The 125,567-nt window shown below is 37.2% G+C and overlaps 1 protein-coding gene and 1 long non-coding RNA gene across 2 annotated transcripts; one reads left to right on the top strand and one right to left on the bottom strand.

Moving 5' to 3' along the window:
• Positions 1-20,001: 20,001 nt before the first annotated feature.
• On the bottom strand, positions 20,002-22,496 carry LOC128238513 (uncharacterized). Its single transcript, XR_008261717.1, has 3 exons — positions 22,277-22,496; positions 21,522-21,691; positions 20,002-21,238 (listed from the first exon to the last, which is right to left on the bottom strand). It is a non-coding gene; the product is annotated as an uncharacterized LOC128238513 (long non-coding RNA).
• A 9,630-nt stretch (positions 22,497-32,126) lies between these two features.
• LOC128234834 (mucin-2-like) lies at positions 32,127-99,452 on the top strand. Its single transcript, XM_052949375.1, is given in 96 exon segments — positions 32,127-32,133; positions 32,801-32,873; positions 34,716-34,843; positions 35,311-35,406; positions 36,291-36,485; positions 36,946-37,162; positions 38,426-38,501; positions 38,503-38,670; positions 38,922-39,036; positions 39,371-39,486; positions 39,685-39,835; positions 40,340-40,571; positions 41,013-41,200; positions 41,597-41,851; positions 42,193-42,408; positions 42,917-43,087; positions 43,329-43,572; positions 43,771-43,970; positions 44,218-44,311; positions 44,662-44,909; positions 45,265-45,449; positions 45,773-45,880; positions 46,569-46,723; positions 46,960-47,090; positions 47,697-47,849; positions 48,569-48,716; positions 49,015-49,439; positions 50,363-50,797; positions 52,101-52,309; positions 53,186-53,281; positions 54,119-54,263; positions 54,507-54,911; positions 55,268-57,418; positions 57,712-57,882; positions 58,305-58,514; positions 59,622-59,811; positions 60,060-60,208; positions 60,442-60,733; positions 60,878-61,287; positions 61,549-61,684; positions 61,954-62,080; positions 62,291-62,484; positions 63,265-63,359; positions 63,739-63,868; positions 64,075-64,589; positions 64,898-65,030; positions 65,200-65,660; positions 65,918-66,068; positions 66,211-66,465; positions 67,340-67,464; positions 67,789-67,998; positions 68,442-68,900; positions 69,568-70,924; positions 71,189-71,381; positions 71,669-71,879; positions 72,085-73,921; positions 74,091-74,369; positions 74,782-74,894; positions 75,167-75,414; positions 75,562-75,721; positions 75,983-76,267; positions 76,486-77,399; positions 77,660-77,762; positions 78,054-78,098; positions 79,141-79,310; positions 79,809-79,952; positions 80,293-80,443; positions 80,658-80,726; positions 81,140-81,427; positions 81,700-81,887; positions 83,135-83,242; positions 83,838-83,976; positions 84,362-84,460; positions 87,075-87,196; positions 87,329-87,533; positions 88,675-88,761; positions 89,001-89,122; positions 89,256-89,460; positions 90,600-90,686; positions 90,926-91,047; positions 91,180-91,384; positions 91,550-91,680; positions 92,119-92,323; positions 92,511-92,635; positions 92,929-93,133; positions 93,228-93,290; positions 93,723-94,046; positions 94,296-94,340; positions 95,048-95,266; positions 95,477-95,523; positions 96,010-96,132; positions 96,355-96,462; positions 97,003-97,086; positions 98,089-98,223; positions 98,621-98,672; positions 98,822-99,452. Coding segments are annotated over 96 exon segments (22,806 nt in total). The 3' UTR covers positions 99,157-99,452.
• Positions 99,453-125,567: the final 26,115 nt, after the last annotated feature.

The following is a 125,567-nucleotide window of genomic DNA, read 5'->3' on the forward strand; positions in this document are numbered from 1 at the left end:
CATAACAAAAAAACTTTGGACTATATACAGTTATATTTTAATGATATGTTTGAGGACTAACTTACTTGTTTCATACTTAAAGCGAACAGCTGTATCTACTGGGATGTCTGGGTCAATGAAGGTCATCTGACATTGACCTCGGGCGGAGACTCCGAGCCAATATCTGCACTCCAATCCTTGTCTAAAAAGTGCCCCACCCCCGTCATGATTGAATGTGTCCGGGCCAGCGACGGGCTTCCGTATGACCAGGAGGGTCAAAATGTCAAGTGCGACCTCTGGAATGGACTACAATGTTTCAATGCGGACAATCCTCCACTTTGCTACGACTACAAAGCGAGATTAGGCTGCCTGAAGAACACAACAGAATGCTGTGAGTAATAACTGATTAAATGAATGCCATTTTACCTCATGTAAGAAAAGTACAAGAACAATGTTTACTCCTCATTAATTTGGAAATATATTGATATCAATACGATTGTTACGATTATTTGATGTTGAAAACTCAATAAATATCGGATTGTAAGTGAACGATTCAACATGTCACTCATATCCTTCCCTTCTATTCAGCCTCTGTAAGAGATTTCTGGAAAAACGATAGAATATCCTATTTATATTTTCCACGTTTATTTCACACACAAGTGAACCCAGTCGGTCCCACAAAACTCCACAAACAGCACAGTAAAATGTACTATATATAAAAACCTAGGTATGTTTATCAAGAATTGTTAGGTACCCTTGGAACGGTCAGTAAAAGGTAAATTTACTGGAACTCAAAACAATATTTTTTTTAATGTAAAATAGAATTGATACGTGATGACAATTTGCGTATTATAGTCAAATCTGCATTTGCAAAATATAATAACACATAAATGCACTTTTGATAGTTCATGGTTCGACCACATCATTGCAAGGACAAGTGACCACTGGAGCCCCAGTTCAGTGTTCTGGCAACTGGTCATCCTGGATCAACACAGACACTCCCGATAATGGCGATGGAGACAGAGAAGTATGTATTTGCCTATCGTTGAACTGACTTGTTGTTAGTTGTTAAATCCTCTATATTGTCATCGCTGAAACTTGCACCGACAGCAGCATATGAATTGCCATAGGATAATTATCCATCTAATATTACCATTCAGTCCTGGACGGCAGCCCAGAAAGCTGCATTCTGTCCGTACGGTAAGATTTCGCGCATCGAGTGCAGGACAACGGACGATATCGCATCTTACAGCACCGGAGAAATCATGCAGTGTAGCACTGAGGGCGGAGCTGTCTGTTTGAATGATGATAACTTCCCTGTACCGTGCAGTGACTACAAGATCAAATACTACTGCGAATGTACAGGTATGAGAAAAACTGTATACATATAATATATTTACAATAGTATGTGTTGGTACATTCTTCCTGTCATATCGCATTCGTATATGACACGCGTTCAAGACCAAGATATTTAGGTCGATCTAAACCCCTTATTCCAAATTTTGATCCATCAACTTAATTAACAATTATTGTTACTCCAACGATGCACCCGACTGGCATATCTGGAGGCGTACCGACAGTAACACCGCCTAGCGGAAAAACACAGAACCCCAATCTTGGTATGAAAAGCGTTAGTTTTATACGTAATCATTATTCAAAAAAGGACATAATTGAATATCAAATATTAAAAAGAAATTAGTCTTATCACACTTTTTTCAGTTTTTGTGCGACTCGAAACAATATATTTTTAATGTAAAATTACGTGATACGTGATGACAATTTGCGGTTGATATTCGAATCTGCATTGCAAAATATAATAACACATAAATGCACTTTTGATAGTTCATGGTTCGACCACATCATTGCAAGGACAAGTGACCACTGGAGCCCCAGTTCAGTGTTCTGGCAACTGGTCATCCTGGACCAACACAGACACTCCCGATAATGGCGATGGAGACAGAGAAGTATGTATTTGCCTATCGTTGAACTGACTTGTTGTTAGTTGTTAAATCCTCTATTTTGTCATCGCTGAAACTTGCACTGACAGCAGCATATGAATTGCCATAGGATAATTATCCATCTAATATTACCATTCAGTCCTGGACGGCTGCCCAGAAAGCTGCATTCTGTCCGTACGGTAAGATTTCCCGCATCGAGTGCAGGACAACGGACGATATCGCATCTTACAGCACCGGAGAAATCATGCAGTGTAGCATCGAGGGCGGAGCTGTCTGTTCGAATGATGATAACTTCCCTGTTCCGTGCAGTGAATACAAGATCAAATACTACTGTGAATGTACAGGTATGAGAAAAACTGTATACATATAATATATTTACAATAGTATGTGTTGGTACATTCTTCCTGTCATATCGCATTCGTATATGACACGCGTTCAAGACCAAGATATTTAGGTCGATCTAAACCCCTTATTCCAAATTTTGATCCATCAACTTAATTAACAATTATAGTTACTCCAACGATGCACCCGACTGGCATATCTGGAGGCGTACCAACAGTTACACCGCCTAGCGGAAAAACACAGAACCCAAATCTTGGTATGAAAAGCGTTAGTTTTATACGTAACCATTATGCCAAAAAGGACATAATTGAATATCAAATATTAAAGAAATTAGTCTTATCGAACTTTTTTTGGTTTTTGTGCAAGACTCGAAACAATATCTTTTCAATGTAAAATGGAATTGATACGTGATGACAATTTGCGGTTGATAGTCGAATCTGCATTGCAAATAATAATAACACATAAATGCACTTTTCATAGTTCATGGTTCGACCACATCATTGCAAGGACAAGTGACCACTGGAGGATCAGTCCAGTGTTCTGGCAAGTGGTCATCCTGGATCAACATGGACACTCCCGATAATGGCGATGGAGACAGAGAAGTATGTATTTGCCTATCGTTGAACTGACTTGTTGTTAGTTGTTAAATCCTCTGTTTTGTCATCGCTGAAACTTGCACCGACAGCAGCATATGAATTGCCATAGGATAATTATCCATCTAATATTACCATTCAGTCCTGGACGGCTGCCCAGAAAGCTGCATTCTGTCCGTACGGTAAGATTTCCCGCATCGAGTGCAGGACAACGGACGATATCGCATCTTACAGCACCGGAGAAATCATGCAGTGTAGCATCGAGGGCGGAGCTGTCTGTTCGAATGATGATAACTTCCCTGTTCCGTGCAGTGAATACAAGATCAAATACTACTGTGAATGTACAGGTATGAGAAAAACTGTATACATATAATATATTTACAATAGTATGTGTTGGTACATTCTTCCTGTCATATCGCATTCGTATATGACACGCGTTCAAGACCAAGATATTTAGGTCGATCTAAACCCCTTATTCCAAATTTTGATCCATCAACTTAATTAACAATTATAGTTACTCCAACGATGCACCCGACTGGCATATCTGGAGGCGTACCAACAGTTACACCGCCTAGCGGACAAACACAGAACCCAAATCTTGGTATGAAAAGCGTTAGTTTTATACGTAACCATTATGCCAAAAAGGACATAATTGAATATCAAATATTAAAGAAATTAGTCTTATCGAACTTTTTTTGGTTTTTGTGCAAGACTCGAAACAATATCTTTTCAATGTAAAATGGAATTGATACGTGATGACAATTTGCGGTTGATATTCGAATCTGCATTGCAAAGAATAATAACACATAAATGCACTTTTCATAGTTCATGGTTCGACCACATCATTGCAAGGACAAGTGACCACTGGAGGATCAGTCCAGTGTTCTGGCAAGTGGTCATCCTGGATCAACATGGACACTCCCGATAATGGCGATGGAGACAGAGAAGTATGTATTTGCCTATCGTTGAACTGACTTGTTGTTAGTTGTTAAATCCTCTGTTTTGTCATCGCTGAAACTTGCACCGACAGCAGCATATGAATTGCCATAGGATAATTATCCATCTAATATTACCATTCAGTCCTGGACGGCTGCCCAGAAAGCTGCATTCTGTCCGTACGGTAAGATTTCCCGCATCGAGTGCAGGACAACGGACGATATCGCATCTTACAGCACCGGAGAAATCATGCAGTGTAGCATTGAGGGCGGAGCTGTCTGTTTGAACGATGATAACTTCCCTGTTCCGTGCAGTGACTACAAGATCAAATACTACCGCGAATGTACAGGTATGACAAACAACAGTATAAAGACTATAATTACAAAATTGTATGTGTAGATACGTTGTTTCTGTCATAATGTATTTGTATTTGACACGGAGGGCGATTAAGATATATTTGTAAGTTTTGAACACTTCATTCTGAATTTTGACTGAATCATTTATCAACAATTGTAGGGTCACCGACGTTGCACCCAGCTGGCGTATCTGGTGGCGTACCGACAGTTACACCGCCTAGCGGAAAAACACAGAATCCAAACCTTGGTATGACCTTTGTTAATTTTAATTAAAGTGAATTCATTGAGAAGGTTTGTATTAAATGCAAATGGAAGTGTATACTAAATAGTTAAGGCACACTTACAATATATGCGTAATATTCGAACAAAATATATTTAACATGTTAAGTCCATAAAGGGTAAGTATCAATGCTTGCAGTTCATCTGATTAAATGCGGCATTATCTGCATTTCCATTATATCATACCACATTAATACACGTTTTACAGTTCATGGTTCGACCATCTCATCGCAAGGACAAGTGACCACTGGAGCCCCAGTCCATTGTACTAGCAACTGGTCATCGTGGATTAACACAGACACTCCCGATAGTGGCGATGGAGACAGAGAAGTATTTATACGACTCGCATTGTTCTGTCATGTTGTAAGCTGTTAAATCCGGGAATAATTAAATTTACGTGTTAGCTTTCAAAAAGGCCAATTTCAAGATAATACACATAGAAATAGTTAAATTGAAAGACGATAGTCTATTTCAATCCCTTGTATAGTGTTCTATTACACATAACATTCTAAGGCATAGTGTAGCTATTCCCTTATCAATATAGACACCAAATATAATTATTGTAAAAACGTTAAAATACCTGAACTAGCCTAATAGCCCTTTTTAACCAAGTTTAATGGCCCAACGCCAAACGAAACTGAAAAAGAAACACAAGGCTACACAACACACACTTCAAAATAGTTGTAAATGTATTAACTATTTCAGTGCCACCAACTGTCCATCACGACCACACCACGCACACTCACGGCGGGCCGTCGATCGCTCCTTGCCTTACGCGCTGGTCAAGATGGATAAACCGGGACCATCCAGACAGTGGAAGGGATGATATTGAGAAGATGAACGTGTTCTGTCGTGAAGGTCGTATCAAGGGTATTGAATGTGTCACAGTCGACGGAATAGCGTCTTACAGCAGTGGGGAGATTTTGTCTTGCTCAATCAACAACGGACTTGAATGTTTGAATGACAACAACTTCCCAGTTCCGTGCAGTGACTACAAGATCCGATACCACTGTGACTGCGTAGGTATTTATTTAAAGGCAATATACAAGTGTAATGATTCACTGTCATATATTGGTATGTAAAAGCTAAGTATAGTGCATGTTGTAATCCTCACTTAGCATGTATCTACGATTAGATGTTTAAGTGAACAATAACAATATCTTTGCTCATTTTGCTATGCTTTGCACTTTATTTTCGTCCGCTTTCTGATTTATGATAATATTCATTTTACTAGCAATTTATGATTGACTCCAGTTTCTCCGCTGTCGGTCACCTCAAAACCACCAGTACAAGCAAACCACATTACGCCTGTTCCAGGTATGGTGCCTGAACTTACAGAAAAAACATACGGTGATGTGTGTTGAGGAAGTGTTTTAAATCGTGAATTGGTATATTCTAATATGTAGATATTATGGCAACTCATGTTTTAACGTGTTAAGTCCTTCATGTGTTTCTAGTCAGAGATCACAATTGAAATAAATGCAAAATGATATGCGCGTATAACAAGTTGGAAGTGAATTGTATAAGCCTATCGGTATATTTGCATATTGCATATCAACTGCAATATTTATTTATTATGTTCTATATGGATATATTTTTATTATCAGCATTTTTCAATACTATTACATTTCTTGTATTATTCAGTTACTAAAGGCCCGTGTATACCGGAGCAATGTCCACCAATGGTGAAGCCAGTTTCGAAGGAAGGGGAGGAGCTTCAAACTGTGATAGACGAGAATGGCTGCTGCTCCAAGAACATCGTCGTGTGTAAGCCAAACCTCTGTGCCCCACCAATTCTCAACTGCCCCGCCCCAATGTCACTGGAACAAGCCGGTGGAGAGTCTGATTGCTGTGTTACGTACAGATGCAGTGAGTAGCGCTCATTATTCTTAATTGTATTTTAGATTGTAAATTAACGTTTATTATTTGGTGTGACTTCATCTTCTGTGTTAAATATAAGTCTTATCGAAAACATATATATATGCTTCTATATGCATATCTATAAATATCATGATTGATATAAATTGTTATTCATTCCTCGTTTACACAATTTCCTTTCCAGTGTGCCCTGCCATATGTCCAACAACGACGAAACCTGTTTGCAAACAGGTATATCTTTTCCTCTTGTTATTCATCTATCCATACGTATGAGAACACGCATTTCTCAAATGACTTGAAGCCGATGCATTAAATCGCCGGTGGTTCAATTGCTGGCATAAAAGTGACATTATATTTTTGAATACTGAAGTACATTTGTAATACTTCTGTGTCTTTGCTTGAAAAAAACAACAATAACTGTTAGAGCAATATGCTAAATATGATATATATCTGAACTGTAGTTTTGCTACGCGGAATACGAGAAATTAGCCGCAAGCTCTCAAAATAGTAAACTGTTATTTTGTCACGCCGGATTTTGGTAAAATTTGAAACATTAAGTACGCGAGGACGGGAGGAAATGCCATTTCATATATCGACCTTTCAACACAATAGGGTCAGGGGCCAGCTTCGTCTTATTGATAAAGACGCATAAACCTTACGTTCTTTTCCATTTATAAGTAATATTTTTCGATAACAGGGCAAAGAAGCTGTTGAGATACAGACTAAGTGTAACTGGACCTCGTTCGCGTGTATGACAAGAATGCTCGTGTTGCCGACACCGGGCCAGAACACGTGTCAATACAAACTAGCGGACAACACGACACAAACCTACCAGGTATAAGTGTATACAGTACGAAGCGTCAATGTGTTTTAATAATAGTTTGTATGTTATTTTCGTGAAATATATATTAGAACTTTTCTTCTGAGGTCAAATTGTCCTTCTCATCAAGTCAAATAAATAATGCACGAATATTATATTCTACCAAAGATTTGAACTGAACTGTAGTTGTCCAACAAATTGGCGAAAATAAAGAGTAAAATCTAACTGATTACTATATTTCAGACTGGACAGACTTGGTCTGACGGTTTCTGTACCCACTGCGCATGTATCGCCAAAGAGGGTGTGGCCGGCATTGTGTGTCAGAATGAAACATGCCTTTCATGTCCACAGGTGACATTTCTATACAATAATAAATATAAGCCATAAAATGAAACTGCCAAATGATGTGTTGCCTACCTAAATTATGTCATAAATAAATGCAACAAATTGATACAAAGAGGAACTTCATGAAAGTAATAATTTTGTAGAACGAAGTTGTCTTTTTAAATGTTTATTTCTGGTGTTATTCAAGAAGCGTTATAATTGTGCATGTAATATATTTAATCCACTAGTACATGTTTAGCTCCTGCCATTATACAACGGGCATTTCTTGACAATAATATGCTGATATTCAATGTTCTTGTTGTTTGACATTCGGTTGGTACCTGTGACCTCTCCAACAGTTAGCTAAAACAATAACATTACAAAATCGAAACGTCTTTACCGCATATCTTTTTGATGCTGTGACGCACACTATAAATAGACAATAACAATTTTGTATAATACATATATTAAATTATTAAGAATTTTAACATATAAATGCATTTTTGAATGTATAAACTTTATATCTACTAGGGTTACAAGACAATTGCCCGACCTGACCAATGCTGCGGAGACTGTCAGCCCAATGGATGCGTGGTCAACGGAACTATTTACAAGGTAATCATAACCTTTCAGAATCTACATTTTAACGATAACACTTTCGCTGTAGTTTGATTTGTCCAACTATGTGCTTAATAGTAATTTATTTTCGTATGAATAACGACATATCTTGTCAGAATATTTTACAATGACCTATAAAATATTGATTTAAAGACAGTATTTATCTTATCTGAAAGGACTTTTTAAACAATATTTTCCCTTTAAAACCAGGACGGGGCGACCATCCCGACGTCAAGGAAATGCTACGACAAAACGTGCACCTTCGATGCGGAAATCGGCATGTTTATTGTGTCAGAGACCCACGTGCAGTGTCCTGCCTATGAGCAGTTGACCGAGTGCAAGGCGGTGAGTAGGCATTTTTGCGTCAAGTAATGGGATAACTTGTAAGTTGCTTGCGACCATTCACTTCAGATTTGTTTTCAAAAAGACCATCTTGTCCATACAGGTTTACGGAATAGTTTTTGTTGATCTACACGTGATTGATAAACAATATAATGGGAGTGCTTCGGCCATTACAAACATTCACGCTTATAAAATCTTGTAAGATTATTTTATCTCTATCAACTGCGCATAAACCAAACCATGCGTTCTTTTGTGCAAACCAGGTCAACCAATAAGCTTGTGATATCTTAGTATAGTTTTTGAATAAACGCTCAAGTAATTGTAAAAATAATGTTAAAGGGAACTATCCATTGATTTGATATTTGATGAAGACATTGAACTAAACTATATTATTAATTTCAGAACGAGGAAGCATACGACGCCACAGGCTGTTGCATGAAGTGTTTACCTGAACGTAAGCATAAAGCATTCACTTTTATAACTGTAGCCCTTTTAAAGGATACATGTTTTCTTAACCACAACACTGTTTTTGCTATTGATAACTTTACTTTAAACTAGTGAAAATGACTTTGTGGAAGCATGCCCTTGTTTGAATTGGCAGGCTGACGCAGGAGTAAAGCCTTTGTCATTTACCAACACTAATGTAGGACAGAATATTGTTCTATACTTTAAATCTACTGAACTCCAAAAGTGTTTGATTTTCCAGCAATTACATTACAAATGGTGATTTCAGGTAACGTCACAAGCAGTAGCCTTACATGTCAGACATGCGCTCCACGTCTCGTTGTTGGAAACCCCAACGATACGATTGGCTACTTCACGATAATGGACAACATGGAAGTTTGCAAAAGACGTTGAACCTATCCCCGACCTGCTTGAATGTTCCGGTTTCTGCAATTCGCGCTCTTTTTATAGTCACGTGATGCAGGGTTTAACCATTCGCTGCAATTGTTGTCAAGCAACCGGAAGTGAGACAAGGAACGTTCAACTTACGTGCAAAAGTGGCAGGAAAATCACCAAGTCATATTCTGTACCGAAATCGTGTGGCTACAATGCATGTTCAGGAGAAAAATAAGTTCATGTAAAAGACACTAACTTGGCATTAACTTTACATTGCTTTGACACGCAACTGGCTTCCATAATGGACTTATAGTTTATTTATAAATTTCCATATCATAATAAAATAAACATTTAGGCATATGTTAACGTTTTATTTACCTTTTGCAAGTAATATCCTGTTGTTGTGATAATAAATATGCAAGTGGTTTTTCTAGTCATGTTCATATTGATAAACATTTTGGGATGATGCAGTGCATTGTTACAATGTTTTGTTGACTTCTACCATTTTGTTGTGATGTGGAAATAAAGCATATTGATGAAACATCGACTAGCCTTCTATTTCAAACACGTTATTTTTCTAGTAGAATATGGCAAGAAAATAAAGGCTGATACATTACTCGAGAAAGGGCCTCATTCAATAGGCATCTTAGATTGGTCTAGGAAATCAAAATCGGAGTGTAAACACTGGTAAATTAATCTTATAGTCCAATCAAAACAACCAGATCACACTTTTATCATTCATCTTCAACGTAAATCTCAGACGGTCCCTGGTGACAAAATAAATGTATATAGATGTCTATAAGGAGTAATAAGCGGAAGACAATGCGCGTCCGTTACTCTGAGTTTATCCAGAAACGTTTAAATATGTCAAACGAATGCTACTTTCAAATCACATGCCAATTGTACCTTGTTACATGTTAGCGTCCTCAACATGTTTTGAGTTATGGCAGAATGTCTGTACAGCATGACAACGCTAAGGTTTTCATAGTACATGCTTATACATGTATACCTCCATTTTTGTAATTGAGAACACCTTAGCTAAACTTGTACTGATATGAGGTGGAATATGCAGTTATTGTAAATATCTTAAAAAAGTAAATAATATAACAATTTCGTTTCCAATATATAAAAACTAGTGTGCTTACCAATGAGGATGTGTACACTACAAACGTAAATTGTACCTGTTAATCCACAACTGAACAGGCACTTAAGAATAATAAATGGTCATCATTTTCAAACACATTTTCTGATTAAACGTCTAAACTCTTGCTCGCAGTATACACACCAACACACATGTATACTAACACTGACAATATGTTGTTTTAACCCAAAATGATAATACCTTGATCAAGGATTGGGTTCCTTGTTGTGTATGTTGTGTACTAATATAACCAATATTGAGTTTTATGACTACCACATTTGGACTGGCGGTAAAAAAGCACACACGTTTATTGTAATATGAGAATCACTGTGCATCTTTTGACTTGCGGTATTAAAAACACACATGAGATGAATATGAAAAGGTTCTATGTGACAGTAAATTACAAGTATTCGAATTGTTTGTGTCGTTAAGTTCTCGAATGTTTTTCGTTCATATAGCCAGCATGATAAAAAGCAGTATTTCTATATCTAACCCATTCTCTGAACATTATTTTACAATATCTTTCTTCTTCACTTTACAGGTCAACATGAGTCAGTTACTCTATACCTACGTCCATACTTTGTAACTTTATCAACAAGTTCATGTATTTCAAAATCACATCCGAAATCGACATCGGTCTCCTTAACCCTACAGTTACACCTTTACCCTGTAACTTGTTTTCTTTTCATCCGTTTTTCTGTCTTGTCAGGAAAACAACAACCTTTTTACGCAAGCAAAAATCAGATTATATAATATTATATTGGTATAAAACATGCGCTTTTTTAAAAAAGATTGACATAAACAGCAAGGAGATGATATGGAACAAAATTATTAAAAGGGTGTGTAACTGTACTAACTTCCTTTTTTTCCATTTATTCCACTCGTCATGGGAGATTACTGTAAAGGAAATGCCTTGAATAGATAAGTGAAACTTACCAAGTTACCACCTCACACCAAAGATGAAGTGAAATCGAATCTTAACGGAGTTGATTGGTATAATAGACTGCCCCTAAACAAAAAGAGCCGAACCCCTCCCCCACCCCCGACGTAAGAATGTGTTGCCGGTAGGAGATATCTATCGACCTCGAAGCTGCGGCCGTTTTTTTTTTTCAATGTGTGGCGCATCGCATTTAATGTGGAACATAGACAAAAGACGGCTCTCTAAACCATAAAGCTCGACTATGGTATTGGCCAAGAGTATTTGCTAAGGTGCATTCACGATGGCTTAAACATATTAAATCGCTGGCAGCACATACAGGTTTGTAACACTGTCAATGTTAGGGGGTATAGACAATTGAATTTGGAAAGCCTCTGAAAAGATTGAATATGTCAGATATCGTCGACAGAAATATACAGATATCTTATGCAAATAATATTACCTTATGGTAAAGCGAAAGTTTGACAAAAGAAACTGAATATAACATGATGTGTCAAATGGTTACAAAGTTACCCACACCGGCTGCTAGGGCTACAACTGGTAAGTCAAAGGTTACCAATGTGTATGTTTATTCTTTACGGACCCCTGTAAGATAGAACAAGTTGATGTAACAATTTAATGTTCGAGTGCTTACAATGTTGTATTCAGAACCGATTTAATTCCAGCGATGGTGGCCTGTAATTTATGTTCTAATGTTCAAATTATTTTACACATGTGCTTATTATTTTCATTTTGAAGTGAATTTACTATTCAATAAGCAATATAGCATTTTACAGCGTTGAATAAAATATTTATTTACGTATGCAAGTATTTTAGTGCTTTGTTCTCGAACTGTTTAGATCTATACAATGACTGAATTTAATTTTTGGTGCAAAACTTCAAATTAAGGGAGGCAAAAGTTTTAGAAAATTGAAGTATAAAATTTGATATGTTAAAATATCAGTAATAGATGACATATGTTTTATCGGTAAAATTACCAGTGTCTTACTGTCCCATAGAGGTGATTTATCGCTCTAGTTTTCCAACAGTATTCTCAAAAAGTAAAATCGCTGAGGCAAAAGTAATAAGTCAAAACTGTACTTGTAAAAATATGTTTATATCTTTATAAATATGTGCAATGCTTCTTGTGTGGCTTGCATGTCTTGGACCAGCGAACATTAGAATGATTATATGTGCACTTATCTTTGACCCATCGTCTGAATGGCATGCTTTTTTTCAAATGGGCTATGAACACTTATAGAACATAGCGACGACATGTACGAATTGTCAAATGGAATGTTTGTGTCGGATGTTGGTGTTAAGCTATAAGTGCATTTGCAGCCAGTGTATGCGCCAACGTCCTTCCATCATTTTGACTATGTTAAAACCGTTTGCTGTCAAATCTGCTATTGGGAAATCGATGTTAACACTGAACAAACTATCATACTGCTTTATATTTCATTGTATAATAAAATGTCAGTGACCTCAGATTTAAGGTTTGAAATTCTTTCTTTGTTTTGGCAAAGTAATAAAATTGTCCAGACAATGTTTGTTAACGTTTATGATTTAAATAGTCTTTGATTGGTCTGTCATTTAAATGTACTCATTTAGAAGTATGTGTGAACAATAGCGGCATTATATCAAATGCCCTCTTGACTCCGAGACTGATCCTACAATCATCCCCGCACCTGTCCATCCCATGCGAAAGGATACTATCTCTGCCTCGGAATGGGCCGCCATATACCACTCGCCCGCCCAACCTCAACCAACAAATGTTTCACCATCTCGCAATAGGAAAGACACCAAACAGCAACATAATCGCATCCCAACCATAATCACTACCCGCGATAAGCCAGTTTCAAAACGGCAAAAGCATGGAATTCTAGCTCGAACGAGATTGGCCCTCGGTTTGCGGCACAAAATATGAACTTCTATCATGCTCATGTAGAGCACCCCTTTCAAAATGAATCTCATCATGATCCACTTGACGAACTCATGATGATTTTAGTCAATATGTACGCAAGCGGAGGATGATGTAGGCCCACTATTACCGAAAACAAAAATGCAACTTTCGTAAGAACTAAGGGCCCTAAATCCACAAAGGTTACAATATTCCGAAATAAACAAAGGCGAACAACTGTGGTTCGACTTGACGTCGCGGACGACGGATATGCCAATATGCTGATAGAGGATCCATATTTTTGGCCCGCGGCATATCCTGCCGTCCATGGATGTCTAATGGTAGCTTTAGAAACCGTAAAGCAGACCATGATCACACAGTTCAGGTCTGATTCTGGGCAAAGTAATTATGGAAGTCAAAGCGGTTACGATAATGACGAGTACTATTATCCGTCTACCATCCTCGACTCCGAAGTTTACTAGGTCAACACGCATTCCTAGAGCATTGAATTTAGCTACTCGGAATGCCAATGGAATCATGTCAATCGCAAGTTATTTAAGCCATTTGCTTGAAACGTATAACATTCAAGTGTGTTGCCTTTCAGAGCACTGGCTATACAGAGCAAATTTGTCATTTTTCGATTCTATAAATTAATGAGTTAAGCATTTTCGGATCCCGACCTAGATTTTATGTCCCGAAGGAAGGTGGTATAAGGGGTTCTTACTTTTCTCTGGAAAAAGACATTAACCACATAATATCGCCTTTGGAACTTTATTCGGAAAGAATTAATGGAATACAAATTATGACAGCCCCAGATGCACATATCTTTGTCATACAGGTCTATGTACCATGTAAAAATCATTCAATGTCTGTGTATAATGGCTATCTTGAAGAGTTAGAAAACAATGAATGTAAATATAATGATAAGGGAACATTGATTATTTTAGGAGACTTTAACACTGAGCTCCCTTCAGCACAATATTAGGATCAAGGGGAGTACAACTGTTAGATATAGCAAACCGACATAATCTTAAATCTTTAAATACAATGTCATTTTTTCAGGGTTCGAAGTTTACCAATGTACCTTCTGATACTGACAGAGAAACGTTTATTGACCATATTTTTGTAGCAAAATGGCACTTGATTGCTTTACATATTGTGAAAGTTAAGAGGATCATGCAACAAATGTTTCTACCCATAGGCCAATTATTTGTAAACTAAGCATTCAAAGTAACAAGAGCTCTAAAACAATTTTGGAATGTAAGTCTAAATCACTTCACAAAAAGATGGAAGTTGCGCGGTCAGCTTGGGTTTCCGATGGACAGGCCCGCTACGTCTCTTCCGGAAGCTACAAACATTACAAACAGTTATAAGCAATATTTCGTCGATTTCATCGTCATGAAGTTCTCGCATTTATAGAAAAAGAAGAAAACCGGTTTGATAGTGCCGCTGATCTTGATAACAATGAATTCTTGAAATTAGTTAACAAACACAAAACAAAACAGGACTTTACACCCGGCTTTGAAATGAATTTTGAAGGCAATAAAGTCTCAGACCCTGGATGCATTAACCATGGTTGGAGAACATATTTCTCAAAGTTATACTCAGTGAACGAAGACAAAATCTTTTGACACCGAATACAAAACGTATGTTGAAAGGGAACTGAATGACTTAACAATTAATACACGTCAAGGGTGCATACAGTTTCCAAGAATATCTATCGATATGGTTACAACAGCGCTATATGGAAGGGAATATCCGCCAGGACATGCATGCTGCTAAATGACAATTGCATATTGCCTTGTGTTATTTGATGTATGTGAATCACATATTCTTGCGTGTAAATGGCAAATGCATCCATTCTGTGCCATCTTAAAATGTTAATGCGAACAAGTTCTTATTGCTTTGTACGTTTTACTTTGTGAAATTGATTAAATCGTTCCTCCATTATTTAATACTGACACATGCATGTTAACATTTAGTTGTTGCCCGTTGTTGTTGTTTTGTATATAGGTCCCTGTTGTAGGTTTCATTCATAAATCTGTCAAATGGATTCTTACTTTTGCTATCTTCACTTGCGTAGCTGTGCTTTTTGATATGCTGGATGTTAATATACGTATATATTTATTAGATATCAAGTAATAGTAGTTTAGGCATTAAATGATTGAAAGTTATGCAAGGCGAAAACAATACTAAGTAAGCACTAAGCAACATGAAGTTAATCAAATGAGCCTTTACCATTTGTAATATGTAATTCATATAACGCTGGGAACCAGAATTTCCGGCAGTGTCCGTAAAATCGATGAACCATGCACGGTGTCTTAGAAAAAAATACCAGGCGGATTCGACCACAACCAAACAACAAACCGAAAACACCAAACCAGTAACAATCAAGAATCAGTATTTATTTAGGTAAGCTCATTTGGCAAAATTCATGCAATTTAATTGTACCAATAATGATAAAACCTAGTCAGGAAGAGAAATATGTTCAGTATCAGTAACACTATCATAAAACACTGTGAACATTTCGGAATAGGATCCCAATTCGGACAGTTGAGAGTTTTCGTAAATAACTAGAGACAGTGTGGATTTAAGAAAACGACAGTGTGTATTTTGGCAGATGCTTGTTTACATAATTACGTCAAAGATTTCTGTGTACTACACATGTGATGAGGTAGAAAATACAGGAGTTGGAAATTCAAGACATTGTTCTGTTTGTGACTGAGTACAAAGAATTTTGGAAGAATGGTATCACATGTTTTCGTAATTATATTTGTTATTAATGCACCAGTCAATTGAAACAACGCCCCCCCCCCCAGGTCCGAGGGTATACCGGGGAAAAGGGCCCTGTTTTTACTTTCCAGGTGCCCCCGCAGTGCCAGGTGACCGCGGTGGTTTTGTCATAGCGCCAAATTTAGCGGAGATTTGGCCTTATATAGAGTCTCTGGGGTGCGGGGGCATTTGGGTGGCCCCACAGTGCCTGGTGAATGCGGTAGATTTGTCTTCGCTTTAAATATAACCGGGAATGGGCCTTACCTAGGGTCCCTGGGGTGCTGGGGCATTTGTCGGGGAATTTACCATCTGTTCGTACCTGCAGGGCAGTGATTTTAGCTGGGGTTAACTGGACCGAAAGTCAAAGTCCCCGCTATTCCCCAGACCTGGGGGGGGGGGGGGGGGGGGGCGTGGTTACAATTGACTGATGCATAATATTATTTTATTTTATAATAATTTTTATTATTCAGTCAGTAACAAGAATAACAACACGCAGTTGAATATTCTATGTTTTGCAAGAAATTTTCTTTAAAAAAACTGAGAAAACTAAATTGTTACATGGTATGAAGTAAACCGTAACATGTCTTATAAACCTCTTTTAAACCATTAACATGAGAAGTTGAGAACCAATCCTTTAGTAGTTAAATTACAAAGAAAATTTGAAAGAAGGTCTGTAGTGACTTACTGCCTTGTTTAGAATCTGACTAAATAAATTAGCATATAGTAACACCTCTACATTTCAACATTAACTAGACTTAACCAGAAAAAGAAAATAAGTCAGTAGCGACTACGTCCCTTGTTTCCATAATCGATTGTTCTAATTTCACTATCGATTGTTGCCGACGTAGGTCTTTCTGATCAATTGTCGATTATAATCAATCATCAACACAACACTAATCTCTATACTGGTGATCATAGCTGGGGGCACATTCTAAAGCACTGTAGATGACATATGACCATTTTTACCTATGTTCATAGTTGACATACACATTTTAAGGTGCTGCTGTTAGACAACTGACTGTCTATTTCTATACTGGTGACCATTGCTAGGGGATATGTTTCAAAGTGACCTGCTCATGATTTGTTAAATGCACTTTTTTTTAATTAATTCCGAAATAAAGAGTGGCAAATCATAAGGAGTGTTAAAACAAAATTACCAAAAGCTGGAACCTTCAGCAAATGTTGATATTTGCTCAAATATCATTTTGATGAACAAATTTCAAACGCATTAGTCATGTTATCACATGATATTATGAAGGTTTCCTTAACAGGTCAACATATCCACCATTTTTGTTAAAGTCCTGGTTGTTTTGTGGACTAGCCGGCTGTTTTCTACTGTTTTCTTGGTTTTACCAGCGTGAGTTCGAACCCCACTAAAACCGAAATACTGTCTTAAGCTCTGTATTTTTTTCTGCAATTTTTATATCATAAAATAATGATAAAATACGTGTTTTCAGATGCAATACCAGGAAAACTAATTTTTGGTCCAAAAACATAATTTAAGCGATTCACTTTAAAGGACTGCATCTAGAAAAACTTGGTATATATATGCCTTCATATGAATAGTTATGGTGATGACACCTGATGTGAAGTTCTAAATCTTAAACAATGCAGTTTATCAACTGAATACCTGGAATCATTGACCTTAAGATTGGATTTTGGATTCAAAAGTTATGTTAAGTTTGATTCAGTTGAAAAAACTATGAAATTAAAATAATGTTGCTTGATTTTGAAGTCTACAGATAATACACAGGATTTATGTAAGAAATATGGTTAGAATCAGTAAAGACTTGAAAGAATGTCTTAACTGGTTGTGTAAAGAAACAGATAACTTTTAATTTAGTAAAAAAACATATAAATGGAATTACATGTAGAGAAAACGTCAGAAAACCATTGAATTAAGAAAGAGATCTACAAGAATAGATTGGATTATATGAAGAAACTACTAGATCAACAAAATTGGATTCACCTGAGGAATTACAAGAAACTATATGATGAAAGTCTTTTTACTGTGCTTTAAAAAAAACGTTCATCGGAAATGGGCCAAAATTAAAGAGAATATTGAAATTATATGAAGAAACTACTAGATAAACAGAATTGGATTCACCTGAGGAATTACAAGAAACTATATGATGAAGGTCTTTTTTACTGTGCTTTGAAAAAAAGTTCATCTGAAATGGGCCAAAGTTGAAGAGAAGATTGAAATAATATGAAAGAATTGTGTGGATTTTTGATGACATGATTGAGTCTGTGACAAAAAACACTTCCATTGTAGGTAGTTTTCCATGCTTGGTGAAATTAAGAAATAGTTTTTCATACAAGTATGGTTACTTATCTGCATGGAAATATCAACATAAAGTGGAACTAATGAGAATTGTGTCACAAATTATTTCTTCTGAAAGTACACAGTAACTATTATACACTTCTGTTTGCAAATCACGTTAGATCAAGGATCTGAAGCATTGATTGATCTTGGCGTTTGTTCAGGCTTAAACCACCAAGTGAATTTCCTTCAAAGTCTAACAGCTATGGCTTATCATTCAACTTCATACATCGAAAAAACACTAACTTTTGCTAACACCATCAGCAATTTGACCTGTTATTTAACTAATCACAGAACTTTCCCTTGAAAAAGCGGGCTCCTTTATAATACCACACAAACCATCCATGTACAGTTTGCATTGATCTCCCCTCGACCAGCCTATTGGATCGTAGTCTTAAAGTATGCTTGCACAATTGCATCGTTACAAAAGGATATCTTTGAAGAGGTGATAATGACTACCTGGGGTATCTTTGAGAGGTGACCATGACTACCTGGGGTATCTTTGAAAGGTGATCATGACTACTTGGGGTATTTATGAAGAGGTGACCATGACTACCTGGGGTATCTATGAAGAGGTGACCATGACTACCTGGGGTATCTTTGAGAGGTGAACATGACTACCTTGGGTATCTATGAAGAGGTGACCATGATTACCTTGGGTATCTATGAAGAGTTGATCATGACTACCTGGGGTATCTATGAAGAGGTGACCATGACTACCTGGGGTATCTTTGAGAGGTGATCATGACTACCTGGGATATCTTTAAGAGGTGACCATGACTACCTGGGGTATCTTTGAAGAGGTGATCATGACTACCTGGGGTATCTATGAAGAGGTGATAATGACTACCTGGGGTATCTATAAAGAGTTGATCATGACTACCTGGGGTATCTATAAAGAGTCGATCATGACTACCTGGGGTATCTATAAAGAGTTGATCATGACTACCTGGGGTATCTATGAAGAGATGATCATAACTATCTGGGGTTTCTATGAAAATGTAATCATGACTACCTGGGGTATCTATAAAGAGATGATCGTGACTACCTGAGGTATTTTTGAAGAGTTGATCATGACTACCTGGGATATCTTTGAAGATTATAGGGTGTACATGTAGTGTGATGGTCCTGAACAACTGTGTAACAGGTATTGGAGTTTTAAGTGAAAATGCCAACTTGCCCCAAACCTTGAACTGGACACCAACAGCCTCCTTATTCTTCAAATGGTCAAGCTTGTCAACATGGTTAAAATTTTACATGTTCACTAAAAAACACGTTTTTTGGGGAAATTAAGAAAACAATTACACACTACAGCAAAAAAGTGTAGGTCCAGCAGAAAAAATAGTGATCAGTCAGGTTTGTGGAAACAAACAAAAAAAAACATTTCGCCATAGCTGTACACTGGGCTTTTTTAAAAGTCAGTCAAATATGACTGCATTTTAACCTTTTATTGTTCATTTAACTAATTAAGACATTTATATGTCAGTATGTGCAAAGATCTTACATAAATTTATTAAAATAATTTGGTTAAAAAGCAATGACTGTAATATTGACTTTTGACCATAAAGAATGTTTTACTATTAATTTATACCAGTGATTTCCTGGTATTAAATACAAGCAGGAATTGATATAAGAGGGGATGATTAAGGACGCAACCTTTTGACACATGCCTCTCCCTCAGAGATGAAAATTATACAGTTTTAAATGTTTGCAGTGAGGCTCAGGGTGATTTTAAACAATTCATGTGCATGGTGCATATTTAGCCTATTTTATAACCTTTTTACAATATTGACATAATAAGCAAGTCGAATAAATTACACAGATTTAAGAACATATAAATGCAAAACTTTTTATATAATTATACAAAATCATTGGCTCTGAAACATAACATATCATATAGTCTTTGTTTAAAGCTGCTCTCTCACAGCCAGATCAACTGATTTGACATCTTAATTGTCTTGGAATGAGGTATTTTTTGCTAGATGTCTAGAAAACAGTGATATATATGACTGCTGTCAAAAGATCAGATATTTTTTTCTTAAATTTCCAATAACATGGGTGAATGCAAGAAGGTTCTAAGTGACATTAAATAAAGAAGCAGATAGAACCTTTTTAGTTCACCCCCTTGAATTGATAATCGATGTTTTATGGCTACAAAAGTTACTTATAGACGCTTTAAGAAAATTAAATTTTTCAGCAGTTTTTCACACAATTGAGATCTGTTCTATTGTTTAATCTTAAATGAAAGATGCTTCTGAGACAAAACATGCAAAATAATGAAACAAGATAAGATCAACAATGACCCTAATTTGTGATGGTCAACTTTCTGACACAAAGCGTAATAGTATTTACAGTTACATGCACAAATAATGATTTGCAATGCTAATAAGCTCTTGCTGAATTTCAGCAGGACCCTGTTACATATGTGTTGGACTGATATATCAATCACTAAATATCAATGGTATAAGGTCAAATAATTTAAGAGTCATTGTGCAGAATAACCATTGTTTGCCATGACCATCACCTTTGACCAACAAACTTCAAAAACAATACTGGTCATGTTCTGGTCAAAGATAACCTACCATTAATCTTTCATGGTCTGAGGTCAACCTACAAAATGTATTTTCAAGATATTTACAAAAATAAAATGTGTCTGTTTGCAAACAGATGCTAGTGTATATGCCCATTGTTTTTTACAATAGTGGCAAAATACATATAAAATACATTTAACGTCAATAAATCAATAACACAAAGCAGCCCAGTTTTTTTAAATAACAGATTCTCTGCAAGCCAAGCTAAGGTAATTCCATCCAAAGAGCATGCAAACTGTCAACAGCCGGTTGAAGAGATTTTCCTGAGGAACAATCCTGGGGATTCATTCACTTCATTCTGTCAGAGTAGAGATGTTTCAATCTGACAGCCTGCAATTTAAATGTACTCATTTGAAAACTGTTCATATTCACAATGACTTTTTGTGAAATTCCATTAAGTGATGTTACATCAAATGTTGCCCATATACAATTAAATGATTAAACAGACTATCATTAAACAGCATTTAAAATAAAACACATTTATGAAACAAATGATATAATTTACTTTGTCTGTATATCATTATTTATAAACTATGTTTTAAACAGGTTATTATTTTTAGTTTTAAATATTACAGAAATGTTGATGCTGAGGTCTTGGAAAGTTTATTCTTACACAAGGAAGAGGTGCAAAATGTATGCAGATGTCATTCTGTTGATGTTGTCATGGCTGCCACTGAGATCCTGGACTCAACGGCGTGGTCAAGTGTTGATCCAAGCAGCGATATATCTGCCATCGCTGTGGAAGGCTCTGGATAAAGGACGGCAAAGGTCCATGACCAGCTCCTAATAGCAAATTTAATTATAATTAATAGTATGAGATGCATTGTTTATTTAACATGTACATGGGTATATAATTTAACACTACATAATAATGCACCAGTCAATTGTAACCACGGGCCCCCAGGCCCGTGGGTATACCGGGGATAGCTGGGAAAATGGGCCGTGTTTTTACCTTCCAGGTGGCCCCGCAGTGCCAGGTGACTGCGGTGGTTTTGTCTTCCCACCAAATATAGTGGGTAATGGGCCTTTCCTAGGGTCCCTTGGGTGCGGGGTCATTTGGCGGGATTTCACGAGCAGTTTGTCCCTGCAGGGTGAGGACTTTGCCCGAGCTTGGCTGGACCGAAAGTCAAAGTCCCTGCTATTCCCCGGACCATGGGGGTGGGGGGCGTGGTTACAATTGACTGGTGCATAATCAACACACATATCCAACTTTAAAGAACCAGTTGACCAAACAGTAGTACTACTCATAAAACGTCACACATTGATTTCTATCATTTGTTTTTATTTTCTATAATGTGTTCCGTATGCAAACAGAAAATGTCAATAAGAAATAGGCATCGAAAAGGCTTTTAAAGCTTGTAAAATTACCTTTGCCGACATAATATATCCCTGTCAGTCAGTAGTAGTGTATGTTCTGTAATTTCAATCGAACGATCTATTCATTTTAAGACAAAACCTCCCGCATCATCATTTCCAACGAAAACAACACAAGTACGGAAGTAGACGGGTAAGTTTGGACTCTCTCACCGTTTAACCCACGGAAACTGCCGAACACCTGAATTTGCTGTCGAGAGTGGTCTCCCGTATATAGTAATTTGCGCTAGAATTTGACAGTTTTATTGGTTCCCTGTAATGTTATAATGCACTTACCAGAATAAAATTTTCGTTGTACTGCAAATTAACATATTTATTACTGCCGTGTGTGTTGGTTTATTTTTTTTTCAGGGAAACTGTTTTATAAAAAAGAACCAAATGGCTGCAAACATGAATAATGTAAATTTCAAAAGGCAGTAACAATCAAGTTAAGAAATACGAAAGATCCACAAGGAAGTTAATTGCTCGTTACATTCAGTAGGCGCGAAGAAAAACATAGAATGCAGTTATGAATAGTATAAATTAACATTTCAATATTGCAGTAAGCAAACAAAAAGGTTGAACGCACTTGTCAATATCATGCAAGAATGAATGATATTCATGAAAGGATTGTTTCCTTAACAATAAGAAGCAAGAAAGATGAATTGCTTGTACATCAAATGTAAGAAACTAAAATGCAGTTGTCATGTTGCAGAACGCATAAGCAAGTTAATAACATCACAATGTCATATAGCAGTATGAATGTCCTGGCGGATATTCCCTTCCATAGCGCTAAAACATGCAATAATACTTGTGGATACGACTGTTTTATGAAAACTACATCCACGGCGGAAATCACTGCAAATCAATGCATAACTAAATTGTTTAATCATATGTCACAATTCTCACACACTCCAACAGAGATGAAGAAAGGCATGATTACAGTTCTTTTCAAGGGAGTCAACAAAATAACATCTGACCCGTCAATATATAGAGCTATCTCCCTTTGTTCTACTTTGTTATTTTTTTCGAAAAGGTCGTTTAAAACCTTCTTGAAAAAGGCGGTTCTATACAGTTACACCCCTCTCAAAGTGGCTTTCAAAAGAACGTAAATTGTTCTATGACGTCATTTATGTAACGTGAATGCATTTACTATGCCAAATAAAAGAATTCGAAACTTTATACATGTTTTCTTGACGCCAAACAGGCCTTTGATCATACTTGACTATCTTCGCTTCTTCTGATGTTGTACCGGGGTTAACATTTCTCCATTTAGAATATTAAAATCGTTCTTTGAAAATAGTTTCAGTTGTGTCAAAACCAATTTTCGTCTGAATTTTTCCCGATCCTACAAGGCACTCGCCAAGGCCAATGCTATAGTCCGCAATTTTATATCCTCTTTATTAATGATTTACTACATAACATTGACGCCTACAACATCAGCTTTAAGATACATAACATGGTTTGCGCATGCCCTACATCAGCTGACGATATTTTCATTATTTCTAATGCAAAAAGGGGTCTCGACGATCTTTTATATGTCTGTTTTCACCATGCCGGAAAAAAAAGATATTACTATAATCCATCAAAATGTTAAGTGTGAGTATTAAATGAAAATAAAAAGATCCCTAGGACATGGAAACTTGGCGATTATTAATTGATGAAACGATTCATGTAAACTCATATTACCACCTTAGAATACTTTGTAATAAGCAATTAAATATCAATGAAAACATTACAGAAAGTTGCCATCATCTTCGAAAAACGTTTTTCAGTGTGACAAAGTGCGGAACCGGTAAAAACGGGCTAAACCCAATCAACTCAAAACGCATCTACGAAACAAAAGTTCTCTCATCCGCTCTATAAGGGAGCGAACTCTGGAGCGGTGTTACTTTGAACCAGTTGCTCCCCTTGGAAAGAATCAACCGGCTATGCATTAAGTGGATCAAATGGGGATCCAAAAGAATCACACACAGACGTTGCACTCAATGATTACGTGATCCGGGTAGAGAAGCGTTCAATACCATGTTAGTATATTATTCAGTACAAAGTGCATATTTAAAAAAAAAATCAATATTTTTTCACATATTCGGTAATATAATTTTTGGTAAGGAATTATAAGATTTTTTTTGATTTTTTAAAAAAATGATTAAGTTCGAAAATCCGGTGCCAGTGAGTCAAACGGTTTTTCTTCATATTTTTATGAGAAAACAGCCGGTATTGTTCAGGGATAAAACGAACAATTGAGATTGAAGAATATTTTAACAGTAATGCTGCTTGTTATACAGGAAAGTATTAATCTTTGGTCTTGTCATTTTGGTTACGAATTGGTTGAGCCAAACCTGGTGAATGGTGAAGCATTTTGATAGTGCCTACATTTTTTCGGAAACGAGCCTAGAAGTTTGATCTTCGACGGAGTTTGTTCCCCGGTTTAATAACAACAGCTAAATGTGCACTGCATTCTGAAATGTTTTATCTGCATATCACTGGTAACAAAATGATTTATTTGTGTGTGCCAGCATAGGTCGACGAGATTTGTTTCTCACTGTCATTTAAGCGGTGGTCCAAGATGCAAGGCTTTTTTAATTATTCAAGTTGAGCTTAAATGAAAATTATAATTAATTTGCAAGATAAAGCACTTTTTCAAAAAAGCTAGACAAAAGTGTAAGAATGTAGATGGGTAGTGAAATGCCAGTAAGCAGTATGTATGCAGACTACAATTTGGCAAAGTAACCGAAATATTATAGTTTTTTGAATTCTTAGTTTGATTTCAAAAGGAAAAACTTTAATCACTACAAACATTCCTCTTGAATAACCGAACATTGATAAGTGGCAATGTTTTCGTTGGGCATAATGATTTGGATTAAAGAACTTTAAGGTCTAACATGAGTATGGAGGTGTAGTGAGACCAGCTGAGTATTGGTCTAAAGAGTTGTACAAAAGGAAATATACGTCTTTGGGTTCAGTTGTAAAAAATATATTTTGCGAAATTGATTAAGCCCAGTCACAACAGAGGGAGGGCTACAGATATTTAAGAATTATCCGTCGGTCAGTTTAACGGTCCATTTGGGTCGCATTTAAGGAGGATGGTGGCCACGTTTTGTGTTCGTACGCACACTACTGAAAACATTAACGCGCACAATCGTGCATTCTTAAAAATGTGTGTAAAAATCGATTATTACCCCGTAGATGAACTGATTAGCATTTATTTCTAGCCATACATAAAATTCAACAATAATTTAAAGTGACACTCTTATTCAAAATCAATACATACTCATTTAAAACAAACATCACTTTTGACTGATAAACCTTTAACTGCTTGCTAAATAATGCATTTATGGAAAATATTAATTACTGATACCACGATGGTAACCGTGTTTTTGATAGCAGAAAGCGCAAAATTATGAAATGATTGGTGAATGCTAAATATTTACTGTGATATACTATAGTTTCATAAGGTAGAAATACCGTGTCTTATGCTCATTTCTTTCAAATTCAACTCGGTATCCTTCATAAGAACCTTTGTTTTCAACATTTATTCATCCTTTTAGGAAAAGTAAAACAATATTATTGATTGTGGTAAATCTTATTTGGGAGTAAGAGTGCAAGTTTTAAAATAACAACAGTATTACTTACACAAATAAAACATCCTATGATTAAAAATATCGTTGCAGGTTTTGGCACTAAGTCTTGACAACATGTTATTTGCTAAAATATAAGACAACTTATCTATATCGGACATACTTTGAAATAATGGATTGATTGTGCTCGCCTTTTTCAACAATGGCAATCGTATATTATTATACAATCTACAATTGAATAATTTATGAATTTCTGATTCAACAGAGTTGCAAAAAGGGCAAAGACGATCATTTAGGGCAAGCTTTTAATATCGGCCCGTTTCCACTCGAATAGGGGCTACCCCGCATCCAAATTTACTTAACGACGCTATCCTATCTTTTGGCGGCATAATCAATTTACAATAATTTTCAACAGAATAGTTAATTTTATACCTGCAATAGTTTCTTAACTTATGTCCACCCCTTCCACGTATACCTTTCGGTATATTTATAGAATCGTGCCAATCATTAACATACGCAGACATCATTTTATCATATAATTGGCTAATAACGGTGGATATTGGTACATTGTCATTCATATTAGTATATATATCTAAGTCAAGGCTTAACACTTTCTCATTTACATAATAAAACCAAGATTTGTATGCACTACATGCCTTGCCCTTTGCCCAAAGAGCTATTCGTTTATTGATACGTGACACAGGTGTATTACACAACCAAGACCAATTGATTGTACCTCCATACCATGCAAAGACGATTTGACGGTGGATACAAACATTTACTCTATACCTTACTCTTACATCCTATCGTATACTCTTATTTTCAACACGTGACGGCCCAGTAAGCCTATTTGGTTCGGCATTGGATTGAGGAATGCGCTGGTGAACGCGCCCAGTTGATCTATAATAGTGTTTGTGCTTTGAAACTTTGAAACAAACCATTGCAGTAACTGAACTGACAGCTGTGACAAAATGATATACTGACATCGTTTGGTTATAACAAATGCAATACGATAATTTTGAAAAACCTCACATACCTGTCCAGCTCATCGCCGTAGGACTTTGTACACCCACAACCGATTTTGAGTTGGGGCTTTATAGCTTGGAAAATGCACTTTACTTAAGATAGTAAATCAGAATACAGTATTTAAACAAAATCGGTGTTTTCGTGTTCTTTTTCTTCACATATTTTAGTTGGAAATTACAATGATTAATCGAAAATATCCCATCCAGACACTTGAAAGTTATATAGTGTAAGTAAACAAATTAATTCGATTGCAAAACTAAAAAAGCATTGGTTCAGTTTGCCTAAACTGTTGAAGTATGTAGAAGAATGAAGGAAAGCAAATTCTCAAAGTATTAAAATTAATTTTTAATTAGTTCAAGAAAGAAACTGGTCGGAAATAGATTATATTCTGACAAGGTTAAGGGTTCAATGGAAGGGGGGGGGTTGGAGTGGGGGGGAAGTGTGATACAGAGGTTAGATATAGTTGTAGGCTTGGGTTGAACTAGATCATGCCTCAGAACAAACTTATATAAGTATCAATTAAACAATATTTAAATGACCCCTGGCAAGAATAACATTTTGCCGAAAAGTTATAGTACTTTGTTTTTTATTAGTATACCCACACGGTCATTCTAAAGAACTAAATAATATCAACGTCAGCTGACTGACTGACCGACCGACAGACCGACTGACCGAGCAACTGATCCAAATGTGTTTACAATAGAAACAAGCTATATTATTTACATTTAAAAATTGAAATCTCCCAAACTTCTGATTCGATATGTGTTTAAACACGTAGTTACTTGAAAAACAACACCAAAGACAAATTTCAGTTTTGTTTCATTGGTTCTGAATGAAGTGTTTCAATGATAAAATTCTGTACTGTATCGGAGTTGTCTGACCGTCGGTTAGTACTTAATCAAACTATTGTTTATGAAGAGCAAGTTAAACTTATGACTTGAGGTGGATAATTAATCAAATTATGATGCCGAGAAATTTTAAAACGCGCAACATGTTAAGCAACTGAATATCTTTCAAAGACTAAGCAATGTTTTGACAATCAATACTTAGCTTATTATCATTATTTTTTATCTCATCAAATTGAAACTACTGTCCTGTTGTTTGGCATTTTGCTTTGAAAAAAAAAAGTTTTAAATATCACACCTCAACTTTTGAAAATCTTCTTCATAAAGTTCAATTGCCAACATTACATCTGATGAAAGAAAGATGCATCGCTATTGAAACTTACAAATGTCTGCACGGTATCTCACCAGAATATCTTACTAACCATGTAGCTTTTAAGTCGTGTTATTTTATTTTCAGAAGATTTCTATAATTTCAGCAAAATCTAGTATTATTTAAATAATATGATAAATCAGGTACCTCCTCTCAGCAATTCTTTCTAACGATTTCTTTTCTAACAAGCTTAATTAAATAACATTTTTACGAACTACACATCACTGAACCATGCTGTTATTCAAACACACATAATGCTACTAAAACGTTTGCTGAACAAATGTTAAAGTGACACTCTTATTCAAAATCAATACATACACATGTATAACAAACATATATTTCAGTGATAAACCTTTAACTACTTACTAAATAATACATTTATGAAAAATATTAATTATTTATTAAAAGTTTATAAGCGTGTATTTAATAACTGAAAACGCAAAAATATTAAATGATTGGTAAATGCTTTAAAGATTTACTGTGGTCTACTATAGTCTCATAACGTAGCAATATCGCGTTTTCTGCACCTTTCTTTCAAATTTAACGCAGTGTCCTTCATAAGAACCATTGTTTTCGACATTTATTAATCTTTTTTGGTGAATTTAAACAATTGTATTAAATATGGTAAATCTTATTTGGAAGTAATAGTGCATCTTTAACAATTATCCTAAGTTTATACTCTTGAACAATTTAACAGTGGTATGTCAACTAGAAGAACCATGCGCGTGTTGATTGACCGAACATCCGGGAAACCTAGTTGATGTTATCACTGTATACAGTGCTCTAATCCATATTACTTTTTTTGTAATTTTATGGATGAATATATAAAGAAAAGGCGTTTGTAATTACTTGTTCCAATACTCTATACTGTACCTCTTCAAAACTATATGTTTTATTTCCAGGTCACCAGCTCTTATGTTTTGATGTGTTATATTTGTTTGTTTTATTCATATCGGAAAGAACGTCATTCAGAGAATGTTTCTTTATTAAGTTAACATATACCCAACTATAAATAAAGATTCTTGTATAATATATCTATCATTTTGTCTGTTGATTTTATGTATTGTATTGTCCAGAATGCACCGAATAGAACTTGTTTTCCTGTTTCGGTAGCAATAAAATAAATGACAAAGAATGTAAATGGACTGTTAATTAATGTTCCCCATGCTTATAAAGAATGTTGTCCAAATGCAGTAAATGGTGTTTGGTTTTTGTATATTTTCTGCTTAAACAGACATTTTATTTATGTGATATTAATGTTGTCTATTATTTAGAGGTAAAAACAAGAAGCATGATAAGTAAATGCAGTGAAACACGTCGCGAAATGATTTCGATAAGTGCATGTCTTTCAATGCTTTGGCGACTGGTCATTCGCAAAAACCCTGGACATGTTTGTTACTATATATATTTTGATAGAAGCAAAATGTCAAAGAATATCAATGGGTTCTTAAATCAGTTGTGCATGCTTGAAATTAATGTTGTCTGAGTGCAGTAAACAATATTTTTTTTATAATTTCTGCATTAGCAGACATTTACTTTCAGTAGGCTGAATTTTGTCTATGAAAGTAAGATAAAACATCGTTGCATTACGAAATAACCCTTTATATAAATGTTATCGCAAAATAACCGAAACCCTTTTAAGTGTAATCCGGAAGACTTATTCTTACAATGTGTTTTTCAAACTTGTTTTTTTTCTGAATTAATTAGTTACCAAACGGCCAACAATACCTGGTCTTAGGATTGGCCACGATTTTAGACAAACATAAAGTTCTATAAATGCGAAAGATTAATTTAAAATTTAATGCAAATAACGGTTGCAAAGATGTGATCATTTATCAAAATCAAATGAAAAGACGAGATCCAGTTTCGTTAAAGCGAGTAATTCTAAAGCAATCCTGATTTAGCAGGAGGTATTGTAATCTCAGCTCCCTTACAAAAATCAGTTAGGACTTTTAAAGTTGTTTTGCCTATTGCGTATGTTCCATACATGTCCCAATACGCAAATCACCCCATATCACGTGGTAACGTTTGACGAATATAAATAAAGCGCCAGAAGTGTTGTAACCCCAAAGTGGCTAGGAAGCCCACCGTGTTCTTGAAAAAGTAGAAACATATTTTTAAAACTGTTTTCGCAGACTCGTGAAATTAGTGAATTTGTAAGAGTGACGTCAGGCTTTCGCTGGTCGAAGCAAGCCTCACCATGGCACCGCGTGTCAATATTCTGCGGACAGCGTTCATCGCGCTGATATGTACCGCTGCACTCGTGCAATCAAGGTATTCTTTTCATTCTTATTTTAATTACAATTGCGCTTGGGTACTTTCCCGACAGTGCAGTATTTTCAGGAATAAGAACTACTTCCAATAGCTTGTATTATTTTAATTACCGAACAAATAGTAGTAAGAGAAACATTTAAATCCTACAAAAAAGAATAAGTATGGTATCAATTACTAAAGTATTACCTTACTTATTTACTTTGTAGGAAAGCTAAAGCATTGACATTGGTTTAACACTTTAACCATACAATCAAAGTGAAAACATTCAAGCGAAGACGTCTAAGCTCGACGAGTAATCCAGATATCAGGAAATATTTCAGTGCTTGTCATTTTCGCTGGGTTTGCGTCGTGCATATACTGAAAAAATATGTTGCCAGAAACAATACACATATATAAAGCCAATAATTCTGGTATTAATAATTGTAGAGTTATGAACGTTGATCGAAAGAAATAAATGACCTCACAAGAGCGTCAGCGCTTGCTCCTTGACGCCCTTGTTTAAGTCGTTACTAGCCCAAAACAAGCATTTATGTTATTGTTTTTTGCACTTTTCGAAAGCTCTGCTTTTTCAAAACCATTTAATTATTTTATTTGTAATTTTTAAGTACAGGGTTTCTGTTATCAGAAAAGAACAGTTTCCTGTAAAGGATATTTATGATTCACGCAATAGTTGCTTAATTAATTTAATTGGTAACAAATGTCTGTAAATAAGAAATAAATAACAACCTTTTAGTGGATGGAAAGTATATATCAATTTTATCTTTTTATTTTACTTATAATTAATGTCAACTTGTTTACTTTCAGAACCGCTCGAAAAGAAGACAAATCGGTAAGGAATGTTTTCTGCATTACTCGAAATTGGTTACATATCTAAACTGTATAACTTTCAGTGAATTAGATAATTTTCTGAAGACAAGTTATTTTCATTCTAGAACTTAAATAGAACCCTTTCATTTATTCCTACATTCAAGGATCTTGCTGGTTTGACATGCTTGTGGATTCGTAAAATTAAAGAAAGAAACGGAAAGTAGATGTATTAATTTGTCGAAATAATTTGAATACGAAAATATATTGATCATGCCTTTAAAATCCTCGGTTTGAATTTGCCTCGTCTGTCGAGAAAATGCCGAGCGAAGGAAAATTCGAGCCAGGCAAAATCTCATGTCATGCTCTAGAGTGTCCGGCATGTGATCATTCAGTCAGGTTTTCCTTTTATTTGAAAATGTTAAACATTTTTGCTATTAACTATTTTATCTTACATTTTAGTGATAATGTGTCTTCATATGTCCACATAAATGAAAACACTGAGTGTTTGATAAGGGCCGCCATATTTTATTACTTTAAATTCGCTTTTACGAAACAAATTCCTGTAGTTTAAAGGTCCCATAAAGCGATTTTTATTCTCGTTATAGAGCAAAAATAAAGTCGTTTTGATGTAAATGACTCACATTTTAATGTCGTTGTAGTGTTGTTTCTGCAAAACTACTTAAACAAACCCTTGCATTTTATTAAACGTTTTTGTGTGATTTTTATAGTTTTGCAACATTTTTTAAAACCTTGTTTCGGATCGAACCTAGTCAATAATCCCGGCTTCTGTAGTAAATTTAATTTTCTAAAATTGTTTCTAAACCCTTTGATATTTAAAACTATATCGTGTAGAAACATTTTTTACACTTCTCCCTTTGAGTTCCGATGACTAAGTAGGCAATCCTATACGAAAAATTGCAAGAAACCGCTAAAAGGTTTTATGGCGAGGTATTTTGGACATCATGCCAAGTATTTTAACATTAAAAAGAAACTAAAATTATCTTTAAATTACCCATGACATCAAATTATGTTACTCGATGGACATTGATGCCACTATTTTATCTTTTGTCAGAAGAAACTATAACGGCAACCTTTCGGCTCCTGAACTTCATATTGACCCAAATATTTATGCAATAAGCTACAGAAGCATGCTCAGTAGCAAAACGTTTAGACATAAACCCGGTTTAGTGGCAATGGGCAAACGTCAAAGACATAAAACACAAAATCACAAACAAGAAACATAGAACAGCACAAAACTCTACAAACAGCACAGTGCATAAATACTATATATATATATAAAAATAATTGGTATTTTTATCAAGAATTGTTAGGTACCGCCTTGGAACGGTCAGTAAAATGTAAATTTACTTGGGGTTTAAACCAGTTTATGTGCACAAACCTCACTCTTATCTCAACAAGCCTTTAAGCGCATATATCTGCTCGTTGCTTTTAAGGTAATTATCTTCCCTCCCCCCCCCCACACACACACGCACACACACACACACACACACACACACACACACACACACACACACACACACAGAAACAAATAAGACTGATGACAAAACAAAGTTGAACATCACCTAAACAATCTTAATTGTTTTTATTTTCGACCAACAATTGTTTGCATTTCAAGGGAGGAACCTGTGTGAACCCTTGGACGCACCCGCACATGGAACAATTGCCTGTGGGGCTGGATTCCCGTTCTAGTGAGTACACACCTGCGTTCATGAAATCGTTTGATGTTATGTATAATACAATATATTAAACCGGTAGCCAGGTGGCTAAAGGTTGACTTTAAAGTATGTTTATATATATATATATAATATATATACAATAAAACTTTAAGCATTATTCATCAACGAATGTCTTTTATATTTGAAAGGATACAGTTTTTGTCTTCTCAATTTCGTTTTAACTACAGGGAAAAAAGAAGCATTTTGATAATTTAAGCATAGTATGTTCTTTTAAGAAAGTCCGACTATATAGACAATGAAGCATGACCGTTCACATCAGATAAGATCGGTCGAACTCAATTCGAGTTGTATATAAACTTGTTATAAATATCTAGATTTCTTTCATCCGTTTCGATGAAATATGGAGTTTTATCAGTGAAATAATAATAGTAAAAATATCAATTTTACAGATGTCATCACTTCAATCTTATGATTGCGAAGATCAAATTTATAAACAACTTTTAAATTCCAGGGAAGTTACTTCCCATTGAATAAAACTAAAATAATCACTTTTGAACCAGTAAATGTTGCCAAAAAGTATACGTTAAAATGTGACATAAATAAATAGATTTTTTGGCAAAATAACATAACTTTCTGTTTATTAGAAACATGGTAATTATGTTGTTGTTTTTTAAACGTTTTCTTGAACCTACAGCTGAATATTCGAACATTTTTTTCCGTACAATACAAATTACAAACGAAAACAACTGCTTGAAGTAATATTATCTATAAAGTACATTTTTAAACTGTATGACTTTGAAGTACGAACTTCCCGGAAAAATCCACACAACAATTATGTGATTTGATTTACCACACCCTCCTATAAATTTGTCAAAAACCATGCGTGGTAATCACTCTTTATCTGGAAATCGACCCGTTATTGAGCGAATCGAACATATCTTTGACAATCAGTGGCGATTGAATATCCATGTGTAAAAAAAACAAACCCAAAAACTTGTAAAACTGTAAAATTGGTTATTTACATTTGTTTTATTTACGCGTTCGGCCATTTCAGTTTTTATTCATTAAATTGCAACCTGTGTTATTTTGATCATTTATTCAAACCCTGTTCATTTAAAATTACGTTCGTGCATTTACTGTTATTCTTTGGAACGTAAGTGCACTAAAAATCTTATTGATGAACGGTCACAAAATGTTCGTGCTCCAATAGCCGATATATGATAAATAAAAACCACGAGCCCAAAATTGAAATTAAAGCTACGTCATCAGCTGACAAAAGTTTGCGTGAGAGGCGTTCCTCGGGTAGCTGCGTATAAACGCTCTTTTTAATATAGGGGGAATTGATATAAATAAATTAAATAACAATAAAGTTCGGAAATCAGCATAAAAGAAAGTATGTTGATTCCAGTATAAGATCGTATTTCATTTTACCCCTTATTATGGACAGACTATATTTTCTATGACACTTGTAACTACGATACGACCTTACTCTGAAATCAACAAATTTCCTCTATATATATTTCTGTTAATGCATCCAACTTCTATATATACTTATATTTACGGTATATGTTTACGGTATATGCATAAAGTATAAAGTATACACAATTGAAATTGAAATCTACCAGGGGCTAAGATCGACGTTTTTGATATTTGTGTATACAGTTAAAACATTATATAATTCATTCATGTCCTTTCAGTTTGCATTTTAATTTTAACCTTACCACTATTACGTTCGGTTCATATAGAGTAGCGTTATTCTGTATTTGATTTGGTTTACACGCTGCTGCCTTTAACTGATCCGGGTTGTGTTTTTTTCCAAATTCGGACATGGCTTTTAACCCTTTTCCCCGTTAGTGAGTGCACGGCCTCTTGCGACCCTGGGTACGAGTTCTCTAACAAGATGACGACGGACAAACGCGAGTGTGACCAAATGTTCGGGGATTGGTTTGACCCACCCGGAATGGACATCCCTGACTGCCAGCGTAAGGAAACAGCTTTTAGTATCCATCGAAACTAATCATTAACGTAAAACTTTTGTTGCCCGGTTTTCGGACTAGCTGCCGACCAAAGCACTTTGAGTTCGATGTCCCTTCTTTCTGAATGAAAAGTCACCAAACCGGACCAGTTGGTTTCCTCTGGATGTTTCAGTTTCTCTCTCAACACAATACTTCAAACTTATGTTGTAATAACTTGCTGCAATCGTTGGCCTTTGACTTAAATATCGTGTAAACCCGGGCGTGCTTTTTAAGGGCTTATTTCAGAATTTTATCGTATTAAAACGTTACGTCTTATACGTCTTAGTATTTCGACAGATAAAGTACATGTCGTAGATCCCTTTTATTTTGAACTCAGTTCATTGAAGAGTAATTAGTTCATTTCGACTTGTCCAAGTTAAACATTGATCTCAAATTTTGGACAGTCAGGTGATTCCAACCATTTTATTATCCAGCGTCGTGCAGCCCTGCCTGTCAGAACGGGGGCTCGTGCCTGCTGCCCAACACGTGCGGATGTTCCAACGGCTTCATGGGCGCCCAGTGCCAATACCGTGAGTAAACTCTTGCTATGCCATCACAAAAAAGCAAGAACTTACCATAACTCGTAGAGGAAACAGACTGAATATACTATGAGATACAAGATACAAGAATCTGTATTTAAAATCGGGTATATGTTAGCAAGAAACAGAGCTATTTTCCTACATACATAACACAAATCTATAACATATCAAAACATGACAATGAGCTTGTGACCTTGAAATGAAAACGTATAGTTTTAAAAAGGTACAAATATTAACCAATATTTACAAAAAAAACGTTTCTTATAATTTCTATGCATGCAATTACGAAAAGTAATATGTATTATAGCATTGAACACAGTGATAACATCAACAAGTTATGGAAAACAGCTACAAAAAGTTATTCACAAAATATTTTACAACTATTTGTATAATGGAATGCTTGATAGTCCAAACGCGCAAGATGAATTTTTTTAAGTCAGTTGTGCAACCTAAAAACATTAAAGGGGGGGGGGGGAGGAGTTGTACACTCTGTCAGAAGAGATCTATTTGAGATAGCACTGGCAAGCAACACCACTGGTGATACACATTGACACAAAACAAACGTAGAACCTACCATATTGAGAGATAAGAAACTGGATAATCTATTAAAACTAGGAAAGAGAAACTTATGTAATAACATTGACACGCATCCGCACGGGCGATACGCAACCTACAAGCAAGATGCAACTGTCAAACAAATGATGGACTCATTATAAGACACCCCTTGTAACTTATCTCAGGCCTACATCTTGTCGACCAACAAAAGCAGGTCGTTAAATGTTATCCAAAATTACGTCGTTCCGATTCATTTTCTATTGAAAAGTTTTGTTTTCAAGTATTTTTTCGCCATTCAACTTTTTTTTCTTTCCAAACAGCGGCAAATAACTGCGCATCCCCACCGACTCCTCAAAACGCTCAGGTCACGTGCCAGCAGGACACTTCCGGTGCTCGGTGCACAGTTGCATGTAACCAGGGATACAAACCCCTATGGGCCATCGCCCCGAGTTTCACGTGTTCCCCGGACGGAACTTGGTCGCCCGATCTGGCTGAGATCCCGGGTTGTGTGGATGGTAGGGCATTTATGCAACACTCCTAATGCCTATATTTCAACCCAAAATAATGTTGTTGAAAGATATGGCTGCAATATAAGGAATCAGTCATATTCTGTGGCTCGTTTTGTTGCGTGAGCATTTTTCCTAATATCTAAAAATGTTTTTTTTTATCTTAGCGATATAAGCCTGTTTAATCAAACAAAGCATGGAATAATGCCGGTTGCGGCCTTAAATTGGTTTGATAATGACAATGTTTTAACTTAATTGACCTTTAGTAACCGTTTTCAATAATATTTATGCAAAAAGCTGCAAAAACAAGCTCAGTAGCAAAACGTTTAAACATAAATCCGATTTAATGGCACTGGGTAAACGCCAAAGACATAGAACAAAACATCACAAATATTAACCATTAACGCCGCAATTACCTGACTTGTAAACGTCATGCCTTTGTATTGAAAATAAAACTGCATGTTCACAGAGTCGACACCCATCAACGAGACCCACATCCCGAGCCCTACCCACCCACACACCGGAAGTGCGCGGTGCGTGGCCTGGGGTCAGGACCACTACCGGACGTTCGACAACAAGATCTACCACTACAAGGGAGCGTGCAATTACGTGCTTGTCAAGGATGCGGTCGCCAACAGCTTCCAAATACATGTGGCCAATGATAAGAACTGCCAGCAGGGACACAGGTACGTTAATTGTGGTTTAGGTGTCCATCTTCCACCCTAGCAGTTGTGAGTTCAAGCCCACCAGGGTTTTGAGGTAAATGTGACCGTCTTCAATCAAACGTTATGTTTCGATACCCAGAATGGGTACTTTCTCGTGACCTCTTAAATTTGACACCAAATAGCCGTTGCATAAAAAATGAAGAATAGATTTTCAATTGTGCAGTACTACATCAGAAAACCTCTCGGGAATCTTGAATAAACTGATGTTGGTTACTTCCTAGGAGCGTGATTGTATTAAAGCTATTAGCTTTTGCCCTAATCGAGCTTAAGGTTACACACTACTTATCAATTTGCCTATACCTTTCAATGAAACGGGCATCATTACATATTGGAAAAAATGCTATTTCTAGCGTTTCTCGTATGTGACATATATACATATCATTAAAACACAGTTCAAGCCCAGCTGATTTATACAAAATAGGTATGTCACATTTCGTCTAAGAAAGTTTGAATATAGGCATCGTTTCTCTTTCAAGTTATCCATTGAATGTTACATAAGGCTGGGTGACAGCAGGTTTATGTTTCAGCAAACCATATTGAATCTCTAAGACATAAATAAAGGTTCTTCTCTGAGTGCAGGAATTAAAGTATAACAGCTTTAAATCAGTCATAAAAATATCAATTGGAAGAAGCATTCTTACTATATGTTCATATAGACACTAACCTGGCTTTTCACTTTAAAACTGTCCCAATTGAAAAACAAGAAACTGGCTGTTGTAGAACAATCCAAGACACACAATTTAATCACAAGAAAACCTAAGGTTAACCGATGCGTTGTCTCACATATTTGAGTAGTAATACATGACCCTGAGATCAAGACGGAATAAGGCTACAAACAACCAATTTACATAGTTCAACAGGCAAAGAGTTTTCCAAGTTTTACAATGAAACCTATCAGTTTTTGCAATACAGTGTCAAATTAGGTTAAGCTCTATGCAAAAATGTCACATGTATCTTTTCTTTCATTCAACTTCAATAAAATATTGATACTTGAACACAAGCACTCTTTTTTCTGAATTTACATCCGGATCTAGGTCAACGGGGAGGGGCGAGATAACTGTTGTCTTGAGCCTATTTAGAGAGGTGATCCTGGACCACATTCCGGTACTAAGCATTTAGTTATAACGTACCTTCAACGAAATATATCGTTCATTTCTTATTATTCTACTTTTAAAAATTAGATTAAAATAAAATTGACACCAAGATTTTCTATATCTGTTTCAGGTGTAAACGTGAGCTAGACATTTACATGGGTAACGATCGGATCTCTTTGAAGCGTGATAACAGCGGCCCTGTCGTCTACGTACAACGGCGCGGTGGTGCCCGTCCCCTCCAGCAAGGGTGTGGTCATCTTCGAGAAGATCAGCTCGTACATCGTGGTGAGGAGTAGCATCGGCTTTCAGATCCGTTGGGACACGTATGAGATGGTGTTTGTGACTGTCACGGATGTCCTGCTTGGCAAGACAAAGGTAAAACGGACGAGAAATTTCATCTCTATGTGATCGTAACACGGATCCACCGGCATTATTTGCTACTTTAGAATATAGTAATAAAAATATAATGAAAAAATATAATCGTCAACAATTTATGGTCGGAAACGCTTAGTTTGAAATTGATACGTCTTCATTAGTCGATAGCGACAAAAGCTGATTTTGGTTATTAAATATCAAATCTTAAAATTAAAACATTTATCATGCGTGACTGTGCTTGCTGGTTCAAGGGTCTATGCGGCACATATGACGGGGACCAGACGAACGATTTCACCACGGACACAGGAAATGTTGTTACCCAGGCACCGGCCTTCGTCACCACGTGGAAACGCTCATTTGCCGGGGGTACGTACGTCGTAGATGTATCAGAGATGAGCTTGATCTAATAGAAAATTTAGATATAATAAAGATAAAAATCTAAATAAGTTGTATAGTTCAGCCCAGGCATCATATTACTTGCTCACCTTATTCTTGTCAAATTGATTTATATCTATTAATTGAACAATTGGATGAATACAAAAAAAAACAGTTTAATAGGAAAGGTAAACACACTAAAACATATGTATTAATTGAACTAATGGATATATATCAAAAACTGGAAAGGTAACAGACTTAATTTGAACAGAAAAAAACAAAGCATTTACTAGTAGTGATATACACAAATAATTTTTTTATTAAGAAACATGCGCTGACCTGCCCCAGACCGGATGCAACGCCGCAACTCCCCAGGTTTTAGCCACCGCAACTTCCACATGCGAGGCGCTAATGGAAACCGAATTTGAAATATGTCACCATGTAAGAAAGTGTACTTATTAGTGTTGCGATTGGGAACTTGTATGTCACATATAAGATGCCTTACATTTTGTGTATATGTGTTTCTTTATTTCCTTACTTCTGACTTACGCGAACAGGTAAGGTACTATTAAACCGAATATTAAAATAAATTAATGGAATACCGAAGCAAATACCATGGTTATTGTTTTTTCTCTAAAGGCCGTTCCACCAGCGGCGTACATCTCCGCCTGTAAGGAGGACTGCTGTGACTCTTCCGGTCAAGACTGCCTGTGTAGCTCGTTTGAAGCGTACTCTCGCGCATGCCTGGAACATAACATAAGGCTGGACTGGCGCTCGGATAACAGATGTCGTAAGTTTCCCTTTCGCAAGCAACTGCTTGTGACAGTATATACATAGTTTGGCAGCGATGACTTTTATTTTCCCAGTCTTTTAACACTGCTTTCATTTGTTTCATAATCTCCGGTAAGATGAAAAAATGATGCGACTTGTAATCGTACAATATAATAATATTGTCGAAATAATTAATCAGTTTTTCGCGAAACAGCTAATATCTGACCCATAAGCGTACATTCAATGCCCCGATCTTAAAGCACACGAAGTACGTGTTCAATTTGGTAAAATTGATCAGAAATATATGACTAGTATCAACAAAGTTACAAATATCGATGATCTATGACACTAAAATGAAGTGACCTATATTACCATCGTATTTTAAAAGAAACTTGTTCCCGATCCCCGTCGTACAGGGTTGCAGGCCCTGGCAATCTGAGTAAGACATTCCAATCTCTCATTACGTTCGGTGCTTTGATTTCATTATACACACTTAGTACACCATGTTTTCGTTCCCCACCAGACGCCCAGTGCCCGGGTAACCAGATCCACAAGGAATGCGGTAGCATGTGCCAGAAGACGTGCCAGTCCCCGAGCTCAGCGTGCGAAGATCACTCGTGCATCGACGGCTGTTTTTGTCCGGACGGCATGGTTCTTCTCAATGATCAGTGCGTCCAGAAGTCCGAGTGTCCGTGCATGCTGAACGGAGTGGAATACCGGAACGGCGAACAGGTGCCCAAGGAGTGTAACAAGTGGTGAGTGTTCTTTTGACTATTTAACACGAGGCTGTTGTCCAATTTACCGAAATTAAAAATGGTTTTACCCTTTGGCTTTGTGCCACTAGCTATTGAAGTATGAACCTACATGTGGGTTTGATAAGAAACCGCTGAGCAGCCGGCACATAGTGTACAAATACTAAGCATTGGGTACGCGTTATATACAGTAGTTTGATCAAAGTTTGATGGCCTAATTTAAGTAAATTAAATGTATTATCTCCCTTCAGAATTATGTTAACTCGCCTCTTTTATTAATACAATATGTTATTTGTTTGTCGTCACTGCTTACCATAAGACATTATAAACGCCAGACAATCGGTTTTTTATTCCAAATCATATTGCTCGTATCGGAGTGCTCGTTGTTTTCTTATTTTTTCCCGGCAAAACCTTTTCATAAATGATGTCAAATATATCTGTCAGCACGTGCATGAACGGCGCGTGGCAGTGTACGAACAAGCGCTGCGATGCGACGTGTTCCGCTATCGGCGATCCTCACTACATGACGTTTGACGGAAAGCGGTACGACTTTATGGGAGTGTGCTCCTATTACATGATCCACGACCCGGGGACTTTCGACATCATCGTAGACAACATCAAGTGTGGACACGGTTAGAGATGCATTCATGTCTTATTCTCTTGTTCTCTTATACTTAATTCTATAAATTGTCGACTTCAATACATTTTGTAAACATAAAGGTAGGTAATTTTAAGCCTACTTGTATTTTGGAATACGAAAACATGGCTTTCAACAATAATAAATCGTCATCAAAAATTATATAAGCGTTTAAATAAAATAAACAAATCTATTTAAATGAGCATTTGCAAGTGTCTTAATGTTTGTTCATTACAGTAAGCAAAATAATTCAATTCGAACAGATTGAAAAAAAGATTTCCAATATGAATTCAGTGAACGCACCCCATTAACTAAAGGTCGCTTAATTGTAAAACGTTCGTTTGCTCAACTCTTCCAAAAAGCATATTGAATTGTATCCGTAACCTTGCAGGGGGCGAGTACTCCTGCACCAAGAGTCTCAGTATCGACATCAGTGGACACCATATCAAGATGGACCACAACCACCAGCTGTTCGTGGACGGCGAGGAAATTACCAAGACTCCGCACGAAAATGACGGCATCAAGGTCTTTATGGTCTCCTCGCTCTTCATGAAGGCCGAGCTGTCCAATGGAATCACCATACTGTGGGACGGACGGACCCGCGCCTACATCACCGCCCCACCCTCCTTTATCAACAAAACACAGGGTAAGAAAACGATTTTGTTTGGATTAGCTTTAAATACTAGGTATGTTATGCACGTTGCCATATGTTGTACAATTTGAGCTTCATACAGGCGGCTGTTTTGTATGGATTAAGGATAGACTTCTTTGTTTATCTTTGTTTATCAGTAGTAAACGTAGTAAAGTTTAAATAAACTAACGAGTTTTTTGGGCTGATCTGCAAACTACAGTTTTCATAATAAATGTTTATATGAATGACCCTTATTTCGGAAAAGGGGAAATGTTTACCACCGAGTCCGCAAATCTATAATCGTAGTCATTATAAGTATTTATAACTATATAAATCATATCTTCTATGGTCGGCAGGTTTGTGCGGAACTTACGACTCTAACCAGAAGAACGACTTTAAAACCAGGGAAGGCGACATCGAGACTATGCCTAGTGCCTTTGGAAACCGCTGGAAGACGGTTCCTACGTGCAAGGATGCCGGACCGCTCGTCAACCCGTGCGACACGTATGTGAACCGGAAGAACCAGTCAGCCCAGTATTGTGCATACCTTCCGAAGTGATGTCTTTCAAGGTGTTTTGGATTCAAATATATTCATCTTTTTTTCGTATGGTTTGGTGAGGTCCTCTTTATATACATTTAATACGTATGACACACACGTTACTTGGAACAACCAGTCTACTTGAAATATTTCGCCTGCCTTAGGGTTGAAGTCTTCCAAGTTGTCCATGGTGTGTCTTCTTTTCGGAGGGTTTAATAGGATTGTCCTTATATACGTTTTGTGCATATTTGTCCTGTATCAGTGTCGAAGTCTATTAAGGTAATATTCAACAGGTAAATTTTGCATGAAACGCTATGGAAAGTAGTTTCGCAGAAAGACATCCAGATCACATGGTTACAAAAAAAGAGTTAGATTCTATAACAAACACAATTATGATACTGTTCATTGTCCATGACTCTTTAATGTAGTATGCTTGTTTTCATTTTCGAGTTCACATTCAGCATGCGCTATATCACGCCTTAAGATTTTGAGGTTACAAGCACATTATTATTATTTCTTTCGTCTGGCGTCGTCATTTTCAGCGTGTGCCAATACTGTAGACGTGGATTCGTTTTACCACGCTTGCATGTTTGACGTGTGCTCGTGTACAGAGAACGTGAAGGACTGCCTGTGTCCGATCCTGGGAGAGTACGCTGCACAGTGCGTGGCTGCCGGCGTCGAGATCCACTGGAGAACAACTATACCAGAGTGCCGTAAGCCAATAACAATTTGTGTGTGTGGCCACGTATTAGAATTTTGTAAAAAAATAACAGAAAATGATATATATTATACGTTATATATTTTAATTAAAGAAAAACTCAGAAACCAAAATACTGATATTGATTTAACATTTGTGACAGTGGTTCTAGCCTATTTTGGTCTAGTCAAAGGATATACTGAAACACTTTCTCAACATGTCATGCCATTGAGAGTGGTCTTTAATTTCTTATACAGAACTGGCCTGTAATGGCGGCCAAGAGTATCAGGTCTGCCCGAACGAGTGCACTCGCACGTGTTCTAACATCGCCAACGACCAGGGCTGCGTTCAGTCATCTGTGTGCGCCGAAGGGTGCGCCTGTCCCGCCGGTCAGACTCTTGACGACTATGGCAACTGTTTATCCATCTCCAAATGTCCCTGTTTGTTTGCGGGCAATGAATTCCTGCCCGGCATCACCGTGGGACGTGGCGATCAGATCTGGTAAAAGTCATTTGTTTTTGTTCAAGCAACGTTTGTGAATCGTCTTAAAAAGTCGTGAACTACATTAACAACCTGTGAAGGAAGCTAAAAAGTATGAAATCTTAATGGAATTGTCTACATGTCTATGATTGAATACGTTTTTGAAGCCGTTGTCACAATTAAATTTTTGCATTTTTTTCATCGAACTATCAACTTCAGCACGTGCGTGGACGCTCGTTGGGCATGCGCAGCTAAGACGATTCCAATTCCGACGACAAACATCTGTAAGCCCAATCAAGAGTTCTCCAGCTGTATATCCTCGTGCCCGATGACATGTGAGAACATGCATGATTCCATATCGTGCAACACGACCACGTGCGTAGAAGGGTGCATCTGTAAGCCCGGATATGTGAAAGAAGGTATATGCCCACATAGGTGAAGCAAAAAAACAAAAACTATTGACTTTCTATACATAGTTATATAGAACATAGGACTCAATTTAATACGCAAAATATGTCATCTTATTTTCATAAGGGTAGAATGACTGCTTATTTCTTATCGATTTTCTACCTAAAACTCGACTTTAGGACTGCTATGTATTTCGCATCAAACTCGAACTTTATTGCAGTCATTTATACATGTACTTTCATTGTATAAACGTTTTAGGTAACGACTGTGTCCTGAAGGCCGACTGTCCGTGCTACCACGGTAGCAAGGCTTACAAAGAGGGGGAAAAGTTCACCATGGATTGCAACGAATGGTTTGTTTGCTTACTGGTTTCCAATACGTTACCATGTTATCCTGGAAAACATACTTTACTTGTTACAAAATTCAATACCAATGTTAAAATGTGAATCTGCGCTAAATCATGCTTACTTGTCTCTTGAAATGAAAAAGAGAGTTTTTAAGATATGTGGTTCAACCAAAATAAAACAAAAATCACTTAGTCACCTACAAGGCTTTATCAATACGACCCAAAGCATAATATCAAACAATTACTTCGAGATCCAGACTTGTAAGTAAAGAACACACTTAATGAAATAGTTGCCAGCCAGCATCGATTGCTATATATACAATCTATTTATGTCCCTGTCCTCATTTCGTGTAAAGCACGTGTCGTAGCCGGATGTGGGTTTGTGAACAGAAGGATTGCCCCGCCGTGTGTAGCGCTTATGGCGACTCTCATTATACCACGTTCGATGGACGCTCGTTCGAGTTCCAGGGTAGCTGTGACTATGTGTTCGCGAAATCATCAGAGACTTCTCCCGTAAAGTTCGAGATCACCACAGAGAACATTCCTTGTGGAACCACGGGTGTCACGTGCACCAAGTCTATCTCGTTTAGCATTGGAGAACAAGGTACGTTCCATTACAATGTTAAATATCTGTCGTCTGAATTCATTTACGACCCTATTCTGCAAACAGTTGGTGTATTCTTACTGAACATTCTCGTTTCTGCTATGCTTTCACTTAAGTTAAGGTGCCGGTCTACGAACAATCCTTATAATATGTTAAACGCCTAAAATCTTAATATACGATTAGGTAGTAATAAAAACGACCCATTTAGGCTCGAAATACATCATTGCTTCGTTAGTTATTTAAGATTTAATTCGTGAAACAAGGCCTGGGTCTCCGAGACAACCACGGAGTTTAATATCATTTGCGTTTTGTATAAACGATATGAATGAATTCTTTATTTCCACTAATTTATCAGGAACTGCAAACTTCTTCCGGATCCAGCTAGTGAAGGGAAAACAAGTAATTGCCGACGCCGACTCCCCTTTCACCTTGAGGGAGGTTGGGAACTTCATCATCATAACCACGCCCCAGGGGATAACACTGGAGTGGGACAAAGGCACCAGGCTCTACCTCAAACTGAGCACACAACACAAGGGACAGGTGAAACATCCTTCGACATTCACGTTATCTTTAAAAAAAATGTACAATATTTAGTTTTCTCTGCTGCTGGATGGTTCTCCACCTGAGTCCGCTTATTATTTTTTCTCATTTAAATAATATTTGCTTTCCATAGCATTCATCTGACTTTAACCCCCGCCCCCCCCCCACCTCACACAAACACCCCAAAAATTACTTACTGCTTTAAATTAATCATTTTTCGCACAAGCCAAGGAAATTTGGCCGTTTCAATCAAACACAAATACGACTGACCAACACATTGTTTTGCATAGTCAACTAGTATCAATTCAAAAATGTGTTTTCAGGTTGTTGGGTTATGCGGTAATTTTAACGGGAACCAGAAGGATGACTTCTCCACGCCCCAGGGCGGCCCTTCCGCTTCCAAGGCAACCTCGTTTGCTGACAGCTGGAAGGTATGTCATCGTGCTCCATTGCGTTTTAAGTTGCTGATGAGACTGAATTGTATATTTTTAAATACTTATAAGGTATTAAATATGTTTTCCTATATTTAGTCGTGCATATCTTAACCTATATTGTAATAACTGTAGGTCCGTTTCTTGTCAAATTGTATTTGTTTATTGTTTAAAAGGTTCCACAAATAGGAGCCGCGCCATGTTTCATAGTTTGCAATATGAAATACAAAAATTAAAAAAAAAATGTTCATCTCACCCTTGCACGGTACAGGGTTTCATATTCCCTGACATATAAATCATAACTCCAAATGCATGACTATTGCAATGGCATAAAATCACCATTTGTAAAAAAAAAGTTATGAATCACCAATTATGATAACCGGTTGGTAATATGAACATAGTGTTTCTCTTCCATCAGTTGTAATTAAAAGGACATCCAACAACTTTCATTGGTTAGGATATTTGTACCATCATGGAGATTATTACCCAGTTCATGTAAGAGGCCAAACATTCAAAAGTAATTCTGCAAACAAGAATTTGATTACAACCTTCAATACACATCTTTCATGTCATAATATTTGGCAGTTGGCTCCAATCATATTTTGTAATTGTTTATGCATTTTTAGTTCAGATATATTCGACAGAGTATATAAAGTATGATAGTGTTAATCTTCGCATATTTTTATAGTTGCACGGGTACTGTGCCGAATCAAAGGAAATCGAAGATACTTGCGCGGCGAACACGGAACGTGGCCCCTGGGCTCAGAAGCAGTGTAGCGTCCTGTCCAGTAAATTGTTCGAGGCATGCCATCCTGTTGTTGCTTACCAGGAGTTCATTGACAGGTACGAAAATAAATTAATCATTACATATGCCTACAATCGACTTCTCATAATCAATAGCCAATATATAGATTTAAAATTCTTGCTCAGCTTGTTATCAAACTAGCAATTTGCCAACCAGCCAAGCAAACACGCAAGCAATATGCATACAAACTATTCATACCACATCTTACCGCTTTCCCAATATAATCATCAACAAACAATTACAAATTGAATAACTTTCTCTATCTCTTCTGTAGGTGCGTGTTTGACGCATGCGCGTGTGACACGGGCGGGGACTGTGATTGTTTATGCACGGCTGTAGCAGCCTACGCCCAGCAGTGTTCTATGAGCGGTGTCACCATCAAATGGAGGACAGAGGAGTTCTGCCGTAAGTAATTACGATGCCATAAGTGTAATAAACAAGTTGCTGTAATGCATTTATGTGGGTGACATCAAGATAACTCCTTATTACTCTTATAATACATATAACGTGATCTGTCATTTTTACCCGTTTATGCTCAGCGATAAATACCATTTTTATAGCATTATTAAAACATTCTTGTCTGTGTGGCTATACGTTTGAGTGCTATTTCTTTATCAACCCCGATATTTATTCGTATGTATGATAACATGGGCTTTGCTTCGTAAAGCTTGAATATTCATAAGCATTTTCCGACCAATAAAATAGGCGATAACAAAAAGGAAAAAACCTCCGCTATCAACAATTTTGACAAAATATTCGATATCCGGCTTAAATCGTTTTGAATCCCGCAATCTCATTGGAATCAGTTTAGAATCGAGATTGCATTCGTAACTTTCTCAGCCAATGTTCGTACCCTATGATGTGTGTCGCATGCGACCAATCAAGCGGCTTGATTTCACTCTATTATTTTTCATGAGTACCAGATTACAGCCAAATGCGAAGTATATTTCATATGCTATGAATCTGCTGGGGTGTCGTGGATGCTTATTCCGGGCACTTGAATATTTGCAGCGATCATGTGTGAGAACTGCAAGACGTATAACCCCTGCATCTCGATTTGTCCAATGAAGACGTGCGACAACCGCCTGGTATACGACACGCTCATACAGGACTGTGGCCAGGAGACGTGTGTGGAGGGATGCGACATTGAGCCCTGCCAGCCAGGTAGACTGTAAACATGTTTTAATTGTGTAGTAAATTCCAGTTAACACGTCGTGTTGAAAGATCCTTATCATAATTGTAGTTAGGGAACGTGTCGAGGAATGCGACAGGTCAACATGTGGATGAACATGGGGATGTTAAGAGTCATTGATCCATGGGTATACTCGTATGCCTGAGTAGTTCAATAGGACTTTAATAAGAAGTTTTCCGTTCTTTACCATCCCTCTTTTTGTGACAATTATGCTACATTGTGTTACCGACATCTCTCTCGATAATTAGACAAAAAGTAGACAAACTCCCAGTTGCACAATGTGTTTCTACTTTATCTTGCGTGTACAAGTTTATTTAAATAAAGGCAACACTGAACGGTTTACCCCTATGGCGTTATGTGAATTGCCAATTTCAAACGTAATTGTGAATACATGAATGGTGAGCTATACACCATAAATGTTTTAGGTCAAATGTTCGAGAGCAATAACCAGCCATTCAAAAGTATATCAAACTGAAGTGTTTTGTTAACTCTGTTTGCCTTAAATATGTGCTTTTAGAAAATTCGTGGAAATATGTCCCTATTATTTTATGCTGCCCGCCTTTAAATTCCATTTAAGTGTACCCATGAGGCGTTGTGAAACGGTTGTACAACCTGCCATAGGTATTAATATTAAATAATATCGTCATCTTGTTTATTTTACTACAACTAACTGATGGTACCCGCTTTTTAGGTCAAGTGTATGAGAGCAACAAGGAACCATTCAAGTGTATTCCTGAGGCGTTCTGTAATACAACCTGCCTTACATTAAACGGGAAGGAGTATAAGGAAGGGGAGAGAATCCTGGATTCAACCATCTGTAGAATGGACTGCGAAGTCTGGTGAGATGGATTAGTTACTGGATCTTAGGGGTTTTCTTTAATTTCAAATTATATAGAATCCCGTCATTCGTTATTTAAGGCTGAAATTCGTTAGTCGCAACACACAAACGTCGTTGAAATTTAATCGTCAGAATTCCTTTTCACTTGATTTTGTCACAAAAACATGCATTTCGACCATTATGAGCCGTAAATGAGCACATAGGTGCCTTGTCATAGAAATGCTTCAAGTGTATGTTCCTACTGCAATAACAATGCGCATTTCATATATTTCAAATATAATCTTGTTTTCCGTTATAAGCTACTGTGACCAGCACCAGGTGAAGCGTACCGGCGTCTGCACAGGCACCCCGCCACCGGTAAGTAGCACCGTCACCTCCTCGGTAACCGTCTCCACACCAATCTTCACTGCCTCCCCGACCGTCCCCACCATGACAGCCAAGTGTGTCCAGAATGGTTCCACAGCCTGGATGAGCGTATCAGTCCCGACTCCCTACAACCAGGGTGACGTTGATTCCATCCGGAACCTCCGAAGTCAATACACATTCTGTGACGCCAGTCAGATGACAGCTATCGAATGCCGTGTCGTTGGAACAACAACGTCATCTGCTGCTGCTGGGCAACGCGTGTTTTGTGACCTGAGGAACGGGCTGAAGTGTTACCATAGCGACCAGAATCCGGGAGAACAATGCCATAATTACGAAGTCAGGGTCACTTGTGACTGCAGTAAGTAATTGTGATGGACTGCTTCGAAATTGCGGCTTGCTTTTTTAAATGAATATTGGTGGAATTAGCGTTTTATAATGAACGTAATATATGTATCATTTTGATAAATCTGTATGGGAAATGAAAACAATTAAGGCAAGAGTATGTTTTAATTTATACCTTTTACTATTTATTTTTTTTCAATCAAATTAATTGGTCATTTAAGTATTGTTTTAATCTATGTTTTATAATTAGGAATTTTATGTAGAGTGCAAACAAAACAAAACTGCTTCATTTCTTTTAATATTTCTTCAATAACCTGAAACGATTTATTAACAATTATATTAAAATAAGTATTTGATTAGAATCTGCATTTAAATGATCGGTACAGTTTCTTTACTTCTAAAGGTATTGTAACTTATAATCAAAATTGAGGCTAGCTGACATTTGACATTTGTTAACCTCTTTACTATATTCAATGTGTATTTAAGTACTATAGAGCTGCATATTTCAAACACAAAATCAAGCAACAATGTTTTTTTTCTCACCACGACTTGTCCTCGGGCAGACCTTCCAATGTTCAATTTGTTTACATTACGCACCTGCTTTTGCTTAATTCATAATTAATGAATGTCTTAGTTTTTTGATAATTGTCTTTAAGAAGTCTCAGTCGGAGGTTTTCAAAGCTTAATAGTAGTTCTGGACACATAAATTATTGAATATCTACAACAGCATTATTCTGGAGTATGGGTTATTTTACATACTGAATTTTAATGCATGTATTACTTTGATAAAATAGACAGATGTCGCTCAGTCCCACCAGTAACTTCACAAACAAGACTAAGGAAACAAATGGAACAATACAAAGTACTCAATAGAACTCGTAACACATCCTAAACATTTAAGAAACACACACCATACTTTCCATTTGGCTGTGTTTTCAGGTCTGCCACACACCACCACTGTTGCTCCAAACACGCTTCCCACAGGCTCCCCAACCCCTCGGCGAATGGACTTGGGCACATCCACCACCACACTTCATCCAAACCAAACCTTTGTCACGCCTCCTAAGCCTCCCTCGACATCAACCGAGTGTAAAGAGCCCGGATGGACAAACTGGATGAACAGCGTGAAACCTGTGGACGGGAATGACATAGAATTCCTACCCGGTCTTGTCAAGAGCTTTGGATTCTGTCGGGAAGACCAGATCGCCTATACTCAATGTCGACGAGTTTCAGACAAACTGAGTTTTGATGACACCGAAGACCTTCAGACCGTGTGTAGCACTAAGGCTGGTTTTGCCTGTTATGGTTCAAACCAACCCGACGGCCGATGTGACGACTATGAATTCAGGGTTTACTGCCAATGTGAAAACAGCGGTAGGTGTCTTCAAAATATATCTTATAGTTGAATATTAAACATATTAATACTTGCCAAATTAAACTATGAAAAAACTTCGGACATTTGATTGGTTTGGCTGATAAACAAATACAGTTTGAGAACTAACGGTTATAGTTTAAACGATTAACATGTCTCGTTTAACCAAATTACGTTTCTCGTGTTACGACATAATTGGCCAATCATAGTCGACGATGTCGCAAACTATAACAACGTTCATGTGTTGTTGCCAGATTTGTTAAAATATCATTATATGCAATACTTCTTGGAAATAATTTTATTATATGATCATCTCTTGCCTCGGCCTTATTTACAATTTCACGAAACCGGGTGATAATATTACGCGATTTTAAGTGGCTAGTTTGTCCTTTACCGACATACGTAGGTCGTTTAATGGAGATGCGCTAGTCGTTTAAACGAGTTACCAAGTAAATGATTAAAAAACGAAATAAAACTTTATAATTAAACATGCGTACGCAGGGCTCGAACGCTCAAGGAACAATCAATGCAATGGTTATTTAGGATTAGATACAACCTCTAGCAACCAGTCGATTCTATTTGTTTTACACCGTGTTCTATCGGGATAAGAAATATATATTAAGAAAGCAACTGTTCTAGTAAGTTTAGCTGTGATATTATACTAACAGAGGATCTGCTCAGCTCAACGATCGCTCACGTAAGCAAAATGATCAGTTTTTTAACCCGGTTAAATCGGAATGCATCATCTACTGCAAGCGGGGAACCAAGTAGTAAAATCGTGCTATCGTGCAAGCCTTTGCTGAAATTGGGATTAGTCTGTTTGCATCAATTATATACTGTTTTGTTGTTGTTTTTTACAAATATCATTTTTGTTTCGTCGATAAAATACTGGACAAAAACATATGCCCTTAAAACGTGCGGTAAATTAAAGGATTGAACTACGCATTAAGACTATTTTATTCCGAGACCGACCGTCGGATTCCCTGAGTGTAAAACTGTATAACTAACAAGCTAACAGCTGTCAACGATGAATATATAACTATTTTAAATTAGTAAACGCTGAATAAGTTGTTTGCAACATCTACCATCCTGATTAATACTTACGGGTGTTTTTACCATATTTAAACAATCTTATAGTATATAAGGAAACAGATATATATTTTATAATGCTGTACATTTGTTAAAATTCAATGTTATTTATGGGCTGAAGAAAAATAGTTTCACTAATAGCCTTCGACATGGACTTACGATTAATACGTCCGTGTCTTCGAGTAGTCAAAACTACCATATGTTTCCATGTCGCAGTGTGTGACAAGCAGCTCATCAGTGATGTTCGGTCAGTGGGCGACACACAGTTCACGGCATCGACTTCTGTTAGCAGCTCAACTGCCGCCATGGCGCGCCTGGACAGCGTGAGCGGATGGCGGGCGGCTTCCGGCGACAGAACACCCTGGGTGCAGGTCAACTTTCAGGAGCCCGTCACCGTTGCCGGCGTCATTACACAGGCTGTAAAGGTAAATTTAATGTTTACTAGGGTTGTTTAAAGAGTTGTAAAATGTTCTCCGAGATTTCTTTGTTTAAAGTAATCATTACATAAGAACTAACAACAACAACAGGCTTAATGGAATACACGAATATAGTATGCTATACTTCTTACACTTGATCATGACCTTATTTAGGTGATTCAATAAGAATCAAACACACATATTAAAGGTAAAATATAGACATTAGCTCTGCTTTAGTCAAAGACAATTTATCCATAAAAAATATATAATGATGCTACGATTAACAAATTATAAATCGACAGGATAATAAGAGACATCATTATGAATTCAGACTGAAGTTTAAATCAACGCAGTAAAATGTGAATTTATTATTGTGTCCATATTTTTTAACGTTCTTGGTTTTATTATTTTCAATTGATCAAGCTGCAAGACTCATGTTGTTCACTTGAATTACTTTAGCTTGTTAATGTTTGTCAGACCTGAGCAAATCTTCGGATACCCCCGATACCCTACTACGATTTGCTTCGTTATGAACCCTGGGAGATTTGACTAGGAAGATATCGTAATCAAGCAAAACTAATGGGGCAGTTTTGTTTGTCATGCAAGGAACCAATGTGGTATTATTCGCTGACACTCAAACTAATGTTTTTCACAAGAAAGTGAATTTTGAAAGTTGATTTGAAATCGGTCCACCAGATTACTACAAATTTTAAATAGATACTTTAATCAGTAAACGAGGGTTTGTCAGTCAATTGTATATAGTGTAACGGAAGAATGTACCGTATTTGCCGACGATGACCTTAAATAACTCGCATACTTCAAAGTAGCTTCTCTTTAGTTTCCATAGCATTACTTAAGGTGCTCACTTTTTTAATCCTTTTGCAGGACGGATCGGCGTACACCTCCAAGTATACACTATCCTACGGTAGTTTCAACTGCTCCAACTTCCAGACCTACACCGATACCGACGGGAAACCAATGGTGTGTACATACATGTAACTGAATCGTTCCCAGTCACCGATTTAAACCTTATTTTGTATAAAGACTAATCTTGTCCGACATGTTCGAAATGCAAGTTCACTGTTTTTAATCAGGAGCTGAATTGAAGGAAATTTAAAAAGCAGAAACAGACGATTTTCTGAAATGGACTGCGATACCAGTTCATACACGTTGCAACTCTTTACCTGTCTTTCGTAATCAATACATATAACTAAAACGATTTATAAGTGTTTCAAATACGTAAGTTTTTAATTTCAAAAAGTGTTAGGCAACGATAGTTGACTTAAACACAGTTCTGAACATTCGGAGCATGTATAATGTTGCTAAATATAATAAAGAATACCTTTTAAATACTTTCAAAATCATTTTCACACCAATGAGTGAAGCAATCACGTCCCTGGTCGGCTGCTCAACTTTATTAAACGCGTTTTCAATCATATTATTAGTCTAGGACACCATTGCATTCCTACCAAAACAAATCAACGTGTATGCTTTCCAAATGTATGTATTACATGGAAATATTGAAGTCAATTGTAAAAACAATGTAATGTAGAGACTGAAATGATGAAAATAAATATGATGTTAACATATTATCATATTAAGGTACATAATTTATGACAATTGTACTATCTATATCCGAGTTATTTAACACTTTTACACCATCGTTAATTTAATTCCTTGTTTCTTTTTAATACCATACCCAAACTATTGAAACATGAACAATATCGAATATAAAAGATCTGAGCAACTGGTCACATTTTCTGTATTTATCGTCGTTTTCTACACACTTCAATATGTCTAAAAATTATTCATTTGTAGGTTTTCGAGGGTAACACAGGAGGCTCCGGTGATGTTCAACATATTTTGCTTGAAGAGATAAGGGCTGTATGTGTAAGGTTAAGTCCAATTGAATTTACCGGCGCTCCAGCCCTGAGATTTGATATCCTTGGATGCCGCAAACACAGTAAGTTTCTTTTTTATATACATTTTTATACTGCTGGATGCCGCAAACACAGTAAGATATTTACAAATGTATACCTGCATACTGCTTTACAATTAACGCGCAATATATCGATTAATTCATTTATCAACAATCTTAACCTTATATCACATACCACAATATGCCCAAATACTAATAGTGTGAACATTTTAAAAACTCATTCCAATGTGGTATCACTTTCAATAAAGTATCATATTTCAATTTTAGTTCCCTTAACGCCTTTAACCACAACCACTCCCATGCCTACTCTAAGTGGACATGTCACCGGTGTCACTACCGTGAGCAGCAACATAACCACGCCCATGCCCTTCATCTGCGTTCCTGGATGGACACCGTTCATAAGCGTTGACACGCCCGGAGCTCTTAACACCTGGGAAAAGAGCGGACCGGGTGACACTGAACCAATTACCGAACTCCGGAATCTGTACGGCTTCTGTGCTTACCCAACCGGTATCCAGTGTAGGACTAAGTTCGATAAACTTCCGTACACGATGTCCCTTGATTTCGATACTGTCTGCAACCTTGAGAAAGGATTCGAATGTCTGAATTCTGCACAGGATGGCATGGAATGTGGAGACTATGAAGTCAGCTTTCAGTGCGACTGTGGAACAAGTAAGACATTAATTGAAATATCAAATAATTCTCCTTTTACGACAAACTCAGAAAAAATACCTGCCTTAAAATCCTTTCGTTGCACAAGTGTGTGCATTATTTATACTTTATACCATATCTGACGTGGTAACAGGAGGGAAAACAAAAACTATTTTAAGTCTTGCAAAATAATTGACAGAATTGATATACAGATTTTTTTATTAATAATGTATACAACTTTTGCCTTAATTAGTCTTATGCAGTATTGCTTAAAATATACATACCATTCAATCGATTTCGCATAGCATACCGAAGGCCAGAAAATGTTCACTTGGGTTAAATTCTTCCGAAAAACCTTAATTTTAACTATGTTTTAGCCTCGCAAATCCCAACGACAATTTCAAATGTAACTGGTACACCATCGCCTCCAAAACCCGCTTGCGGATGGACTAATTTCATAAACAGCTATCCTAGAACACCGACAAGCACTGGCGACTACGAAACGATTCATAACGTTAGGATGAAGTATGAGTTCTGCGAGTTTCCCGTGCGAATCGAATGCAGGGATACGGAAACGAAAAAAGACTATAGGACTATCAGTCAGGCAGGTGTATCTTGTGATGTCAACCGGGGTCTTGTCTGTGAAGACAACGGTCAATCTGGAGGAAAATGCAAGGATTATGAAGTAAGACTGTACTGCGTTGATGCATGCAGTTCCACAATAAATCCGACAGGACATGCAACTGGTACGACGACTCTCACTCCACCAGGCCAGTCATTCCGTACACCAACCTTGACGTCACCAGGCCACGGCAACGGTACACCAACATTGGTGCCGACAGACAAAGCAAACAGAACACCATCCATGACTACAGCAGGCAAGGTCACCGCCACACCGACCCTGAAGCCACCAGGACAAAGCACCGATACGCCGACATACACACCGCCCGGCCAGTCCTCAGGAACACTAACTCTGGCACCACCAGGCATGACCACGGGAATACAAACCTTGACACCGACAGGAAAAACCAGTGGTACACCAACCCTAACGAAACCTCGCCAAGGCACCGATATTCCAACACTGACACCAACAGACCAAGTCACCGGAACACCAACATTGACGCCAACAGGCAATATCATTGGCACACCAACAATGACACCACCAAGCAAAGCCACCGACACAACTACCCTGACGCCACCAGGCCAGCGCATCGGTACACCAACATTGACGCCAACATACAAAATCAACGGCACACCAACAATGACGCCAACAGGCCAGCACACCGGTTCGCCAACACTGACGACAACAGGCAAAGTCAACGGCACACCAACAATGACGACAACAGGCAAAGCCACCGACACAACTACCCTGACGCCACCTGGCCAGCGCACCAGTCCACCAACACTGACGACAACAGGCAAAGTCAACGGCACACCAACAATGACGCCACCAGACCAGGGCACCGATACGACGACTCTCACACCACCCGGCATCTCGTCCAGAACACCAACCCTGACACCACCACGCATGTCGTCCGGAACACCAACCCTGACACCAACAGGCAAAGCCAATGGCACAGCAACAATGACACCACCAGGCACCCACACTGACACACCTACCCTGACACCACCAAGCAAGGCCACCGATACACCGTCTCTCAAACCTACATCAGGCCAGACCACAGGAACACAAACACTAACGCCAACAGGCAAAGCCAGTGATACACTGACAATGAAACCACCAGGCAAAGTCACCGGCACACCGACCCTGACACAACCAGGCCAGGGCACTGCTACGCCGACTCTAAAACCACCCGGCCAGTCATCTGGAACTCCAACCCTTACATCACCAGGCAAGGCCACAGGAACACCAACCTTGATATCACAAGGAATAGCCACCGGTAAACAAACAGTGACGCCGACCCTAATACCACAAAGCAAAGCCAGTGGTACACCTACTCTTACGCCACCTGGCCTAGTCAATGGTACAACACTGTCACTAACAAGCCAAGCACCCGGTTCGTCAACCCTTAAGCCACCTGGCAAAATCACCAATACACCTACTCTTGCGCCACCAGGTCAAGCCAAAGGTACGCCAACCTTTATATCACAAGGCATAGCCACCGGTACACCAACAGTGACGCCACCAGAAAAAGCCAATGGCACACCGACCCTAATACCACAAAGCCAAGCCACCGGTACACCTACTCTTACGCCACCTGGTACACAAACACTGTCACCAACAGGCCAAGTCCGTGGTTCTACTGGTACGCCTACTCTAACCCCGACAAGCCAAGTCACCCGCATACCGACCCTGACACCACCAGAACATGACACGGGTACACCAACCCTGACAACACCTACCATTACGCCTACACGTTCCGGTCCACCAATTCCCCCGGGAACCGGTACCCCAACATTTACACCACCGTATAACTTAATTTGCAAGGAAGGCTGGACGGACTGGATTAATTTGGGGAATCCAGCAAAATCTGAAGGAGACTTCGAAACTTACAAAAACATTCAAGGTACGGATGTTTGTCTGCATTGGTGAATTTAAACGAAGTCATAACTGTTTTTGTTTAACAAAGTCGAATCCATACATCTACATAGGCTAACGTAACACGGCGGCTCTTTTCATTTGTCGTATTATAGAAATACTACCACCACGCATGCCAAAATGTTTGCAAACACGACCTGTCATTCAAATAGTTAAATTTAGAGAAAACTGTGTAGGTCATTGATACTTCGTATGCAGAAAAAAGAACTGGGCAAACATTTTACCGATGTAAACGTAAAACAAATCATTCACATGTTCAAGGTTATCCAAATACCTGTGAGGAAGTCGTGGCCGCGGAGTGTCAGATCGCATCTACCGGTCAAAACTATATGTACTCAGGCCAGGCTGTGTCTTGTAGTCCAGAAGGCTTAATGTGTGAGGACGGGCCATCCCAGAAGTGTGTCGACTACAAGATTAAGTTCTTCTGCTCATGTATGCATTAATGTAATTCATCTTCACTATGCATGTATGAAGGCTTGCGATTTTTTATTTGATTGATTTTGCAACCCGTTTGATAAACCCGCATTACTGTAAACTGGTTTACCTACTGAAACAGTTTTAAGTTTGTTTTCTCTGTACTCAAAGTAATTAATTTTTTATTTATGATACCTTAATTATCCGTTTATTAGTGCACACGTTTATTTCCTTCGTCTGGGACATAAAGTTAAAGTGAAATACTACAAGGTAAATGAAAATAATGTTTACACTGCAGCTTATTCTTGCTCTGTATTTCGTGTAAATAATAACCACCACTAAATCGTATGAATGGGTATCATTAATAATTTATCACTATTTTTATTATCAAATATATAGCAAGGTAACGTTGAAATAATTAACCATAACTTTATTTGCAGGTCCCTTAGAGAGGACAACTCCTCGTGTCACCACCATCGTTAAGCCTCCCCCAGGCGTGGGCAGTGTTACACCCACAATGACCCCGCCAGGCGTGAGCAGTGGTACACCCACAATGACCCCGCCAGGCGTTGGCAGTGGTACACCCACAATGACCCCGCCAGGCGTGGGCAGTGGTTCACCTACAATGACCCCGCCATCACAGAAAACTGGTAAATATGATTAAATCACTTTTAGAAGATATTCCTTTAGCACGTTTTCCCGTTTCCGTCGTTTGCTCCGGTTGATCTAAAAACTCAAGATCATAATGCCGCGTTATATCGTTCCACGAAGAGAAATTATTGTAAGATTGTAATGACTTGTAACAGAGTCGTTTTATAGTTAACATTAGTACTATTTAAACGTTAAGTGTTTAAATCACAACTTGCTCTAAATTAGTTAGAAATATACTTTTATAAATGGATTCTAATTATTTCATATAAAACAGTCTGATGTGATTGTTATGGTGGCATATAACTACCTTAAGAGTATATGTTAACGTTCGCGAATTGTTTTGTATTAACCTCTAAATTTTCGCGATAATTATCTAGCTATCTAGTTAATACTCGCAAAACCTTTTCGGTAGGATAAGTATCATAGGATTAAAAAAACAATTCGCGAACGCTATTAGGTTATCTTACGGCAGCACTATACCACCATAGTTTTACTCTAAAGCATATGTATATATTATGTCGGAATATTAGAAAGTATTTACGTTTGGCATTGCCACTCAACGTTTGCTACAAAAACACCAACAAATCCACAAATATCATAACTACTCAGTGTCAACTATATATGTCGTACATGTATGTCGGTTTAATTAAAATTGAATTGATCAGCAAAAAAATAATACAATTGCATATTCAACGATTATAGCTTGAACCTAGTGTTAAACTGTAATGGTACTACAGAACAGAGACCGAGGCTTAGTGAGAAAATTGCACTTTGTGTCGGGCTAAATATAATTTGGACATACGGAATCAAAAAGTAATGAAATAAATTATGATTATTCAAGAAATATTAGGTTTCAGCTGCATGTTTGTATTTAAAGTCATTTAGAATCAAAACCGGAGAAATTAAGTCTTAAGCATTTTATTCTATGAATGCAACAGGGTGCATGCTATCGAAAAATAACAGGATGCCGCACTCTTCAGTAATTTTAGATCAAACCCTCACTATAGTAGTTCAAATGTATCTCCTGCAGGTGTACCGACCATGATTTCTCCAAGCTTAACCGATGTTAAACCCTCACTATAGTAGTTCAAATGTATCTCCGGCAGGTGTACCGACAATGACTCCCCCAAGCGTAACCGGTGTCCCAGGGACGACGGGACATTACAACTGCACACAAGGTTGGACTTCCGCTATGAGCGTCACCACTTCTGCCATTACCGGGGACGAATTAGAGACAATCAGTGACTTGAGGAGAAAATACGAGTTTTGTGACGACGAGATGATTGTGTCAATAAGGTAATTATGCATTCCTTTATTATTGCCAAAGTCTCGGCTTGTTAGTCACATCAAATTTTAAAACAATCAGATACTATTGCAATGTGATGCAGGCAAACGTTTGAAACGCATATAAAATATGCGTACTAGTTTCGTAAGATAGGAGCATCGTGATTAAACAGATAAAATCAGTTTTGTATTTCAGAATAAACATCAACCATCTGAAATATTCTCCCTAGCGTTTACTTGCCTGTTATCAATTTTTTCAGGTGCGCCGATCTGATCTCCGAAAAGACCGCCGAAGAGTTGGGTCAAAAGGTCACGTGTGACATGATTCAAGGCCTCATCTGTAAGGGTGCAGACCAGGCCGGTGGCAAGTGTGCGGACTACACGGTGCAGCTTTACTGCGACTGTGAAGGTATATATCGGATATTTTAACATAAGGGTATTAAAAATAGATATAGAATGTTTTTTTTTTTGTTTTTTTTTTTTTCAAATTGAAGCTCACATAAGAAATGAAATGCGAAATATTAAATTCAAATAGATGAACGACCAATTTCCCAAAATGAATATTAATAGTGTATGGCGATCTATTCTTTTGAACTCTGATGTTAATTTATCATCTAAATTTTTCACATGAATATTTCACAGCCCCCTTGATGACCACTACCTTAGCTCCTCCAATTATACCAGGCGGTACCCCAGAGCTTCGTCCACCATACCACGAGCAAGTCACGCCAACACTGAAGCCTAACTTGCACCCAGGAGAGAGCCCAGTCACGCCCCGAAAATCATGTGATATGCCCCTTGGAGTAACAGACAGGCAGATCGTGTCAGATAGCCAACTTTCAGCTTCGACTTCCTTCAATTTTAGCTACGAAGCAACTAATGGTCGTCTGATGCAGCAACCTTCAGGAACGAACGGAGGAGCGTGGATGCCAAGGTTATAGTTGTTACAGCAAAATATATAGATAGTTATAATTCATTTTTATGATATGTTTGTGAAAAAAAATCACAATCATGCTGTGAGTAGTTAAACTAAAATACCATTGTTCTCTATTCAACGCATGTGTTAAATTATCTTCAGATTCTTCGATACTCAACAATTCATTCAAGTGGACTTCGGTCACCCCGAAAAAATATCCGGAGTGGTAACACAAGGACGACAGGACACTGACCAATGGGTGGAATCATTCCTGATCGAGACCAGTCTTGACGGTATTCACTGGTACAAGTACGTGGACCGCGATTCCAAGAAAGCCTACACCATATTCCCTGCAAACTTTGACCGCAACACGGCCGTCAAGTCTTTCTTCGACCGTGAGGTAGACGCCCAATACTTGCGCATCGTACCAATGACATGGAAAGGCAAGATTGCCCTTCGTTTTGACGTGCTGTCTTGTTATGGTCGGTCAAAAACGCAGCCTCCGGGCCATTACACGACGGAGAGGCCAACAGTCACCACGCCAACCTCAGTTGAACCAACACCCCCTCCTTGTAAGTGTTCTATTCGACTAATATCAACCTTGGCCTTAATACGTATACGTTCCATAATCAAACAAAAGCCTTTTATATATATTTCAGCTAAAATTTAGCATAATTTGATTAAATCTTGCTGTAATAATTAAAATTAAAAATGATTTTTCCTTGAGCTCATGCGTTGCTTTTTGTAAGTGGTAAATTATCTGATTATAAAAGCAGTAACATCTTGAAATGAAACAGATAAGTATTAAAAGGTACTTTCCTCACCAACAACAGTGTGCTTGGAGCCCATGGGTATCGACAACCCGATGCTCGTAAAAGACGGTCAGCTTACCTCTAGCTCTAACCTTGACTCGATGCACGGTGCGGCTGCTGGCAGATTATATAACGAGTTTACTGGATGGGCCCCTGTGTACGTACACTGAAGGGTTGCACTGTGTATTAAAACTAGTATATAATGTTGGAGATATTCCTTTTTTTACATTTATACTAAAATACCTGGTACGTGTTGGTTTTTAGAATGTTCGATTTTGAGGTTTTGATCAAAACCCGTCAAGCAAATGGTTTGTATGATGATTTATTACGAGACGGTTTTTACCATGTATCAATCAGCAATATGTGTCCGTCATTCTGGTTATAAGTATGCATTATTTATGCCGCTTTCCTTGCACTCTGTTTTAGTTCGACTTCCGGTAAGCAGTGGCTACAGGTAGATCTACTAGAGCCCCGCTATGTTTCCGGTATCCTCACTCAGGGCATCCCAGACAAGGACATGTGGAGTGTACAATATGTTGTCTCCTTCTCCAATGTGAGTGGATGGTTGAGTTCAATATTAATGAAATATGATAAACACTGAAAATCCGCAACAAAAACAAAAACCATGTGTTTTCGATTTACATTTATACAGAGCTCTGCGTACTATTGAAAACAAGAATTTCAAATTGAGAGTGGACCACGATAACTTTTATTTATGAAATGGGTAATAGTCAAATAAAAATAAACATTATCCTGTTTACAGGATGGCAATACCTTCACCGCTTACTCGGAAAAGAATGGTGGACTCCCTATGGTGTTTAATGCCAACAACGATCGAAACTCCATCGTCAAGATGATGTTTAACCGAAACATTGTTGGACGATATGTCAGAGTCACGCCTATTGAAGGAGGCTGGGCGGGTATCGGACTGAGGTTTAACCTGATTGGCTGCTTTAAGTAAGTCGTTAAGCTGATTGGCGTCTCAAACTATGTTTTATAGCTGATTGGCTGCTGCAAGTAAGGTTCTTAGCTGATCAGCAGTAAGTCTTTAAACCGACTGCATGCTACGAACACGGTGTAAAACTCGTTTGATTGTAAAAATAAAAAATGACGTCTGCGAAGCAGATCCATGATCTAGTATTAGCACATCTAAGCAAACCTTTTGGAACAGGTTGGGTCCCAGACCCAAACGGGTGTCCTGTGAGACACTGCTATGCACTGTTGTATGTCGAAGAACTAGAAATTCTCTTATCAGGACTATATATCTACGCACTATGGCTCACTGCCTAAAGAAACTTATACTCTGAGTGGGTCCGACGCTGATTGATGAATGTGCCGTTGTTCTCGTTAAATTAACATACATCCACCCATTCGATGTGTGTAAGTATGACGTCTATCGTGGTAGGTGAACAATATAATTGCAAGGTATTGGCAAAACCTCGAGTGATTGGAAGAACACCTGATCAAAACCACTATTTGTTCACTTGTTAGTATAAATTTGTCGTCACTATAAAATTTAACGTTTCTAAAAACGGAATTTATATTGATGAAATGCGGCAAGATTCAAATAATATGTCTTTTTGTTATGAAATTCCTTAGTTTTAGCCAAGGGTATTGTCTCCGTCAAACGCACATCAACAATAGCCTCACTCATAATTGACCTTTCACAAAATGACGTATCACGTATAGAAATATCTATAGCATTAATATTATATATATAATTCTATCTCCGTTCAGCATATCGACTACGGCACCGCCCATGACAACCCAGACAGTGGTACCACCTACTCTGTCATTCGCCCTCCCAAACATGACAACACAGATTATCCCAGGTAACGTTTTTAATTCAAGTCTATCGTTACATCAACATAGACTCTCCCAGGTAATGGTTTTACTATAAATCTATGGTACCAACAACACAGGTTCCCTGTGGTATCAATTTGATAATAAGTTGACGACACGACGTGCTGAAATTACAAAGATCTGTCATCAAATTTGTATATTAAACTAATCATTTAAATAATCGAAGATTCTAGATATTATTTATGCATTTGCAAACAATATGTAATGCTCATAAAGACAGTTCTTAGAGTAAAATTCATGAACATGTAGATAATACTTATTCATTAAGTTTTATTTTTAATAAAAAAACACCATGACATAACGCAACACTTTTTTCTGGTAATAAAAAATGACCTGTATTTACCTCAGTGTGTACCATCCCCATGGGTATTGGCAACCGTTACACAATCGGAGCCAATCAGATCTCAGCTTCCTCCAGCCTCGATATCGAGCCGATATCATCTTGGTCGTCAGGAATCAAGTTGCCATGGACACCTGTGTACGCGCTTTATATTCCATTATGAATGCGGCCTTATGCATATATTATGTATCGCTTGTAATACTGAATATGATTTTAATCATAACCGAAACTTATTTATTGGCTTATATATAGCGAATTTGACCGCTTTAACGACACATTCCCCATCTATGCCTTATATTATAAACAATATATTAAACTTCATTGAAAATTATCTTATTTTGCAGGCCCACGGATCCCCACCCGTATGTCCAAGTAGACTTCTTGGAGCCAAAAGCTCTCTCTGGTGTGCTTATTCAAGGCAGCCCGTACAAGTCTGAATGGGTAACATCCTACCAGGTTTACATAAGCTTAGATGGCAATACATGGACACCATACTCCGACATCGTAAATGCTAAAATACCTACGACTTTCAAAGGCAACAATGATAACACTGGACAGGTTACTAATTTGTTTAACAGGAACATCTATGGTAGATTTATAAGGATCTATGCAATCAGTTTCCACACAGCTGCTACCATGATCTTTGAGGTCTTCGGATGTAATCCATCAGAGGCTGTCAACATGACAACAACAGAGTCTCCAAGCGGTGTCAGCACACTTACAACCACTGTGTCCCCACCGGCGGGCTCCAAGAACACCCCGACCATAACTCCACCTTCACGGACTGGTACCCCAAACACACAAGGCTTTGGACAGACTGTGTCATTTACAACTCCAACCTACGTGGCTCCCCCAACAGGTAGGATCACACTCTGTCATTGCTACTTCGAACCGAAATAAATCATAATGCTTTCTACACCAACATCGACTTTGTGTTTCAAAACAAGAATGTCACGTTTATTTCTTCCAATTATCAACTCGTTTTGGTGTTTCGGATATATTTAAATAATAATTTAGTGTATCTATCACGTTTTATTATGCTCGTCCGTAACACATTTTTCAAGAAATTTGTATATTGGGAGTTCAATGCAATTTAAAACATAGACGTGTTCCCAATAATCTAAGTAAAGGTAAATGGGTGTTTAACATTCTTTATGCTCATTTCAGTGTGTCTGACGCCAATGGGTCTTGAGTACACCCGAACCGTGTTTGATCATCAGATCACTTCCTCTTCAAAAATAAATGAGCTCACTGGGGCCTCACAAGGCAGAATTCACAGTAACTCTAGCTGGATACCTAGGTAGGATTATCTGCTTGTACAAACACAAGTATTTAAAATGACGTCTTGATAAATCTTTTTAATTTAAAATATTGTGAAACTAGACAGAAATGTGCATTTGCCTACAATTATCTAACATATATTACAGCCGAAAAGTCTCAATAACCATGCATTCGCTACCTTATTTCAGTCATAACGACTCATCTCCATGGATCCAAGTCAACTTTGAAAAGCCAAAACTTCTGAGCGGTATTTTGATACAGGGAGAAAACGGCGGGCAAAGATGGGTCACCAAATACACAGTGGATTTCAGCATGGACGGCAACACCTTCTATCCATACACCCTCCTTCTTGGCGACTCCAAACCCGTTGTGTTTAGCGGTAACAACGACAGCAACTCACTGGTCAGACAGCTTTTCAACAGGAACGTCACAGCGCAGTACATACGTATTCACCCTAAAGAATGGCATGGAAATGCAGCAGCTATTCGGTTCAACATCATCGGTTGCAACCCAGACAGTCCACAGACACCGACTGTAACGACTCTCAGTCCCTCTGTCACCACACCAACCAACGGAACAGGTGTCGGAACCACGACCGTGTACGAGCATATCAGCACCATCTCGGGAATGGTTATGTTCCCGCCTTCACGTATGTACACTGTTTATGAACAGACAATCGTTTCTGGCGTAGTCTAAGTTATCCGAAACGTTTATTTGTCTGTCAATCCGTGTCCGCTATTAACTACTTACAAATCAAATCGTTTCAATGATAATTAACCAAAAAAGCCTGTTGACAACCTGTTAAATTGTTATACAATTGTTCATCTGTCTTCTTAACCCATTACTATAAAGGCTTTCGATAGGCTTACCTATGATAGTGATATCTGAATTGCTCAATGAATACAGTGTGTACGGTACCAATGGGGGTTGCAAACACTCTGATAGTCAAAGATCAACAGTTGAGTGCCTCATCATCCAAGGATATGTTCAGTGGCGCCGAGAGGTCGCGATTTGATGCCCAGAAGGATGGTAGTTTCTACGGCGGCTGGGTTGCAGGGTAAGTCAAATAATATAAATATATATCTACTATATTGTGTTGTGTGTGCGTGTGTTTGAGTTATAATGACCGAATGCTTAAAATTCACACTTGTTAACTTGCTTAAAGCTTATGATTCCAACATTAATTTTGTGTATTACAGAGAAAATAACATGAAGCAGTACATCCAAGTGGATTTTCTGGCACCATACTACGTTGGTGGAATTAAGACTGAAGGACGCTCGGACAAAGACCAATGGGTTACGCAGTACGAGATCTACTACAGCACGGATGGGAAACACTATAGCGCTCTGCCCAAGTCCTTTCTGGATAGCTCGCCAATGGTGTTCGACGCAAATAAGGACTCCGGCACGCCTGTTACAAACTTGTTTAACCTCGTTGCCGCACGATGGATCAGGTACTACTTGGCTACAGATGATTTTGTTCTACTGGTATATGAAAACGCCGAACTCTTAACTCCTTTGTTATGAATATGACTTAATTCAAATGAAATAAAAATAAATTATTACATAATGAAATGCACTTTCATGATGCACTACTTTCTATTTACGTCATATCAATATTTTTAAATGATACTTTTTATACGGCGACGATATCAGAGTTAAAACGGCCATATTGTATTATTTTTACAATATGACATGCTTGCAGATGTTTGATTAATTGATAATGAATAAGGAATGTAATAATTCAAAGAATTTGTTGCATTTTCGAGGTACATGCTTATTGTCTATATCGCATACGATCGAAGGTCTAGTGCAATAAATCTTTACGCGAGCATCAAGAAATTATATAATCCACCGGACCAAACGGCACACGTAGAATTTCTCTTATTTCATACCTTTTTAAGTATTTTAAAATGCAAAAAAAGTATTTGACAAAAACGTCCAATTACGTTCACGTTTAATTGCCGTAGTGTTTGCACATGCGCAATAGACTACTGTTGATACAGAAGCAGAAACGATATTGTTTAATAAGGTTTTTTTTTTGCAGTTTCAATATTTTACGTTGCAATTATTCAATACTTTCTACGGACATTTTACAATTTTAAAATAAATAAGAATAATACTTAAAACTATATTACCCCTATGCTCCGTGCATATTGGAAAACATGTTGAAAACAGTTAAACACTAATAGATTTTAATCTTAAAGAGGTAGAAAAAGAGTTGTCAAACACACAAACAACTTCAAAATATGTATCTGGAAGGCTTTTTCATCCTGATGAATGCAACATTAAACTGAAAACTTTCAACCTATTCTTTAATATATACAGAATCCACCCAGTCGAATGGCACAACGCCATTGCTGTGAGATTCGAGGTTCTGGGCTGCATGTCTCCGTCACGATCACGGCTTTCGACCACCGCCCTTCCCACCACTCCTACTTCTCAAATGTCTGGTACGCACTTAATACGGATTTTTGTTTGTTTCAAGTTAAAGAAAGTATCTGGAAAAAAGGACGAACCGTATTAAAGAACGATGGTTATTGAAATAGTCAAACACTAGTTTACTCATAATCACCTTTGGATTTGATATTCTGGATATAAACTATTCTTGAGTAGCTTACAACATGTTTTTGTAAATTGTTATTTTTATGATAATGTATGCAGTCAATATCTGAAACTGTGGTAATCAATTAATACAAACAAACGCCCAGCTTAAGATCATTTCTAGTAAGACATTGTTCTATACCTGCTAATGAAAGATCATTCAACCATTTCAGTAACTGGTACCCGCCCACTTGGTACCGGTTCCACCACCGGCACCACGCCAGCCTCCAGTGTTAGCCCAACTGCCTGTGCATACTGGACACCTTGGGTGAGCGCCAGCAAGCCAGATAAGGAGGGGGAATACGAGTCAGCCTGGCAGTTGAAACAACTTGTTACTTTCTGCGACTACCAGTACGTCCAACAGACCGAGTGTAGGACTACAGGTTAAACTTTATTGATATATTTTATTAGTGAGAATGTTCGTATAACAAGTGTGCTTAGCGTTTTAATGGAAACCCCTCTTATGTGTTCGACCTTTATCTGTTGCCTCTAAACATGGACTCATTAAATGGCAACATGCCTTGTCCTCCAAATTGGAATGTTTAATGCGTCAGTATTGATATATGGTTGCGTTCGAGGCAAATATCTTACCCATAAACCCACTTACCCTATCGCCAGCACAAACAAAACAAATAATTGGTCATGAGTTTATTTATGAGCAATTTATCTTCTTGTGTCTTCGTATATATATTCCCGAAACATTATTCCATATAACGAAAAATTAACCATCAATTCCATTGTTTTAAACGTTAACCTTACACTCGTATCATATTGGAAATATGTTGTCCCACATATTGCATTCAAAAATGATGCTGCGATGTTTTAGGTACGCACATTCCGTACGATCAGACTGGCGAGAATGGTGTGATTTGCAACAATGACTTGAAGGGCCTTCTTTGCTACGCCAAGAACCAAACCGACGGCAGTTGTCTCGATTATGAAATCCGTGTCTTCTGTGACGAATGTGCATCTACACCAGCAGTTACAACACCGGCTCCTATGACGTGTAACCCACGCTGGCTACCTTGGATTAACCACATGACACCAACAAACGAATTAAGCTACGTTGAGCACGAGTTCATGAGCCTTCAGAAACAACAAGAACTTTGCTTCGATGGCAAAATCACTCGAATTGAATGTCAAACAATATATGGAGTTAGCTTCCACAGTGCTGGGTCAATAGGCTCTACCTGTGAAATTCTTAGCGGTCTTACCTGCAAAAACAGTGACAACTATCCTGTTCCATGTGATGACTTCCAGGTCCGATACTACTGCGACTGTGCGCGTACGTACCCATAGCCTTTTATACCATATGTCTTGAGTTTCATGTACGGAATAAACCCATCCGTATCGTGCCCGATGGTCGGGTTTTATCTTTTTTAAGGACTGGAAATACATGATTGCTTTTACTTGCATACCCTAGATTATTCATTTATGAAAACGTTTTTTTGTAAAAGACACATATTTGTACCTTTCTAGAGAAATTGCGAGTAACGTTGTTTAATTTAAAGTCTTATATAACGAATATAAACTTAATTGGGCTTTATTTCAATGACATAATCTATTAATCATAATTAACTAAAGAGTAAAAGAAAAAGGGCAACGCGATGATATGTCACTCATCTGACATTGGCCAGATGGAACTTTGTAGCTTAGCTAAACTCACACAAAATGCATGTCCGGTTTGCAACTTTACATTGTCCTGTCTGGCCAATCTCATATTATAACACTTTTTTGAACGAAGGTAATACTATTTTTTTAAAAGATCAAATATACTTGATTAAATATAAATTTTATAGCTATTTTTTAAGTATTACGCTATTTATTTGCCATACGTGTCTTACCGTGTCATCGCTGTAGATTATTAGAATTAATCTAAGAGTGTGATCTTTCTGGTGTTACGCAATTACATGCATAATGTTCAAACAAGAATGGTACTTTATCTCCTGCAGCGAGACAAACACTCCACCAGAACCAAACAGGCTTTTCAACAGGCACTCCGACAATAACTCCAACGGGCTACACAGGAACTGGCACTCCGACAACAACTTCTCCTGGCTATTCCGAAACTGTCACTTCGACAATAAGACCACCTGGTTACACAGGCATTGCGACTCCGACACAGAAACCTGGCGTTAACAACAACGGCACTCCAACCGTAACACCGCCAGGTAATACGGGCACAGGTACTCCAACAATCACTCCTCCTGGCTACACCGGAACTGGCTTTCCGACAATCACTCCAACGGGCGACATCGGAACTGGCTCTCCGACAATCACTCCAACGGGCGACACCGGAACTGGCACTCCTACAGTAAGACCACCTGGATATACAGGAACTGGCACTCCGACACAGAAACCTGGCAGAAACGACAACGGCACTCTGACATTATCACCACCAGGTAATACAGGTACAGATTCACCGACAATCACTCCTCCTGACTACACCGGAACTGGCTCTCCGACAATAACTCCAACGGGCGACATCGGAACTGGCTCTCCGACAATCACTCCAACGGGCGACACCGGAACTGGCACTCCTACAGTAAGACCACCTGGTTATACAGGAAGTGTCACTCCGACACAGAAACCTGGCAGAAACGACAACGGAACTCTGACCTTATCACCACCAGGTAATACGGGTACAGGTTCACCGACAATTACTCCTCGCGTCTACAACGGAACTGGCACTTCGACTATAACTCCAACGGGTTCCACTGGATTTGGCACTCAGACAATAACTCCAACAAGTAACACCGGAACTGGCACTCTGACAATAACTTCAACAAACTACATCGGAACTAGCACGCGGACAGAAAGACCACCTGGTTATACAGGCACTCCAACCTTAATACCACCAGGTTATACGGGTAAAGGCTCACAGTCAATCACTCCTCCTGGCTACACGGGGACTGGCACTCCAACTCTCCCTCCGACAGGCTATTCTGGTACAGGAATTCCAACTGTTTCACCAACAGGACATTCAGGAGGGACACCAACACTCACACCAACTACTTGTGCTATTGTCACTAAATGGTCATCTTGGGTCAACCGCCATACACCGGATGCAACTACAGATGAAATCGAGAGCATGACAGCTGCTGAAAAATTAACATTCTGTGGCTTAGGAAAGATTATTGCTGTTGAGTGTAAAACTATCGATAACATACCAAGTTACAGTGCGGGAGACTTTGGTTTTAAGTGTGACATAACCAATGGTGCCACGTGTGTAGCCATGGATAACTTCCCTATTGGTTGCCAAGACTATATGATCAGATACCAATGTCGAGAGCAAATTTGTGGTGGTAAGTACTTAACCCACCACACACGGGTTAAATATATAAGGATCAATGTAAAAAGTTTAATAAGTTTAGGTTTAAAGTTATAATTTACAGTATCTCCATATTAGAATAATAAAAAACTATTTGCAATGTGTTGACAAATATAAATCCTTTATTTAACGTACAGCAGACCGACCTTAAACATACGTTATGTAAACATAAACTTTTTATAGCTTATCAAATTTGTGGAAGTGACGAATTCGATCAACATTTCAGAAACAACTACAACAAGCCAAACCACCGATGGTACCGGAACCGGAACTTTCAGTCCAAAGGTACCCAGTAAGAACACACCGACGTTGACACCATCCGGCGGAAGCACGGCCACACCCACGGCGGTCCCCACCACCGTCTGTGCCACAACAACACGCTGGAGCAGTTGGTTGAATCGGGACAAACCGACCACAGGAGAAGGGGATAAGGAGGTTAGGTTTACACATGGTTGTTATATTAATATTGTTATGTTTGTCGTTATTTGAATGATTGTTAAAATGATTTTGAAGTCTCGCATTCAGATTTACATAAAGTAACTTACAATGGGATATAGTGATATAGATTGGTTACTCCTTTGTGTCTGTATATTAATGAAATATGTACAATGTTCTGTATAATTACAGATCATTTTTGTCAAGTTCTTTTTTATTAAAAATTGTGATATATCGTATTAGAATGTCAATTACTTTGGTTGTGAACATGTTAACCTTTTTAATAGGTAATGACCGGTGAAGAAAAACAGAAATTCTGTCCAAGTGGCGCAATTGCGACAGTGGAATGTGCTTCAATCGATGGCGTACCGTCTTACCAGAGTATGGACATAGTGGACTGTAACCCGATTACTGGAGTCTTCTGTGACAACAGTGTGAATATGGGAATGTGTGCAGACTACATGATTCGGTACCAGTGTGAGGAGACAACATGTACAGGTACACGTTTACCTATAGACTTACAGTGCATGTGGAACAAATGACGCCTAAATGGTATCAATAAGATGTGCACACATGTTTGCCACACATGTTTACTCATTAATACAAAATTAAATTATAAGTATTTAAGTTATAGTATAATTCAACTTCTGTAGAGTGTTTACAACCTAACGCCCTATTTCATGTTTTACATAAACAAATACAGGACCTACCCTGCCACCAACTACACAGAGCCAGTCTACACTCACTACTCCACAGTTCTCTCGCACAACCACATCTCCAGGCCAAGGCGTGATACTGACTACGTATACTCATACAGAGACAACGCATACAGGAACGGTATCCACTTTCAAACCGCCAAAGTTTGCCTCATCTACAGCCCACCCAAACACGTCTGGAAACAAAACACCAACACAATCACCGTCGTTGATATGTGAGACAAAAAATCGTTGGTCTATGTGGATTGACAGAAGTACACCTGGAATCAATGGGACTGGTGATCACGAATACATGACAACCACGGAGCTCCAGCGATTTTGCGCTAGAGGAACAATTAGTGGTGTTGAATGCCAAACCTTTGATGGTACCAATTTCGATAAAACTCCAGACTTTGTGACTTGCACTATGGAAAACGGTCTTGTATGTGACGGGGCAGAGAACTTTCCGATAACCTGCATGGACTATAAAATGCGATATGAATGCATAGAAGAAATCTGTCAAACGCCAACTGGCCTTCCTTCAAGTGCTGCAGGTACACCAACAGCCCATCCATCGAGTGTCACTGGAGGTGTTCCAACTGTAAGACCACCGGGATCCTATACAGGAACCCCGACATTGCAACCACCAGGTGTAACGGGTGAGCCAACGGCCCGTCCACCAAATGCCACAGGCGGAGTACCCACTGAAACACCCAAGGCGTTTTACACTGGTACACCAACAATGCACCCAACTGGAGTTTCTGGCGAGCCGACGGACCATCCACAGAATGCCTCAGGCGGCGTACCCACTGTAACACCCAAGGCGTTGTACACTGATACACAAACAATGCAACCAACTGGAGTTTCTGGCGAGCCAACAGCCCGTCCACCAAATGCAACAGGCGGAGTACCCACTGAAACCCCTAAGCGTTCTTACACTGATATCCCAACAATGCACCCAACGGGAGTTTCCAGAGAGCCAACAGCCCTTCCACCGAATTCATCAGGCGGGGTACCCACTCTTACACCTAAAGAATCTAACACTGGTATTCCAACAATGCACCCTACGGGAGTTTCCGGTGAGCCAACGGCCCTTCCACCGAATTCATCAGGCGGGGTACCCACTCTTACCCCTACGGAATCTAACACTGGTACTCCAACAATGAACCCTACGGGAGTTTCCGGTGAGCCAACGGACCATCCACCAAATTCATCAGGCGGAGTACCCACTCTTACCCCTAAAGAATCTAACACTGGTACTCCAACAATGCACCCTACGGGAGTTTCCGGTGAGCCAACGGCCCTTCCACCGAATTCATCAGGCGGGGTACCCACTCTTACCCCTAAAGAATCTAACACTGGTACTCGAACAATGCACCCTACGGGAATTTCCGGTGAGCCAACGGCCCTTCCACCGAAATCATCAGGTGGGGTACCCACTCTTACCCCTAAAGAATCTAACACTGGTACTCCAACAATGCACCCTACTGGAGTTTCTGGCGAACCAACGGCCCATCTATCAACCGGCCGTACTGGTATACCATCCGTCAATCGCTGTACACAGAGTCATTGGAGCTCATGGATTAACAGAGATAACCCTAACATTGGTGTCGGCGACTACGAAAGTATGACTGACAAAGAGAAGGCTGATTTCTGTATTGGTGGCAATATCAAGAGTATTGAGTGCGTCACAACCGACGGGGTTGCTTCCTACAGCTCCGGAGAAATAATGTCATGTACGCTTCTTAACGGATTTTCTTGCAACAATCAACATAATGCTCCGGTCCCTTGCAGTGACTACAAAATCCGATACTTCTGCCTGTGTGAAGGTATGTTCACATTCGTGTGATTAGTGAAACTTAGAAGTCAAATTATGCGTTATGCAAACTCTTCAATGGTATTTTAAATGTTATTGTAAGAGAACATATTAGTAGTCCGTTATTAATGTTTTGAAATACATATTATTAAAGACATTTTGAATAATCTCTGTTTTAGAAACCTCTTCTACCACAAGTGTTAAACCCACATCTACCATTCCGTTTAACGGTACGCTACCCCCGACCCTGCATCTGACATGCGGCTGGTCTCCGTGGCTAAATGGTGATAGACCAAATTTCGGATCCGCAGATGCAGGCGACCTCGAAACAATAGGGTCTCTTAAAACCAAGTTTGGTCTCTGCAAGAATATCGTTGATATTGCATGTCGCGTTGCTGGTACGGACACACTGGCTGATGCTGCAGGACAGACGGAGGTGCTTTGTGATTCGGTGAATGGACTGCGTTGCTACAACAGGTACTTGCACGAATGACCAACTTGTAAGAGGCAGAGTATATTTAATCAAGCATGAACTTGCAGATAATCTCAATGCATTGCCAGACCTAAGGACGATACTAGCAGCCATTCAAAACAACTTGCACCATTTTCTTGACAGTACTTAAGCATAACAAGCTTGAGCTTATATTTCATAAACAAATATAAAATTTAGTTATTTTACAAGATTAAACATTAATCATCGTGATTATCGTGAAGTTTTTTTTTTTTTTTTTTTTTTAATTTCAACACCTCTTTATAGTGTTAATATTACATTATTTAAACCGAAAAAAACCTCCAGCCAACACAGTAACCAAATACCTACCCTTCAATTATGTCACACTGACAGATGTTTGTACAAATGCGTACCTTGTTGTTATTCTCCTCCTTACAGAGACCAGCAGGGAGGAATGTGCTACGACTACGAGGTCAGTGTGCTCTGCTGGGCTGCTGAATGTTCCCAACAGGTCACTCCAACATTAGTGACGGGAGCCAATAGAACCACTGGTAAGCTACATAAATTCCATTAAGCCAAGTCTTCGACAGAATAACAATTCCTTTTGATAAAAACAATGATGCAAGTGCTGCTAGGGACAATCTTCTTTTAAGATAAAGATGGTAGGTCAATAGATATATACACAAACAACCGAACTGAGAATACAAAACCCTCGATTAAATTGATTTTTCTGTGAACGGTGTGTTATTTTTTTATCATATTAATATTAATACATGATTTATATTTTAAATTATCTGGCATTCATAATGTGCGTAACTACTAGTATCTCAATTTACAGTCGTATGCCCACCTGGCGAGGTCTGGGAATCATGTGCACAGAACTGCAGCGATCTCTGTGAAAGTTACGCCCAGTCGACCGGCCTGTGTAACTCGGAAAATCCGTGCGTACCAATGTGCAGGAACCCAATCGTTAAGCATAAATGCGCCCTCGGTGAACTGCTTAAGGACAAGAATACTTGTGTGGCAAAGCAGATGTGTCCTTGCATCAAACCGGACGGTTCCGTTGCGCAGGTATGTCAAATTTAAATATTACAATACACATGCAAACATATAAAAACACATTCAGAGGCTTCTAAATATGCTTTTAAATATGAATCAAAATTACAAAGGAAACATTTTATTAATCAGAGAATATAGATGAATGTTCACTTTTTGCAGGCATACGAGACATGGCCTAGCCCTACCGACAACTGCTCCCTGTGTCAGTGTTCGAACAATGAGATCAACTGCAAAACATATGAAAACTGTTATGCCATACCCCAGGCAACAACAACTACACTTATACCACCCATGTTGAACGGCAGCATCCCTACTATCCGTATGTTGATTTGTCCTCAATATGATTTATACCACGGACATTTGGTACTACTACTACTACTACTACTACTACTACTACTACTACTACTACTACTACTACTACTACTACTACTACTACTACTACTACTACTACTTCTGTATCTCTGTTAATATCTGTTTCAAGAGTTTCAGTATTGAATTTGCAGGTATTTGGCAATAAAGCTACAGTGTAAGTGAAATGTCATAAAACGGGTGCTTTGTTATAAATGCGTCAATATTTCAGGGCCAATTATTACATATCCCGATTGCGGCTGGACTGCTTGGATCAACAGCGACAGACCATCGTATGGAAACGGCGATTTTGAGATTATCTCCAATATCCGCCGTTTACACCATTTCTGTGTTAGTCCTCTTCTTATTGAGTGCAGGGATATTCGTACCCACACCGCCGTGAAAGACGGGTCTCAGAAGGTCTCCTGTGATGTTACAACTGGATTGAAGTGCTTGAACACGGACAATGCGGGAGGATGTAACGACTATGAAATCAGATTCTTTTGTCCATGCGTTTGTAAGTTTCGTCGCTTCGTTTAAAAGATCGCGACAGTCTCAATGAACATTTTCACTATTGAATTAAATTGGAATAATTTTAAGAGCTATGTATGATTTGTGAAAATAACCTGTTGAACTACGCAAATTAAACATTCGTATATTATAATTTGTGTGGGTTAATTTTGTAAACAATTCGAAATCATTGCTAATAAATTACACAACGTTCTTTAATTTCAGCGACAACAGTTTCACCCAACCCAGGTTCGAATAGAACTCCAACACAGCATCCGATAAGCGCCTCAACCGGCTTTCCTAGTGAGAAACCAAATAGAAACTTCAACAAAACAACAACAAAACAACCCATGAGCGTATCTGGTGGAACTCCAACACTGCAACCAACGATGAATAATACTACTACCAACAGTCATTCAACAAAACAACCAGTGCATAGTGGAGTTACACCGACAATGTCACCAACGGCACCAGGCGTTGGTGTGTCTACTGCTGGACCAGTCCTTTGCGGTTGGACGACTTGGATGGACGGGCATAAGCCTGATGCTTCCACAGGCGAATCTGAAACGTTTTCAGAACTGAGAACTATATACCAGTTCTGCAAAGACATTGATATCCAGGGCATTGAATGTAGGATAAAAGATACGCATGCAATGATCAATCAAACAGACCAAGTTAATGTCATGTGTACCATTGCATCTGGTGGTTTAATGTGCTTCGGCTTCGAACAGCCAACAGGCCGGTGCTTGGACTACGAAATCCGTATTTTCTGTGAACCAGCGGGACAGGTTTGTTCTGGTACATCAACTGGCAAACCATCAGCCGGCAGTTCCAGCCTTACACCAACATTGCCACCACCTGAGCACACAAACGGCTCCCCAACAAACAAACCACCTGGAATGTCAGCCAAATTGCCCACCGCTTTCCCACCGGGAATGTCAACTAAATTGCCCACAGCTCACCCACCAAGAAAATGCGTAGAGAGATGGTCGCCTTGGATAAACAGAGACACACAGCCAGACGGAAAGGAGCATGAACACATGAATGCGACAGAAAAGGCGACATTCTGTGTCGACGGCAGGGTGTCTGGAATCGAGTGTATGACCATCGATAACATTGCTAGCTACAGTTCTGGCGAGGTATGAATGCAAATCGTCGGTGAATGTTTATTTTCTTGAATGATAACCTAGCGACAAACTTATGAGAGTAACACTTAAGTAATTGTGATTGAATAAAAAGTGTTAAACAGTTAAATGTTTTAAAAATAAATATATGTATGATTTTACACATTTTCATTAATGCTTTCATATCTACCCTTATTAACATAATTATGGTATAATAAACGTTTTCAACTCGTGTAAAATGCAACGAAATATGAGATTTACATTTCTAACCATAGATCCTTGAATGCTCCATGGAAAATGGACTTATCTGTGAGGACGCTGTGAACGCACCAATTCCATGCAGTGATTACAAAGTCAGATACCACTGTGAATGTCCAGGTAATTTACTGCATACTATTTTTGGATAAACATGTTATGAAAGATATATGAATAACTTAGTTCCTATCTTAGATACTACTCTTTGTTTAAATCTAACTGAAATTATGAATGATATGTTATTCACAAACATGCGTGTAATTTAATATGTGTACATGATTGATGAATTGATGTTAAATTTGAAATAATATAAATCTATTTACTGCCATAGTAATGCCCACATGAACAGATGTGTCTTAACGTGTTAAATGCATGTATCATCATTATTATATTCTTATTTGTGTTGTCTTACAGCCCTTATTCCGACTAATCCGCCAACAACAGTCACCGTTCCCTACAGTAAGAACTATTCTCTTTACACTCCTCTTGTGCTTTTTTATATGAACACACGATCTTTCATGCTTGCATTGATATTTCGAACATATTTCAGCATAAGATAATGTGTGTAATAATAAACATATACACGTTTGTAATTATGGTTTATCTGGGTATCAAATTATTCGGTCAGTACATAGATAATCTTTAAGTCCTACCAACTTCACAAACCGTGCAATTACCAAATTATTTCATACATCGATGAAACGCAATTCTAAAACAACCAATCCTAAAAACAAATATTACTTTCCTAATATATAATCTTAGGATACGACTTGTAAGTGAAATTGCGTTTCAAAACGTGTGAAAATCTATCTATTTATTGTTCGTCTTTGTCTTTGTTATCTTAAGCTACATGTTAACAAGAAAATAGCCTCGCAAATGTTAAAAATGGGATCGCCTATCTCTTAAGGATGTTCTTAAGGAACTGGAAGTTATTGTTTCCTATTTTTAAAGAAAGACTTCCGTTTCCTTTCATTCCGATCGCGTTTCGCTGAAAAGTCCAGAAAACTGAGGAGAAATAATTGCGAACGGGAAGTTTGTATTCTGGTTTCTTGTCATAGCGATTTGGTTTTAATGCAATATCAGTAAGAACCACTTGTTTAGAGTCGTGTGCAGTCAAATGATCGGGAACGGAATTCAGTTGGTTTGCCTGTCTTAATGGTGTGTGTGTTATGTTATATAAATAATAATAGCTTGTTTCCAGTCGTGTGTAGTCATATGATTGAGTACTGGGTATAATGTTGACTTGTTTTTTGTCCTAAAATAATTAAATCTTGAATAGCATTACAAATGATTTGGAATAAACATAGCATATTCGGTCTCATTTTTAAAGAGTTGGTTTCATGCCAAACCTATTATTCGAATTCTTGATAATGTTTTCTCATTGAAACAAGCCATTTGTTTTATATTTGACAAGCAATTATTCGTTTCGATGTCATAAACGAATCGTTTATGCTTAACATTATGCTTTTGTAATGTATAATGTAAAGAGTTTCATATTAAGTTCCCCCAGTCGTTTGTCGTGAGAAAATGGGAATGGAAAACGGGCATATTGTGACCAACATGATCAGTGTCTCCTCATCTCGAGACGGCAACCTTAACCCAGCCTCTGCCCGACTTAACAGCCACGGCGCATGGACACCAAACCATAACGATCAGAAACAGTATATCCAGGTAGGCTCTTATTCGTATGGTCTTCCACCAGTTTTATCGATGTCAGTTATTATGTACGGTCAACGCCAGGTTTAAATATGAAGTGTCTGCTCGCATCAACAGCTTAAGCCGTAGGGACGTCTAACCATAAGAAAAGCACTAAGTGGCAAGACCATTTACAAAACAATGTGTTTCACAATGGAACAATTACCATTGTCTTCATCAAATTGCTTGCAATGACACACATAAAAACTAAGGGTACAATTTTTGAAACCCCTAATACATATAGAATAGCGACATATGGACCTGAGTTAATATAGTCCTATACTAGTGGTTACCAAACGTATTTATTATGTGCAATATAGTCACAAAACGATTATATTTATAGATTCTATGCTTCGGAATAACAACGATACTAGCGATTCGGTCGTGTCATATGATAATGTGATTCAATATTATCAATATTTTATTATTATATATAATTTTATATATATGTATTGACTACCGATCTAATTACAGGTGAACTTCCTGAAGCCCATGCTGCTGACAGGAATAATCACACAGGGACGCGAAAACAGCGGTTCGTATGTGACATCATACAAAGTTCTCTTCTCTAATGACGGCTTCATTTGGTCACCATACCAGGATTATGGACAAGACAAGGTAACTGCAAACTTTTCTTCCAAATGTTAAAATTCTATATCTTTATTTGTTTAGAACTTCCAACAAGCTAACATATCTCCGGATCACAGAGTTCAGCAAAATGAATGACGATTTTGGGTAATGGATTCAATACTATCACAAGTTTAAACACACAAATAAAATCAAACGCAATATAAGTCTTGCTTTTGACGGGTGATAGTACCGTTAAAACCTGTTATAAAAAAAATACACAACTATTATAACAATGTTTTAATTGGATGTGTTTGATATGATTAACAAGCAAGCTAAATTATGTTGTTTACGACACTTACGATATGACGTACACTATTTTTGTTTCAAGATTTTTTCCGGCAACAACAACTCCGGATCAATGGCTACCAACTGGTTTGACCATCCAATCAGAGCGCAGTACATTCGAGTTGTGCCGCTCACCTGGAAGGGAGTTATTGCCTTGAGGATGGAACTTCTTGGCTGTTACGAGGGTTACCCAAGTAGGCATATTAAGTTTTACTTTTAACTACTATATCATTGATGAAGGGTGCAAATGCCTATTATGATGCAAATCAGTAAGCATCAATATTTGATGTTACAAACCAAGAAGCTCTGTTTAAAGGGCCTGGTGATTACAAGCGGCTTTGTTTTACTTTAAATAGAAAAATAAAATGGTAACTTTTCAGTCTTTCATTATATTATACTTATTTTTAGGTGTCACGACCGTACCTCAACCAACTTCCACTCAATCAGTTGTTACACCAAATACACCACCGACTGTTTGTGAGTATCATACTTTATTTTTACAATGTAGAAATAAAATGTGAATGAATTCAACAGTCGTAGCATCAAAGAGACATTCAAACATGTCATTTATACCATGGTGGGTGCATGTTTTGCAACAGATCATACCTATTATGTGTTTAATACATATTCAATTTTGCATTTAATAAACCTTCTAATTTGCATTTAATTTGATCGAGAAGTGTACGTCTAACAATAAATAAAACAAAAACACCATTACTTATCTTTAGTAAAGACATTTTCGAAAATGATACTTCGGAACCCCGAAACGCATACTGTTAATTAAAACAATAGTTTTCTTTAACTGACCATACATACCATTTTAATAAAAACGATAAAATGTAATTTTTTTATGATATGTTCAGTGACTTTTACTTGTTTCATACTTAAAGCGAACAGCTGTATCTTTTGGGATGTCTGGGTCAATGAAGGTCATCTGACTTTGACCTCGGGCGGAGACTCCGAGCCAATATCCGCACTCCAATCCTTGTCTGAACGGTGCACAACTCCAATCATGATCGATTGCGTCCGGGCCAGCGACGAGCTTCCGTATGACCAGGCTGGCCAGAAGGTCAAGTGCGACCTCTGGAATGGACTACAGTGCTTTAATGCGGACAATTCTCCACTGTGCTACGACTACAAGGCTAGATTAGGTTGCCTGAAGAACAAAACAGAATGTTGTGAGTAATAAAGCTTTGATTTGATTAATAACATTTTACCTCATGTCAGAAATAGAACAAACAAACTGTTTTATTCTTCATTAAATTGTCTATATTTTGATATCAATACTAATAATACGATATTATTGATGTTGAAAAATCAATAATTATCGGATTGTAAGTGAGCGATTCAACATTTCACTCCTTATGTTATATTCAGTCTCTGTAAGACAATTCTGGAAATATGAAAACTATCCAATTTATATTTTCCACTTTTTCCTTTCACACACAAGTGAACTCAGTCAGTACCACTCAACCCGGCACGACGAGCACTGTCAACAAACGGGTTCTCCGGTGCTTCGAAGGTCTGGATATCTCCGCCTGTCCCAAGGATGGCTGTGCAGATGGACTCTACTGTGATGGTCGCCAGTGTGTCACCAAGGACAAGTGCCCATGTTTGGTGGATGGACAGATTCTCATGGTAATGGTTGATATAAGTAGTTCTGACACATTGAATAATTCAAATAGAACAAATTACTGAGAGGATCCATATTGATTTCTGTTTTGAATTGAATTTCTTCAAGACTGTCATAAATAACACAGGTAGTTTTTCTACGATCGCGAGTGAAATCAAATTTAATCTTTATCTGAAATCAACATTTTTCAAGCTTCTTTTATACTTGATTTTAATTCCACTCACTCGAATTATTTCCGCTGATGACGTAAAATTTTACTGTCTATTTCCGGTTCGAAAAAGAAAAAAATCCATTTGTTATGCAGTTTTATATTTACACGCTTTTAAGTGCAAACCCTCTATGAACATTCATCAGCAACTTTTATATATGTATCTATGTTTAAAATAATAGTAGTCTATGCATGCAATCACTTTTAAGTTGAATTGGACACGAATGACTAAATAGCTACACTGGTCGCCATTTTTTGAATAACAATTTGAAAATCGAACGAGTTAGAAAACAATGGCGGATAACAGGGATTACAAGTTAGTTAAATGATACATTGTTATTCAATAATCTCTCACTGTCAGGGACCAGTCTGATTAGCTTGAAGACGAGTTGTTTTCCAGATAAAGTTATCCTAAAAATCACGCTAGGTTGTTGAAAAAAGTTGAGGCGTGGGTTGGGTCAAAACATCACCAGTTAACCTGTTAATTGTTTTGTTGATTTTGAGTTGGCATTACAAAGTTAAACGATTTTTCAAAAATAGGATTTGATAAATGATTTAACATCGAATTTCTGTTTTAGTAGTTGTTTTTTGTCTGTATTTTGTTTCGAATGAAAGCAAATGTTTATACAACATTCATCTTCAAAATTCAAAAACCTGTTTGAGAAACCTGTTTCGTCAAATGAAACTATTTCTTTTCTCCAAATATATCTTTTTCATAACTTCTACAACCTCAAATATCAAATTATAATTTTGGCAATAATGTCTTGTTTAAATGTCTTGTGTTTTGTGTTGATCAAGTGAAATATACGACAATGGATTTTAGATGTAGTTCTTAAAATTAATCCCCCCCCCTTCTTTTTTGCAGTGAAAATATCAAAATAATAATTTTACTGTTGTTACTTCACTGTTTAAACTCATAGTATCTTTAAAAAACATGAAAGAAACATTTTAATTAAATAATGCTTTGATGACAAATGTTCGGGGTTTTATTAAAGCATTTGCAAGTTTCGTCTTCAAGTAGAGGTTACCATTGATCTGTTACAGTCTGGAGGATTCAAGGAGAGGTCCAACTGTGAAACGTGCCAATGTATCGCTGGCGAAGTAAATTGCGAACCAAAAAAATGTTCGCCTTGTCTCCAGGGATTCTCGTTGGTAAGTAAAATGGTGTTGACTCAGTCTCGTTCAGATATATTTCACGCTTAAACAAGCACAGTATCCAAAACATTAAGAAGTTACCCTGGTAAGGACTAATGGGTAAAATACACGGATCAGAGATACATCCAACGTTCAAACACCTCAAGCACACCGAACATCAGAAAAGCTTCAGAAATAAAACGAGTCAGCATCCAATCATCTTGCATGCTTGTAGTTTCATTCACCTGATATTGGATAATGATTGTTTATGGTTTGTTATTTGGTACTTAGAAACAAAACAAATGCGTTATCTATAAAATCAAAGCTGGAGTAACTGGTAACCTCAACAGTTGCTTATGACGATATTTTAATAATTGTGTGGCCCCTTGTCTCTTTTTTAAGTATTTACCAAATATTATAATAACCAATGTTCCATTGATTAATATAATTTGTATTTAATGACAGAGTATTGCCGTCGGGAGATAAATTATTAGTTATGTATAATGCAATTATAAGTTTGATAATGGCAGAATTTACAATGTATATATATGTAGTTCTATAATATTTTTTTTGCAAACAAAAAGAATCCAATTATGATATTATCTCCTCCAAGGTGATTAACAAGACAACCTGTGAATGCTCATGTCGGTCTTGCCCTCCGGGCGAGTTCCGGTGCGGAAATGGAGAGTGTATCCCGCAGGAGAGGCGATGTGATGGAATCATCGACTGTATTGATGATGAAGTTGGTTGTGGTGAGTGTCATATTCTCTTGGAATGCTTTAAGTATGAATGAGTGTACGTTTATTTTTATATGAAGTTAATTTTGAACCCCATTCCATTATAACTATGCAAGTATTTTTTCACAGAGGCAGTTCTATCAACCGAATGCTCAATCCCATACATTTCATTTGATTTGACCGTTGCATGTTTCTTTTTCTCCAGTATATAAATCAGCGGAACACATTCATGTTGTTCCTTTCATGAATTTGGACCCCTATACAACAGTTGTTCCTGGACCATAATGATCATAGTGCATGTCGGTTTTCGATTCTTTGGTTTCTCGATGTATTATACGATGTGGCTATTATTCTGAGCGTTCTTTAACGTATTACATGTATAGAAAACAATCCCTTGCAGTGTCCACTCCGATGTTTACACCACCAGTATACGCAACTGCTACACCAACCCTCCCACCCAAAATAATAGGCACTGGCCAACCTACCGCTTTACCACCAGGTGGATCGACAGGAAACCCACTCCTTGGTATGGACTTTTTAAAATACATATTCAGAGAAAAACAAGTACGTTTTGATTGCTTTAATTTTGCTTTTAAATCTAGTTTCACTTTGTTTTGTAAAGGTCACATCATCGGTATGCAAAGACCATATCATATCCTCGCTTGCATAATCCTGTGGTGTATGTAGAAAAAATATACCGTTACTAGTTTTTGTATGAACACATTTGAATAATGCATGATTTATCAAATGATACGGTCATAAGTACAGGATTACTGTTGATACCTGTTAATTTAGAATGAACACTATAGGAGTAAATTTCTGCACTTATTAAATTTATTGATTCGCGTCTGCTAGTGCATACCAGGTTATTAGACCTAGCAGTATTGATATGAACTTTACCTCTCCCACAGTATAGGGCACAGCTGTAGATATTCATGGTTCTCGTGGCAATATATGCTTCCTATTTATTAAATAGAAAATTATTTTTGTGAGCACATGCATCAATATATCTTATTTCTTAGTCAACGGCACATCAACCACTGCCACGCTTGCCCCAGTTCAGTGCAATAGTCAATGGACATCTTGGATTAACACGGATACTCCGGACACAGGCGATGGAGATAGAGAGGTACTGCTTTTTGGTTGTAAAACGTAAATCATTGTGACCAGAGTGAATGTGTCAGTATGCCTCAATAGACCTAAACTTATATCTGAGATCGGACATGGAATGTTTTTGAAGAGTTGTCGATTAAATGAAAACCTTCAATAAATAATTATGGTCGTCTTCATTCAGATAAAGACGTCCTAGGTTATTCATGATTGATTAACGCATATCGAAGGTCATACAACTTTTTGAATACCTTTTAGTCCTGGACAGCTGCCCAGAAAGCTGCCTTTTGTCCAAACGGAAAGGTTTCCCGTATCGAGTGCATGACGTCTGACGGTATTGCATCCTACAGCTCCGGTGAAATCATGCAGTGTACTATCGAAGGCGGCGCTGTTTGCCTGACCACTGACAATGCACCTATGCCATGCAGTGACTTTAAGATCAGATACTTCTGCGATTGCAATGGTACGGTTGTTTTAATACAAAAAAATCAATATTAACAACATCAAATTATTAATCTCTTTTAATAGTTCTTAAATGGCGCCTTGGTTCATTACTCTCAAAACAATAAAATATATAGGTAACTGATATATTATTCATAAGCTTGACATTGTATAGCGATCCCGACGGGGGGACATCCGCCTCAAGTATCTGGTGGCGTACCGACAGTAACTCCACCTAGCGGAAGGACACGAACTACAAACATTGGTTTGACTTTCGTTAGCTATATGCATTATTATTTTGTTCAGATTATGGTTTTGTTATAGACAACATTAAAAGATACGATATATATTCATTAGCAAACGACAATAACTGAAAAAATAACTATAGTCCGATATTCAGAATGATGTTCAAGGGATATGTTTATCTATGCCCAAGTGTATAATTACAGCACATGAATGATTAACGCCTTCAGGTTCGACCACATCCATGCATGGACAAATATCTACTGCAGGTCCTGGTCAGTGTACTAGCAGTTGGTCATCTTGGATTAACACGGATTCGCCCGATAGTGGTGATGGAGACAGAGAGGTTAAACGTTTATTTACTTTGTAGAATAATCTTATTGGCCCATATTCACATTCTGAACCCGAGTATGAGTCAAAGGTTCAGATACGAGAAATTTTCAATCCTCTAAACCACAAAAGTTCTTTACAGCTTAGTAAAATTTGTTTTTTTAACGCTTATTGCATTTTTAACAAACAATGGACACGTTGTAGAAATATTACAATCAAATTAAAAATGTACTTTTCAGTCTTTAACAAACTCTCAGAATGTACGTGAAGATGTGTCCTGGTCATGTCTACGTTGCAAGAGTAACAACTTACGGGTTGGACAAACAATGCGATTTTATACTATTTTTTATATTTAGACACGACATTACTGTACTATCCTGGGGTTTCTTACATTATTGGCTCCATTCATTGAATACATCCCTTATTTATAGCACGCAATCTGATTGACTATATCGCTCTTATATTAAAGTAAGACCAATATTAAACGCCACCAATTCATCAAAGCTCTTCCCTTGGTATTTGTTTCTTGTAGTTTAAACAAGATCTCAATATTTCTTTGCAGTCCTGGACAGCAGCAGGGAAAGCTGCCTTCTGCCCATATGGCAAGATATCCCGTATCGAGTGCAGAACGATCGACGACATCGCATCTTACAGCTCCGGAGAAATCATGCAGTGTACCGTGGAGGAAGGAGCTGTCTGTTTAAACAATGACAACTCCCCTGTACCGTGCAGTGACTACAAGATCAGATATTTCTGCGAATGTGCAGGTATGAGAAACAATTGTATAACTATTTTAATTCTAAGATGGTATGTGTTGAGGTGTTGTTTTAGTCATGATGTATTCGTATTTGACACTTGGTCGATTAAAATACATTGGTAAGTCTAAAACCCTTGATTCCGAATTTCGACGTATATATATCAAAGTTTGCTGTTCATCTGTTTTATCTGCATTTTCATAATGTCTTACCACATTAATGCACGTTTTACAGTTTCTGGTTCGACCACCTCATTGCCCGGACAAGTGACCACTGGTGCCCCAGTCCAGTGTTCTAGCAACTGGTCATCGTGGATCAACACAGACACTCCCGATAGTGGCGATGGAGACAGAGAAGTATGTATATGGCTTTTGTTGACCCGGCTTGTTGTTAATCGTTAAATACTTTTTTTGTCATTGTTTAAACTTTTACTGACAGCAACATATCAATTGACACACGATAACTATCCTTCTTATTTTATCATTCAGTCCTGGACGGCTGCCCAGAAAGCTGCCTTCTGCCCATATGGCAAGATATCCCGTATCGAGTGCAGGACAATCGACGACATTGCATCTTACAGCTCCGGAGAAATCATGCAGTGTACCATTGAGGGAGGAGCTGTCTGTTTGAATGATGATAACTTCCCTGTACCATGCAGTGACTACAAGATCAAATATTTCTGCGAATGTGCTGGTATGATAATCAACCGTATAAAGATCGTTATTCTAAGATAGTATGTGTGATGTGTTGTTTCAGTCATGATGTATTCGTATTTGACACTAGGTCGATTAAAATACATTGGTAACTCTAAAACCCTTGATTCCGAATTTCGATATACTCACTTTATCATCAATTATAGTATTTCCGACGTTGCACCCATGATTCCGAATTTCGATCTAATCACTTTATTAGACGCGGTTTGAAGGCCGCGTCTATACTGATACATTTTTGCAATTGTCAATAGGGTATTGTATACGAATAAATTTTAGTTATGAAAAAAAAGAAGATTTGTTAATAATATCATCTCTTATTCAACTTCACTTAAAATTTATCATCAATAACCGTTTTGATGCTTGTAAATCTTCCAAAACGTCATATAAAACGAATAAGCCTAATGTTTAAAACAAGAAAATAAAAAAAAGTTATTCTCTGTGTTTTTGAATTGACTGGTCGCCGGTCATACGAGTTCGTTATTTTAGAAATTTACTTTCTGTGAAAACGATTTATATACACGCTGTGGTAGTTAATAAGCATGTGAGAATTTATGGGCATATTGTGAATAATAGTTTATATTATGCATTTGATGACAAATATAAGTGCCTTAACACGACATTAATTGATTATTTTAAATTTAAGTGATATAAAATGGAAGTACAAAGCTTAATTCACTCGATTGTGCTAACAAATATAAGCCGCAATAACGAAATTAACACAATTTAAATTTAACTGATATAAAATGAAAGTTCAAAGCGTAATTCACACGATTTAAAACAGACATAAATAAATAAAAGTATGCCGAAAAGGATCAGGCCGAAATGATATCACGGCCGAATCGACCCGACACCAATAATATTATCGGTGATAATGCAAGGTACCAGTCTAAATAATTATGCATGTCGGAGACAACCGAGTAACTACGATCTAGAAAGTTGATTAAACCATCATAGTTCGGCTATGTCCGTGTTTATTTGGAATATTAACAATTGTATATATTGTCACATGACTTTATTGAGCCAATTAGGTATCGACATTTTTCACGTATTATATTCAATAAAACTCATTCAGCCGCGTCTTTGAAGCCTAGCATCAACATTCGTCTTGTCATTAATTATAGTATCTCCGACGTTGCCCCCAACTGGCGCATCTGGGGGTATACCGACAGTTACTCCACCTGGCGTAAAAACACAGACTCCCAACCTTGGTAAGACCCTTTATAATGTTATGTCTAGTGAATGCATTGAGAAGGTTTGGATAAAATATCAAATTGAAAAATGAAATAACAGATCGAAGCACACTTACAATTGTTTTATAGTATTCGAGCATAGTATATTTAGCACGTTAAGTCCCATGGATATATATCAAAGTTTTCTGTTCATCTGTTTAAATGCGGCTTTACCTACATTTTCATAATGTCGTACCACATTAATGCACGTTTTACAGTTTCTGGTTCGACCACCTCATTGCCCGGACAAGTGACCACTGGTGCCCCAGTCCAGTGTTCTAGCAACTGGTCATCGTGGATCAACACAGACACTCCCGATAGTGGCGATGGAGACAGAGAAGTATGTATATGGCTTTTGTTGACCTGGCTTGTTGTTAATCGTTAAATACTTTTTTTTGTCATTGTTTAAACTTTTACTGACAGCAACATATCAATTGACACACGATAACTATCCTTCTTATTTTATCATTCAGTCCTGGACGGCTGCCCAGAAAGCTGCCTTCTGCCCATATGGCAAGATATCCCGTATCGAGTGCAGGACAATCGACGACATTGCATCTTACAGCTCCGGAGAAATCATGCAGTGTACCATTGAGGGAGGAGCTGTCTGTTTGAATGATGATAACTTCCCTGTACCATGCAGTGACTACAAGATCAAATATTTCTGCGAATGTGCTGGTATGATAATCAACCGTATAAAGATCGTTATTCTAAGATAGTATGTGTGATGTGTTGTTTCAGTCATGATGTATTCGTATTTGACACTTGGTCGATTAAAATACATTGGTAACTCTAAAACCCTTGATTCCGAATTTCGATATACTCACTTTATCATCAATTATAGTATTTCCGACGTTGCACCCATGATTCCGAATTTCGATCTAATCACTTTATTAGACGCGGTTTGAAGGCCGCGTCTATACTGATACATTTTTGCAATTGTCAATAGGGAATTGTATACGAATAAATTTTAGTTATGAAAAAAAGAAGATTTGTTAATAATATCATCTCTTATTCAACTTCACTTAAAATTAATCATCAATAACCGTTTTGATGCTTGTAAATTTTCCAAAACGTCATATAAAACGAATAAGCCTAATGTTTAAAACAAGAAATTAAAAAAAGTTATTCTCTGTGTTTTTGAATTGACTGGTCGCCGGTCATACGAGTTCGTTATTTTAGAAATTTACTTTCTGTGAAAACGATTTATATACACGCTGTGGTAGTTAATAAGCATGTGAGAATTTATGGGCATATTGTGAATAATAGTTTATATTATGCATTTGATAACAAATATAAGTGCCTTAAAACGACATTAATTGATTATTTTAAATTTAAGTGATATAAAATGGAAGTACAAAGCTTAATTCACTCGATTGTGCTAACAAATATAAGCCGCAATAACGAAATTAACACAATTTAAATTTAACTGATATAAAATGAAAGTTCAAAGCGTAATTCACACGATTTAAAACAGACATAAATAAATAAAAGTATGCCGAAAAGGATCAGGCCGAAATGATATCACGGCCGAATCGACCCGACACCAATAATATTATCGGTGATAATGCAAGGTACCAGTCTAAATAATTATGCATGTCGGAGACAACCGAGTAACTACGATCTAGAAAGTTGATTAAACCATCATAGTTCGGCTATGTCCGTGTTTATTTGGAATATTAACAATTGTATATATTGTCACATGACTTTATTGAGCCAATTAGGTATCGACATTTTTCACGTATTATATTCAATAAAACCCATTCAGCCGCGTCTTTGAAGCCTAGCATCAACATTCGTCTTGTCATTAATTATAGTATCTCCGACGTTGCCCCCAACTGGCGCATCTGGGGGTATACCGACAGTTACTCCACCTGGCGTAAAAACACAGACTCCCAACCTTGGTAAGACCCTTTATAATGTTATGTCTAGTAAATACATTGAGAAGGTTTGGATTAAATATCAAATTGAAAAATGAAATAAAAGATCGAAGCACACTTACAATTGTTTTATAGTATTCGAGCATAGTATATTTAGCATGTTAAGTCCCATGGATATATATCAAAGTTTGCTGTTCATCTGTTTAAATGCGGCTTTATCTGCATTGTTATAATGTCGTACCACATTAATTTACGTTTTACAGTTTCTGGTTCGACCACCTCATTGCCCGGACAAGTGACCACTGGTGCCCCAGTCCAGTGTTCTAGCAACTGGTCATCGTGGATCAACACAGACACTCCCGATAGTGGCGATGGAGACAGAGAAGTATGTATATGGCTTTTGTTGACCTGGCTTGTTGTTAATCGTTAAATACTTTTTTTGTCATTGTTTAAACTTTTACTGACAGCAACATATCAATTGACACACGATAACTATCCTTCTTATTTTATCATTCAGTCCTGGACGGCTGCCCAGAAAGCTGCCTTCTGCCCATATGGCAAGATATCCCGTATCGAGTGCAGGACAATCGACGACATTGCATCTTACAGCTCCGGAGAAATCATGCAGTGTACCATTGAGGGAGGAGCTGTCTGTTTGAATGATGATAACTTCCCTGTACCATGCAGTGACTACAAGATCAAATATTTCTGCGAATGTGCTGGTATGATAATCAACCGTATAAAGATCGTTATTCTAAGATAGTATGTGTGATGTGTTGTTTCAGTCATGATGTATTCGTATTTGACACTTGGTCGATTAAAAACATTGGTACATCTAGAACCCTTGATTATAAATTTCGATCTAATCACTTTATCATAAATTATAGTGTCTCCGACGTTGCACCCAACTGGCGCATCTGGGGGTATACCGACGGTTACTCCGCCTGGCGTAAAAACACAGACTCCCAACCTTGGTAGAACCTTTGTTAACTTTATGTCTAGTGAATACCTTGAGAAGGTTTGGATTAAATATTAAATAGAAAAATAAAATAAAAGATAGCACACTTACAATAGCTAGACAATATTCGATTAAAATATATCTAACATTCTAAGTCCAATGGTTATATATCAAAGCTGGCTGTTCATCTGTTTAAATGCGGCTTATTTGCTTTTTCATTAAATCGTACCACATCAATGCAGGTGTTACAGTTTCTGGTTCGACCACCTCATTGCAAGGACAAGTGACCACTGGAGCTTCAGTCCAGTGTTCTAGCAACTGGTCATCGTGGATAAACACGGACACACCCGATAGTGGCGATGGAGACAGAGAAGTATTTATATGACTTTTATTGTCCTGACTAGTAAGTTGATAAATCAATTTTTCCACTGTCATCATCTAAACTTGCATCGATAGTAACTGGCTGAAGATTACTATCCATGTTCTTTTGTCCTTCAGTCCTGGACGGCCGCCCAGAAGGCTGCCTTCTGTCCATATGGTAAGATATCTCGTATCGAGTGCAGGACGATCGACGACATAGCATCATACAGTTCGGGAGAAATAATGCAGTGTACCATTGAGGGCGGAGCGGTCTGTTTAAACAATGACAACTTCCCTGTACCGTGCAGTGACTACAAGATCAGATACTACTGTGAATGCACTGGTGAGCCATTTCTGATGTTGGAGTCCATCTGTTTTAGTTTAGCTTAGTTTAGTTTAAAATAGTTATTGTGAAATAACCATACACTAAATTATTTATTTATTATATCATTAACAGATATTTTCACTCAAAGGGTATCCGATTACCCTTATAATAGTAAATTACAATTCAATCTGTCTTTTTAATTCAGACTCTGCTGCAAGTACTTCAACCAGTCACGGACAAGTGACCACTCGTGCGCCTGTCCAGTGTACTAGCAATTGGTCATCGTGGATCAACACGGATACCCCTTACAGTAACGACGGAGACAGGGAGGTTTGTATTTAGTCAAAATCAACAATATAATGGAGAACAATTATGTTCATATACTTTTAATCACCAATTACCTACGAAGTGATCTGCTTGACGAGCAGAGAAATTCCCTGCTTAAGGTATACAAATTGCTGAATTTATGTAAAAGTGTGTCTATACGTGATATGCGCGGTGGCAGTGATCACTGTACGAAAAGGGATAGTTACTGCTGTGTTTAGTTTGATATTGATATCGCGCTAGTAACTTCTTTTGGTTGTTTAATTCCATGAGTGCTCAAATAAGTTCTTTTCACTCAGAATTGGTCGGCCGCCCAGAAAACTGCTTTCTGTCCGCATGGCAAGGTTACCCGTATCGAGTGCAGGACAACGGACGATATCGCATCTTACAGTTCAGGGGAAGTCATGCAGTGTAGCCTTGAGGGCGGAGCTGTCTGTTTGAATGATGATAACTTCCCTGTACCGTGCAGTGACTACAAGATCAAATACTTCTGTGAATGTACAGGTGGGTGATATATGTCACTATATTTGCCATTTGAACTGACATAGTTCCAGCTTTTATTGTTTGAAGTACATTAAAATTTTCTTTGTCTTTTTAGCCGAAGCAACATTACCACCACCTATAGTGACAGGACAATCGCCAAGGACAACCACAATGGGACGTAAGTGTACAAAGATCCATGGGTTTTTTCTCACAGTTTTAGAGAATCGTTTTTTTTACATGTTAGCTTTCCAAGACGCCAATTTCAAGACAATACACATTGAGAATTCAATTTATAGAGTAAAGTAAATTTTATTATTTTCAAAAATTGTCTATTACAGTTAAAGTTCAATAAAGCTGTCTGTCAATTATGTGGTTTTTTTTAAAAAAATCATCCGAACATCCTTTCAATTTAAGTTGGTTCATCAGATGAGACATAATTTAGCCTACAGCATCTACTGCCCTGTCGATAAAAACACAAAATATACTTCTAATAACAAAGCCTACAAGCTTTTATTTAACCAAGTTTCAATCGACCAATGCCAAACAAAAGTTGAAAAAGGGCCACAATATACACAAGACAACACTCGTTTTAGTGTGTAAACTATTTTAGTACCACCAACTATCCACACCACGAACATTCACGGCGGGCCATCGGTCGCTCCTTGCCTTACGCGCTGGTCAAGATGGATAAACCGGGACCAGCCAGACAGTGGAATGGGCGATATTGAGAAGATGAACGGTCATGAACTAAGCGTGTTCTGTCCCGAAGGACGTATCAAGGGTATCGAATGTGTCACAGTCGACGGTAAAGCGTCTTACAGCAATGGGGAGGTGTTGTCCTGCTCCATCAACAACGGACTTGAATGTTTGAATGACAACAACTTCCCAGTTCCGTGCAGTGACTACAAGATTCGATACTACTGTGACTGCGAAGGTATATATTTAAAGGCAATCTACAAGTGTAACGATTCCTTGTCTTGTATTGGTATATAATTATACGTATAGTGCATGTTGTTATCCTAACTTAGCAAGCGTCTACCATTATATGTATAAGTGCACAATGTCATGCTAATTGTTCGTTTTGGTATGCCTAGCACTTTATTGTTGTTTCATTCATGATGAATTATAACAATTCTTTTAACTAACAATCTATAATTTACTCCAGTTTCTCCGTTCATTTCAGTCCCACCAACACCAGGAATAGCAAACCATAACACGCCTGTTCCAGGTATGGTGCCGGCAATTACAGTCATGTAATAATGTGATCTGTAGGAGGAATATCTCTTTAAATCGTGAAACATAAGTATCTTCCATTTGTTAGTCTAAAGTTATTCTAAAGAGTATATGTTATTACGTTTGTATACATGAAAAATATGTATCTTGTTATTGTTTGTATTGTGTCAGAAGGTCCCGTAAAATATAAAGCAACATTTTAGAAAGTGTTAGTTTTTTAAATTTTAAATGTTTAGTTGCAATAACTGTTTGAATTTTACGTTTAAAAGTGATTTCAAGTGGTTGATCTTTTCCCGCGATATTGTGACGTCATTAAAAATGCTTCCGGGTCGTTCTATTTACAGAATGGGTAGGAATGGGTTACTGAAAGTTTTTGTTGTTTTTAATGAAAAAATTTTTTTAACAATTCTTGAATGAAATAATGAACTATTGGTGTAAATATAAGTAATGAATTGCGGGCTTGAAGTCATTATCGGGGATATGAACGCAATTGGGCTGGTCAAAGTACTCGTGGAGTCCTTCGGACTCCACACACTTTGTCCAGCCCAATTGCGTTCATACCCCGATAATGACATCAAGCCCGCAATTCATTCCTTAAATATATATCAATATCCTGCTATTTTATGTATTATGTTTGACCATAATGTTTCGATAATCAGTCCAATATAAAATTATAAACTACACATATCTCATATTGTCCAGTAACCAATTGCATACCGGAGCAGTGTCTACCAATGGTGAAGCCAGTATTAAAAGAAGGGGAGGAGCTTCAGACAGTGATAGACGCGAACGGGTGTTGCTTCCAGTACATCGTAGTGTGTAAGCCGAACCTCTGTGCCCCGCCAATTCTCAACTGCCCCGCCCCAATGTCACTGGAACCAGTCACTGGAGAGTCTGACTGCTGTCTTACGTACAGATGCAGTAAGTAGCACTCATTTACAATCAGTAATTGTATTAAAATTGTTATTATGAGTTCAAAATCATACGTTTATTAATTGGTCAGAAAGTGAGACTTCATCGTATGTGTTAGGCTTGTCATACAAAAATTATATGATGTTGTATAATTGACTTTTAATATCATCATAAATAAACAATATTTTTCATTCCTCTTTTGCACGATTTTCTTTCCAGTGTGCCCTACCATATGTCCAACAACGACGAAACCTGTTTGCAAACCGGTACATTCTTCCACTTAAATTACCTTCATCTATAATTATGTAAACATGAATTCATCGAATAACTTACAACTGATACATAACGTACAAATTATGATATGATTTGAGAATATTGAAATATTTTCTTGATGACCCTTTGTCTGTTTGTTTCATAACTTAAACTTTATTCACATCAACATTATGATAAGCTCTATTTTTGGTACGCGTTACTAAGGGCGTCTTTAAGGGCTAATTTGGATTCAAGAAATTGGTAGACGGTATGCGAAAACTAGGCATAACTCTTAACGCAGACTCTCAAAATAGTTTCATTTATTTTGTATAGCCGCATTTGGATATAAATTGAAGATGTTTTCAGTTTGCTAGAATGGGGGAGTAACATCCTTAATTATCGACTTTTAATATTTTAATAGGGTCAAGAGACCATTATGGTCATATTAATAAAAGTTGCATGAACTGTAATTACTTCCGGTTTATATTTTTTTATAAAAGGGCCAAGATGCTGTTGAGATACAAACCAAGTGTAATTGCACGTCGTTTGCATGTATGACGACAATTCCGGGCCAGAAGACGTGTCAATATAAACTAGCGGACAACACGACACAAACATATCAGGTACACGTGTTAACAGTACGTACGAAGCGTCAATGTGGTTACATCATATTTCTATTTGTAAAATTACCCTTTTTACCTCGATTGTATGTCAGAACCATATTTGTCAGGCGAAATTGTCTATATCATCAAGCTGCTTTGTAGGTCAAATTAATACTTCACTGAAGTTGTCTAGCAAATGGGCTTAAATAACATAGTACAATCTAACCGATTTCTATATTTCAGATTGGACAGTCTTGGTCTGACGGCGTCTGTACCCACTGTGCATGCCTCGATAGAGAGGGCGTGGCCGACATTGTGTGTCAGAAGGAAACATGTCCTTCTTGTCCACAGGTGATATTTCTTTAAAGCAATGTTGTCTTACGATAAAAAGAACTGTACAGTATACGATATCTGCCTAAATAAATGCCACCTTGCTCGATGATGATCCTATGTTTTCGTCAATTTTGTGATAAATACACGTAACCGTGACACAGAGAGGTAATTTTAAAGTTTTCAGAACAGTTAAAAAAATGGGGGGGTTTTCTGCGGTTATTCAACAACCGGTATATTTGTGCATGCAGTTTCTAAATTAGACTTGTAAATGTTTCGTTCTTGCCCTTATATAACGGATATTTGCTCTTGCCAATTGAAAGCTTATGTTTAATATTCCTGGTGTTTGACATTCAGTTTGTCCCAGGAAACCTCATTTTAACAATTGACTATAGCAGTAACGTCATGGTATTGAAAATCGGTAACCGCATATTTTTCTGTAATTGTATAACACATTATAATTAAGCAGTTTATACGATAACTTTATTAAAGATTAAGCATGGTCACAGATTAATAGTTTTTTAAAGTTCCGGTCAATATAGGCCTATTTATATTTTCTAGGGTTACAAGACTATTGCCCGACCTGACTTTTGTTGCCTAGACTGCCAGCCAAATGGATGCATTGTCAACGGAACTATTTACAAGGTAATCATACCCTTTTTAATTTTAATTTTAACGAGAAAATATTAAAGACAAACCGATGACTGTGATACATACCATAAATATTCGTGAGACATTAATTTGCGTGGATTTTTGGGTTGGCTTATCCACGAACCCAAAATTCCAATGAAAACTTAACCTCTAATTCAGAAATCATACTGTCTATATATAAGGGGTATACATGAATTCACATGCATATACATGGTCGCGGTAAACAATTTGTATGTACCTTAATCATTGTTAATTTTATCATTTATATAGTTATATAATATAAAATAATATATAACCTCATTGATAACACATTAAAGTTAATTATTATTATTATTATTATTATTATTATTATTATTATTATTATTATTATTATTATTATTATTATCATCTGCAGCACATGCAAAACGTGCTGATTATCAACCTCGTGTGTTTGAACGTCGCCACTTAATTTTGTTTCTTTGATCAAATATTTAATCAATTATTTAATTAAACACCCTTACTGTGTTTTTACAGATCGCAAAAACATCTAATTGACACCCAATGGCTTCACTATTTTATATCATTAATGTGGGTGCATCTGGCCCTTAAATTACCGATCAAGTAATGAAGTAACATGCGTATCTGCATTAATTGTCCCATTGCATTGTCATGAACTGCATGCCGAAAATGAAACGTACCATGAGATCGGCGCAATTGGAGATTTTGCATACGAGTTAGGATCGCATTTTCATTGTTTGTATTTTTGTTGTTTGTTTTTTTTTTTGTTTTTTTTTTGAAAAATTACGAATTTAAGTTACCACAAAATTGCCCATTTTTGGAAAAGCCCACGAGTATAAATGATTTAGCAGTATTCCAACCTTAAGTTTAAGGGTAATTTATACCTGTATGAATAAAGACATATCTAATACAGTAAGATGTTATTCATGATTTAAAAAACACTATTTATTTATCTTACCTGAACTAACTTGGTAAACAAAATTTTCCCTTTCAAAACAGGACGGTGCTACAGTGGAGACGTCAAAGAAATGCTACGACAAACTGTGCATCTTTGACGCAGAACTCGACATGTTCATCGTGTCAGAGACCCACGTGCAATGTCCTGCCTATGAACAGTTGGCCGATTGCAAGGCGGTGAGTAGGCAATTTCTCTTCAAATGACGGGACACAAGTTGCTTGCATTAATTTGATGGCCTTTAAAGGGAAGTTTATGTTGTCCATGGTTTCTGGAATGGATTCAAATGAAATACACGGGTTTGATATCAATGTGGAATGCTTCAGCCACTGCAATCATTCACGCTCATAAATGTGCGTAAAATTACGTAATTAAAATAAGCCACGTGCTTTTTTGGCTAAACATGGTCAACCTCACATTGTGCATGCGATTATCCAGGGTAGTTTTGCTTCTGAAGTTTTTCATATAAGTATTGAATAATCGCTCAATTGCAGTTGTAAATTCATTGTAATAGGAAACTATCAATTGTTATGTAAAACATGAAAACATTTACCTTGATTTTATTATTAATTTCAGAACGAGGAAGTATACGACATCACAGGCTGTTGCATGAAATGTCTACCTGAACGTAAGTATATGACATTGGCATACTGGCTCAAGAGTAAAGCCTTTAATATATACAAACAACAATGTTCGACAACATCCTTCAATAGAAAAAATACTGAACTACAAGAGCCTTTCATATTCCAACAAATACATCGATAATTATAAATTCAGGTAACGTCACAAGCCTTACATGCCAGACATGCGCTCCACGGCTCGTTGCTGGAAACCCCAACGATACGATTGGCTACTTCGCGATTATGGACAACATGGAAGTTTGCAAAAACGTTGAACCTATTCCCGACCTGCTTGAATGTTCCGGTTTCTGCAATTCGCGCTCTTCCTATAGTCACATGATGCAGGGATTCACCGATAGTTGCAATTGTTGTCAATCAACCGGAAGTGAGACAAGGAACGTGCAACTTACGTGCACGAATGGGAGGAAAGTCACGAAGTCATATTCTGTGCCGAAATCTTGTGGCTGCAGTGCATGTGTTGGCGCGAAATAAGCTCGGGCAAAAGACACTACCTTTACTTGACAATGCGATAAAACGGAACGGACTTCCAAAATGGACTTGATCGACTTAACAAATATTTATTTTATTTATAAATTTCCATATCATAATGAAATAGTTGTAAGCGTATGTAAACGTTTGTTATACATCTTGAGAGTAATTTCCTGTTGTAGCTACTATTAATTTACAAAGTCATGTTTCTATTGATAATCATTTCGGAATGTTAAAGTGCACAGGTACACTTTTGGGTTGACATATACCATTTTGTTGTGATTTGGAAATAAAGCATATCTTTGAAACATCGACTAATTTTCTATCACAAACACGTTGATAATACAAAGGAATATGGCAGGAAAAGGCAGGCTGATACAAAAACTGATAAGAGACATATTTTAATATGCATCTTAGATTGATCGTAGTCTAAGATTCAAAGTCGGTATGCATTCATTGGACAATTAATCTGATTGTCCAATCAAAAGAACTAGGTTTCACTTTTATGATTACATTGGACAATTAGTATGATAGTCCAATCAAAACAACTAGATTTCACTTTTCTCTTAAAACCGGAAATGTTTAATGAATACGGCCTCCAGTCACAAACAATAAGAATTAAATTTGTACTGCAAACATTACAAGCTATATGTAAATAACAATTACGAATATATACATATATTCGAAACTGGAAGATATAACAATTGACTTCTATAATGAGAAATAAGCAGACGCTGATGGTTCTCCATTTGTCCGAGTTGATCATCGATCGTCACCATTATACATTAAAAAATAGAAATGTCTTTGCCCCCTTCTACAACATTTTAATGATAATTAGTGGTCATTGGGTTCTTGCACAAGGGAACCAATATATTTAAGTCAGATCAATGCAGCTTTCGAATGCCAGTTGTACCAAGTTTCATGTTAATATCATTTACATGTTTTGAATCACCGCCAACGGTCAGTACTTTATAACAACTCCAAGACTCTCACAGTTAATACTTCTACATGTTTAACTCGATTTCTTTACTGGAAAAATAGCTTAAAAAAGCTATATACATGTACCTAAGCTTATATTAGTATGACGTAAAATAAGCGGTTAGTGAGAATATCTTAATCTTATCTTGAACAAATGTTTACGAAAACAATTTCCTCTAGAATACATTAAAAAACTATTTTGTTAATCAATGCAGTTGTGTTGTCCGAAATGAACGATGTACCTCGGAATCCACAACAAGACAACCATCGTAAGAAAGGAATGGTCATCATATCAAACACTTGAATCAAAATCTCTCCACACCAACTCACGTATTCATTTGCTACAACTTCATTTTTCTCTCTTAATCATATACGCGGACAAAATGAGTCACAATCTCTCCACAGTTACTTCCATACTGTGAAAAACAATTCAACAATTACATTGCTTTCGAATTCACATCTGCGGACAAAATGAGCTGCAGTTTCTTCATAGTTTCTTTCAACTTTTCTATCCTCATCCGAAATAAAGAAGTCTCTCAAAACCTACCCCGTACTCTTTCATTTCTTTCGTGGATTTTCATTGTGTTCTACCTGTCATTAAATCAAACATGCTTAACTACACAGCATTAACATTATTATTACTGTTAATAGTATTCGTATTAATAAAAGATTCGTGAATGGTTTTGGTTGAATTCGAATACTTCTTAGCTCGTAGTGGGTACATTTTGGAATAACTTCACTTTTAACACACGCCTTTTGAAATTAAGCATGTATTATAACTTTCTGGTGTTTTTCGTTGCCAGTCCGCTGGTTGCGATGGAGAAGCATTGATATAGAATGGACAAAATCAATTACAAATTTAAAGATCAAATTATGGTATATATAGCTAAACAATTTTCACTCGAAATAATACATCACATTAGTCAAAATAAACGATTCTTAAAAGATTCTAAAAGGATGAGAGCAGTCTAGTGTCATGTTCACTGTAGAGGAATTGTGCTCCACCGCAGTAAGTGTGGTCTTGTGGAATATAGACCTACATCACAGCCAAGATGTGGTGAAACGTATGTAGCGCTAGCGGTGTTAGAATGGTATAGAAGTAAAGTTGACCTACTAAAGGGTAGTTGAGTCAGGCCACACCCGGCGAGGAGTGGTTTAGTGGTACAATTGATAAACTCAACCTCTCAAACATATATGATGGTGGTGAAATAGAACCAAGTCCGAGCCCTACTGATCTGATGGTAACGTATATGACTAAACTGAACCAAAAGTAGCAATTGAACACAACTACAAAAAAGGAATGCCGGAATGTAAACTAAGGTGCCTCGCAGTGGCTTGAAACTAGGGCACTAGTTGTAGTTACAACTGATACAATAAATATATTATATGTAAATTTCTTCAAGACAGATCTGCATTACCAGTGAGTGTTATGCTTCTTGGTCTTTTTAACAATCAAGTAAAAGGCAAATCAGGAACACATTAATCATTGAAACAAAATAGCGTAAATGGAAAACTAGGAACTGAATTACACGAAATCATTCTGACGGACATAAGTTTATAATAACAGTACATCCGCTAATCAATCGCTGATCAAGTAAAGTACTCCAAAGATAAATCAATATTGAATGTATTAGAGAATTATTTTGCCTTTTATCCAGGCATATTTTTAAACAAATACTTAATTTTATATACAACTACCAATTGTGTTACCTTTTCTTTTCTGTATTTTGTAAGTAGAAAGATATTTATAGAGTTTCATTCGGATATCTCAAACAGTTATTGGACAATGGCGAAGGTTAAGTTTTACACACCAACGACGACAACTACAAAAATGCTATTACGATATATATATATGAAAAACTACAGAAACAAGCTCTGTAGCCAAAATATACAACATAAACCCCGTTTAATGGCACAGGGTAAACGCCAAAAACATAACACACAAAACAGTAATCAAAAACAAGAAACATGCGACCATAGCACTAAACTCCACAAAAAAACACAGTGCATATAGACTATATAAAAAACTAGGTATGTCTATTTAGAATTTTTACCGTCTTGAAACGGTCAGTAAAATGTAAATTTACTTGGGGGTTACGTGCATAAACCTCACTCATATACCAATAATCCTGAATAAACTAAAAACGTAAAATGTAAATGTTATCAAAGTCATTAACTTAAGCGTAATAATAAAACAAATAATAAAAAACCAATATGTTAACCCCAAGTACTTAAATGGTTAGGGATCCCAACTGTATCTGCAGACGAGGAAATACACTTCAGAGTACCTTATGCAAAAACTTTTCAAAGATACGATGCAGCTACTGTTTGAAACTATGAGCATCACACACAGTCTGCCTTAAAAAATAAAAGGTTTAAAACTGTGTGATCATAATGTTTCATAATAAAAAGCATCATTTTACTTAACTTGAAACAAATAAAGAAAACATTCTTAAAAATAAAAATGACATGTATTAGCTAAATTTTTCTTCAAAATGATTACCTATATAAAATATTTGAAAAAAAAGACGTCACATGCCGGAACATTTCTAGTCAGGCAAAGAGGATTTTTAGATAACTTGAATCTGCAAAATGTTCATAAAATCAAAGGACTGAAAGTTAAGTTATGTAAGACGCTATATTTTACCCGATATTTTCTTTATGGAATTCATCTTCAAAACTAAAAGGCGAGTACGCTTCAAAGTATTGCCGTTATATCCACGGTTTAAATATATATAAAATTGTTCTAGGTGCAGTGTGCTTCATAAAGATTAAACAATGTTATATAATTAATCGCCACTGAAATCTACTTTAAAGCTTGAAAGTATGCATAAATTATTGTACCCTTTGATGTCTTACACACTTAATACAAATAGTTTGTAATAAAAAAGAGAAACGAAAACACACAAATGTCATTATAGTGAACGAACAACACGAGCTGTCAAAGTCATGTGGCAAATATCCCCGATTTGGACTTGTCGGAGTGGTAGCCATTTGTATAATATGAAAGATACTTGAATGGAGGCAAGGAGGAAGGGACGATGGACGGACTGCCTTACGAGGAAACAAACGAATCAACGGACGCACGAACGGACGGACTAACGTACGTTCTCACATTTTAACCATTTTAGGCATTTTCCCAACTACTCCCATTATAAAAAATACCAACAAATGTCAAACTTACCAGAACTAAACCTACAAGTGCTACATAACAAATGTATAAACTATACTTAATAAAGGAATTATTACCATATACCATTCGTGTGCGCGGACGGATGGACGGACGAAGGAAAGAATAGTATTCTTAAATATATCACATGTAAAGTAAACATTCATCGAATCAAGACGGAAGATAAACAACTGTGTTTATCAAATGTTCACATTGAAGTTTTATTTCATGTATTCATTGTTAAATAATTAATTGCTTAAGAGGAGGAGTTGCACAAACTATTAAAGTTTATGGGTTTAACTATTCTTTTGGTAGTGGCTTAAATTTTGTTTTTATGTTTTTATGTTTAATCAAAATACATGTATATTTACGTATAGAAAGATTTGAAAGTAAATATTTTATCTAAAGTTAATCCGAAAAGCCTAACATATTGTTATATTTAAGAAGCTAATGAAAAGGCATGCTTTCTTCTTTTTAAGTATTTGTAAACCCGCACGATGAATTTAATGAACAATGTGACATCAATGTCAATGGACTGATTGACTGACTTACTGACTGGCTGGCTGGCTGTTATTATGTTACATTTAATATTAAAGAAAAAATATCTTTTAATTTCCGAATGTATTTATATTATAGATGAAAACTCTATCCACCCCCGTGTCTACACCAACTGGACATACTGTATACTTATAATGTACAAAACATATCGATTAAATCAATTTATCGTTCAAACCTTAAATCTAAATAATAATAAAAATTACAATTTAAAAGCCATACAAAAGTATCAACACTTTTAATTTAATATTTTATTTAAACTTTCAGCTCCCATTAAACTTTTGACCACAACCACCCCTATGCCTTCACCAAGTGGACATGTCACCGGGGTCACTACCGTGAAACATGACCACGCTCATGCCCTACATCTGCGTTCCTGGATGGACACTGTTCATGAGCGCTGACACGCCCGGAACTTTAAACACCTGGAAGAAGAGCGGACCAGGTGACACTGAAGCGATTGCCGAACTCCGGAATCTGTACGGTTTCTGTGCCAAACCAACCGGCATCCAATGTAGGACCAAGGTGGATAAACTTCTGTACACGTTGTCCTTGGATTTTTATACTGTCTGCACGCTTGAAAAAGGATTTGAATGTCTGAATTCTGCACAGGGTGGCTTTCAATGTGAAGACTACGAAGTCAGCTTTCATTGCGTAAGTTTCATTAAGTAAGGCTAAAATTGAAATAAAAACTCCCTTTCACGCCCGACCCTGAAAAAAATAATGTTAATCCTTAAAACGTAAACATATTTATTTTTCCACACTTGCAAAAGCATGCTTCAAAAGGAGGCGTTATGCATAAATGACTTTATATCCATACCTTTTTATTGAGGCGGGCGGAGGGGTGGAGGGATAAGCATAACCATAGTTATCGAACGGCCGACCATTGCTATTTCGACATGAGTCATGGGGGGGGGGGGCAAAAATATGTAAGTTTTGTAAAAAAGTTTTGGAGGCAAATGCAAGAATTATGAAATTATTCTTTATTGTGTCAATGCATGCTCTTCCAGTATATTTCCAACAGGACAAGACACTGGTTCGCCGACCTTTTTGCCACCAAGTGAAGCTCCCGCTAACGCAACTGCGATGACACAGGTCAAGCCGCAACCGGCACACAAACGAGGGTGCCTCATGCTCAAGCTACCGGTCTGCAAACTTGCGGTCTGCGGCACAAGGTTAACACGATATCGGTACACCAACTTTGAAGCCACCAGATCAAGCTACCGGTATGCCAACTCTGAAGACACTAAGTCAACCCGCTACCGGTACGCCAACTTTGGTTACACTAGATCAACCCGCTACCGGTACGCCAACTTTGATGACAAAAGATCAACCCGCAAACGGTACGCCAACTCTGATGACACGAGGTCAACCCGCTACCGGTACGCCAACTCTGATGAAACGAGGTCAACACGCTACCGATACCCCTACTCTACCGCCACCGAGTGAAGCTATCGGCATGCCAACTGCGATGACACTAGGTCAAGCCGCAACCGACACGTACACGTGCGTGCCTCATGCTCAAACTACCGGTAAGCCAACTTTGATGCCACAAGGATTACACGCAATCGGTACTTCCACTTTGAAGCCACCAGATCAAACTACCGGTATGCCAACTTTGATGAAACTAGATCCACCCGCTACCGGTACGCCAACATTAATGGCAAGAGGTCAGCCCGCTTCCGGTACGCCTGATTCACCATTACAAAGTGAAGCTACCGGTTTTCCAACTCTGATGTCAACCCGCATTCGGTACACCAATGTTGACGCCGCCAGGTCAAGCTACCGGTATGCAAACTCTGAAAACACAAGGTCAACATGCTTCCAGAACGCCAAATTTGATGACACTATGTAGACCGGCTACCGGTACGCCAACTATGATGACACTGGGACAATCCGCCACCAGTACGCCTAGTTTACCCCCACCAATTGAAGCTACTGGTATGCCAACTGCGATGACACTAGGTCAAGCCGCAACCGGCACACACAGACAGGATTAACTTGGAAAATCCCGAAAAATCTGAAGAAGACATCGAAACTTACAAGAGCATTCCAGGTCTGAAAATTATTAATGTTCCTGCATTGCTTAAATAATTGTAACGAACAGGTCATGATTAATTCTCATGATACGTATTACTTAATTTCGAATCGTGATGTTACCAAAAATATTCATAGTAAAACTCCGCACGGCGGTTAATTCCCTTTGCTGAACTGTATTCACTGCTATCACGCATATCAAAAATTATTAACAAAAAGCGTGATGTCACTCAAAGAGTTGTTTGTTTTATTGTTTAAAAGCAACAACAAACAGACTTTTAGAAGTAAATTCCAGTCGGTTTTTGTTCTGAACATGGTGACAGATATCTTATTTGCTTGTAAAGAAAGATCATTGCGTATGAGAGTGATACAGAGTATGCAGTATAAAAACAAATAAGCATACAATTTACCGACAAAAATAAAAAATAAATCATCAACGTTTTAAAGGTTATCCGAATACCTGTGAGGAAGTCGTGGCGGCGGAGTGTCAGATCGCATCTACTAGTCAAAACTATATGTACTCAGGCCAGGATGTCTCGTGTTGTCCAGAAGGCTTAGTGTGTGAGGACGGGCCATCCCAGAAGTGTGTCGACTACAAGATTAAGTTTTCCTGCTCTTGTATGTGTGAAATCTAGGGATGCAAACGAATGGCAAAACTGATATTTGAATATTCGGTAATTCTTTCGATAGAATATTCGAATATTCGATTATCAAAATACTAATTTAAGAAGACTACTATAATAATTCGCTAAAGTAATAGCCGGGGCATTTTTACACTACTTTGTCGTAGCCAGTACGCGCGGCGGATTCCATTTTCCCCAAATGACCCTTAGATTTATTTTTCATTTTTAGGAAGAAAAAAGCAATACTTTATGAAATAAACAAACAAGAAAATCGAATTATTTCAATTCCGTAGCCTTTACTTTTCTTAACAATGTAAATTTAAATGTGTATATAAACGGCAACTTACTTATGATTGGTGCTTGTCTGCGCGTATTGTCAGTCTGCAAGAGACGACGACAATGCCATTTGGTTATACGGGAGAAAAGTTCACTACACTTTATCATGTTTTTATAGCACTCCGACGTACCAAAAATGAAATACGACAATTTTACTGAAAACTAGTGCTTTGTTCTATTTCAATCTTTGTCATTGATCATGAAATGAAAAATGGCACTACATATTTGGAAAGTTTACCAACAAAATTACTTTATTGAAAAACAACAATGAGAAATAGCAAAATGCACTGCACTTTATCATTTATTATATAGCACTGCGCCGTACCAAAAATGAAATACGACAAATTTACTGAATAATAGTGCTTTGTTTGATTTTGTACTTCGTCATTGAACGTGGAATGTAAAATGACACTACATATTTGGAGAGTTTACCAATAAAATAATGCACTGCACTTTACCCTGTCAAATCGTGGTCATTTCACATCGATTCAATTTCCCATGCTCATGTAACTTTTATTCTAAAATGAGTTTCTACTCGACGTAGGTACCAAAATATGTGAACAAGTGAGGAGCAGGTTCATAACTTTATTTCTGCTTCAAATGTATTCTAAAAACGGAGAATAGTTAAAAACTTACCTGTTCACACCTAAGATGGCCGGTTTTTGTTTACATTTTGAATGGTACGGTGCAGGTCGATTACCCGCCCTGGTTTAACGCACTAACTCTTTTCATTTATATCAAAGAAAAGATAATAACACAAATCATAGTAATCAAGACTTCGTTGCTATGATTTGTTGTCTTTCACATTTAATTAGCACATTGCCTTGCACTAGATAAATTTTAGTGAATTAGAAGCACATGTTATAAAAACATGATACAATTACGTATTTTGTTTTCTTTATTAACAAAAAGATAATAATTTCTAATCCAAAATCTTCAACTCTTTACTCCAGCCTCTTAAAATCATCTGCCCATTCTACTGTTTCGGAAAAACAACGTATTTAATATTCCAACTGACATGTCTTCTGCTAGCAAAAATTCACCCACAATCAACAGTACTGACTGGAATAAATAATACTCGTTCTGCTTCCAATGCGGCTGTAGGATACAGGTTTTTCTTCTTTATGATTTTAGTTTGCTAGGTCCATAGAGTTATTAACGAATCCGCTACCCTATCTTCATGCAAATGCATGTATGTCAGAAACAATTCCAAATCATCAAAGTAATTCTCATACAAAGACACTCCGAAGCTACAGCGTTATCATTTGCTTTGTGTTCAGTGCTTTCAGAACTCCATCGTCGTTGTCTGTAAACCGGATATGCATGATTTTAACTAATTGTCGCGGATCAGAAGCACCTGACAATTTAGAATGCGACAATGTTACACCTTTGCTACTAAGAGCCACACTAAATAAAGAATGATGTCTTTGTTTATCTGCGACCGCCATTAAATTCCAAACTAATTTACCCAGCCGTGACTACATGTCCCAAATTTCAGGTATGTCATAACACACGTTCAATTTACTGCAAAAACTAAATCGATTTTCATGCAGGCCGCTTAGTACATCGCTAACGTTAGTTTAAGAAGATATTATGAAAAAACTGTTGCCATAAAACATACAAAAAATTGGAAGACAACTGTCGACATTTTTGCGTTTTTGTCAAACATGGCGACAATGGCGATTGCCAACAGGACCAAAAAGTGCGTACTACATGTGGTTGTGGGTAACATTGACGTTATCATATGTAATTTGAATGCAGTACATCATAAATAACAATGATTCAGAAATAATAAAGATTAGTTTTATTTATATATCTTACTTGATCAGTATTTACCAATTTGATATACATCATAGTAAGGGTGAAAATAATAACCTATACACTGTAACCGGCAGGTCACACTGAGAGGCAAACACCTTCTGTCACGACCACCGACAAGCCTCCACCAGGCGTGGTAAACCTACAATGAGTCCATCGTCACATACAACTGGTAAGTAGTACGGCATAATCACATTTTAATGAATTTATATACCACATATTTTTTCGGGTTCTCTAGTAGCCCATACAACTCAAGACCACACTCCCGCGTAATATCGTTCCAAGAAGAGTAATACATTTTATAATTCAAACACATGCAAATAAATCGTTCAAAAAGAAACAAAATTTAAAAGTCAAATTGCATTGGTTTAATTAACAACAGGTTTTAAATTAATTAAAAATAAACGGTAATACAGAATGGTTTCGGATATTGATTAAGATATATTGGATTCATTCCGTGTATGAAGCCGATACCATTTTATTTAAATGTATGAAACGGTTTGACGCGTTTCGCACTAAAGCACATTTATGAATTATACTGGGACATTGCAACGTATTACCGCATTCTTAAAAAGCCAAACCAGGGTTTACTACCAAACAACACCCACAATGACAACCATGTATAGTACACGTATTTGGGTTTGGTTGAAATTTAAGTTCAGGACAATATAGACAAAATTAGAGTTTTAGCCATGTTACAAATGTGCCGCAGCCAATTGCATAAAAGTTTATAAGTCCTTATCATCGGTAAATTTATGGCTATCTCCCTGGTTTGGTCGGGATATTCTTAAACCGATTGTATAAAAATTAAGTTATCCTAACCAGCGCGTGATTCGGCTTAACCGGTCTAGGGTAGTTTGGTTATCTGACTATACCAAAACAAAGCTGACCGACTTTGACAACGTGAACGCTATAGGGGAGACCAGGATGCTAAGAGAGAAATGAACATAGTATCGGGCGGAAGATATTAATTTGAACATAATTAATTTGACAGAAAAAATGTCAGGAATTATGTTACAAGCACGTAAACTTCAATTGATATGAATCTAAAGCTTGCATTTGATCTGGTAATTGTTAAACTCCTTTGTCCTTGGTCATTGTTTGAAATCACACTGTCATGCACATATCAATCGTAGTTACTATTGTTATTTCGTCCTTCAGTCTTGGACGGTCACCCAGAAAGCTTCCTTTTGCCCGTATGGCAAGGTTTCCCGTATGGAGTGCAGGACAACGTACGGCATCGCATCTTACAGCGCCGGAGAAATCACGAAGTGCACTATTTAGGGCGGAGCTATCTGTTTGAATGATGACAATTCTCTGTTCCGTGTAGCGACTAAAAGATCAGAAACTTCTGCGAATGTTCAGGTAAATATCACTATCTATATTTGCAATTGTACCTGTCAGTCTTTTACTTTTGAATTATATAAGAAATGTTTTTGTATTTCAGCCAAACCACCATTTACACCACCAAAAGTGACAGAGCAATCGCCAAGGACAAATACAATGGGACGTAAGTGTACAAAAATCCATGAATAATTAAATTTACGTATTAGCTTTCCAAGTCGCTTATTTGAAGATAATACATAACTAGATAGTTCAATTACGCTACAAGACAACACACAACACAACAGTTTATCAAATGTATAAACTATTTCAGTACCACCAACAACCCATCACGGCCACATCACGCACACTCAAGGCGGGCCATCGATCGCTCCTTGCCTTACGCGCCGGTCAAGGCGGATTAACCGGGACCAGCCAGACAGTGGAAGGGGTGATATTGAGAAAATGACCGCTCATGAACAAAACGTGTTCCGTCCCGAAGGACGTATTAAGGGTATCGAATTTGTCACAGTCGAAGGTACTGCGTCTAACAGCAGTGGGGATACTTTGTCCTGCTCCAACAACAACGGATTTGAATGTTTGATGACAACAACTTTCCAGTTCCGTGCAATGACTACAAGATTCGATACTACTGTGACTGCGAAGGTATTTACTTAAAGGCAATATACACGCGTAACGATTCACTGTAATGTATTTATATATAAACCACATATAGTGAATGTTGTAATTCTAAAATGTGTCTACCATAATATGTTTAAGTGCACGATGTCATTATCTTTGCTCGTTTTGCTATGCTTAGCACTGAATTGCCATTTATGATGAATAATGAATATTCTTTCAACTAACAAGTTATGATTCTCTTCAGTTTCTCCGCTGAGGGTCACTTCAAATACGCCAGTACAGGTAATCCACATTATGCCTGTTCTAGGTATGGTGCCTGCAATTAAAGTCATATAATACGATGATGTGTGTAGAGAAACTCCTTTAAATCGTGAAATATAATGTGCTAGTTTAAATATATTCTAATGGATATCTGGGCAACTTATGTGTGCACGTGTAATCCTTTGTGTTTCTAGTCAGAGATCGCCGTCTACATATATGCCATATGTTATGCGCGTTTCGATAAAATTGTGAAAAATGAATTAGGGCCTAAGGGCATTAAAAGTATCTAAACTAAAGGTCCGTGCATACCGGAGCAGTGTCCACCAATGGTGAAATCAGCTTTGAATGAATGGGAGGAGCTTCATAGAGTAATAGACGCGAACGGGTGCTGCTTCCAGTACATCGGCGTGTGTAAGCCTACCCTCTGTGTCCCGCCTATTCTCAACAGCCCCGTCCCAATGTCACTGGAACCAGCCGTTGGAGAGTCTGATTGCTGTCTTACATACAGATGCAGTGAGTAGCGTTCATTTGTTATTCATAATTAATTCTAGATTGATATTATGCGTGTAACATATACGTTAATTAACTCTTGTGAAAGTGTGGCTTCATCTGCTGTGTTATACATATGTATACCAAAAACATATGCCTTTATATGCATAACTTTAAATATCATAACTTATATACATTATTATTCATTCCTCATTGACACGATTTTCTTTGTGCCCTACCGTCTGTAACAATGACGAAACCTGTTTGCAAACCGGTAAATTCTTCCACTTGTAATACGTCAATTTATATATGCTGCAGCTGAAATATTGTGGTCCAATTTATGACCTGGTAGTAGCAACATATAACATTAATATAGTTTTACAGTCTTGGTTTCTTTAATACAACTTTTGGTTACATCAACTACACATAGTCTAAGTATCAGGATTAAACTGCATTTTTGGTACGATGTATTTAAGGGTTCTATAATGAGCACCCGGGATTCAAGAAGTTGGTTAATGGTTGAGAAACCCTAAATGGGGCATTACTTGTTGCGCATACTCTCAAAATAGTTTATAAATGAGGAGTATTCAGTTCAAGGGGAGGGGGCAGTAACCCTCTTATATATCAACTTTCCACACAACATAGTCAGGTGGCCGTTTTGGTCTTACTAATAAAAGATGAAGAAACTTTACGTCCCTTTCCGTTTATGCATACTATTTACGGATAACAGGGCCAAGACGCTGTTGAGATACAGACGAAATGTAACTGCACGTCGTTCGCGTGTATGACAAGAATGCTCGTTTTGCCGACACCGGTGCAGAAAACGTGTCAATACACAAACTAGCGGACAACACGAGACAAACCTACCAGGTACACGTGTATAAAGTACGAGGCGTCAATGTGGTTAAAATAAATTCAATTCGTGAAACTTTTACTATAAGTGTATGTAAGAACAAGATATATATCATCAAGTGCCGTAGTAGGTCAAATTAATAGTAAACGGATATTTGATTCTACCGGAGATTGAACTGACCTGTAGCTGTCAAAAAAATGGGCTAAAAACAAATAGTTATATCTAACTTATTACTATATTTCATACTGGTCAGACTTGGTCTGACGGTGTTTATACCGGCTGTGCATGCCTCGACAAAGCGGGCGTGGCCGGCGTTGTGTGTCAGAAGAAAACATGTCCTTCTTGTACACAGGTGACATTCTTTATAAACAAAGGGTACTGTAGATAAAGACAAACTATACATTATACGATATGTGTCAAATTCAATGTCTTGCCTACGGTTTTGATGCAATTGCGAACTTAATTTTGTGATAAATATATGTAACAGTGACCTGTCTGTGGCTGTGTTATACATTTTAATTAAGCAATACTAAAGCTTATATAAAATCTAAATTGAGGAAGTAAGCATCGGCACAGATAAAAACATTTCCGAAGAGGCGGTCAAAGCATGCAGACGTTATATTTTCAGGGTTACAAGACTGTTTCCAGACCTGACCGATGTTGCGGAGACTGTCAGCCCAATGGATGCGTTGTCAACGGAACTGTTTATAAGGTTAGATTACCTTTTTATGAATAACATTTTAACGACATCACATTTAAGGTTACTCAGTGTAAGTTATAGTTTAAATCCCACTACATACCTTTTCCGAACCAACTTGGTAAACAGTCGTGTTTTCGTTTCAAACCAGGTAGGCGCGACCATCCAGACATCAAGAAAATGCTACGACAAATTGTGCACCTTCGATGCGGAATTCGGCATGATCATCGTGTCAGAGACCTACGTGCATTGTCCTGCCTACGATCAGTTGGCCGATTGCAAGGCGTTGAGTAGGCAATTTTGCATCAAATAATAGGGTTATGATGTTATCGATTCTAGTTTTCTAAAAAGTTTCAAATAAAGTATTCAATAAAGCAATACATATGGGGAGCTTCAGTCCTTGCAAACATTCGGGCTTATAAAATGGTGTAATATTATTCTATTTCCATTACTACACCAACTGCTCAAAAGGCCATGTGTTGTTTTTTTTTTGCTTTAACCACGTCAACAAGTGAGCACTTGATATCCACGAATAGTTATTGGATAAACGCTATTAAAGTAAATGTTTTATTAATGTAACAGAGAACTATCCATTGTTTTGGTAATTGATAAGAAATGAATTAGATTATATCATTAATTTCAGAACGAGGAAGCAAACGACGACACCGGGTGTTGAAAGAAACGTCTACCTGAAAGTAAACAAAGGACAAACACTTTTATAAGAGATGTTCCTTTAAATGATTTATCTATTTTAAATTCTAATTATGTATGTATTTTTGATGACAGATTTTTAAAAATAGCAAAAATTTTACTTTTCGTTTAAAATGGCAGTTATTGCAAACGCGCACTTCTTTGAATGTGCATGGTGGTTCAGGAGTAAAGCCTTTGTCATATACAAACATTTATGTTGGCCAGGACTTTTTTAAGTTGAAATCTACTGAACTTCAAGAGTCCTTCATATTCCAAGTATTACACTTAAAATTGTCATTTACGGTAACGTTACAAGCAGTAACCTTTCATGTCAGACATGCGCTCCACGGCTATGATTGGCTACTTCAAGACTATGGACAACATGGAGGTTTGCAAAAACGTTAAACCTATCCCCGACCTGCTTGAATGTTCAGGGTTCTGCCATTCGCGCTCTTTCTATAGTCACGTGATGCAGGGATTCAACGATCGTTGTCATTGTTGTCAAGCTACCGGAAGTGCGACAAGAAACGTGTAGCTTACGTGCAAAAAAGGCTGGAAAATCACCAAGTCATGTTCTGTATCGAAATCGTGTGGCTGCAGTGCATGTTCAGGAGCGAAATTAGTTCATATAAAAGACACTAACTTGCCCTTTATTTGACAATGCTTAAGACGGAACGAGTTTTCATAATGGACTAGAGTGACTGAACAAATATATATAGTTTATTTATAAATTTCCATATCATAATGAAATAAACCTTTGAGCGTATGTAATAGTTTGCTTTACATTTTGCATGGTATATCTTTGTAGTTAAAATATTTTCACATTGGTACTTTTAGTTATGTTCTTATTGATAAACTTTTCCGAATGATACAGTGCATAGGAACACTTTTGTGCTGACCTGTACCATTTTGTTGTGATGTGGAAATAAAGTATATTTTTGAAACGTCGAGTAGTTTTCTTTAACTGATACATCATTATCATCATCATATAATAAAACAAACAATAAGTTTCCTGGAATAGATGAAAAGCGTTGAAAAGTCATAAGTTTCAAGCAATGGGACCTTATATCGTCTTCTTAATACAGAATATGGTAAGAAAAGGCAAGCTTATAAAACCATCAAGGTCACAGACGCAAGAATTACATTCGTGCTGCATACAATTCTTGTTCCATGAAAATAACAAGTCACATGCATATATTTATTAGCATATAACAACTCCCAAAAGGACCTACCCAGAACTGTACTTATTGGTGTCTTATATAGATACATTTAATTAGAGATGTGTAATTTTAAAAGCATATGCTCATTTTCAATAATTATGTTCCAAATTTCATGTGTAATTCCTCAACATGTTTTGAGTCATGGCTAATTCACATCTTGACAACACCAAGATTAACACAGTACATGACTACATGTGTATGTTTAAGTTACCACTTTATTTAAAATATAAAAGCTAATATAACTGAAGATTGTGGGTAATACACTATTGTAGGATTATGAAAATTGTATAGATACTTTTACCTAACTTGTATTAGTATGATGTTAGCCCACAACGAAATTCTGTCCTTTGTAATATATGTAAAATTACTCCAGTTCACCACTTTATTATGAATTTGCAGAAAATATTTCAGCTTTAACACTATTTTTTTTTTTTAAATTATGAACACTTTGTCCAGAAAACCACATCAAGCTAGTTTCATTTTTTTCTGCTATCCTAATTTCTTTACAGTCTATTTATAACGTCCATGTGGCACACTCATGGCCGCATCTCTGGGGTCATCTCTGAATCCATCCGCCCAAGAAAGAGGTCCTGCAAAATATCATTCAAAACCACATCAATGTCATCAAATATGATATAAATCATGTGTAAATTTTAAAATACATACAGTATAACAATGTACACATCAAACCTAGAAAAATGGTAAGTAAGCCTATGGTCTGAAGTAGTATAACCATGCTTTGATTCAATGTCATGTGTGAATAGAAATGAACACAAGGTATGAAACACCGAGTAATCAGTTCTGAATGGGAACAGATTACGCTTTATTTTCCGTTTCTATAAAACTTCATTATTTACATGTGTAAATAATTTGAACGTAAATCAAAGTTTGATTTGTAGTTATATTGCAAAAATATAATTTAGAGCTCTTTGAAAATAGGCAAGCCCAGAGTCAAAACAGTGTGTGTGTTTTGCGAAAGAATAGTGCTATTGTTTACAAAATTGCGCTCGAATTTCTTGTACTGGTCCGTTTTAATTAAGAATTGAGCTTTTCAAAGATTTAAATTTAAAAATAAACAAGCATCTAAACACAGGATTTCACATTTACATTATTCACGAAGACCTGAACTCCATGCTCTTACATTGTGTTTTTTATTGCAATTTTCAAAATACTCAAGTTTTCATATTTAAATGCTGGAAATGGTTTAAAAAGTCTCAATTCAACTGTTGGGATGCAAAACCGATAACAACACACATATTTTGGTAGATTCAAGATTTAATCCTTAATTAAATGACAGAGTCCATATATATTCTATAGTCCATTGACCAATTTGCACGCGAAATAACACTTAATTCAATATAATTTCTTAATTGTGTCTTGAAGCCTATGTACGAGGTCGTGCATGCGAAATAACACTGAATTGAATATAATTTATAATTTCTTAATTGTATCTTGAAGCCTATGTACAAGGTCGTGCACGTGAAATAACACTGAATTGAATACAATTTCTTAAGGGTATCTTGAAGCCTATGTACGAGGTCGTGCACGCGATATAACACTGAATTAAATACAATTTACTAAGGGTATCTTGAAGCCTGTTTACGAGGTCGTGCACACGAAATAACACAGAATTGAATACAATTTATTAAGGGTATCTTGAAGCCTGTTTACGAGGTCGTGCACGCGAAATAACACAGAATTGAACGTATTTTCTTTAGGGTATTTTGAAGCCTATTTACGAGGTCGAGCACGCGAAATAACACTGAATTGAACGTATTTTCTTTAGGGTATTTTGAAGCCTATTTACGAGGTCGAGCACGCGAAATAACACTGATTTGAATATAATTTCTTAAGGGTATCTTGAAGCCTATGTACGAGGTCGTGCACGCGAAATAACATTGAATTGAATATAATTTCTTAAGGGTATCTTGAAGCCTATGTACGAGGTCGTGCACGCGAAATAACACATAATTGAATACAATTTATTAAGGGTATCTTGAAGCTTATTTACGAGGTCGTGCACGCGAAATAACACTGAATTATATATTTTTCTACAGGATACCGAAGCTTGCCGGAGATAGCAAAGTTTTTACGATTGACCACAGGCTGTGACATTTTACGTGAAATAATTTTGGCTGCTTACAACATTCTAACATATTTTTGCATTAATACTTGTAAATTAGCTCTGAAGATGTAGTAAATATATTATCTCGAATTAAATTTATTTATAATCATTTCAGCCAACTGGTTTAATTAAAACTATTGCCCGGGCCATTTCCGGACCAACGGAAATCTCCTTACCGTTCCGGAAATCATAAAGAGCTGTACACAATCAGTTTTCAAACAGTTTAATGTACTAGTAACCAGATGATATAATTGGACGAAAAAAAAATTAATATCGTTGTGTACAACGCATTGAATCTTATTTGCAGATTAATCACATCGCATACGACAATCGGAACTCCTTGGCCATCCCATCGAAAAACAACCTCGGATGTTTGCCGTCATATCAGAAGAAGTTCGTTAAATTTTAAAACAATAGAGGTGATTGATTCTAGTGTTTTAACGTATATTTTGTACTACTAAGTTCAAATTAATTGCCAATAAAGAGAATTATTGCATAAATAATTAAGATTTCCATTAGTAAATGCATTAAGTTTAACTGCTAAATTGAAATTTGTACGCGATCTACTTGCAGCGTAGTTAAATGCTGGAAGTTCTGACAGCGTAGCCCGTCCATTTACGTCAGAGGTAGTTTTTGATGGAAATTGGTCGAAGAGTTCCTATAAGCGCTTGCGACACATGTGATTTTCGCAGTGTTTGCCTATTTTCCAATTTGAAATTTACTTGGATTGTCTACCACGTATACTCCAGCTAAAAATAGCGTCGGTATATCTATATGTACTTATTACGTGGTTTTCACATGCTAAATCATGACACACAATAAAATGCGAAACAATTACGCGCTAATTTTAAACGGGTTAACTCAGCTGAAACATCGACAAATTAGTCTTATAATCATGTAAAATGTTGTATAGTCGGCCTCATGCAAGCTCGTTTTGACAATTATAGGCTTGCCATGCGTAAATATTGTATAGTTTACCTGTGTTTGGACCATATGTGTTGTACAGCCCCTTTAAACTAAAAAAACACAAAACGTTGAGCTTATTATGTTGTTATCATTTTAATGTTCCGTGACCTGTTAAGTATTTATATGTTGTTGTAATAATTACAACCTTTATTACATGACAGAATAAATTATACAAATATATATTATATAGAATATTGTACCCAAACGAATGAACAGAGATTTATTGTTATCGGTCAGTAACTTTCCTTAGTTTCAATTTTGACATTGGCGAAGATGAATTGGCGTGTGATGGTATTTACATAAACTGACCTATTGAATTTGCAGATACTTGCATGATAAATGTAAGAAACAGTTTACTTTCTATTTTTGTTTTGTAGTAATGTTAGATAAATATAATGTTGGTGACTACTTTCTTGGTTAAAAAGTGTCTCTGATGTATTTTATCATCCATTATGGATGTCATGGAGACCCTTTTAACCAAGAAAGTAGTCACCAACACTTATTTTCCCCCCACAATATAACAAAATATAACTGGCATTTTCTCAATATGTATGTCAAAGCATGTAAGAAAATGTACATGTTTAATAACTTTTGATGAGAAATACATGTTGTGTCAGGTTGGAAAAGCAGGCGTGTGAATCATTGTTTGTCACTAAAATGTTGATTAAAATCATTTTGGGTACATAAAATGAGATAAACAACATATCTGAAGATATTTAGTGCCTTTGCTATACAAGAAAGAAATAAAGTATGTAACTCAACCTTACCAGATTTCACAGTAGAGTCCAGTATAATTCAAATTTCTTAATCAACATATAAACAATCCATTTATAAATAGGCAACATGAAAAGAGGAGTCAATTCCCTTTAAAATGGTATTCGATATGTTGGTATAACTATGTTGCCTTAGACAAACACGCATGATTCAATGTCCGATTATTGTCTTTTTCTGTAGACGGAAACTGTACAGTAAATTCCAATCTTCAATGTGTTTCCAAGTAAACAGCACTACACACAGACATATCAAAGTGATTTAATGCTTCTGTGTATAGATAATACAATTCCATTCCGAAATATCACAAAATGACTAACGTCACAATTTTAGGAACAACCGTATCAGTCTTCAAATTAAATCAACTTTAAAATTACGTATGAGGTGGCCATTTTCATGACAAGCGCTCAGATGATGGCTTTGACATTAAAATAATGTTGCCATAGCAGTAATTGATTGGTAAACCACATGTAAGTAAAGGGATGTACCCTGCTGTGACACCAGGGCCATTAACTGGGTCACACAGCGGCAGATAATTAACCTGCCAGGCAGTCAGACATTCTTTGAACCATTTCCTGTGGTATCTGCTTGGCGGGATACTGGACACCAGAAGTAAAATAACGCGAAACAAAAAAAACATTTTTTTTTCAGTACTGGGGTTTTTCTCCTGCGGGATCAAATTCCCAGATTTTACCGATAATGCACAGTCCATAAAAACGCCCACTTCTGAGCTATTATAGTATTGTTATGATGTTAACGGGCTGTCAAGCGGTCCTTATTTTTCCTACTTTTTCCTTAGTCTCCCTAGTTTCCCTACATTTTGGTCCAAAACTCCTGAAATTTCCTACTGTTTTGGTTCAAGTTGTGTATTTCTCAATAACCTTATATTGAAAGTTACAAAATGTCAAAATGGTAGTATATTTGTAGGATCTTTTCAATTTGGCGTGCAAAAAAGACTGGAATTATCTTGATGAGACTGTGCGGACTGGGGGCCTGTGGCTGCTTGTTTCATGATCACACAAATGTAAAAAATGTATGAGAGTAAAAGTGCCAATCTATGCAGTCTCGTCAAGATGTGTTCTAGTTTGCAATTTATGTCTATGAGTAATACAAAGTTCTGCCAAAGATAGGTAAAACACCTATTGTTTAGTGCATATTCCTTATTTTTCATACTTTTCTCCTATTTTGTGGTAAATTTTATTCCTACTTTTTTCTCCTACTTTTTAAACAAAGTTCGCTTGACAGTCTGTTGTTAATTATCACTTAGTCTTTCATTTAAAAAAGACAGGAATTTAATTTCAAACGGGAGAAAAAACAGCAAAACAGTTTAGACAATTTATGATATAAAACGCAATTATTGATAATAAAAGCCAAATGTGTTTTACATATGTATCTTCTTTGTTTTATACAACACCCATGTTAAATATGTAGATGATAATACTAAAGGTAATTTTGTAATTTATGAAATAGAGTAATGTAACCTTTGTGTTTATTAATAATATTTCTATTTTTAACCGACTTTAAAAATACTGCTTAAAAGAAAACTATGAGTAACGTTAATGAGTTGTAACGTTAACACGTTAATATTGCTCACAATTGTTTAATCAGTTGTACTTAATTGTGGCTTTAAACCGGTTTAGCACATACATACAGTAATCAATACTGTCTGCTGGAAAATTTCAAATATGTCAGACGAAATATTTTGTGTTTCATTGAAGATAAACAAAATCACCGAGCTTTGCAGAACGATGAATGGCACTAAGTTTTACAAAATTGATATCCCAAATACCCATGGGTAAGTCATATATTTTATTCATTTACATTTTTGTGTGACTTGTTGAATATGTTCAGTTATTGAGTAGGACAACTCGTTTCTGCTATGGTATCGTTCGGTACTGGTAACCAGCAAGTAGATCAGTCAAAGGGAGATAACTGGGAACCAGGACCTGGGTAGAGCTGAGACGAAACCGAGGCATCAGGCCAGGAGCATGCTTGCTGTAGTTGAAGTAAAAAAGCCACATTCTTAAACGAATATTCGGGTTATGCAGATACCTTTAGGAAATGTAACTGTCCCGAATAACCTATTGGTATATTAAAGTAAGCTGAAAACACCATACTGCCGTTAGTAACTGTACGTTCAAAACGATATTCTAGTCCCCACTAGCGGCTCCTGGGGGAGGTGGGATGTCACCCGGCTTTTTAGCCGCCCCCCCCCCATTGCCAACACTTTTAACTAAATAAATTTTGGATCTGAGGGTTGAGCGCTAGTCAAAAGCATACACCTCTAATTATGCCCACTCATATGTCAAATTCTTGACCCAAGGATCATCTGCTTATCACAAAACATCTAAACAGGTTTGTAGGTTTGTATGTGCCATAAAACTTTTGGCTACTGAGCTTGTTTCAGTAGTTTTTCACATAAGTTTTGTAAGAAAACAGGTTGTTATGAAAAGTATTGGGATTGAATTTAGAGAAGTATTTGATGCTTGTAATATATTATTTTTTTTATGAAATGTTTACTATTAAATCCATTAAATAACAGGTTTTACCATTTTCATCAAATTCAGTAAACTTCTTATGACACAGATAACAATTTCGCCTATGTGATATGCAGATGGGCGCATGATTGTAATGGCGTAATTAGCTGACTGCAGTGGTCGAAATTAAATCAAGCCCGCAAGCACTGCACTGGTAAACTGTCTTCCGGGCTTCCTCAAATACTGAAATTTATATAGCAGGGCTTGTTAAAGGTTTAATGCCAAGCAATTGTATAAGAAGTCGGGCTTGTACATCCAAAGGTCTAATTGGATGACTGTGACTCAATATGTTCATGTTTTGGCAGATTTATATTACTGTTTGACTTTCCGGTAACATAGTTGTGCTTGTTAGATGTAATATCCGTACATCAGAATAACTGTCTCTATGGTGTGTGTTTCTATTCATGTAAGTATCCTCATAACTATAACCATAGTATATGTCAATGTTATGTCGGTCCCTGAATATTTGTTTCACGGTGTGATTCTTTTCATTGTATATGTCCTCATAACTATTAATTTATACTGTTATATAAATTTCAATGTAATATCCGTCCCTGAAAAACTGTCTCCATGGGTTGTATCTCTGCATTGTACTTGTCTTTATAACTCTTAAAATTATATATGGCAATGTGATTTTCATCTCTGAATAACTGTCCCAATGGCGTGTGTCTTTGTAATGTACCATACATTTTAGAATGACTATTACTATATTGTAAGCCAATGTAATGTCCGTCCCTGAATAACTGTCGCTATGGTGCCATTCTCTGTAAAGTACGTTCTAGAATAACTATTTACACTATATTGTGTGTCAATGGTTCGTCCCTGAATTTTTGTCGCTAAGGTGTCATTCTCCGAAAAGTACGTTCTAGAATAATTATTTACACTATATTGTATGTCAATGGTCCGCACTTGAATAACTGTTACCATGGTGTGTGTCTTTATAATGAACATGTCAGAATTACTATTACTATAGTATATGTCAATGTATGTTTCTCCCTGAATAACTGTCCCAATGCCACAATTCAATGTAAAGTAAATGTCAGGATAACTATTTGTATATGGTATGTCAGTGTTATGTCTGTCCTTAAATTAGTTTCCGCATGGCGTGTGTCTTTGCAATGAACATGTCAGAATTACTATTACTATAGTATATGTCAATGTATGTTTGTCCCTGAATAACTGTCCCAAAGTCACAATTCAATGTAAAGTGAATTTCAGGATAACTATTTGTGTATTGTATATCAGTGTTATGTCCGTCCTTAAATTAGTCTCTCCATGGCGTGTGTCTTTGCAATGTTCATGTTACAATAACTATTAATTTAGTGTATGTCAATGTAATGTTTGTTCCTGAATAACTATCCCCATGGTGATAGTCTTAAAATGTTCATGTCAGAAGAACTATTCCTTTAGTGATGTCAATTAACGTCTGTCTCTAAATCACTGTCCCAATGGCTGTACATGTCCAGGCTTTTTTTCATGATGTTTAGCCTGGCTAAAAAATTGCTAAACACCATTAAAAAAAGCCTGGACGGCATTTTTGAATGACTTACCTGGCGATGTCAAACCAGAAATCCTCTTGGCTTGAGATAGGATCATTGGCTTGTGTATTCAGATTCAGGGTTTGGGTGCGCAGTTGACAAATTAACTCCAACCCGATAGAGAACACGCTACTTTGTCAGGTGATCCCTTAGTAAGGGCAATCAAACAATTGCTTAAAGGCAGAAGTTAAGAATATATAAGCTATACTTGGCAACCTAAAACAAAGAATTGAAAAAGGTAACCTGTATCAATAAATGCAAATTAACATGGAATAAGAGCATTATTAATAATAATGTAAGGCTTTTTTGTTCAAGTAGACGTAATGTTTCTAGGTATACGATGTGTATATAGCGGCACTTATAGAGCTAGCTTTTATAGTGAGGCTCACATGCGCATTAAAGATTATCCTTTTTTCTGTATGTAAACTATTTTCAAAAATAACATTTTGTATCATCCAAATATGAATACCTCGCAGGGTGAAAGTCATTTGTTAACCTTATACTAATTAGGGTTTTGAAAAAGCAAGGCATTATAAGATGCAGTAATTCAATTAACAACAACAAGTGAAGCCGATGCTGTAATTTAATGACAAACATAAACAAAGCAGTACAAAGTACACAAACTGTGAGCAAGAGTGAGAATACCTCACATAATTTATAAATTGTCATTGCGATTCAGACAATGTTCATGCTAGAAATCACAATAATCGCTCACTTGAATTATCCCTGTCATAGTCAATACTCATAATCAAATTTCAATAAACACTTCATAATTTGATTTAAATCATTTTACACCGATGAAAAATGTGGGTTTTTTTAAGCACAATATATCCTTGATCTGACCTTACATTATAATAAATTAAATCATTACTCTAAATTACACTTTTCTTGCCCCTAAATGTGAACAAGTAAATATGCTTGGGATTGAACACTTTACATCTGCATTAAAGGGATGCAAATTTCGAAGTATAAATGAATCGCAAAATGTCATCAAAATTATACACACAAATGTTCTTCCATATACAATAAATGATATTTCCTAATTTAAGGCTATTAAACAATTTTTATTTACCATATACAGCTACATGAAACGATGAATACATTTGGAGGATAAGATATTCTATTAAAGGTAACTCCCCTTCTCTTATTTGTCTAAACTTTCTCTCAATGATAAGGAATACATTTTATTTTATGCAGTCGTGATTTAAGTTGAATAAAATAAGTACAAAGAAAACAATTCATTACACTACTGTTGATCAGTGCAGATAGTGGGAGGTCATGGCGGATTGCAAAGAACCAATGATAAACCCTGCCCAATTTGGACACTGATTGGTCAATCGGGTATCAATCGACTGGCTTGACTGGCAGGCCTTGTCTTAATGTCCATTTACAGTGTAGTTATGCTTATGATAGCCATGATGAGCATGATTCTTCATTTCAACTATCATTTTTTGAGTATTTACAAAATCACTGTATAATGAAGTAAAACAAAGGGTGTAATGTTTGTTTGAACATGAAAGCCATATTTACATAGAATATGTACAGTATTCAACAAGATACCTATTTACGGCTTGTGTAAATAATTAGACATTTGTTTGGAGTGCGTATGTATAATAGTATGTATATATTAATAATATAGTTTTATTGTATGTCAGGAAAATGTTAAATTTATGTAAAACTTTATTATGTTGAATGTGTTTTATGTTTTTACCCATTTTGATATGGTATTATGTAGTTTATTATTCGGTCTTGTTCAGTTTAGGTTTTTTAAACTGACTGGACGTATTGTTCAGCTGTCTAGGAAGACAAACCCTGAGCAGATCAAATTTATGTGTTTCCAAATTACCAACTTGGCATTGGTTTTTATCATAACATAACATATTAAAGATACTAGTTTAAAGAACATGTTAGTCTTTAGATTTATTGTATGTTTAATCAAATACCATAAGTAAATTTATGCACTAAATGAACCATAATTTATAGTTCTCATTGATAAAACAGATAGCCACAAGTACATGTAGGTCTAAGAGTTGGGGCCTGGATGGAGTGGACAGGAACATTGCATGTTTATACATTGTACTTTCCAATGCAAGAACCCTTATTTATTTTCAAAGTAAATAAAGCAATCCCCACACCCAGGAACTGCAGTATGGCTTTACCAGCTCAGATGCCATCATAACTTGAGTTCAAAGTTGCTGCAATTCCAGTCACATTTAGATATCAGAAGTATTCAAACACTGTTCTAGCAAAATACAATGAATTACTTGAGAAACTATTTTTTTTAAATAGACATGGACAGGTTTAAAGTGGCTACCCAATGTACTGCAACACCTAAAACATGATTCCTGTAAATTGGAAACATTATGAGCACTCCAAATGTCATGGTACAATTTAATATAGAGTGTCAGAAAAGAAAGCTACTTGATTCTACTTTCAACGTCTTCATTCTGTATGACACGATGGACCAGGAGGATCATGAACCTACAAACTTTTTAGCAATCAAAGAGGTTTGAAGCTATCAGGACAGTTACAGAAGACAATACAAAATTGACCAATCTGATGCACACAAATTAAGACGGAGAAAATAATTCTTCACTTTTCCAAACTATTTTCTTAACATTTTATATACAGTCTGACATACATGTAGTTGTCTTTTACAAGGAATGTTTAAAGTATGACCCTGTGGTCTAAAGCTGACCTGCCCAAGGGGTGAGAGGTTTTCTATATCGAATACAATTACATCTTTAAAAATCTTCTTCTCTGAAACTGCAAATCACAGACCTTTG

Source organism: Mya arenaria, chromosome 1 (assembly GCF_026914265.1).
Source record: "Mya arenaria isolate MELC-2E11 chromosome 1, ASM2691426v1".
NCBI classification, from domain to species: domain Eukaryota; kingdom Metazoa; phylum Mollusca; class Bivalvia; order Myida; family Myidae; genus Mya; species Mya arenaria.